The following is a 144,179-nucleotide window of genomic DNA, read 5'->3' on the forward strand; positions in this document are numbered from 1 at the left end:
AATGGAAACCCCCATAAAATGACCCCATTTTGGAAAGCAAACAGCCCAACGTATAATTTTTGAGGCATAATGAGTCTTTTGAATATGTCATTTTTTTCCACAAGTTTTTGGAAAATGTGGAAAGAAAATGAAAACACATTTTTTTTACACAAAGCTGTCCATTTATGCAATATTTCTAACACATAGCATGTACATAGCAAAAATTGAACCCCAAAATACATTCTGCTATTCCTCCTGAGTATGGCGATACCACATGTGTAACACTTTTTCACAGCCTAGCCACATACATAGGCCTAACATCCAAGTAGCGCTTTACACAAAGTTGTCCATTTATCCACTTTAAGACTGGGCCTATTTTTGACACTTGGTGTTTACAAGCTAAAATCATTTTTTTTTCTAGAAAACTACTTGGAACCCCCACACATTATATATTTTTTTTTAGCAGAGACCCTAGAGAATAAAATGGAGATCGTTGCAATATTTTTTATCACACCATATTTGCGCAGCAGTCTTCCAAATGCGATTTTTTTGAAAAAAATTCACTTTTTTGAACTAAAAAATAAGAAAACAGTAAATTTAGCCCAATTTTTTTCCATAATGTGAAAGATAATGTTACGCCGAGTAATTAGATACCCAACATGTCATGCTTCAAAATTGCGCATGCTCACAGAATGGCGCCAAACATTGGTACTTAAAAATCCCCATAGGCAACATTTTAAAAATTTCTGCAGGTTACTAGCTTAGAGTTACAGAGGAGGTCTAGGGCTCAAATTATTGCTCTAACTCTAACGATCGCGGCGATACCTCACATGTATAGTTTGAACACCGTTTACATATGTGGGCGGGACTTGCGTATGCGTTTGCTTCTGCGCGCGAGCTAACGGGGACAGGGCGCTTTAATTTTTTTTTTTTTTTCCTATTTATTTTATTTATTATTTTTTTATTTTTACACAGTTTAAAAAAAAAAATGTTTTGATCATTTTTATTCCTATTACAAGGAATGTAAACATCCCTTGTAATAGAAATAGGCATGACAGGTCCTCTTTATTGTGAGATCTGGGGTCAAAAAGACCTCACACCTCACAACTACACTAAAAAAGAAAAAAAAAAAAAAATTGTTGAAAAAGGAAAAAAAAAAGCGGCCCTTTAAACCGGTTGCTAGGCAACGTCTTTTGACGTAGCTCCGGTCCTCCAAGACCATAGAGTCGAGTGAGGGCCATCTTGCCCTCACTCGACTTCCTGTCTCTGAGGATCCGGGACCGGATAGTTTTCCCCGCTGCCGGCGGGTCCGGTAAGCTGGGAAAACGTCTGGGACGCGGCAGGAGGGGGGGGGCACCTCTTCCCCTGCACCGTAAGGGTAATTCCGCGGCGAATCCGCCACTGGGACCACCCTTATCTGAAAGCCGACCGCCCGCCGTTTCAAAAAATACTGGGGTCATGGGGGCTATCTGCTGCCATAACCCCAGTATTTAGCTTTTAATGGCCGATGCATATAGTCGTTAGGCGGTCAGTAAGTGATTGCATGTATATGGCAAACAGGTGACGATGACTGATGGGGTGACAGGTGATGATGACTGATGGGGTGACAGGTGACGATGACTGATGGGGTGACAGGTGACGATGATTGATGAGGTGGCAGGTGATGATGGTTGATGAGGTGACAGGTGACGATGATTGATGAGGTGACAAGTGACGATGATTGATGGGGTGACAGATGACAATCACTGACGGGGTGACATGTGACGATGATTGATGGGGTGACAAGTGACGATCACTGATGGGGTGTCAAGTGACGATGATTGATAGGGTGAAAGATGACGATGACTGATGTGGTGACGATGACTGATGGGGTGACAGGTGACGGTGATTGATGGGGTGACAGATGACGGGCGATGGTCACTGATGGGTGACGGGCGATGGTGCACGGCGGTACTGATGGCAGTCTCTGGTGACCGGTGAACTTTAGGCTATGTTCACATGTGAGCGTAGCAATCACGGGCAGAATCACTGCGATTCTGCCCGCGAACCAGAAATCATTGCAAATCGCGGGACGCCTGTGCATTACCCGTGATTTGCAATAGCACCCCAAACGCTGTGCAATGTTGCAGCGATTTCCGCCTGCCGAATCGCGGTAACATCACGCAAACAACGCATGACGCCCCAAAGAAACTCTTGTACCTTTTTTGGGCGTCATGCGTTGTTTGCGCGATGTTACCGCGATTCGGCAGGCGGAAATGGCGGCAACATCGCACAGCGTTTGGGGTGCTATTGCAAATCACGGGCAACGCACAGGCGCCCCGCGATTTGCAATGATTTCCGGATCGCGGGCAGAATCGCTGTGATTCTGCCCGCGATCGCTGCGCTCACATGTGAACGTTATGGGTGTCAATTTCTGGGCACTGATGAGGTGACTGTTGGGTGACAGGTGACATGGGGGGGGGGGCTGAGGACTGTGTGGGGACATTTATTTCTGTGTTTTTACTTTGTGACATGTGTACAGAGCAGTAACTCACTATTTCTAGCTCTTCTCCCCTCATACTGGAAACTGTATGAGGGGAGAAGAGCTAGTAACAGTGAGTTACTGCTCTTTGTTTACATTTTGTGATCGGCTGTGAATGGATTCACAGCCGATCACATAGTAAACAGTCACTGTCAGTGACTGTTTACTACCGCCGGTGACAGCTGTGTTCCTACGGAACACAGTGCCACCGACATGACCGCGCTGCGCACTCCCGATCGCGCATGCGCGGTCATCTTGTGGGCGCCTTCATTTTGATCGGCTGTGTCATTGGAACACAGCCGATCACGTGGGAAACAGCCACGCCCATTGGCTGTTTCCCCCCTGCCGGTGACGGGGGATGTCCCGGGGACACCCCGACACCGGCAGTGCAGGGCGGCGCGCACGCGATCGCGCGCCTGCCCTGCTTAAAGTGCCGCCGTCATATGACGGCGGCCCAGGATAATGGTCGGCGGTCGCGGGCGGCAAGCGGTTAATCACTTGGCGACCGCCCACCTGCTTTTTACTGCGGCAGGGCGGCTCGGCTGCGTCCAGTCACTGGAGTCTATGTGGTTTCGACACAGTGTTTAGGCACGGTGGGAGGCGGGCTGCGGGAGGAGCGGTGGTGATTGCCGCTGCTCTCCCGCGATCGTCCGGGAAATCTAGAAAAGACCCGCCTGCTTATGTAAACAAAGCAGGCGGATCTTCTCTCAGACGGCAGAGACAGATCAACAGTTTCAGCTAAGCCCCCCCCCCCCCCACACACAGTGAGCATATTAGGCATACATTAACCCCTTTGATCACCCTCAGTATTAACCTCTTCCCTGTCAATGTAGACAGACTTTAAACAAGGACCTTTGTGGCAAGATTTAAAAATGTTAAAAAATATAATCCATGGTCTGCCCAAGGTACTCACATACAGCAAAACTCATGCCCTGTTTATGCCTATTTAGACAACCATATAATGTATCGATGTTTATGGGAACCTCAGTAGGGAAACCCTCTACAGAGGACAGCAAAGCAGATTTAGTGCAATATGCTTTTTTTAACTGAACTATTTAATTTTATATTCTTTTAATAGTACCTCTCTGTTTCTGGTGGTAAGCCATGTCTTTATGAAATTAGGTAGTCCCTAATGGGTTTAAGTTCCTAGGCCAGTTTATTGAGTTACACATTATCATAAATCTGAACTCAGTCATTCTTTCCTGCTGCTTTCTTTCTATGACCATCATTCCCCTCTTTCATTGGACAGCAAGATTCTCATCATTCTTCATGGTAATAGTATAAAGACCAGCTTACTGTGCTACAGTTATCCTTCCTAGTCAGTAATCCAAACGTTTTGGACCATGACTGCTTTATGAAAAATGTACAACTCTTGGCCACAAAGAACAGTGTTCAGAATGGGAACAACCACGACACAGGACAGCAGGACAGAGCAGGTATTATTTGGATTATTATTTAGAATATAGCACCAAAGCTTTCAATCTAAAATATTTGAAAATATTACTTATGAGGACATTTAATTTTTGAAATGTTTTTGGGCATTGCCTAGGGGGTTCATTTCATAATGATCAATCTTATTAACCGTATTTCTATTTATAAACTGTGATATATATATAGATATATATATATATATATATATATATATATATATCGTGATTATATATGTACATAGGGCATGGTGACAGGCAGTATCACCTGCTGCCCGCGACATGCCTCTATGAGAGAGATTTGGGGGGGAGATAAAGAAATAAACTTTCATATTTACCTCCAGCTGCTGCATCAGGGCAGCACAGTGGCTAAGTAGTTAGCACTTCTGACTAGCAGCACTAGAGTCATCAGTTCAAATCCCAACCATGGTACTACCCGCAAACAGAGTTTACATGTTGTGCCTGTGTTGATTTCCTCCAACACTCCAAAGATATTCTGGTAGGTTTATTGGCTCCTGTCAAGCCAAGTTAGCAAAATATTAGCATGCAAAAAAAAAAAAAAAAGGAAATTTGCTCCAGAGATAAAATAATAATCCTGCTACTTTATAAAACTCTGCTTTGGACACATCTGGAGTATGCAATCCAGTTCTGCCCTCCAATCTTCAGGAGGGAGGTGCTGGAACTCAAGAAGGCTCAAAGAAGGGCAACAAAGTTAATAAGGGAACTGATGAACCTCAATTAGAAGGAATGACTACAATCATTAAATGTATTCTCCCTGGAGAGGATATGCTTGGGAGGTGAAATTATATTGTAGCACTACTCCCTTGGGAGCTGCTATGTGCAGACTTGTATAAAGTACTCTAAATTTCTACTTGAGTAAAAGTACAAGTGCTCGATCAAAAAATTACTTGAGTAGAAGTGGAAGTGCTCGCAGAAAAAGTTACTTAAGTAGAAGTACTAAAGTATTCAACATTTTTTTTACTTAAGTATTGCAAGTAGTTTTTTCAAAAAAATTGCTACTTAAGTACTAAAAGTAAAAAGTACCAGTAGTTTTGAAAAAAAATTTCTACTCAAGTACTGAAAGTAGAAGTACAAGTACTGTGTTATGTAGTTATTAAAGAAATAAGTCAAAAGTTTGAACATCATATTGTTTTTATTATTTCAAATGATTTATTCAAATGATTAACCTGTGTTTGTTAGTAGTTTCTTGATGCACTTTAAGCGCTGTAGCACCATTTATTTGTTTGTTTCATATTTTCTTTTTATTGGAAAGATTTGGTATAGCAGCTTTTATTAAACACAGCCTTTATTTTCGTATGCGCTGATTTACAAATGACATTATACACGTTTTTTTGAGCTTTATGCAACCTGCCATCTACTGTTCTGGCAGTGGTATTTTTTTTAAAAGTAACGAGTAACTATGCAGCACAAAAAAAAAATACTTGAGTAGAAGTATCGAAATCATCGAAAAAATGTAGTGAAGTAAAAGTAGAAGTAGGAGAAAAAAATTCTACTCTAGGAAAGTACAGATACCGCATTTCGGTACTTAAGTACAGTACTTAAGTAGTTCTACTTCGTTACTATACATCTCTGGCTATGTGTTATGGGTTCCCCTGGGTTACCATTAGCAACAACATGACAGTTTGACATTTTTCCCAAGTGTTTTAGCTCAGTCAGGAAACAGTCCAGTAGCTTTGGTTTTTGTGTTTTTATTTGGAACTTGGATAGGAGAAGAGAATGAGTGGGATACTCCAACTTTATACACTATGCACAATAGGCTGGGACGACTTGAAAATGCTGAGTAACGCTAGTCACGGCTAGGTCGCTGCTTCACTTGGCCCTTAGCTGTGAAGTATATTTGAATGAGCTGACATAAACTTTATCCTGAAGTAAACTGGACTGTACTGCAGAACAACTTCAGGGCCCTTCCTGGCACCCCCTTTGTTCCTAATCTTCAGGGTCAACTACATGGCACCCCCTTTACTGATACACTTCTTGTATGAGCTGGCTCCTTGATCCCCTGACCTCTCTGGAGTGGTCCCCTCTCCTGGGCAGACCCTTATGCAGATCTTCTGGTACTCACAATACTATTTTTTCCAAGATGATTCTGCCAGTAGCTCCACTTGTCAGCACTCTGGATCCTCTGCAGCTCAGCTCCACACCTGGTTCACTAGGCCGACCACCTGAACCACCTTCCTCACACCTGCAGGAGGAGAGACAGCCGTCTACCTCCTCCTGGGACTTTGCTCCCACCAAAAGACACCCTGTCACATGCTCCCTCCGGATTTATAGCCAATCCCAGGATGCATTGCAGCAATGCCCACCAACTGAGACAGCCATAAACCCTGGTGTGCTACTGGTTAGGTTTCCTCCACTGTCCAACAAGCTTCCTTATTGGACACAGTGGGAAGACTCCCTTAGACCCAATAAATCACACCTGGAAACATGTGACAGGCTAATCTAACAGATCAGCCTCTCCTGATAAGCAGAAAAGAGCCAGCAAATGCGCTTTCCTAGCATCTACCAAGGAGATTGCTACAATAGCGATATACAAATACCTGAATGGCAATTCTGGCAAAGAGAATAAACTTTTCAGTCTCAGGGAGTGTAAGAAGACATGGGGCCACTCAATTAAATTAGAAGAGAAGCAGTTTAACCAGATGCAGCTGGTGCTCAAAATTCTTTGGGGGGATGCAAACAAATACCATCAAAAGAAAGCTCTATCTGTGGGAAAAATAAAGGACATCAATTTTATATGGGTACAGCATCCCACGACTGCACAATTGTCAGTTAAAGCAATGCAGTGCTGAATAGCAAAAAATGGATTCCTATCTGTGGCTGATCACTAACACCTGGCCATACCCACTGCAGACATTCACTGATCTGGGTGGTATACGGCTCTAATTGCCCATGTGCATGAGATATAGGACAACTATCATCTTATTTTACCTGCCTCTATACCTAACACACTTAGGGTAGATATTAACTACTATAACAATGACATTTTGCTTTCTAAATCAGAATTTATCATAACAAATTACTTTTTATTTTTATTTCTTTGGAAAACGTCTTTTTTCATGTAGTTGTGCATCTTAGCACTTCTAATCTCCCAAAGCCTCTTAGCAGCCACTTCCAGTTTATATGTGTAGCACTGCCCCCTAGGGAGCTGCTGAGAATTGCACTTTCTGGATTCCCCTGGGTTACCCGTAGAAACAGTCTATGGAACTTATCACTTTAAATCTTTGGCTCAGACAATGAACAGTCCAGGGGATTTGGTTTTTGTGTTTTATTTTAGAACTGGGATGGGAGAAGGGATGAGTGGGATACTCCAATTATGAACTATGCACAACTTGAGGACAACTATCTGTAGTGTGTGCGGCAAGGCCGCTGCTTCACCTTGCCACTGAAGTGAAGATAAGAATATGATCCTGTGATAATTTCTCTTCAGGGCCCTAGCTTGGCACCCCCTTTCTTACTTGCTGTGTGTGCTAGCTCCTGTCCACTGACCCTCACCGAAGCAGTCCCCTTCCTGGGCAGACCCCTGGCAAGCTTCTCGGTACTCACGCACACTGTTTTTCCCAAGGTTGCTCTGCCTTCAGCTCTGATTGTCAGCATCCACTTGGCCTCCTGGCTCAGCACCACACTTCTGGTCCACTAGGCTGACCGCCTGTGACCACCTTCCATACAAACAGGAGGAGAGAAAGCCGTCACCCTCCTCCTGGGACCTGGCTTCCCGCCCAAAGACACCCTGTCACATGTGCCCATAGCTTTTAGAACATATCCCAGGATGCACCACTGTTGTGCCAACCCACTGGGATATTCATAAAAGCCTGTGTGTTATTGGCTGGGTTTCCTCCACTGGCCAGCATGCTCCCCTATTGGATACAGTGGGGACACTCCCTCAGATAAATCACACATGGACACATGCAACAGGCAAAACTAACAATCAGGCTCCCCTGATAAGCAGATGGAGCTGCTAAGCTTTTATCCACCTAGCACCTACCTAAGAGGGTGCTACATGCACCCCCCCACCAAAAATGAGCCATGTCCCTATTGGCTCTGGGGCAGCCGCCCCCTACAAAAATTCTACAAAATTTTAAAGGAGTATCCCACAAACCTGAAGAAGGGGGAAAAGGGAAAAAACAAATGCACAAGAATAATTTACATATAAAAAATATAGACACTCTGTTTATACTTATATGATACAATTTTGGGGTGCATTTGGAACAATGCACCCCCCACCAAGCAAACTTCGCCCTGGAGGTTAACCACAGCATCCTAACTAACTATCTACAGTACTTTAGACATCCTGAAAAGGGAAAATAAGAAAAGGTTAGGCACTTTTGCATATACAGTACACATTCAAGCAATATAAGTCTAGCTCATTTGTCTGGTAAGAAGACCCTCACCGCAACGGCAGCCTTCTCATCCAGAATCCCTCACTGAACAGCCTATAAGGCATTAAATCATAAGTCTTGACACGTCGCTCAGTACCGCTCCTCAAAGGCGATCCTAAACCCTGTCACTGACTATCTACAGTAGTTATCAGTCCAGAAAAGGGTGTCTGTAATGTCCTCTCCATCACAGCATTTGGCACCCAATTTTCTCTCCTACAAAGACTTGGTTGCGGGAGCCTGGACAACCACCAGTCCTGTAAGGGCTTGCAGTAACTTCTTCAGGGGCCCCGGTCACCAAGTCCCCCCCCCCCACCAAAAAAACTCTTGGAGTGCCACCCACTTCTTTCAAGCGTTCACTCTCGAAGTTCCACTTTTGGCCCATTGGCCCAAAGATAGTTCCCTTGAAACTCTGAACAAATTGTAATCCGCAATCCCAGTCCGATGACCCAAAGGATCTCTAGAGTAGCAGATAACAGTCCTTTATTTCTCCTGAGAGGGTTGGCCCTCTGGTATAAGTCCACTAGTCAGTGGCATCTGGTGATTTTCTCAACCCCTTCTGCAAGGATAGAAGGGGAGAGGGTAATGGAAAGAGGGCATAAGCCCCAACAACACTGGACTTGAATTTTTTCATCCACTGTGTCTCTGTTTTTCTTTTTTAGTCAGGAGACATAAGCTAGCCAGCCTCAATTGAACTCTGCATGTTCTCCTTAACAACAGAAATTGGGATGGGGGATCCACACAATCTTCCCCTCCTTTTTCCTGAATTCGGATCGGCCAGGCCTGTCCAGATCCATCTGGGCAGCGGACCTCTACCCGGTCCAAGTAGATAGCCCACCCATGGTTCCACTGTGCTTTTACTGATAGAAACGTTCCTACACAAGTCCATCCTGGACTTGTTGGGATATGACTTGGGGACAAAGAGGAAGTCCCATATAGCTTCATCAAACCAGGACTCTCTGTTGGCCTCTATCTCCAGCATGACCTCCTGTGGAGCATAGGGATAGTCATACCCATACTCTAAAGCCACCTTCCTCTGTATCCACCTCTGAATCCTGGAAAATCTGGTGAGGGTCTTCCGATTACGTCTCCCAGCTCGGGAGTATGGGGTCACTTCTCTTTTGATGAGGGAGACGTAGGCCTCATTTTGATCCCGAGCCCAGGCATAGTTTTTAGGCAGGGATAGGTCTGGGACCAAATTAGCTTAGGCCTCGTAGAACCCCAGATTCCTGGCGCACTGTCCTCGCACCACGGAATCCCTTACATTCACTTAGGGGATGTACTCACTTTTGTTACCAGTGGTTTAGACATTAATAGCTGTGTGTGGCATTATTTTGAGAGGACACCAAATGTACACTGTTATACAAGCTGTACACTCACTACTTTACATTGTAGCAAAGTGTCATTTCTTCAGTTGTCACATGAAAAGATATAATTAAATATTTACAAAAATGTGAGGGCTGTACTCACTTTTGTGAGAAAATGTATATGGAAAAAACAAAAAAAACAAAGCCATACTTCTCTTTTAAAAAGCATTTTTGGTTGGTGGTGCTTAGATGCAGTGCAGTTCCACTTTAACCACTTGCCGACTGCGCACAGTATATTTACTGCGGCAGTCGGCCCCGGCCAGGCAGAGTGACGTAGGTCTACGTCGCTCACCTGTCACTCCTTCTAGAGCCAATAGCGGGCGAGCCTCGGCTCGTTCACGGAGGAGTGCGGGAGTGTGACTGGCGGACACTACGATCGCCGGTACAGCGGGAGAAAGACAGAGCGGCTTATGTAAACAAGCCGCCTGTCAGTTCTCCCTGTGTAAAAATGAAGATCAGACGGTTCTACTATGTAGAACCGTTGATCTTCGTTTTTACACCAATAGCCATGTCCCACTACAGTTAGAAGCACGCCCCTAGGACACACTTAACCCCTCCCTGTCCAATACAGTTAACCCCTTCCCTGCCAGTGTCATTTTTGCAGTAACAGTGCATATATATAGCACTGATTACTGCAGTAATGTCACTGGTACCCCCAAAAGTGTCAAAAATGTCAGTCAAGGGTCCGATCTGTCCGCCGCAATGTCGCAGTACCGCAAAAAAATCGCAGATCGCCGCCATTACTCGTTAAAAAAAAAAAACACCAAAAATGACAAAAATCTTTCCCTTTGTTAGTAAACGCGATAACTTTTGCGCAAACCAATCAAAATACGCTTTTTGCGATTTTTTTTTACCAAACATAGGTAGCGTAAAACAAATTGGCCGAAAATGTTAAAAAATTTAGATTTTTACATTTTTTTGGGGGGAATTTCATATAAAAAAAGTGAAAAATATTGTTATTTTTGCAAAAATTACGCTCTTTTTTTGTTTATAGCGCGTGATCAAAAAATCGCACAGGTGATCAAATACCACCAAAAGAAAGCTCTGTTTGTGGGAAAAAAAAGAACGTGAAATTCGTTTAGGTACAGCGTCGCACGACCGCGCAATTGTCCGTTAAAATCACGCAGTAAAAAATCGCAAAAAACCCCCTGGTCTTTTAGCAGGAAAATCCTCCGGTGGTAAAGTGGTTAAGAACAACTCCATGTCTGCTTGGGCACCTTTATCTTTGTATTTGTAGTTCACTTTAGATGTGTGAAATAATATAAAACATTAATTGTCTTTAATCACTAGTCTGAAGAAACATGCCCTAGTTAAATATTCAAGCAATAAAAAAATGGCAACCTGTTAAATAACTATTAAAAATACATATAATTTGGGGATTTCCTTGCTACCAACCTTTGCCCTCTTAAAAACTACATCTGCGATCTTCTGCATCCCACACTTACGGGAGTGTCAGCAGTCTGCGAGGATGTCGATCCTCCCCATCCTGGCTGCTATGTCACTTGGGTTTCCCTCCAGGGATGCAGGGACTACAGTGTCACAGTGTCGCTTTAAAGGAAACCTGTGCTGAGAAAAACATAGAGGTTATCATTGATGATGCTGAACTCCTTCTTGCTAGTGGCTTGGCTGACTCTGCGAATCTCTGACCTGGAACAAGCATGTAGAAATACAGCTATGCTGAGACAGAAACATCTAGAGCCTGTTCACACCATGTTTTTGCAGTAAAATGCATATGACCGCAAAGCATACTAAGTGTGCTGGTGCAATGCACTTCAATGCACCTTCCAACAGACCTGAAATGCAGCACAGCAAGCGGCAATGCAATGACAAATTGCCAAAATATAGAATGAATGAATGGCACCGGATTGCACCAACGTGCTTAACATGGATTTGCATGCATTGAAGTAAAGTATGCATTACCACCTGACACAAACAGCCCATTAAACAGCCCAATAATTATGTGCCTCTTTCTTATAAATTGAAATAAACTAAGCAAAACAAAAATATATAACTCAGTAGTTCCATGACTATATACACAACATTAATATGGACCTTTAACCCCGACTGTATTATATGTATACTAATATGCCTCCTACTGTATATAGATTATTATCATTTTTATTACCTTTGCTTTTTTGCAGATAGATATAAATGATACAGAATTACTTGTTGAAGAGGATAAAGAGGACAATAAACTTACTAGCAATGTGTTTTGGGCAGGATTTAACTTGATCAATGCCATCCTCGGCACTGGAATGATAGGTAAGGCTATACACCTGGCTCTTCTCATTGGTAAGTCGCAGCCATAGATACTGCCCTTTGGCAAATAACAGTTATCTGCAATAATATATAACACTCTCTAAATGCTTTATAATGGCTCAGTTGTCACCAAGGTACCAATTAAGACGCACTTCCCCTGTCTTTGGCCTTATATGTATGTTTGGCTTCCTCAGATAAGAGCTCCTTTTCAATAAGTTTACAATACATTTGTGAAAGCAGTTTATATATGAGGTTTATATTTCACTTGGCCATTAAAAAAAAAAAAAATGTAATCTTACCAACTGTCACACTTAAAGCTACATTAAGACCCTGTAAAGTAAGGGCCAATTAACAATATACCGCAGTGCATTGGAACACAGGCTACTCAGAATAAATGGGCTTCAATGCCTCAACATACAAGAAATGAGTGTTGTCTGCATTCTTTGAATAGCTGGAAAGAATAGAATAAAGTACCCTCGCTATGAACTATTTTAGAGATCAGATATTATATGAAGCTGCTGCCTCCACTAAACAGCTACCTGGGTAGATGTTAATATGTGTATTAGAGAAGATTGGTGGATGTGGCGCTGCTTGTGCTGGATCTATTACAATACTTAGTGTATATATGCACCCAAACCTATTCTCCATAAGTGCTGTAAATAAATTAATAGTTTGAGACAGATCACAAATCCCAATATATCAATGTGAGTGATTCAGTGATAAAGTGACGTGTACAATAGAATATTTCTAATACAACGTTAATAGTGACTCAGTGCTCTGTGCCCCTGACGAAGTCACATCTGACGAAACCGGTCGGGCGGTTCCGGACACCACGCTTGTCACGCCCCTCCTGATGCCGGCTCACTTCACTACTGCGGGACGCCACGATTTACGATGTCTGCTTGTTTTTGTTCTATGTTATGTGAGTATAACTTTTAATAAACTTTTAGTGATCAGTTTTGCTGGATTACGCTATGGTTTCCTCCCTCCTTCCTTTCCATTTGGGTTGCCACTAATATCGGAGCTATTATAAGCTAAACCATGGCTGCTTGTTACTCCCTGGAGAGCTAAGAAGTCGCTGGAGATGACCCATGTCCATTTCCTGTGGAGGAAAGAGTCCATCCTGAGTGGTTTTGTCTCAAGTTTGATTGACCTGTCCATTAAGTTGGGGGTCCATTCATTTTGGTAAGCAGCCACCTTTATCCATTCATGTTTTCTTTCTGCTCACCATATCTTGGGACCTCACCTTCTTTTTTGGACTTTCTGCTCTCCACTCCAGATCCATGTTTTTGGGATTCATGATTCTCATGGACGTTTACTTTGACCTTATGTGACTTCACTGCACTAATGTTTTTTGGAATATAGTCATTATTGTTACTATCTAGCGCTGCACTATTTGATACATATTACTGTTTGGATTTCTATAGGTCCAGTGTTCTAGCTGCTAAACATTACTTTGATCCTTCATATATATTCTCATTTAGCGCAGGATTCCCCCCCTGATTATATCAGTGCAAGAAAGTGACAAGTGCTTGCACCCTGTATAATGACAGTCCTCAAATATGATATGCACAAAAATCAAGAAATCAAAAAACTAAAAATCAAAAACTGTGCTTTCATAAAATATTTGTGCCAGTGTCTTCATTCGTGCTCCCCCATATGTGCCGCACTCACCCGAAGACTCTCCCCACCAAGGGGGTATTCAGCATTCACAGCTCCATAAGCTCTATGTAATTTAATTTGGCAATGGATAGCTGACACGCTGTGTTCTTATACTCCAGTTACCCTCGCAGTCTCAGGCATATATGGGAAATAAAACATCCATAGCGTAATTCCATGCTGTAGATTTTATTAAAAGACTAGTAGTACACTTACATTTAATCTGTATAAGCCAAGCCGTAAAAACAAAGTCAGGAAAACCAGGACGCCGATGCCCTCAATGGACCCGAAAACCAGAAGTGATGCAATGAATGACGAAACGCGTAGGGCGAGGCCACAGCGTCATTGCATCACTTCCAGTTTTGGATCTGTGTAGCGCATCAGCGACCTGGACTTCCTGACTATTTATTTTTACTGCTTGGCTTATACGTATTAAATGTAAGTGTACAACTAGTCTTTTATTAAAATCTACACCACGGAATTATGCTATGGATGTTTTATTTCCCATATATCCCTGAGACTGCGAGGTTAACTGGAGTATAAGAACACAGCGTGTCAGCTATCCATTGCCAAAGCAGATTACATCCAGTTTATGGTGCTGTGAATGCTGCTGAATACCCCCTTGGTGGGGAGAGTCTTCCAGTGAGCGCGGCACATATGGGGGAGCACGAGTATAGACACTGGCATTAGTATTTTCTTAAAAGCGCATTTTTTGTTTTTTGATTTTTGCGCATATCATATTTGAGGAATAGAAAAAATGCAAAAACGTTGGACCCGGCGCTACCACTTTAAATCGTGCATGTGCAAATTAGAAAAGTGCATATAGTGCTAAAGTGCACCCAATAAGATATCAAATATAAAATATATGTATAGTATATAAAGTGCTACGTGCTATTTATGGGCTGTGCTTAGTGTGCCACATTGTAAACATCATATGTTGTACATATAAAGTGCCGAGTGCTGATAATGCCAAGAACCACGTGTAGTGATTAAGGAGACAAATAAACAAGCAAAGTTATGGCGTTGGTGGATGCCCCACCAGAAACACCGCTGCTTACCACACTCCCTCGGCCAATGCCTCGACACTTCCTGGTCACTAGAATAAAGGATAAGCCTCCATTGCGTAGCATATGTTATGTCAACCAAAATAACGTAGCATCCACTCACAGTCAGGGAGTTCACTTTCAGCTTGAGAGGTGTTCGCCGGACCGCTTCCGCGTTCCACCGGCTCAAACCACCGTTCCCGGAAGTGACGTATTGACGTACACAAACCACGCCCTACGCGTTTCGTCATACGACGTCATCTGGAGCGTGCCATCCATCACTACTCCCGGTCTTTTTATAGGCTGGGATGCCGCCATCTTGGTGTACCAAGTTTGAGGCCGAACACGGCGGCCATCTTGGTGCACCTATCCCGTAGCCTAATGATCTTTATTCATCATGTGAACTCCCTTCATGCTGTGTTTGCCGTACATATAAAACCATAAACTTTATTAAAACAACAAGTACGACTAAACTTAAATGCCTATTGGTAATTAAAATGGAATGAAAAAAATATAAAAAAGAGATGTGCTAAAGGTGATGTGTCTGGCTTAATCGGTAGTGAGCCGATGTCCAGTAGTGCCGTGATATGAATAAATAAAAGAATACTCATTAGATATTTTTATTGAGTGACAATGTGATCTAGTGATGTGTGTGGGTTACACTTAGTAAGTACGTGGGCCGATGTGTCTGCGCAGATGGTGCTAGACTATAAAGAAGAAAGTGCCCATACATGTACCAATCTAATCGGTGAGGTAGAAAACGTGCTGAAAAGGAATTTTCGTGCTGAAAAAATTTATTTTTCTGTTGTTTTAAAACCAACACAAAAACAAGAACAAAAACAGGTTCTTCCATGAGTCCATCCGCTGAAATGTAGGTCCATGTTTTTGTGGACTTCCATAAAAATAGTAATAAAAATAAAATTAAAATAGGTGAATATACCAATCTATTATACATCCAGGCTTTTCCAGAGGACCCAAATAATGTTATGCGGGAAAAAACATATAGATTATAAATGCTCCAAGGTAGGTAAAAAATATATATATTACCTAAAGATATGTGGAAAAATATATATAAAAAATATATATATATAAAAATATATATATAAAAATGTAAAAATTGTATCTCTAAAAAACAAGTTTCTTTAAAACCAAGGAGCTGTGATACAAGTAAGAGAGGACTGAATTCCTTAAAAATCCTTATAAACCTAAAAAACCTAAAAAACCCAAAAAACCCTCACAATGAGGGCCTATAGGGAGGTTAAAAGGATTAAAGGAGAATCAAAAGGAGAATCAAACCAGGGGGGCACAAGCCTTAAAAGATTAAAAATCAGTAATAAAACAGTTCAGATCTATGTCAATGTTCAAGCCTTTTGGTTGAAGGGTCTGCATCTGATATATCCACTTCGTTTCGTTCCTTGATACATCTATTTTCTTGTTACTTCCTCTCCAGTTGTTTTTTATTTTATCAATAGCGTAAAATACCATTACGGTGGGGTCTTGGGAATGGTGAAGCTTGAAGTGTCGTGACAGACTATGCTTGTCAAACCCTTTTCTGATATTCTTTACGTGCTCCCTGATGCGGACAAATAGGGGTCTGGTGGTGCGGCCTACATACTGTAATTTACAGGGACATTCCACCACATAGGTGACATGAGTGCTTGTACATGTGATGGTTTCCTTTATTTCATATGTTTTTCCTGTACTATGTGCCATAAAGGAAGTTGTTTTTCTTCTCTTTTCCTTAGATGTTCTACATGGGAGACATTTTCCGCACCTAAAGAAGCCCTTTAGGCTGGTTGGAAGGTTTATTTGCTTAGGAGGATCAACAACATTGTGCACCAGCCGGTTCCTAAGGTTTGGTGCTTTTCTATATATGAAAGTTGGTTTTGCAGGGAGGATGTCTCTAAGTGTTGCATCTGCCTGTAGAATAGGCCAATGTTTTCTCACAATTTTCTCTAAGGCCTTATGTTGGGTATTGTATCCCGTTAGAAATGCAAACTCGGTGTTTTTGTTATTCCCGTTACCTTTATTTGGCGCATCCTTTATCAGATCTTCTCTGTTCATTTTCTCTACTATTTTCTTGATGTTAGTTAACTCATTCCTTTTATACCCTTTCTCCACAAACCTGTCAATTAATAATTCTGCTTGTGTTTCGAAGTCTCTAATATCGCTGCAATTCCTTCTGATTCTCATCAGTTGCCCTTTGGGGATGTTTCCCAGCCACTTAGGATGATGGCAGCTGCTTTTAGGAATGTATCCGTTTCGATCGGTTTTTTTAAAAAACGTTTTACTGCTTAGTCTTCCATCCTTTTTTGTTAATTCCAGATCCAGAAATGCAATATGTTCATGGTGAAAGGTTCCTGAAAAAGTGATGCCATATATATTCATATTGATTTCGTCAAAGAATTCCCGCAGGGATTGCTCACTCCCCTTCCACACAATGATAATATCATCGATATATCGACGGTAATACTTCAGATTATTCCTTGGTATACTGAAAACTTGTTCCTCCTCCCATTTTTGCATAAACACATTTGCTACGCTGGGGGCATACTTAGCCCCCATAGCTACTCCTTTTTTCTGGACAAAGTAATTACCCTTATACCAGAAATAGTTTGATTCCATCGCTGTTTTTAATCCTTCCAGTATATATCCAATCTGCGTCTCCTTCATGTCTGTGTGGGCATGCAGGGCCCAATCTACCGCTTGTAAACCATCTTTTTGTTTGATATTAGTATAGAGGGAGTTTACATCTATTGTGACCAAGATGTCACTTTCCTCTATTTCTAGATCTTTTATTTCTGCTAGCAATTGTTTGCTGTCCCTCAGATAGGACTTTCCTACTGGGACCAAAGGCTGTAGGAACTGGTCCAAATATTCCCCTAGCCTTGAATGCACTGAATTAATTCCGCTTACGATGGGGCGGCCTGGTGGCTTCTTGTCATCTTTATGTATCTTCGGAATGTAGTAAATAACTGGGGTTTTTGGTTTTTCCAGGCAAATATACCTAGCTTCTTTCTTATTTAAGATTCCCAAGTCTTTTCCTTTTTCCACGTATTTATGTAAAGTTTTTTCAAATCCTTGTTTTGGGTTTCCTTTAAGCTTGATGTAGGTGTCTTTTATATTGAGGAGATTCTCCATCTCCTCTTCATAATCTTTTTTGTTTAGGATTACGAGTCCTCCTCCCTTGTCTGCTGGCCTTATTATTACTCCTTTTCTTTTTTCCAATTTCTTGATAGTATCCCATATATTTTTCTCTTTTCTGTTTTGAATCCTTAATGCTCTTATGTCTGCTTCCACCATTCGTTTAAATACCTCCAAATTCTCATTCTGAGGGTTTTTGGGGTTAAACTTGGAGCGATTCTTTAATAACGTTTGCTTGTATTCTTTATGTATGGGTCTTTGTATCTGCTTTTGTTTCAGAGTGAAATGTTTCTTTATATTTAGCTTTCTGACGTATTTGTTTAGGTCTATGTAGGCCTCGAATTTATCTAAATTTTTTCCTGGCGCATATTTTAAACCTAAATCCAAGACTTTTAACTCCTCCTCTTCAAATTGTGTATCGCTCAGATTGTAGATGCCTTTCCCTATTGTTTTCTTCTCCTTTTTCTGTCGTTTCTTTCCTCCTCGTGTTCCTCGTGGTTTTCGTTTCTGTCTCTTTCTTGATGTCGATTTGTGTCCTCCCTGCTTCCACGGTGTTCTCCTTGTTGTCGCTGTTCCATCCACTGCTCTTCTCGAGGTGGTGCTCGGTGCCAGTTCTGTTGCCAGTGGCCCCATGGTCTCCGTGGGCCTCCTCTCCCTCGTGGGGGTCTCCCCCTGTTGCCTTGTTGAAAAAAACCCCTTCTGGGGGGAGGTGGTGGTCCTCGGTTGTTATAAGTGGGTTCTGTATAATGTTCCAATGGAGCATATCTGTTATAGGACTCGTACCCATGGTAGTTAACGGGTGTCCTATTTCCATATCCATTGTGATTGTTGATTGGAGTCCTATTATGTGAATTCCAATATCCATTATCATTTCTAGGAGTTCTAAACCCCTGATGCTGTGTATTGGGCCTGGATGTGCCTCTTTGTGGTCTGGCCTCTATATATCCTCGCGTATTTCCCCTTGGAGTGTCCTCTTGAGCCCCGACTTCCATCCAGGTGTCATCCTCGTCTCGATCTTCACTGGTTTCTCTTGAGGGGGTGCTCACTGGATCTACTTGTGTTGATTGTACACCATATACTTCATCTGATTGCCATCTATAAACTTCATTATTTTTGTAATCCAAAACATCTCTTTTGTACTTCTTTTGTTTTTTTCCTTGTATTAATTTGTCATATTTTTCTATTCCTTCCTGCAAAGCTTTTTCCTTATCCTTATATTCCCTTGTGTCTGCGAATGGTGCTAGTTGCTCTTTCAGAGTAATAATAACCCCTTCCACTTTTTTAAGCTTTAGCTGTCTCCTTTTTATAATCATCAGGAGTAAATCCTTTTCACATTTATTAAAAAATGTGAACCAGTCATCCATATAAAGTGGATCATTAATGTGATCATTGGGTGCAAGGTCCCATCTTAGTCTCCTTGGGGTTATTTTTTCTTTTGTATATTTTTCTAAGGTGGCTATATCCCACCAAACCCTCAGCTGTTTCTCCATATTGTGTCTCAGCTGTTTGAACGAGCTATCCATATCTTGTCTGCTAATGACCACCTCCTGGTCAAAGATAGCCTCCAAATTTACAGTCCTTGAATTCATGTACTTAAAAATCTCCATTGCTGCCGGGGTATGTGATGGGGTTACCATGACAAGTAAATAAAAGGGATTGTATACCAGCGCTATGGAGTTGTACTGAATCAGGCTCAAATGGTGGTGTAAGCTGCCTCCAACCTACCTCTGAGGCAGTAAAATAGAAAAAATGCAAAAACGTTGGACCCGGCGCTACCACTTTAAATCGTGCATGTGCAAATTAGAAAAGTGCATATAGTGCTAAAGTGCACCCAATAAGATATCAAATATAAAATATATGTATAGTATATAAAGTGCTACGTGCTATTTATGGGCTGTGCTTAGTGTGCCACATTGTAAACATCATATGTTGTACATATAAAGTGCCGAGTGCTGATAATGCCAAGAACCACGTGTAGTGATTAAGGAGACAAATAAACAAGCAAAGTTATGGCGTTGGTGGATGCCCCACCAGAAACACCGCTGCTTACCACACTCCCTCGGCCAATGCCTCGACACTTCCTGGTCACTAGAATAAAGGATAAGCCTCCATTGCGTAGCATATGTTATGTCAACCAAAATAACGTAGCATCCACTCACAGTTAGGGAGTTCACTTTCAGCTTGAGAGGTGTTCGCCGGACCGCTTCCGCGTTCCACCGGCTCAAACCACCGTTCCCGGAAGTGACGTATTGACGTACACAAACCACGCCCTACGCGTTTCATCATACGACGTCATCTGGAGCGTGCCATCCATCACTACTCCCGGTCTTTTTATAGGCTGGGATGCCGCCATCTTGGTGTACCAAGTTTGAGGCCGAACACGGCGGCCATCTTGGTGCACCTATCCCGTAGCCTAATGATCTTTATTCATCATGTGAACTCCCTTCATGCTGTGTTTGCCGTACATATAAAACCATAAACTTTATTAAAACAACAAGTACGACTAAACTTAAATGCCTATTGGTAATTAAAATGGAATGAAAAAAATATAAAAAAGAGATGTGCTAAAGGTGATGTGTCTGGCTTAATCGGTAGTGAGCCGATGTCCAGTAGTGCCGTGATATGAATAAATAAAAGAATACTCATTAGATATTTTTATTGAGTGACAATGTGATCTAGTGATGTGTGTGGGTTACACTTAGTAAGTACGTGGGCCGATGTGTCTGCGCAGATGGTGCTAGACTATAAAGAAGAAAGTGCCCATACATGTACCAATCTAATCGGTGAGGTAGAAAACGTGCTGAAAAGGAATTTTCGTGCTGAAAAAATTTCTTTTTCTGTTGTTTTAAAACCAACACAAAAACAAGAACAAAAACAGGTTCTTCCATGGGGAAATACGCGAGGATATATAGAGTCCAGACCACAAAGAGGCACATCCAGGCCCAATACACAGCATCAGGGGTTTAGAACTCCTAGAAATGATAATGGATATTGGAATTCACATAATAGGACTCCAATCAACAATCACAATGGATATGGAAATAGGACACCCGTTAACTACCATGGGTACGAGTCCTATAACAGATATGCTCCATTGGAACATTATACAGAACCCACTTATAACAACCGAGGACCACCACCTCCCCCGAGAAGGGGTTTTTTTCAACAAGGCAACAGGGGGAGACCCCCACGAGGGAGAGGAGGCCCACGGAGACCATGGGGCCACTGGCAACAGAACTGGCACCGAGCACCACCTCGAGAAGAGCAGTGGATGGAACAGCGACAACAAGGAGAACACCGTGGAAGCAGGGAGGACACAAATCGACATCAAGAAAGGGACAGAAACGAAAACCACGAGGAACACGAGGAGGAAAGAAACGACAGAAAAAGGAGAAGAAAACAATAGGGAAAGGCATCTACAATCTGAGCGATACACAATTTGAAGAGGAGGAGTTAAAAGTCTTGGATTTAGGTTTAAAATATGCGCCAGGAAAAAATTTAGATAAATTCGAGGCCTACATAGACCTAAACAAATACGTCAGAAAGCTAAATATAAAGAAACATTTCACTCTGAAACAAAAGCAGATACAAAGACCCATACATAAAGAATACAAGCAAACGTTATTAAAGAATCGCTCCAAGTTTAACCCCAAAAACCCTCAGAATGAGAATTTGGAGGTATTTAAACGAATGGTGGAAGCAGACATAAGAGCATTAAGGATTCAAAACAGAAAAGAGAAAAATACATGGGATACTATCAAGAAATTGGAAAAAAGAAAAGGAGTAATAATAAGGCCAGCAGACAAGGGAGGAGGACTCGTAATCCTAAACAAAAAAGATTATGAAGAGGAGATGGAGAATCTCCTCAATATAAAAGACACCTACATCAAGCTTAAAGGAAACCCAAAACAAGGATTTGAAAAAACTTTACATAAATACGTGGAAAAAGGAAAAGACTTGGGAATCTTAAATAAGAAAGAAGCTAGGTATATTTGCCTGGAAAAACCAAAAACCCCAGTTATTTACTACATTCCGAAGATACATAAAGATGACAAGAAGCCACCAGGCCGCCCCATCGTAAGCGGAATTAATTCAGTGCATTCAAGGCTAGGGGAATATTTGGACCAGTTCCTACAGCCTTTGGTCCCAGTAGGAAAGTCCTATCTGAGGGACAGCAAACAATTGCTAGCAGAAATAAAAGATCTAGAAATAGAGGAAAGTGACATCTTGGTCACAATAGATGTAAACTCCCTCTATACTAATATCAAACAAAAAGATGGTTTACAAGCGGTAGATTGGGCCCTGCATGCCCACACAGACATGAAGGAGACGCAGATTGGATATATACTGGAAGGATTAAAAACAGCGATGGAATCAAACTATTTCTGGTATAAGGGTAATTACTTTGTCCAGAAAAAAGGAGTAGCTATGGGGGCTAAGTATGCCCCCAGCGTAGCAAATGTGTTTATGCAAAAATGGGAGGAGGAACAAGTTTTCAGTATACCAAGGAATAATCTGAAGTATTACCGTCGATATATCGATGATATTATCATTGTGTGGAAGGGGAGTGAGCAATCCCTGTGGGAATTCTTTGACGAAATCAATATGAATATATATGGCATCACTTTTTCAGGAACCTTTCACCATGAACATATTGCATTTCTGGATCTGGAATTAACAAAAAAGGATGGAAGACTAAGCAGTAAAACGTTTTTTAAAAAAACCGATCGAAACGGATACATTCCTAAAAGCAGCTGCCATCATCCTAAGTGGCTGGGAAACATCCCCAAAGGGCAACTGATGAGAATCAGAAGGAATTGCAGCGATATTAGAGACTTCGAAACACAAGCAGAATTATTAATTGACAGGTTTGTGGAGAAAGGGTATAAAAGGAATGAGTTAACTAACATCAAGAAAATAGTAGAGAAAATGAACAGAGAAGATCTGATAAAGGATGCGCCAAATAAAGGTAACGGGAATAACAAAAACACCGAGTTTGCATTTCTAACGGGATACAATACCCAACATAAGGCCTTAGAGAAAATTGTGAGAAAACATTGGCCTATCCTACAGGCAGATGCAACACTTAGAGACATCCTCCCTGCAAAACCAACTTTCATATATAGAAAAGCACCAAACCTTAGGAACCGGCTGGTGCACAATGTTGTTGATCCTCCTAAGCAAATAAACCTTCCAACCAGCCTAAAGGGCTTCTTTAGGTGCGGAAAATGTCTCCCATGTAGAACATCTAAGGAAAAGAGAAGAAAAACAACTTCCTTTATGGCACATAGTACAGGAAAAACATATGAAATAAAGGAAACCATCACATGTACAAGCACTCATGTCACCTATGTGGTGGAATGTCCCTGTAAATTACAGTATGTAGGCCGCACCACCAGACCCCTATTTGTCCGCATCAGGGAGCACGTAAAGAATATCAGAAAAGGGTTTGACAAGCATAGTCTGTCACGACACTTCAAGCTTCACCATTCCCAAGACCCCACCGTAATGGTATTTTACGCTATTGATAAAATAAAAAACAACTGGAGAGGAAGTAACAAGAAAATAGATGTATCAAGGAACTAAACGAAGTGGATATATCAGATGCAGACCCTTCAACCAAAAGGCTTGAACATTGACATAGATCTGAACTGTTTTATTACTGATTTTTAATCTTTTAAGGCTTGTGCCCCCCTGGTTTGATTCTCCTTTTGATTCTCCTTTAATCCTTTTAACCTCCCTATAGGCCCTCATTGTGAGGGTTTTTTGGGTTTTTTAGGTTTTTTAGGTTTATAAGGATTTTTAAGGAATTCAGTCCTCTCTTACTTGTATCACAGCTCCTTGGTTTTAAAGAAACTTGTTTTTTAGAGATACAATTTTTACATTTTTATATATATATTTTTATATATATATATATTTTTTATATATATTTTTCCACATATCTTTAGGTAATATATATATTTTTTACCTACCTTGGAGCATTTATAATCTATATGTTTTTTCCCGCATAACATTATTTGGGTCCTCTGGAAAAGCCTGGATGTATAATAGATTGGTATATTCACCTATTTTAATTTTATTTTTATTACTATTTTTATGGAAGTCCACAAAAACATGGACCTACATTTCAGCGGATGGACTCATGGAAGAACCTGTTTTTGTTCTTGTTTTTGTGTTGGTTTTAAAACAACAGAAAAAGAAATTTTTTCAGCACGAAAATTCCTTTTCAGCACGTTTTCTACCTCACCGATTAGATTGGTACATGTATGGGCACTTTCTTCTTTATAGTCTAGCACCATCTGCGCAGACACATCGGCCCACGTACTTACTAAGTGTAACCCACACACATCACTAGATCACATTGTCACTCAATAAAAATATCTAATGAGTATTCTTTTATTTATTCATATCACAGCACTACTGGACATCGGCTCACTACCGATTAAGCCAGACACATCACCTTTAGCACATCTCTTTTTTATATTTTTTTCATTCCATTTTAATTACCAATAGGCATTTAAGTTTAGTCGTACTTGTTGTTTTAATAAAGTTTATGGTTTTATATGTACGGCAAACACAGCATGAAGGGAGTTCACATGATGAATAAAGATCATTAGGCTACGGGATAGGTGCACCAAGATGGCCGCCGTGTTCGGCCTCAAACTTGGTACACCAAGATGGCGGCATCCCAGCCTATAAAAAGACCGGGAGTAGTGATGGATGGCACGCTCCAGATGACGTCGTATGACGAAACGCGTAGGGCGTGGTTTGTGTACGTCAATACGTCACTTCCGGGAACGGTGGTTTGAGCCGGTGGAACGCGGAAGCGGTCCGGCGAACACCTCTCAAGCTGAAAGTGAACTCCCTAACTGTGAGTGGATGCTACGTTATTTTGGTTGACATAACATATGCTACGCAATGGAGGCTTATCCTTTATTCTAGTGACCAGGAAGTGTCGAGGCATTGGCCGAGGGAGTGTGGTAAGCAGCGGTGTTTCTGGTGGGGCATCCACCAACGCCATAACTTTGCTTGTTTATTTGTCTCCTTAATCACTACACGTGGTTCTTGGCATTATCAGCACTCGGCACTTTATATGTACAACATATGATGTTTACAATGTGGCACACTAAGCACAGCCCATAAATAGCACGTAGCACTTTATATACTATACATATATTTTATATTTGATATCTTATTGGGTGCACTTTAGCACTATATGCACTTTTCTAATTTGCACATGCACGATTTAAAGTGGTAGCGCCGGGTCCAACGTTTTTGCATTTTTTCTATTTTACTGCCTCAGAGGTAGGTTGGAGGCAGCTTACACCACCATTTGAGCCTGATTCAGTACAACTCCATAGCGCTGGTATACAATCCCTTTTATATTTGAGGAATGTCGTTATACGGGGTGCAAGAACTTGTCACTTTCTTGCACTATTAACGTTGTATTAGAAATATTCTATTGTACACGTCACTTTATCACTGAATCACTCACATTGATTGATTGGGTTTTGTGATCTGTCTCAAACTATTAATAATACACATTCTTTGAATAGCAACACAGCATAGTGCTACGCTGCATTGGAGCACATGTGTTTGGAGTGCATTTAGTAAGCAACCCACTGCAACCCAAGTGGTGTGAATGGGCCCTAAAGTCTAAAAATGCAGAAGACACTTTAGGGACCATATACAAATACTGTATATGGTCTGTTGTGATGTTAACACATATTGCAACATTTTTTGCATTGAAGTAGTCCATTTATTATGAATGGGGCTGCCAATGCACTGCAACTTACCAACTAACAGACATGCACCAATTTTGTTGCCATGGTGTCGGTGTACTATTACAGTGATGGCAAACCTTAGCACCCCAGATGTTTTGGAACTACATTTCCCATGATGCTCAACTACACTGCAGAGTGCATGAGCATCATGGGAAATGTAGTACCAAAACATCTGGGTTGCCAAGGTTTGCCATCACTGCACTATTATGTGTTGGCAACTAATGTACAGTGCTCAGAGATGCCTTTGACAAAGAACAGCACCCTTCCCACCCAAGTCTTATACTCCCCTGTCCTCGCTACTGCAGGAACTTTTGCGGTGGTGGCTGTGTGGCTTTCAGTGGGCCGCACAGTGAAGATATGGCAGGAGTAGTGATCAGGGCTGCTGTTGGAAATCACAGGGGGCCCCATACAGCCTTATTGACAGGGCCCCCTTACCCCAACCGAGAATGACTGAGGACATCGATTTATCAGTCCCTTTATGTGTAGCCTCAGCTGCACAGATGAATGAATAGGATGCGCTCCAAGGCTTCCTGCGCATTCACAAACTGAAGCATAGTAAACACAGTTTACCTTGCTTCAGTGAAGAATGGACACAGGAGTGATTGGTACCAATCATTCACTTTGTTCATTAGAGAATGGAAGGGGCCAGTAAATTAGATATTTACTACCCCTTTCCCTGCTTTCCATCCTGAAACATCCCCCTGTGTGCCTGCAGCAGCTGTTGTCAGAAGGAGAGGAGGGAGGCCAGAAGCACTGCGGGGGAAAGGGGCACATAAGGGGGGCCCGGACAGCAGATGGAAGGGGAGCATATGCTAGAACCAATCCCCCTGCAGTGAAAGAAGAGGAGAATATGGCAGCGCTGCAAGGGGAGGCAGAAGAGGATCGATGTCTGCAATAAGACAGTACAGCCAGAACTCCTGCTCAGCAGGTGCCCGGGCCCCCCCTTTTGAACTGATGGGGTCTGGGCCCAGTACAGGAGGGCTGGCCGTACTGCCTTATCAGCAGCCCTGGACTGGTAGTGATAGATGAATTTAACACTTAAAAGTGCAGTTATCATTTAATTCTAATTGGGTTGCTGTACCAAAAAAATGCTTTTATGGGCTGTGTTATAAATTCTCATCAATGATTTCTGTAGACAAGATGGACTCACTACTTTCTCTACCATTGTGCTGTTAGGTCTGCCGTATTCTATGAAGCTTGCTGGTTTACCCTTGGGTCTTCTGCTTTTATTTGGAGTTGCCTATATCACAGGTATGCTGTAATTATTATTATTTATTTTTATTGCAAGTCAGTCATAAGCTTGAGCAAATCATAGTGCACATAGGATGAAAAGATACATACGTAAAGAATATCTTCACTGAAAATTCCATGTCTGATCCAGAAATATATAAAAAAGCAGATAAACGTGAAAATTTTGACTTATACTGTCAAGAGTCAACCTTACATGGCCTAAAACATTTTGTAAAGTAGCATCAGCACTGGGGTGCAGCACCTTGTGGTCATGTGTCAAGGTCTTACCTTGCCCTCCTGTTGGCAGCTCTCTTGGACATGTGCAGACTGCTGCCTCTTAAAAAATTTGATTGCATCATCACTTGCCTGCTGCCTTGGGGTTTCCCAGTGATGATGCTGCACACCTGATTATATCTATCACCTGATTAGTAGCAATTCTTGCCCTTGTGTTTGTGCTCTAAGGTACAAGACTGCTCTGCTAGCAGTCTTCTGTTCTCCATGTTCCTCCGTGTATGACCAGGCTTGGCTGACGACTCTCCTGGCTCTCGACCCTGCATCGGCAGACGACCCGATTCTGGACTCGACCCCGGCTTGGATGACTACACGCTTCTGCACTAGACCCCAGCTTGTTCCTGATCTCACTTCCTCACTCTTGCTTTGCGTTTATTGTTGTTTGCTTCAATAAACAATTAAATTATTTTATCTGCATTCCCATGTGGTCTGGTTTCTTGGCACCCTGACAGTACGCAAGAGCCATGAATCCTGACAATTCACGTACTCCTACGCTCCCCATGCTGGTTACCAGGTTCGATCAACAAGATCACCTTTTGGATCAGTTCGCTCAGGCATTGCAGATGTTGCTTGCAGGCACAGCGCACCTTGCTCCTGTTGCTGCTAGGCCAGTGGTTCCTCTTATTGTTGCTCCTACTGCTGCTCCTGTTACCACTCCTGCTCCTGCAGTTGCAGCTGGAGTGATAGGGGGGTGACCCGAGTCAGTGTCGTGGCTTCCTAAACCAAGTGTTCATTTATTATGAGATGGTTCCTCAGGCGTTTACTTCTGATTGGTCCAAGGAGGGCTTCCTAATCTCGTTGCTCTTGGTCAAGGCCTTGGCCTGGGCAAATCCCTTATGGGAGAAAGATAATTCTGTGATACTCGATTACCCAAGTTTTGTTGCCTCCTTTCGTAGTGTTTTCGATGTGTCTGCTCACTCTGCCTCTGCTGCAAAGTAGCTCCTGTCCATTCAACAGGGTATACGAACCGTTGCTGAGTATGCCATTGAATTTCGTACCCTGGCAGCAGCAGTTGGCTGGAATAATGAGGCTCTGGTGGCTGTCTTCTCTCATGCTCTCCGAGGCATTGAAGGATGAGATTGCGGCCAAGGATCTCCCTGACGAGCTCGAGGCTCTCATTTCCTTCCTGATTTTGATCGATACCAGACTGAGGGAGAGACCATTGTTTAAGGAGCAACTGCGGAAGCCTCTTACCAGATTGTCTCCTACGTTTTCCCAACCATTTCTCCCTCACCTCCCACGCCTCCTGGGGATGGCGCCTCTGGCTGCGAACCCATGCAGCTGGGGGTCACTCGCCTTTCCAAGGCTGAGCGGGCCTTTAGGAGGAGGGAGGGCCGGTGCCTGTATTGCGGTCTTGGTGGGCATTTCCTGAAATCTTGTCCAACCCATCCGGGAGACGCTCGCATCTGAGGTCCTGTCGGGGGCTGATCTTAGGTGGAATTTCCTCGTCCCCAGTGTCCCGTAAAGATAAACCGCTAATCACATACCCTTGCAGCCTTGTGTTTCTTCAAAAGTTATCGAGGCGACTGATGGCAGACCCCTGCTACCGACACAGGTTACCCACGAGACTGTTCCGGTTGATATAGCGATAGGGGCTGTTAACAGGGAGTCGACCTGTTCCCAGGTTATTTCGTCCCCGCACTACTCCATTGTTTTGGGGTACCTTTGGCTTCAGAAACACAATCCAACCTTTGATTGGCAGTAGGTCGAGATCCTCTCTTGGTCTCCCCAGTGTGGCACTGTTTGTATCCATGGACCTGTTAAGAAACTTTGTACCTCCTCAGATTCAGTATTGCCTACTGAATATCGTGAGTATCAAGATGTATTTGACAAGGTGCGCACTGGTGTTGTTCCTCCTCATCGTCCGTGCGATTGTGCTATAGACTTGCAACCTGGTGCCATTCCCCCTCATGCCAGGGTTTAGCCTCTTTTGGTTGCGGAGAATAAGGCTATGGAGGAGTACGCTGCGGATATGCTTGCCCGATGGCACATTCACAAGTCCACTTCTCCAGCGGGTGCCGGTTTTTTCTTCGTAAAGAAAAAGGGGGGTGAGTTGAGACCTTGCATTGATTATAGGGGCCTCAATCACATCAACAGTCTTTACCAAGCTTGACCTAAGGGCCACATATAACCTTGTAAGGATCAAGAAGGGTGACGAGTGGAAGACCGCGTTTAATACCAGAACCGGTCATTACGAATCTCTGGTTATGCCTTTTGGCTTGTGCAATGTGCCCACTGTCTTCCAGGAGTTCGTCATTAATGTCTTTCCTGATATGTTGCAGCAATGCATGGTAGTCTTTTTGGACGACATCTTGATTTAATCGACACCATTGAAACACACTACCTGGATGTCAGATGGGTGCTGCAACGGTTACGTGAGAATGGGCTTTTCTGTAAGCTTAAGAAATGTGAATTCCATCTGTCTCAGGTTGCCTTCTTGGACTACATCATTTCAGCTGAACCCTCAGAAGGTTTCGGCTGTTCTACAATGGGCTCACCCCAGTGGTCTCTGTTCCATTCAGCTTACCTGGATTTGCCAACTACTATCACAAATTTATCAGGAACTTTTCTTCTTTGGCCAATTATGGGTTCCCCGAGTCGTTCTCTCCACAGGACATCCTGGAGGATCATCTTCGTGCCCTCTGTTCCTCTTGGGTTCAGATTCAAGAGTCTTTGCGGGTCTCTGCACAGCGTCAGAAGCTCCAGGCCGACCAGAGAGGTTTATCTGCTCCTTCATACAAGGTCAGGGAGAGGGTGTGGTTGTCGACCCATAATCTAAACCTCAGGGTGCCCACTGCAAAACTGTAACCCTGTTTTGTTGGTCCTTTTTGCATCCTCCATAAGGTGAACCCAGTGGCTTATGCCCTTGGTCTTCGCCCTGGCATGCATGTTTCCAAAGTCTTTCATGTGTCACTTTTGAAGCCGCTGGTTTTCAAAGGCTATACTTCTTCACTTCCTCGCCCTCGTTCCATTCCTGTGGGCAACCATGAGGAGAATGAGGTTAGCAGCATCTTGGATTCTCATCTGTTCCGAGGTCAGGTTCAATACCTGGTACACTGAAGGGTTATGGTCCTGAGGAGTGCTCCTGGGTTCTTCGCTAATGTTCATGCTCCTGCCCTTCTCTGTGCTTTCTATGCTCGCTTTCCTCAGAAACCGTTTTTGCTCCATGGAGGAGGGGCCTTTGAGGGGAAGGTGCTGTCAAGGTCTTGCCTTGCCCTCTTATTGGCAGCCATCTTGGACATGAGCAGACTGCTGCCTCTTATAAACTGATTGCATCATCACTTGCCTGCTGCCTGGGTGTCGAACAGTGATAATGCTGCACACTTGTCTATGTCTATCACCTGATGAGTTGCAGTCATTGCCCTTGCATTTTTGCTCCAAGGTACTTCTCTGCTAGCAGTCTTCTGTTCTCTGTGTTCTACCATGTATGACCTGGCTTGGCTGACTACCCTCCTGGCTCTTGACCCCACATTAGCAGACGACCCCGCATTGGCAGACGACGCAGCATCGGCAGACTACCCACTTCTGGACTTGACCCTGGCTTGTTCCTGATCTCGCTTCCTCACCCTCGCTGTGCATTTATTGTTGTTTGCTTCAATAAACTCCTTTATTTTACCTGCATTTACATGTGGTCTGGTTTCCTGGCGCCCTGACATCATGACACATACTGTATGTATGAGAAGTACACTTGCAGCAATGTGTTTGTTGAGATCGTGATGTTGTACACATATATATTATACTTGTAGCACCCTCTAGTGTGCTACTAGTGTGAGAGTGTGAGACTTCTTAACTCCTTTAAGCCCAGTACACACAGGCAACTTTTTTTTCGTTTGTGAACTGAGTGAAAAAAATTGAGGAGCTCGCTGTACTAACTATTCGATGCTAGTACAGTGATCTCCCGGCTGAGCTTTTGTGTTCTGCTGGGGGCACCACCCCCCACCAGAACACACTAATCAGCCATCGGCTTCCAGCACTGATCGGATGCCGATCGGCTGTTTGTGCAGCACGCCTGTTGGACAGAAGTTGGATGTTTAGGCAGCTTCTGTTGGACAGGCTGCTGTACACACGGGCCGAATGTCGGATGGTTTTTATTGAACTGGCCAATATTCTGCCCATGTGTACCATGCTTTAGAGAGGAAGACTGACATAAGCATAATTACATTGCTGAAGTTTACTGCCCTTTAGGGAGAGAAGAGAATATATGAGAGATAAGATAAGACACTATCCTTGTAAGTTTACCTCTTTTGTGTCTCCCTGGCAGCAGAGATTGTTCTGCCACATCTCCTGCTTTTATGTTCTCCCTCCTTAATCTGTGTTGCTTCAGCACAGTCTCTGTCATTCCTGTTGATTTCTTCCCCCTTCAGCAACAGTAAATCTTAAAGCTGTAAGCTGATTTGCCTCTAGTGGCTCTGATTTTATGCACAGAGCTGAGAACAGAGAACAAGTGTGCATGTAAAGAGCAAAAAGAGGCAATGCCTTACTAGACTTTAAACAGTATAGCCACTTATTTGTAATGTTTTACATAGCTATACCTATAAAAGCGGCCAGCCTGAAGTGATCTATCCCAGAATTGTCTGAATAAAGCTTCACTTTAATTGAAGACAATAACAATTATGTGATTCCAGCACAGTTTATTCAAATATGGGCTTATTTAGGAAACACATGGTGCAACTTCAAACAATCAGATTGCAGGTTGCAGGTTGTTAGAGTCAGATATGTAATAGAGAAATTCTCATTGGTTGCTATGAATTCCTGCACATCTTAGCAAACAGGCTGGAAGAGTCCACACGTAACAAATCATTAAAAATATGAACTCTAGAAGGTGTGTCCAAAAAAAAAAAAAGTAGAGGGTGTAGAAATAGTTACCAGTATTGCCTGTGGTACCAGTATTGCCTGCTGCAGATCTTCTCCCTATTACTATATTGTTCTGAACTGCAACTCTGTGTGGCCATCTCAAGAGAGGCAGCTTTGCTTCCTCATGACAGATCACCCCCCTAATGACTGACGCTCTGAGGAATGGAGGAAAAATCCTAGAAGCAGCAGGAAGAATGCAGGGAGTACAGATTCTCAGAATTGATGAAGCAGAAGCAGAGACTCTTGCATTACAGGTCCTTAGGTATAGCTTCCTCTCCAGCAGGGAAAATAACAAGCAGCACAATAGTAACAACGCTATGGGATTGGTTTACTTAAACTGGGGAGTGCAAAAGGTGATGCAATTGTGCATGGTAGTCAATCAACTTCTAATCAAGCTTGTTCAATTATGCTTTGACAAAAATCTGGAAGCTGGTTGATTTCTGTGCAGAGCTGCACCAGGTTTTGCACTCTCCAGATATAGTAAATCAACCCCTATATTTCCAATATAATATTTCAAGTCTCCCGTGACTAGCATTCACAGGCACCGTGCATTACATGATCTCAAAATGCAAACATGCAGCTATGACGCTTGAGGGACAGGTTGCCATTGCTATTTTTTAGGGGGAATTAAAGACAGAGAAAATCTTTCAGGGTACTGCTGTTGCACAGTTAACATTTCTAGATGTTCCCGGTTACATAGCAGATCTTCACTCAGTCTTTGAGTTCTGGTCCACTTTAATTCTCAGCATGTCCTGATAATTGCATTCTAGATTACCATGCTGTTCTCCACTGTCATCTGTACACTAAAATGGACACATGGCTGTCTCCAGTTTATCTCTGGTCCTATTTTGCTCTGGGGTAAATGAGCTCTATGTCATAGCACGGAAATGTTGCAGAGAAATGATCCTACTGTAAATGAGTTAGCGAAACATATCTACACTTTTCCCATTCATAAATCCCCCTGGGGGGAAGTGCAGATGCAAGGGCCCAGAAAACAAGAATTGTTACATTGTTGAAAGGGTTTAAATAATGTCTGTTCAATCTCAAGCCAAACGTACATAAAATAAAATGTTTTACAGGTTTTGTGTTTGTACACTAATCTCAATTTTCCTTAAAGAGAGCTTTCGCTACTTTACTAAATAAGAGGCATCCTAGAAAAGAATATGTTTCATAAATATTATGCACAGTGGGCAGTAAGTGACATTTTCAAGGATGCTATGTGACACTTAATTATGTGTCAGATAGCCGGTCCTCTTCTAGATGCCTTGGTTTTTAAAGCTGGCAAGTGATATAGGGGCTCGCAAAAAGGAACCACAGCACCAAGTAAGGGAGCCGGCAAACTGACACAGCCTGCATGCTTGTTTCTAGATTCACTAGGGATTGGATTTGCAGCCTTGAAGCCCACAAAATGAGAACATTGAGGTTTGAAGCTGTTAATCGAGGTCTACCTGCAATCCTTCAATCTCTCCACCAGAGGTCACATCTGAGCTCTCTTTCTTCTTACAGCTAAACTTAATGGCTATTTGTAATGGAGCATATAGTAGAGAAATTCAAGTTAACTTGTTTTTGAAGGTGCAAACTTGAAGACTATTATTTTGTCAATATTATTTAATGAGTCACTGACCAGAAAACTTTTGAGACAGCAAATAGGAGCTCAAAGTAATTACATAAGTAGCTGATTACCACTGCACAAGGTAACATTTAAGTAAAACCTTTTGTTTTTGTTTTGTATATAGTGAGGAAAGGTTAGAAATATTGTACGTTTCCTATTGATAACATTGTTCCCATGGGGTAGATTTCCTTTAATTTCCTGTCCTGGTAATAGGTGATCAGTTTGTAGGCAGGTGCACTCTATTTCCTCCACTGCAGGTGGCGCTCAACCATAGTGGGGAGAGGAAGTCAAGAGGAAAATGGTTCCTTTATGGTTTCCTGGGTCCCTTGGTAAGCTATCTGATTGGATGCTGCCGCCCAATGTGACTCTAGCAGCCATCTTGGGTCAGGCAGAGTCAAGGCCCTCAGTCCCAGTCTTGGCACGCATTGTTGTGAATGGATAAGTTAAGGTTAGGTCTTCTATCTATAAGGGAAAATGTCTAGCGGTAGGGAGAGGTTCCTGACCAATAGGGACTGGCTAGGGATATACCTTCCTTCTTGGAATCCTCCCACTTGGGTGCAGGCTGGCCAGACCACATTCCGCCCTCTGAGACAGACACTTGTTGGCATCCATAAGAACCGCTCAATTCTGTTTTAGCCAGACATACTGTGAGTGTTCCCTGTTGGGTGCCTTCCCACTCGGCTGTTTGTATCCTTGATTGTATCCTAGAACTTTCTGATCAATACAAGTTCTGTTTATTGCATCTGGACTCAGTGTCTTCACTGCCACCTCACCACACTGCACCCACCCACCCACCCACAAAGATGGAAGGTTAATGAGGGGTATTCTCTCCAATATAAACAAGGAATAAGGACAGCTATAAAACTTTTCTTTTAATTGGAAAAGTGCTAAAACCTTGGAGGGGTTTTACCAAAACCCTGGCGTCCCACTGATCCGGGCTGTGTCCCGCTGCCGGCCAAGTGCTGGAAAACTCAGCTTTGGTTCCTTTGCCACTCTTTCGGGTAGACTCATCTCCTCCCCAACATGAGCACTAAAGTCCTAAAATACGGAGACAGCAGTATGGGCTACAAGCATTGACAGCTAAAGTAAATAATCCATTTAACACCCTTTCCTACTATATTTGCAACTAAAGCAAAGGCTGCCATTTAGCTTTAATATCAAGGTGGGGATTCTAGTAATGTGATAAGACTAAATATGCAGTATAAAATGTATTTTTCTCTATAAGTGTTTTTTATTTGCTTATTTAAACTGTGTCGTTGCTGTACGTGTTGCAGTTCTCATTAGGTAACACACTGTGGACAAGGGGGCAATCTTTACGTCTAGAGCAAAACAGATTTCGTCTCCAAATATGGAAAGGTTTCTTCACCGTAAGAGCTGTGAAAATGTGGAATAGACTCCCTCCAGAGGTGGTTCTGGCTAGCTCACTAGATTGCTTTAAAAAAGGCCTGGATTCTTTCCTGGGTGTACATAATATAAATGAGAACTAACATTTATAGGTAAAGTTGATCCAGGGAATATCCGATTTCCTATCGGGGATAAGGAATTTTTTCCCCCTGCTGTAGCAAATTGGATCATGCTTTGCTGGAGTTTTTCGCCTTCCTCTGGAGCAACTGCGGGTATAGTATTGTGTATAATGGGATTGTATGGTTGGGGTTTTTTTTACTGTTTTTTGTTTTTTTATTGGTTGAGCCAGATGGACTTGTGTCTTTTTTCAACCTGACTAACAATGTAACTATGTGTTCTGTGATGTCTTTCTATAGATTATTCTATGATACTGCTGATTAAATGCGGAGAAATATCCGGCACTAGCACATATCAGTCTCTTGTCAGTAGGACTTTCGGTTTTCCTGGATACATGGCTGTATCAGCATTGCAGTTTTTTTATCCCTTTGCAGGTACTATGCTTTTATATCCCTGTAGATCTCCTTGCTAGAGCCCATGGCTCTGCTCTCTACTCCACAGCCATAATTTTTAGTCTAAAGCTCAACATGCACATGCCAATCTAATTGTGGAATATCCTGTAGATTGTAGAAACATTTACACTATATGGCCTAAAGTTTGCAGACTTCTTATAATCACTCCTTTTATAAACTTGTTGGACATTCCATTCCATAACCAAGTTACTGGGATCTGAATATTCCAGTGAAAGGCACTGTTAAATCTATAGTATAAAAATAAATTGTAGATGGTTTTGCACTTTAAACCACGTGGCAACAGCTTGGGAGAGGCCTTTTTGTTCTTGGATTACTGAGTATGGTTTGAAAAATTTGATGTGTAGGAACTCCAGTGGCCTACACAGAACCCTGACCTTAAAGCGGAACTAAACCCCAAAACCAAAATGGGATATATAGCAGCTCACAAATCATTAGAAGTGGTGTCTGCATTCGTTTTAATTTTTTTAGGCTTTTTTCAATTTGATTTCACCTGGTGATCTGGCCAGTAACACATCTCCTGTATTAGAGATCCCCAACTCTGGATTTAAATACACTAAAAAATTTAAGCCAAACTCCTGCTCACACTTTAGAGGAAGTTACAGTAAAAGTATTTTTTTTTCCTTTTACCATAAATGTTTTACATGAATAAATTAAAGCTTTTCATTGTAAGCACCACTGTCAGTGGTAAATGGTTTGTCTCATCTCTGTAAACGAATACATCTGCAGGACAGCTTGGCCAGACTTATTGGGCAGATCACCAGAGGAAGATAGAAGAAAGAAAGCCCATAAAAGAAATGCAGCCATCACATCTAGGAATTAGCAAGCTGCAATATACAAAATGTTTGTCTTTGGGTTTATTACCACTTTAACCACTTCCCGTCACTGCACTGCACTGCCTTTTTACGTCGGCAGAGTGGCTCTCCCAAAATCACGTTATTAGGCGTCATCTGCCTGGAAGGCCACTAGGGGGCGCGCTCAAACCCCCGATTGTTGCGGGGAAGCCAGTGCGGGTGCCAGGCGTCTCCGATGGCTGCTTGACACCGGCGATCCCCCTCCCCCCCCCCCCCGACAGAGAAGGACGGACGGCTGATGTAAACACAGCCATCTGTCATTCTCCCTGACATGATCACAGAGACCATGCGATCCTGCTATATAGGATTGCATGTCTCTATGATCATTTCTAAAGCCCAACCCCCCCACAGTTAGAATCACTCTCCCAGGCTTACATTTAACCCCTTGATCACCCACAGGGTTAAACCCCTTCTCTGCCAATTACTGGCATTATTACTCTGCCAAATACTGGCATTATTACAGTAACAGTGCATATTTTTAGCACTGATTACTGTAGTAATGTCACTGGTACCCCCAAAAGTGTTAAAAATGTCAGTTAGGGGTCCGATCTGTCCACCGCAATGTCTCAGTCCCGCAAAAAATCGCAGATCGCCGCCATTACTAGTAAAAAAAAAAAAAAAACAATAAAAATGACATAAATCTTTCCCGTAGTTAGTAGACACAATAACCAACAAACCAATCAAAATATGCTTATTGCGATTTTTTTTTTAACCAAAAATATGTAGCAGAAAACAAATTGGCCTAAAATGTTAAAAAATGTTGATTTTTTTTATTTTTTTTTTTGGGAATGTTATATAGCAGAATGTGAAAAATATTGGGTTTTTTTTTTTCAAAATTGTCTCTCTTTTTGTTTATAGCGCAAAAAATAAAAATTGCACAGGTGATCAAATACCAACAAAAGAAAGCTCTATTTGTGGGAAAAAAATGACATCAATTTTTGTTTGGGTACAGCGTCACATGACCACGCAATTGTCCGTTAAAATAACGCAGTGCCGAATCGCAAAATAGGGCCCGGTCATTAAGCCGTGAAATCTTCCAGTCTTAAAGTGGTTAAAGTATAACTAAAGGCAAAATGTTTTTTTTTTTTTTTTCAGTTTTGGACAGAGTGCCGAGGGATTGGAATTTTGATTGCTGTCTGTGTCCCAATTATGGAGATGCACCCTCTCTATTTGTCCTGTTTACCATTAACATTGAAAGTGAAACTAAAAGAGAATCCCAAATTTTGGGTTGTCCCCAAAAAAGTAATAGAGGGGAAATCTTCCGATGGGGAAGTTCTGGTGATCTGGTGGTCCCCAAGAAATTCCTTCAATTTGCAGGGATTTCCTCTCACTTCCTGTTTGGCTATGAGAAGTGAAAGAAAATTTCTGCAATGGGCCAAAGATGGCGGGGAAAAAAAAAACAACAGGGGTTATAACCTTCCCTTACTCTATCCAAAATTATATAGTTTGTCTTTAATTGTTTGAATAACAAATACATCTTCTCTCCTACTTAACCTGACACCTGATGATATCTTTCAGCAATGATCAGCTACAACATCATAACTGGAGACATTTTGCCAAAAATATTTCAGAGAATCCCTGGAGGTGAGTCCCTTCACAGGCAGTATACTTTCTGTATTATACAGTAAGACCTTGGATAGAGAGTAACTTGGTTTGAGAGTGTTTTGCAAGTCAAGCAACATTTTTAAAAAAGTCTTGACTTGATAAACAACAGTCCTCAGCACCACCATCAATGTCATCCTTTCCACGCTGCGCTCCACGAGTGCTTCAAGCCTCGCTTTCAGATCGCTCTACTGCAGGATAGTCTTCCCAGTCAGGATTGCAGACTGACAGCAGTGAGAGCCGGTGGTGTGGAGGGCGGTCTATGTGGACAGCTTTACCCGGATGCCTGCATACTTAGATGTGCCTCTCTTAATCATCATGTGAGTTGCTAAATGTTGTACCTACATTAAATGTAATCATATTGCTACACTTTGAGGCGCCTCTCTTCTCTTTTATACTCTGTAGCTCCTGCTGGATTTGGTTTCAATCCCCTTGTGGAGGCGCCATTTGTGGATGGACATTTTATGGATACACAACCTATCACATTGCTATAATCTTTTTATATGGACTATAAACTGAAGGACTTTTGAATAAATAGTTGTGGAACGAATCATCTGAGTTTCCATTATTTCTCATGGGAAAATTTGCTTTGATATATGAGATACGCTTTGGATTACAAGTAACGAATTATGCTCGCAATCCAAGGTTTTACTGTACTTTTAAATAATGTCTGCATTCTGTAGGTTTATTCCAGAATTGGATTCATGAAAAGGCCACGCAAGGCATAGATTAATCCCTTAATAACTAAAGCATGCATCATACTAGCGACTCCTTAACACACACTTCGCTGCCTTAATTAGTGAGACACTTCTGAGGTCCAGCTAAATTTCTTCCATAAAGTTGAAGATTAGCTAAAAAACTATTTACTTACTTGTAATGAAGTATGTCCCATGATGGGCAGGCAGCTAAATTGTGTAAAAATCTTCACTGCAGTACTGCTCTGTCCTCTTCCCGCTGCTGAACTTCTGGCACTGTGGGGGTTAACCGCGCTGAATCTCTGGATTCATTTGCGCTAAAGATGATCCAATGGGGGCATGCCCCCTCCTGCCCTCTCCTCCATTGAGACAAGTTCTTTCAAGTTCTGGTACTGCTGGTAATGCTGGCATTTCTGGTACTGCTGGCACTGCTGGCATTTCTGGTACTGCTGGCATTTCTGGTACTGCTGGCATTTCTGGTACTGCTGGCACTGCTGGCATTTGTGGTACTGCTGGCATTTGTGGTACTGCTGGCATTTCTGGTAGTGCTGGCATTTCTGGTAGTGCTGCCACTGCTGGCATTTGTGGCACTGCTGGCATTTGTGGCACTGCTGGCACTGTTGGGACAGGAGCGGCGCTCGAAGCAGGTGGCTAGAGGAGATAGCAGAGCCGCCGCTTCCTTCCTGTACAGCTCCTGTCACAGGCGGAGTGCACTGTGTATCACTCCGCCTGTGACAGGAGCCGGAACTATAGAGGAAGTAGCGGCTTCTTCTACAGTGCGGTGGTTCCTCCTCACAGACCACAGCGCTCGGGGATGGCGGGTCGGGATCCCGCAATCTGGGCTTACCTACCCGTCATCCCAGAGCATAGTGATGCTGGCTCGGGGGGGGGGGGGGGCAATTGACCCGTTGCCCCCCCCCCCCCCCTGGATCTGCCACTGATGGCAGGAAGGGCCTTGTCCCAGTTGGATCACTTGTAGTGCAGCTGAGCCTGAGCCTACAGAACCCATCCTTGTGGGCCATTCTTCACTGCAGGTAAGCAATATAACTAAAGCTTACATTTTTACAGTAATATTTTTTTTAAACTAAGCTTCATCTTTAATAACCACTTGGTAAATGGAGCACTGTTTGCTTTGCTGTATTGTTCCATGCGGACCCTAGAAAAAGAAGAGAAAAAATTGCACATGCCTCTGATACTGTGCTGGGGAGTGGGAGATGCAGCTGGGACTGGAGCTTCTCATCACCAGGGCCTTCCTCTTCCACTATGCAAAACCAAGTCAAACTGACAGCTCAGGTCTGCAGATTATACTTAAGCCTCATACACACAATCAGATTATCGAACGATCTTTCGTCCGTTTTTTGTTGCATGCTAGTCTCATATGGAAAGTGAAGAGGTTACTTTCATACAAAAATTCTCGTACGACAGAATTCAACTTCAGAAGTGATGTCATGTGTTAAATTGTTTTGTATGTGTTCTTTCGTTTCTGAGCATGCATAGTCTTGCTCTTATGATCTTTTTCAGACGAAAACTGTACTAATTAAACGAAAATCGGACGTTGTGTTGACGTAAGATAAACATTTTATAGCCTGCACATCCAGTTTTTGTTGTCCGAAAATTCGTTCGTCGGACGAAATTTTACTTTCGATTTTCGTATCGTGTGTACGGCCCTTTAGAGATAAACAAAGCACAGCAACTGGCGATCAGAGTGGTGGTGGAACTCTATAGATTATACTTAGAGTACTGCTGTCCTGGAAGAATCTGCAGTACTGAACTATCAGTGTGACAGCTAATCCTGCTCTCCATTGATTTATGAATGGAAGGTGTTGCTGTAGCCTTTTTTAATAAATTACTGTTATGAGTAAAATAAAAATAAAAATCTAAAAACAATTTCACCTCCTTATTTTAGCCTCTTTTACCCTTGGGTAATTATTATTAATTTCTGTTAACTCCTTCGCCCCTTTTTTCCTTTAGCTTTTGTTTGTAATTCCAGGAATTAGACCAAATCTACCCTTGCAGTGGATCTGTACTCCAATCTGTAATGCAAGGGTTATATGTTAATTTTGTCTTGAAATACAGGGATAAGGTGTAATATTTATCCTATCCCTCATTATGGCAGGAACCAGCACTGTTCTCTGTTAACTAAGCTTTCTCCATCCATTTTGAATGTGTGGATGGGGAAAGCGGTTCCATTTTTTCCCATTTTTTTCTTCGGTCAGCCTGCTGGCTAAAACGGAAAAAAACAAAATGAACAGTGTATGTCCATCTTTAGATGTTTAGAGCACAACTCACATAATCTAACCAGATACATATAAAAATACTATGCAGAACCATCCTCTACGCTCACTATACAGTATAAGGCTGAGAAGCAGGATAAATTGCAATGTTCCATTATAGGGTATCATAGTCTGCTCATAAGCAATCCAAATCTGCACCTAGGTAATGATTTAAGTTTTCTGTTTGTACAAAATTAAATCGGATTAAAAAAAATAAATGGATATAAATAAATAATACAAGTGAATCTAATCTGTTTTGTGTTTTTTTGAATGACAGTCTTTTATCTGTCTTTTGGCAGTATCTTCAGAGAGCATTCTTGCTGATCGTCGTTTGGCTATCCTGGGGACAACAGCAGTGGTTACTCTTCCCATTGCTCTGTACCGCAACATGCAAAGACTAGGAAAGGTATTAGATATCACTAAGAATAATTAAAGGTATTTTCCTGATGATCACTGCACTTGCAGCAACCAAAAACTTTAGAAACAGGCAGGCCAAGGGCAAAGCTGGCCATTTTGGATGGATCTGACATGTAGGCATTATTTGATCTTCCTCAGTCCAAAGCAGTGGTGAGCAACCCTTTTAAGATGAAGATCCCAAAATCCGCTGAAACAATATATAGAAGTTTGTCAAATTATCACAGAAATTAAATATGCTCCTCAAACTTGACTATATTTTACAATGCTCTTGAGAACTCCAAACTTTTTCCTCTATGAGCTTCCCACTTCTTAAACTCCCCATTTTTTCTTTATTTCATACTTGTATTCCTCAGATATGTGTTTTTACTTTTGGTTTACAATTTAGTCCAACAATTGTGCTGTATCCCAAGCAGAACAGTAACATACACTGTACTGCAAATCTCCACACGTTAATGTCATGGAAGTCTGTAGCATTTATAGGAGTTATACCAGCCCCAAGAGCCCCTCATCCAGTGTCCTTCATTCAGTCATGACAAATGCACTTTAAAAGTGCTGTGTGGGCTGTAGGGGTACAGACATTCAAGTACCCTCTCATTATTATTGAACTAATAACTAGACATAGCAGTGGGAAAACCCCACCCAGCCGTGTGTCATTGCTAAGTAACAGGTATACAAGCTCTGCATGGTCTCCCATGCTTGCCCGTGATATAATAATAAAGCAACAAGCAAACACAGGGGCGCACCGGCCTAGCGCATTATCCTTTCAAAGGTTTATTAAAAAGAAAATTAAAAAATACTCACAAACGAGTTCTTGATAAAAGCATATCACACAAGGAACGCAGTCCTCAGCATAGAGATCCAAGGGTGAGCCGCTTAGCCTCTTCCTCATAAAAAGCTGCAAGACCCCAGCAGAGGAGGTCAAGAGATTACCCAACTCTGAGCTCAGGGAACTGGTGCTTTGCACCAAACATTTATGTGCTGATAATAATAAAGCACAATGGGCACGCCTGTTACTGTGTAATGACATGGTGGGAGATTGTTAGGTACTTGTTAGGTAAAGTCCGAAGTGGAGTTTGAGTGCTGAGGATTCAGGTGAAAACGTAGTCAGGGATCAGGCCGGCAACAGATCGGGCAAAGCGGTATCCAAACGTAATCCAAAGAATAGTCAGGCAGGCAGAAGTCATACACAAGCTGGTGGTGAAGTACAGATTCGGCAAGCTGAAGAGGGATCAAGAATACAGGCAAAAGTTCATACACAAAAGTCTATCAAAGAGCAAGCAGTACATCCAGGAACAGGAAGATATTCCAAACAAACGGGCATTGAGGAACAGGAAGTGCTGCTTTTTGAAAGCTGAGTAAATTGTACATTGATCACAGCTGGTTAAATTGTACATTGTTTGCAGCTGGCAGCAGGTGGAGCTAGTGAGTCCAAAAGTAAAGCATCAGGCTGGAAAATCACTGCACAAACTCCAGAGCTTCTTTGTGGCACAACGAATAAGGCTGCAAGCTATGGAACAGGGAAGCTCCTGGTTCAAGGACACCCAGGTACATTACAGAGAAAGACTTTCCCCTGGCATCCTGGTTGCGCACCCTGAGTCCCATAGTATCTTCAGGGAGCTGCAGAATGCTTCATTTTTCAGCCAGTTTAACAGTGGGTAATAATAGAAATTGGGACATCATGTGTTACCTTTTCTATCACTTTTTACTCCCATGATGGCTGGATGGAAGGCATGACCTAAGATCACCCCCCAGATCTCTCTGATAATAGCCCAATCTGGTGTTATTTCATATAAGCATCTTGGGGGCTCACTTATACAAAATGGCATTCCATGCAATCTTCTGCATTTTTCAATTTAAAGAGGCCATTCACCCATTAAATTATAGTTATTTGCACCTGGCTTCCCCCCTTCCACAATAAGTTTTCTGACCTTTTTTGTGCATCAAACTTCCTCCTTTCTCACTGAAGCCCGAATTACATCTGTTCCGGAGCTCTGGCAGCACATTCTCACTGCTGGATTCAAAGTAGAGATCAACCGATTATTGTTAAAGCCGATGTATATCGGGGGCCGATATGCACTTTCCCCGATATATCGGAATCAAGGAACCAAGGTGACCGATATTGCCGATATTTTGGGAAAGTGCTTGTACCGGAGTGATGCCAGCAGCTAGAGGCATCACCCCGGTACCGGCGTCCATAGCCGACGGTCGGCTGTCTTGTAATGACAACCGATGCGGCTGAGAAGCCGCTCGGCTGTTATTACAAGGAGTGGGAGGGGACGCCGCCGCCTTCCGCGGCTTTCCCGGGTCTCCCGTCCCACCGGACGACCCGGGCAACCAGCCTGCATGGCCGCTGAAGACCTGATCAAAGCCACATTCGGCCCTGTTCGGGTCTCCATGTAAAAACCCGGAAGTGATGTCATGAGAAACATCACTTCCGGGTACTGTCTGGCGCCAGATTTAAAAAAAAATGACAGCACACAAAACAGCCAAACTTGGCGTTTTGAATGCTTTTAAGTGCAGAGGAGGGGTTTGGGGTCTTTTAGACCCCCAGATCCCTCCACAAGAGTACCTGTCAAATAAAAAAAATAAAACAAAAATTTTTTTTGTACGAATATATCTGCAAACATCGGCCGATACCGATATGCATTGGCCAAAACATCGGTATCGGCAACAAAAAAAACGATATCAGTCGATCACTAATTCAAAGCATGTGTAGATGCGCTGCAGGGCTTCAGGACCTGGCAGAGCCACAGGAATGGAGGTCCTGGAGCTCAGGTTGTTTACGCTTGTGCGGGAAAATCTCAAACTGGCGCTAATGTGCTGTAGGTCTCTGCCAGGTCTAGAAGGCCAGGGGAGAGCTCCTCAGCACATCTGTGCAAGTGCTGGATTTTCAATGATGGTGGCACTGGAGGTGGGGGGGGGGGCAGCATTATAGGATTATTCCAGAATGTCCTGCATACTTTAGCTTTGGTTGCAAGGGCTTCCAATTCCTCCTTCAATTAAATGAAGACCTTCAGAATAATGTCTCTAAAAACATTTCATTCTACATTTGTTGTCATTTGTATCGGACCTGAATGCTTTCTAAAGATCCCTGTGGTGGGCCCTTGCTGCTTCGGTATAGCATGGGAATTTGGGGGATTTATTTGTGAAAATAAGCAAGATAAAGGAATTTTGCTTTGCTGAATTCTATCACCATTTATATTTTGATAGAGTTTAAAAGAAGTTTAAAGTGTAACTAAAGTCAAAACTTTTTTCTATTATTGCATAGAGTGGAAAGGGATTTAAACACCTGTAAATTTTTATTACTGTCTGTGTCCCCACTGGGGGAGATTCACCGTCTCCAACTTTCCTGTTTACTGTTATCATTGAAAGTGAAAGTAAAAGAAAATCCCACATTTTGGGTTGACATCGTAACAGTAATGAACTCTTTCAGTGGTGACACTATTCCAGTGATCCTGGTGACACCCCCCTGAATTCCCTGACTTTTAAGGAATTTTCTTTGACTTCCTGTTTTGGCAATGAAACAGGAAGTGAAGGGAAAACTCCCCTACGGGACAAAGATGGCAAAAAACTGAGGTTATATCCGAAATGAAAAATAATACAAAAACGGAAAATTGTTTCATACTTACCGTAATTTTCCTTTCCTGGTGCCTATCCATGGCAGCATACTAGTGATAGAGCCCCGCCTCTACTCCTCCCTCAGGACTAGTGAGTAGCATAAAAGAAAGGCCCAGCCCCCTGTCCCATCATTCTCTGTCATATAGAATACCAGGGGTGGGAGCATATGCTGCCATGGATAGGCACCAGGAAAGGAAAATTACGGTAAGTATGAAACAATTTTCCGTTTTCCTGGTGCCTTCATGGCAGCATACTAGTGATAAATAACTAGCAAGACAAATGGGTGGGTAATGCTAAATATGCAAATCTTTAATTGGGCAAAGACATGGCTGACTGAATAGTCCTTCTGCCGAACTCTGCAGTTGTAAGCGACCCTGGGTCGATACGATAATGTTTGAAGAATGTATGACGTGATGACCATGAGGCGGCCCTGCAAACCGTCTCTAAGGAAACGTTGGCCCTTGCCGCCCAGGAAGCCGAGACTGCCCTAGTAGAATGAGCTCTTACTTGTGAAGGTGGAGATAGCCCCTTGACTTTATAGGTTTTCTGGATGAGTTTGATGATCCATGATGATAGAGTCCTCTTGGTGGACTCTTTGCCCCTGTTTTTCCCAAAGGGGATGACAAACAAACTGTCAGATTGTCTGAATGAGCTTGTGATTTCCAGATAGGCTCGAAGAACTCTAGAGATGTCTAGGTCGTGCTGAGTTGCATCCGCGTTTTGGAAAACCGGAAGGGCCCAAGGTTCTAGAAGATGGGAAGAGGAGGAGACCTTGGGGATAAACCCCTGTCTAGGGCGAAGTTCAACCCTGTCCGGAAAAAAGGTGATGTGATCCTCACTTATTCCCAGGGCATGTAGCTCGGAGACTCGTCTGCCAGAGGTGATGGCCAAGAGGAAGGCAGTTTGTAATGACAAGTTCCAAAGAGAAGCCTGTTCCACTGGAGAAAAATGGGGGGTTACAAAGAACTTCCAGGACCAGGGAGAGATCCCACTGTGGAAAAGAGCGTCTAACGGGAGGGCGAATTTTCAACACTCCTCTTAAAAAGGTAACCACTAGAGGATCTTCGGCCCATCTCTTGTTGGTCGCAGCCGAGATTGCCGCTACCTGTACTTTGAGGGAGCTTAGTCCCAATCCTAAATCCAGTCCTGTCTGTAAGAAGGCTAAGACTTGAGAGGTAGAGGGGAGGACGGGGTTGAAGTCCTGCCCCGCGGCAAACGCTAGGAATTTGTTCCACACTTTGAAATAGACCGCGTTGGTAGAGGGCTTCCTGGCTTTCAAAAGTGTCGTGATGACTTCAGGAGTACACCCTAAGGCCTGAAACCTTTGCCTTTCAGTTTCCAAACCCGCAGATCTAATCTCTGCGGGTTCGGATGATATAGTCCCTGCTGGGACAGTAGGTTGGGAAAAAGTGGAATCCTGATGGGGGGTTCCACACTGAGATGGATGGCTAGAGGGAACCATGGTCTCTTCGGCCAAAAAGGGAGTATCGCCAGGACTTGTACTGATTCTGTGAGAAGTCTCCGGAGAAACTTCAGAATCAGTGGGCGGGGAGGAAAGGCATAGGCTGTCGAGAAATTCCACGGGCATGTCAGGGCATCGACTGCTTCCGACTGAGAGCAGGGGAGACGAGAGTAGAATCTGGGCAGTTTCGAGTTGTCCGGAGTGGCAAACATGTCCACTTGAGGAGGGTACCAGAGGTTGGTGATTTGGAGAAAAACTTGTCGATGTAGGGACCACTCGTTGTTGTCTGCGAACCTCCTGGATAAAGCGTCTGCCACTGTGTTCAGCCGGCCCGGAATGTAAACGGCCCTGAGATCTCGTAGGTTCCTCTCTGCCCACAGCATGATGGGTTCGACCTCTCGGAGGAGGGTCCTGCTGCGAGTACCTCCTTGTCTCAGCAGGTATGCCACTGCTGTCTTGTTGTCTAATCTCAGGAGGACTCTGTGGCCTTGGAGGAGGGGTGCCAAGGAAATCAGAGTTAGAAATGCCGCTCTTAGTTCCAGTACATTGGATACCACCCCTTTGGTTGAGTGGTACCATCTTCCCTGAAGCTTGACCTCCCCGCAATGGGCGCCCCATCCGTGCCCACTCGCATCGGACGTAAGGATGGTCCAGTTGAATGAGCCTAGGTGACGGGGGTTGGCAAGATTTTCCTTCTTCGTCCACCAAAACAAGCTTCTGCGCATTAAGGCGGTCACTTGGATTTTCTGGGAGAGGTGTTGTTTCCTCCATTGTGACAGAAAACCTGTTTGGAAAAACCTCAGGTGCCAGTGGGACCATGGCACCATGGGAATACAAGAGGACATTGTGCCGACTAGACTCAGACACTGAGAGGCCGTCAGATGAGTACTCTGAATTACAGTGAACATCCTCCGTATGATAATATCCATCTTCTGGCTGGGTAAGGACACTGTCCCCGCTTGGGTATTGAACATGGCTCCCAGGTAAACCATCTGTTGTGTCGGAGACAAGTTGCTTTTTTGAAAATTTATGAGCCAGCCGAACTCCTGTAAAGTCTGAAGGAGAATTTCCCTGTGGGATCTGAGTTGATCTGGATTGCTTGCCAACAGGAGAATGTCGTCTAGATAGTGGTACACTCTCAACCCCCTCTCCCTGAGGGGGGCTAGGACAGTTATCAAGGTCTTGGTGAACACTCGCGGAGACGTGCAGAGCCCGAATGGCAGGGCCTTGAACTGAAGGTGTATCTCGCCTACAGCGAACCTCAGAAATCTCTGATAAGTTGGGAAGATTGGGATGTGCAGGTAAGCATCTTGTAGATCGAGAGATATCAACCAATCTCCTGGCTGAATGACCTGAATGATAGTTTGCAGGGATTCCATTTTGAAGCTCTCGAGTTCTATATATCGGTTGAGCCTCTTGAGGTCTATCACCGGCCTCCAACCTCCCGTCCTTTTTGGCACTAAGAAGAGTGGAGAATAGAAACCGGTGTAACGCTCCGCCAATGGAACCGGTATGGCTGCACCTTGAAGCTGAAGATCTGTCAGGAATTGGGATAATGCCAATGCTTTTGATGGCGAGGCTGGTATTCTTGACTCCTGAAACGATGCATGAGGAGGAGGATGAGCAAACACCCACCGGTGACCCTGATGGATTGTTGACAGAACCCAGGGGTCCTGACAACGCGAAGCCCAAATTTGGAGAAAAGCCTGTAGCCTGGCTCCGACTGGGAGGGGTTGCGATCTTCTGGCGTCAAAAAGGCTTCGTTGCCTCCTGGGGAGCGGTGAAAGCCTTGGTTTTGCGTGTGTTCAAAAAAGAGGCCTGGGTGCCTCTCCAGGGTCTTCTGTTATCCCTGTTCTGTCTGGTTTGCCTAAAATCTCTGGAATTTGAGGGCCGGAATCTAGACGAATAGACTCTTGTTCTCTTGACTTTCCTGTCTTGTGGCAGGAGACCAGACTTGCCTCCAGTTACCCTGGAAATAGCCTTGTCCATTTTTTCTCCGAAGAGGGTTTTGCCGTCGAACGGAATCTTACACCAACTCTGTTTGGACGCAAGGTCAGCTGTCCATGGTTTTAGCCAGAGGGCCCTTTTGGCCATTACTGTGTGGAGCATTGATTGTGCGGAACAACGTATGGTATCGATGGCGGCCTCTCCGATGAAATCAGCCGAAATTTTCAGTTCCTCCAGTGCCTTGACAATGTCTTCTCTAGGGACATTTTGGCGTAGCGCTGTCTCAACATTTTCCGTCCAAGCCCTGATGGCATTGGAGACAGATGTAAGGGCAATAGCCGGTTTACAGGCTGCGCCCGAGGCCAGGTAGCTCCTTTTTAGGTCCAGATCTATTTTCCGATCTAGCGGATCTTTGAATGAAGCTGCATCTTCCATAGGTAGTGTCACGTTTTTGGCGAGCTGAATGACTGCAGCATCCACCACCGGCATGGAATTTAATGATTGCGCTTCAGCCTCGGCTAGAGGGTAGAGTTTATTAAGACGGCCCAATGAAAACTTTTTATCCGTCTTCTTCCATTCCTCTTCGATAATTTCTCTTATCTCGCCCATAAGAGGAAAGAATACTTGTTTCCTCTTAAGGAAGGGGAAATACGTTTTTGACTTAGGAGTGGGTTCTTCAGGATCCTCCCAGGCAATTGCTGTTTTAACTGCCTGAATAAAAGGTGGGATTAAGGCATAGTTAAAGCCTGACGGGTCCGACTCCTCTATGGATTCTTCTGAAAGGTGACCTGAAGATGCCTCTCCAAGTAATGGAGCCGCAGCGCGTGAAGGGTTTAGCCCAGAGGGGCCTGGAGCGCTATCATCCCTGTCTGGAACTTGAGCTGCAGAGGGAGCCGCCTGTGCGGGTACTAGAGTTGTCAACTCCGAAAGGGAATCTTTCATTGTCTGCTTTAGCAGATCCACCACTTGTTGGTTTTCCAACTCCCGGTTGGCTGCGTAGTCCCGAAAACAGTCCTGGCAGACTAGTTTTCTAGGTAAGGGTACTGCGCCACAAGCCCAGCACTTCTTCCTTGATGAATGTGATGGCGGAGAAGGAGAGCGACGGTATCTTGACCTAGATCTTTCTGAGGATCTATAGTGGGAAGATCTTGATCTGCGATCTGGACTGTCATGGTCGCGGTGCCTCGAAGACTTCCCGGATCTTTTGGAGTGTGTTGGGCTGGAACAAAGGACACTTGTTAGTCCATACAAGCACTCTTTTCCTTCTTACTTCAATACTTACAGAAAGGTGGTCCCATACCTATTGTGAGGATCTTGGTTACGTGATGAGTGGCTCATCGTAGGGCGTTGCAGAAGGACCGGCTGTGAGAAAAAAACGCAAGAAGGAAAACAGAAAAAGGGAGAAGAAAAGAAGGGCAAAAAAAAAAAAAAGAATGGGAGGAAAAAAAAAAAAAAAGTTTTATTGAAGACAAATAACAACTGAATAAATGGGAATGATGACGGAGGAAAAAAAAAAAAAAGTATTACAAAATGCTACCTACCAAGGGCTTTAACAAGTCGGTAGGAGCAGGGAAAGATGCTGTCTTTCGGGTGGACAGCAGGTGGAATGGCCCTTTAATAGGCAGAGCAGCCTAAGCGAGCACAAAACCCCTCCCCTTAGCTTCTGTGGGAACTCAGGGCAAAATTACACCTGGTTCCCACATCCAAGATGGCCGCCCGAGCCTCAACCGCACTGCGCATGCGCCCGCGCATGCGCAGAGCGTTCCTCGTGCACGGCCCTACTCCCCGCCCTACGAGGCGGTCCACAGAGACGCCGAGACTCTGTGGAGCAAGGGGCGGCCTCGATTTGCATGGCGCTGCAGGGGGAATCCCAGGACTGGGAGCCATGTACACAGGATCGGATGTTTTCATAGAAAACTTAAAGGAACAGGCTGAAAAGGTAAGACAAAAGGCAAGAAGGGAAAGAAAAAGAGGGAAAGAGAAGGGGAAGATGACAATGAAAACGAACACAAACAAACACACGAATAAGTACTGGGAAACCTAAAGGGGAATCCAAGCTGAAAAGAGGGGGGGAAAAAAAAAAAAAAAAAAGAAGACGGTCCTTGTGCAAAACCCTGCAAAGCCAAACATTTAAAGATTTTTAAAGAGACAGTAGTAGTATGCATTCCTATGAAGAAACACTGCAATTTGTACCCCCAAAGATCCACAGAAGGGGGTTCCCGGCCTTATTAGTGCTTTGAGCGACCCAAGAACCGGGACTGCGCACAGGAGAGGCTGAACCCGGCGGAAAGCTGCCTGGAGGCAGAGGTATGGACATACTGCTTATTCTTCACCAGTCAGGAAGGTATGAGGAAAAAAAGGAGAATGATGGGACAGGGGGCTGGGCCTTTCTTTTATGCTACTCACTAGTCCTGAGGGAGGAGTAGAGGCGGGGCTCTATCACTAGTATGCTGCCATGGAGGCACCAGGAAAAACAATTGCCTTTATTTACACTTTAAACTGGAAAAACAAATGAATAATACAGGACAGAAAATGGCTAAATAGGAAAAAAAAATAATAACACTACCAATTAAGCAAACTCTTTCTTTACCATTGCTGGACAAATCAAAAGATTCCTTTTTTTACAGGGGAATCCCTTTCTCCAGCTCTATTGTAAACTTTGCAGTTTTAGGTCATGTTCTTCTTTAATAACTAAATCCGAATTTTACTTTGCTGCAGGTGTCATTGTTGTCTTTTCTTTTAACGGTTGTGGTCCTTCTGATGGTGATTATCCAGGCATCATCCATGACAGTAGTAATGTAAGTACTGTGTAATAAATCTGTAAACAATGTAAATACATACATTCGTCCTTATTAATAGTTTTAAAGCTTATCGGCACAGTGGGGTAAATATTGTTGGAGATGCAAGAATTAGAGTATAGCCATTGCTTTCCTGTATGTGAGCAAAGCACTGATTTGCTTAGGGCCCATTCACATATATGTGTTACCGCAGCGCACTTGGGTATATTTACGTTGTGCTGCTGTGCCACTTATTCTGAATGGCACTCTAATGCACAGTTACAGAAGTTCTTTATGCATTTCTGTTGTGTTTTGTTTCATTCTCAAATGGTGGGGGGGAATTTTTAGTTGCCTTGCATTGTGATAACAGCCCATTCAAAATGAATATATGTATGGTATACATAATAATAATGATGATAAATTATAATAATTATATAATAGGTTGTAAGTTGTAACTTAAAAGCTTTAATATGGTTACGTATATGTCTGGCCTTGAAGGAACCTGCAAGAAGAAAAATATCTAGGCTGTGACTGCTGCTGAAATTGCTTATGACGTTTCTGATTGCCTGGCTGCCAAACTCAATAAATGGCTACTTTGAATCCCTGTCCTATGCAGAACAAGTATATTTGAACCCGTATCTTGTAAAACACTCCAATCAGTTTAAAATAGAAATACAACGAAAAATTTTTGCTTGCATGTGTGTGTGTGTTTATATATATATATATATATACATATATATATATATATATATATATATATATATATAGATATAGATATATAGAGAGAGAGAGATATATACATATATACACACTGTATAAATGGCTTTTCTTTAGTGGGAATGTGGGGGAATGCAGTTCCAGCACTTGATGTATGTAATGGCAAGGGGTGGGGGGGGGGGGTGTTGAAGGGTCTATTGATGTTGGCTGCTGGGGGATCTATTTTTGCTGGAGGATCTATTGTTGCTGGGGTGACTTGGAAGGGGGGAGTACCTGCACTTACTCTTTGAGAAATATACATTCTATTATATATATTACATTCTACTTTATTCTCGGAGTGTATATATACATTTTTTTTTCTTTTTTTTTTTTTGTAAGTGATGATGTGACCTCTGTTCTCAGCTACATAAGGAGAAGTGGCGGTGGAGACTGCAGGGGAGCATGTCAGCAGGAGGTAGAGAAACAGAAGTACACTGATCTTCCCAGTGAAGAGCTGAGTGGGAGGGGGAGACAGAAGAAATCTGACCAATGGGATACAGACAGGTTGTGCTCCCAAGTAGAATGCAAAGAAGCAAACTGATAGATGTGCTTCTAATAATATCATGGTCAGTTTGAAATAGGAAAGCCAGGGGACTGTCAGGATCCAGATCTGAAGCTGGGACCAGTTCACGGGTGCCATTGTTATTACAGTATTTACATAGCGCCAAGAGTTCACATAGCACATTCGAAAAATAAAGAAAGACAGTACATTCCCAATACAATTTAAGAAGAGAGGGTTTGCAGGGCCCTGCTTGTGAGCGTTTACAATCGAACATGACATGCAGACAGGCATATTATAAACAAAGTGGCAGTTTCCTATGTAGAAGGTGGTTTGCCAGTTTACGTTTATACCGTACGTTAGAGACTAATTGAAAAAAAAAAGAGCTGTTACGAGTGTTCCTGTTGCCATGACAACACATCTTCCTAAGAGTTATAACTTCACATATAAAAATAACACTTTTGGAACAAAAAACATTTTTTTTATCTCAAGGACATTTCTGAAATACATAATGAATGTGGGGAAAAACAATGAAAATGATCCTAGTAATATTTTATTCAAAATGCAAGTGAGGGCCAATGGCCTACGGCATGTCTGGATGCATTTCTGTTTTCCTATTGATGGGTTGTACCAAGGGAAAACAACAGCTAACAATGCGTTCAGTCCTAGCAGCTTGCAGGTTATTTTATGAGCTATAATTGCCAACATGATCAGGCCACATCTCTGGACAAAATAGCCTGCTTCTGTGAATGAAACAGGAGCTATGAATGGAGGACGAGTGAATAATTGAAAGGTCTGCCCTCTCCATTCATAGATCATGTTTCATTTATAAAAGCTGTAGTTTGTTTTCAATGGATGGAGGAGGCGGGTGGAAAAGTGGGGCATAGCCAGGCTCTCCAAGTGCCCGGGACAGCATCTCAGTTCTTTTAATCCCCATCGCACCGGAAGATTCGGGGTGTGTCTTCAGCGGAGAAAGAATATTACTGAACTAGAAGAAGTCAGAAGCACAAGGGACACATCACGCTGAAGGTAAGTAATGTCTCTTGTGTTTTTTGTGTATTTTGTAGGTACATTTAGGTTTTAAATTTGCATTGGGTTACAGTGAAAGATGATAGTTGATACAATAGTTCATGGCAAATGTCAACCATGGAGTTTAGGACATGTTGTATTTGTGCTGTTTATGGGGGGCTGTTTTTTACTTTATTTTTGGTTTAGAAAATTAGCACCAAAGTTTTTCTCATTGACTAGGTTCACTAGGTAAAAATGGAGGATTGCAAACTCTTTATTGTAGTGATCAACAAATAAAAACTTTTACAGCACAGCGAGCCCCAGGAGATGTAAATGTTAACCTGTTTCACGCGGATAACAGCGCTTAATCATAACCTCATCATGGTGTTAGGATTAAGTGAAACGCGTTAACATTTTTATCTCCTGGTGCTCTCTGTGCTGTATATGCTTTTATTTTTTGATCACTGCAATAAAGATTTTGCCATCCTTCCAGAGTGTGCAGCCATTCATCCATTTTTCTCTGTTGACCTTGGAGGCGAGCCAGGCAGCACTTCTAATTTGGAAGCCACACTAAACTTGCAGCACTGACACCATTTTTCTCATCATTGAACTAGGTTCACTAGGTAGCAGTCACTGAAAAGCTTAAAGCATAAAACGAATGCGCTGCCAACACGAGCCAAGCTGTCGACTTGGTTGCAGTTCAGTCCCATTGATTTTATTTGGCGAGGTTAACAGGTGGTGCTGTCACACCCAACAAGCTGAGTATTGCAGCCTAGGCATATTCCCTCAGGCTGCCTTCTTAGGCTTTTTTTTTGGGGGGGGGGGGAAATTACTACCTGTGTGAATGAGGCCAATGATAGGTCTGTCCTGGAGCATGACATAGGTTTGTCCTGGAGCATTACATTTTTTTTGTATCACCTTAAAGTGATACTAAACGACAAAATGTTTTCGGTGAAAATAGAAAAGATGTTATATTTACCTGCTCTGTGCAACAATATTACACAGAGAAGTCCCCTTCCTCCTCTTCTGGAAGTCCCATGCCGAAGCTGTTTACTCCTCCCTGCTCCAGGTGCCCCCCTAGCAAGTAGGGTACTATGGAGACACCACGCACGTTACAAAGTTGAGCTGTATGCGTTCATAGACACATACGGAGCTGGTAAGCCACACCCCTCAAGGGAGTTTGGCTGACAGTCATAGGCTCCTCCTGCCCTCAGTGTGTCCTTGAAACAGGAAGTGAGGGGGATGGTGGTGCAGCCATGACAGCGTTGGAGCGGTGATGGGAGTCAGGTAAGTGATTATAGACATGGGTAGGTAGAAAAGGAAATGGAGAATTTTTGGCTGTTGTAAGGTTATGTTCAGGAATCAAGAATACGGATGGGGGATTTGGTTGAGAGCTAGGCTGATTGCTAAGATGTACTGTATCTAAATCCGAAAGCAAAAATGTAATATTGGAGTTAAATGAGTTTTTTGTAAGTTTTGTTTTCACCTCTTAAACCTGCCAGTAACATTTTTACTATCTTAGTGGGGATAACACTCACTAACTGTTCTACATACATATCACCCTAGAACAGGAAGCTTTTTGAGGTTTGTAGAACACTTTTCTCATCTCCATAACATAAGGGTAGTGTGGTGCAAAAGGGTGCACACAAAGTGAATTGGGAAGAGCTAATAGCATTAGCTGTTGAGATGAGATTGAGATTTCATTGCAACACAAGCAATGAGTGTACAAGATGTCACAAGCTCACTGGATTGCTGACAGAATCAACAGGTTTTATTTTTTTGCAATTATACAACCTGTATAACAAAATACATTCAATAGTATATACTGTATAACAGGGAGAAAATTAGAGACATTCTTTATTAAGGTTTAGATACACTGTAAAGATTGGGGTAGGTTTTATAGGAAGAGGGGTTTACATACCATTTAGTTACACTTCAAGGTTGGTTAAGGGTTTGAACCGAGGGTTAACGAATAAACTGAAGTTTAAGGTTAGCATTACATGTTGGATGTGGAGTGAATGAATTGAGTGTAAAGCTGGATACACACTATACAACGTTTGTTGTCAGATTTCCTTTAGATTTACCTTTTCTATGTAGTGCAAGGGCCTGCCTGATTGCATACAAATTGAAAGTGTTTAGGTTTGACCTCATATTATATGGTTTTGGTAAATCTGAAGGAAAAAATCTAAAGATAATTGTATAGTGTGTATGGCCCTTTAGGGTTAGGGATTGTTCTGAGGGTTAGAGGTTAAACCAAGGATTAAGATTAGAGGCAGGGGTGAGACATACAGTATATCATTTAGGTTTTGGAGTATAATTATTGCAGGGCTCAATAAAAAAATCTTCACTATAAATTTTTTTTCTCAAATTAAAAATAAAAATCCTGTCATAAAGAAAATCTAACTATTATATATCCCCAGATATTAGAAACTGATTTTTAAGATGAACATGATTTACTAGTCTACAATCATAATTTGTACAAATCAGGCGTGTGAAAGAATGGAGGCACCCTTGGGCACCCGGTGAAGTAAGATGATTCAGCACAAATGGTGGGCATGGGGTGGGCTTAAAGGGACAAATTGAACCCAAGTAAATATATAACTAAAGTGTAATTACCCCTGTTCAACCAATGTGAGTTGTGTAAAAACCTCAGTTTGTCAAAGATAAAAATTTATCAAAATTAGGTTGCTGCTGCACAACCAATGTGAATTGTTAAGAAAATCCTCCAATTTATCAAAAATAAAAATACATCAAAGATAGGTTGGTGCTAGCATTGACACCCCACACCTAATAAAATGCAATTTTTATTGCCTTGCTACTTTTCTCTCTTATTACTACCGTCTCCAAAAAATACTCCATTGCACTATAGAAGTGATGGGGAGGACCTCCCACTGCCCCCCCCCCCCCCCATGTGCTTATGTGTGCTGTAACCAAATGTGTAATGTAATATCTTTCACATAGAAAACTAACTAAAAAAATATATATTATAGCAATATATTTATGGTGTTCCCTCCCTCCCCCCTTAATCCAATATATAAGCTGACAGCTTAAAAAAAGTACCAACCAATATCTTTATAAACATGAAGTTCCCACCATTTTTCATGTTTATTTAGATATTGGGTGACAACCTGGGCTCTGAGGAATCGTGTGAATAATACTAGCCATCAGACTGAAGTTATCTAGTGGAAATCTCTTTATTAAAGAAAAGCAAAATCTGGTTGTGTTATGTTCATTTTATAATGGTTATTCATTTTTATCTGGTTATTCTTGGTTTGAATTTTGCTTTAAAAGAGTAATAAAAATATTTCCTTCATAATCCATCTTGGGGTACCAGCACAGTAGCCCCAAGTATATTAGAAATGTTTTATCCAATTCAATGTTTTTCGGAGTGGACAGCCATGGAGCACTTTTGGTCAACCATCTAGTTTCCCTATGCAGAACTAGGGTATGAGGGTCCCAGGTTTCTTACTTTCACTTTGCACCAAAATATGTAAGCTTGACATCGTAGCGCTTCCAGAGAAACCAAACAGACTGCCATTATCAATTACTGACTATGCACAATCAAAACTGGATGTTGTAGAGTAGACGGTGCAGGCCTCTTCAGACCGGGGAATCTTGTAACTACGCAAACAAAATAAAACAAAGGTCACAAACACATAGTGCAATACCCATAGCACTTAATAAAGGGTATAAAGAGTACATATTCACAAAAGCCAAATAAACAACAGTGTTGTACATGAGTCAAGGAACCATAGGGTCTGTCATGTATGGAACTCCTCTGGTTAAAATGTATAGCGTAAAGCCAGCTAATGCGTTCTGAGGGACAGTCCCCCTTCATCACAGCAAAACGAGCCTGAACCCCTCATCCTCTCCCTAATATAGAGGGAACTTATATCTAATCCCTCCCACCATTTTTAGTGGGGTTTTTTTAACGAGTAATGGCGGTGATCTGCGATTTTCTTTGAGGGACTGTGACATTGCGGCGGACAGATCGGACCCTTGACTGACATTTTTGACACTTTTGGGGGTACCAGTGACATTACTACAGTAATCAGTGCTATACATTTGCACTGTTACTGTAAAAATGACACTGGCAGGGGTTAACTTTATTGGTGATGCAGGGGTTAAGTGTGTCCCTAGGGGCGTGCTTCTAACTGTAAAGGGGTGTGGCTATTGATGTAACCACAGAGACATACGACCCTACATAGCAGGATCGTATGATCTTTGCAGTTAGATCAGGGAGAATGACAGGCGGCTTTGTTTACATTAGCCGCCTGCCTTTCTCCCTCTCCATGGGGAGATCGCGAGTGACCGGCGGACATCGGGTCCGCCGGTCACACGCGCTGACTTCTTAGGGAGCGAGTGGGGGCGGGAGCGCACCTCCGGCGGCGCGTGCTCGCCCCCTACAGGCTCCCAGGCTAGCAACGTAGTCCTACTGTACGGGGCTGACCGCCGCCTTAAATAGTCGTGTCCCGGTCGGCAAGCGGTTAAAAACAATACAGAACAAAAAAAAAAAATAGTAACATTGTAATGATATTTCTCAACTAATATCTCATATGCACAGATCATTACAAAATCATACTGTTGTTCACATTTAGAATACTAATGCTTGCTCTTTAACACATTAGATGTATATTACCACTTCCAGCCCAAGCCAATTCTGGCACTCCTCTCCTACATGTAAAAACCATCATTTTTTTGCTAGAAAATTACTCAGAAACCCCAAACATTATAAATGTTTTTTTTTTTACAGAGACCCGAGCGAATAAAATGGCGGTCGTTGCTACTTTTTATTTCACACAGTATTTGCACAGCAATTTTTGAAACACGTTTTATTTTGGGAAAAAAACTGTTTCATTATATAAAAAAACCCATTAAAGTTAGCCCATTTTTTTTTGTATAATGTGAAAGATGATGTTACACTGAGTATATAGATACCTAATATGTCACACTTTAAAATTGAACACATTTGTGGAATGGCGCCTAAACTTTGGTACGGTTTACAAATTTTTACAGGTTACCTGTTTAGAGTTACAGAGGAGGTCTTCTGCTAGAATTATTGCTCTCACTCTAACATTCACGCCGATACTTTACATGTGTGGTTTGAACATTGTTTACATATGCGGGCGTGAGGTACTTATATGTGTTCGCTTCTGCGTGCGTGCACGCAGGGATGGTTGTGATTTAAAAAAATGTTTTATTATTGTTTATTTTGTTTTTTTATTTTTACACTTTCCCTTAAAAAAAATTTTTCATCACTTTTATTCCTAATACAAAAATGTAAACATCCCTTGTAATAGGAATAGAGCATGACAGGTCCTCTTTACAGAGAGATCTGGGGTCTATTAAGGCCCCAGATCTCTCCTCTAGGCTGGAAAGCCTCAGATAAAACACATACATCTGCCGGAAGTGATGTCATAACGTCATGCCCGGCCCCCGAGAATCATAGAGATGGCCAGCCTCCGAGAGTCATAGAGATGGCCAGGGACCATCTGGTCCCCGGTCAGCTCTATGGTAAACTTCCGCTGCAGGCAGATTAATTCTCCGGCTCACCAGTTGCATGGATGAGCCAGTAGAAGCACTGGGTTGTGGCAGAAGGGAGGCTGGAGGGCAGCGGGAGGGAGGGGGGGGGGGTGGCAGTCGCTATGATTGTTTTTACTGTGTAGGGAATAGCTGGCCAAAAATAATGATATCTGAATGATGCCTGCAGCATATGACTTCCTACAAGCTGAAAGTGGTTAAGAAGGCTCCTATATATTATTCCCCTTTCCTAGGGGTTGATTTACTAAAACTGGAGAATGCAAAATCTGGTGCAGCTGTGCATGGTAGCCAATCAGCTTCTAAATTCAGCTTTTTCAATTAAGCTTTGACAAAAGAAAAACTGGAAGCTGATTGGTTTCTATGCAAAGTTGCATCACTCTCTGGTTTTAGTAAATCAACCACTTAAAGTAAAGGTGCAATTGCATTACAAACTTCTATGGAAGCTTCTCTCCACACTCCAAGGAGTGATGGAGCACATGCCACCACTTTCTGGAATGCAAGCCCCAAACCCCAGTACCAGAAATGGGAATCAGAAGTGCGTCATCGCTACTTGGCTCCGAACTCCAGGACAAAGAAAAATAAATATTATAAAATGACAAACAAGAAACAATAAAAATAAAATTTTATAAACAGAAAACAGGAGTTTGGGATTGAAAGAAAACAATGCCCACTTCATCTTAAATAGAGGCACAGCTTATTGGTGAGGGCACCCTGCACTAGAGATACAATTCAGCAGCCTTGTCCTACTTTGGCAGTCCTAGGGACACCTGTTGGTACAATATAAGAAGATATAGTAAGCAGCAATATCCAAAAGCTAAATGATAAACATTTCCCTCTTCTTTAAAAGCTTTAACATTTTTTAATGACTGGCTTACGACTGTCCAGGGGTATTCCTTGTATTGGAGGGACAGGGAAGGTAGAAGAGGGGAAAGAGTGTGCCTGTATGTCAAAAATGATTTATTAGTGAATACAAGGGGTGACATTGCTAAATGGGCAAGGGAAGAAGTGGAATCCCTGTGGCTGGAGCTTCAAAGGGAGGAAACTAATGGGAAATTATTAGTGGGGTGTATGCTACAGGTCCCCTAACCTGAAGGATTAGGAGGAGACTGATCTCGTCTCACAGTTAGGAATGGCATCAAGGCAAGGCAATGTTAGAAACAATGCTCTGTTAGATCTACTAACAACAGAGATCTGATTGCAGATGTGGAAATAAGGGATAACATAGAAAACAGCAATCACAGAATAATTACATTCAATGTAACTTATTGGAAAAGAAGGCATGATGGTAGTGCAAGAACAGTAAATTAAAAAAAGAACCAACTTTTCAAACTGCACTCCATGCTACAAGATATTGAATGGGATCAAATTCTAGAAGCAACGAACAATGAGGAAAATATTAAACATCTTAAATAATTGGCGTTAGCCAGTGCACTTCAATAGGCAGCAAAAATAAAAGAGCTAAGGGTAAACTTGGGTGGGTAAACTTTAGCGTAAAAAAGCATATGAATACAAAAAAAATTTCAGGCCGAGGGGGTCATCGTCGTCATTCCAACAAAGAATGCAATAAGAAATGTAAGAGCCCAATCAGGGCATCTAAAATAGACTACAAGAATAAAGGAGGAGAATAAAAAAATCCCCCCAAAACATTTTTTTAAAACTATAGTAAAAGTAAGAAAAAGGTCAGAGCATGGAATGTTCCCTTGTGATTAACGTTCATAAATCACCAGGACCAGATGGCTTACACCAGGGCCTCTTTAAAAAAAAAACAATTTAGCCATGTTATAGCCAAACAGACAGCTTAGTGACTGGAATGGTACCAGATGATTGGCAAAAAGCCAACATAGTGAGAATATTTAAAAAAGGTCAGAGATACCCATATATAACTGGGAACTACAAACCAGTCAGCCTAACATTACATAGCATGTAAACTATTGGAGGGGATAGTAGGGGATTACATCCAAGAATTTGCTTATGAAAACAGTATCATTAGTAGTAACCAGCATGAATTTATGAAAGATTGTTCTTATCAGATGAATCTGTTAACTTTCTGTGAGGAAGTGAGCTGTCATCTAGATAGAGGAAGGCCTGTGGTCACGGTACATCTGGATTCCACCAAAGCATTTGATACACTTCCCTATAAATGCTTAATTTTCAAAATGAGGTCTGTTTGCATGGATAATAGTGTAGATATGTACCTGGATTGAAAACTGGTTACAGGAGCGTGTCCAAAGAGGGGTGATAAAAAATATATATTCTGAAGGGTCTGGAGTTGTAAGTGGGGTACCCCAAAGCTCTCTTCTGGGATCAAATCTATTTAATTTATTCATAAATGATATAGAGGTTGGTATAAATAGTTCAATATCAGTGTTTGCTGATGATACAAAGCTACGCAAAGCAATAATTTCACAGCAAGATATAGAAACTTTACAAGAAGACCTCAAAATAAAAAAGGGGTGGGCAACTACATGGCAAATTAGGTTTAATGTTGAAAAAATGCAAAGTAATGCACTCGGGAGCTAAAAATATGAATACAAGTCACTTGCTAAGGGGAGAACCTCTGGGGGAATCTAGGATGGAAAAAGTTCTGATTTGTCCTAATAAATCACAGGCTAAGCAATAGCATGAAATGTCAAGCTGCAGCAAGCAAAGCTAGCAGACTATTAGCATACATTAAAAATAGCATTTACTCAAGAGATAAGAATTTTATTCTACCGTTTTACAAAACTCTGGTCCAGCCACATCTTGAGTATGCTTTCCAGTTCTGGTCACCAGTCCTCAGGAAGAATGTGATGGAACTGGCCAGAGTCCAGAGAAGGGCAACAAAGCTAATAAGGGGCCTGGAGGACCTCTGTTAGGAGGAAGAACTATATGCATCAAACGTATTCTCCCTGCAGAAGAGACGCTTACGAGAACATATGATAACGATGTACAAATATCTCAATTGTGATTTTAGGAGAGGGAAAAACTATTCAGCTTCAGGTCACTTAAGACACATGGCCACTAAATGAAGTTGAATGGGAAGCGGTTTAACCTTAAACTGAGTAAAATATTTTTTACTGTCAGAACAGGAAGGGTGTGAAACTCCCTTTTTACAGTTGGTGGTGTCAGTGCGGAATGTCGATAATTTCAGAAGACTTTTAGATGGGCATCTTATTGAATGTAATATACAGGGATAAGGGAAATTGTAGTGACATAAACACACACACATCCACACAGGTTGAACTGGATGGACTGGTGTCTTCAACCCTACCAAGGATGTAACTAGGGACGTGGCCATACGACGTGCCTGGTGATTGATCGGGTGAGCGGCGGTGTCTCACCGGAGAGTCCTGGACCCGAACGCTGGTACATCACGCGTCCGGAGCAAGTGAGCACCCTGATCCCCACTCTTGATTATGATGTGCTTTGCATATTTATATCCCATGTACGTGCATATTAGTGGATTTTAAATGGAATAAACTAGTTCATACGTTATTGCACTAGTTGGCTCTCCTCTTTCTTTTATGGTATATGTGGAGCGGCATCTTGAGAATCACCAAGGATCCATTATTCCCTCTATCCTGTGCAGTGGTGCATATTCCAAAGCCTGATCAGCCCTATTGTTGGTGTGTTTCTGTTCAGCCTACACTGGAATCTCACTGGATAATCACATATCACTGTTCTCCTACTATTGGTCTTTTAGTTTTCCTACTATTGGACTTTTAGTTATGCATTGAATTATCCATGTGTGTTTCACTGGAATTTTTTCACTGATTTTTTTCACTTGATTTATTGTCCACTAACTAATTTTGGGATTGGATTTTCAGTGATTATTTGAACACATGTATATATATATATATATATATATATATATATATATATATATATATTGATTTAATTGTTTGTCTATTTTGTTCACATATATTGTGGGATTATTTTTATTTTTCACTTTTTTGGTATATTGTTTGTTTTTAAGCAGCAGCACAAATATTTAAATATTTTTTCTGATGCAGGATCAGCTCATTAGCGCAGGAGCCTGCTAAATATAGAAATAGCTCAATTGTGATTTTAGGAGAGGGAAAAACTATTCAGCTTCAGGTCACTTAAGACACATGGCTACTAATTGAAGTTGAATGGGAAGTGGTTTAACCTTAACCCGAGTAAAATATTTTTTACTGTCAGAACGGGAAGGGTGTGAAACTCCCTTTTTACAGTTGGTGGTGTCAGTGCAGAATGTCGATAATTTCAGAAGATTTTCAGATGGACATCTTAGTGAATGTAATATACAGGGATAAGGGAAATGGTAGTGACATAAACACACACACATCCACACAGGTTGAACTGGATGGACTGGTGTCTTCAACCCTACCAAGGATGTAACTAGGGACGTGGCCATACGACGTGCCTGGTGATTGATCGGGTGAGCGGCGGTGTCTCACCGGAGAGTCCTGGACCCGAACGCTGGTACATCACGCGTCCGGAGCAAGTGAGCACCCTGATCCCCACTCTTGATTATGATGTGCTTTGCATATTTATATCCCATGTACGTGCATATTAGTGGATTTTAAATGGAATAAACTAGTTCATACGTTATTGCACTAGTTGGCTCTCCTCTTTCTTTTATGGTATATGTGGAGCGGCATCTTGAGAATCACCAAGGATCCATTATTCCCTATATCCTGTGCAGTGGTGCATATTCCAAAGCCTGATCAGCCCTATTGTTGGTGTGTTTCTGTTCAGCCTACACTGGAATCTCACTGGATCATCACATATCACTGTTCTCCTACTATTGGTCTTTTAGTTTTCCTACTATTGGACTTTTAGTTATGCATTGAATTATCCATGTGTGTTTCACTGGAATTTTTTCACTGATTTTTTTCACTTGATTTATTGTCCACTAACTAATTTTGGGATTGGATTTTCAGTGATTATTTGAACACATGTATATATATAATATATATATATATATATATATATATATATATATATATATATATATATATATATATATATATATATATATATATATATATATATATATTATTGATTTAATTGTTTGTCTATTTTGTTCACATATATTGTGGGATTATTTTTATTTTTCACTTTTTTGGTATATTGTTTGTTTTTAAGCAGCAGCACAAATATTTAAATATTTTTTCTGATGCAGGATCAGCTCATTAGCGCAGGAGCCTGCTAAATATAGAAATAGCTCAATTGTGATTTTAGGAGAGGGAAAAACTATTCAGCTTCAGGTCACTTAAGACACATGGCTACTAATTGAAGTTGAATGGGAAGTGGTTTAACCTTAACCTGAGTAAAATATTTTTTACTGTCAGAACGGGAAGGGTGTGAAACTCCCTTTTTACAGTTGGTGGTGTCAGTGCAGAATGTCGATAATTTCAGAAGATTTTCAGATGGACATCTTAGTGAATGTAATATACAGGGATAAGGGAAATGGTAGTGACATAAACACACACACATCCACACAGGTTGAACTGGATGGACTGGTGTCTTCAACCCTACCAAGGATGTAACTAAGTATTATGCATTTGAGGTAGCAGAATGAAGAAATGGCCTTGAAACTTGTGGTTTCTCTATGCTAGAAGAATAGATTCCCTTTTATTATTGGAATTACATTATCCAAAGTCTTTTACAACTAAACAAAGGATTTGCCTCATTCTTTATGGCAGCTATTTTGAAGCTTGTTAAAAATAGTAAAAACAAAATTAAATATAACACCAGCATTCCTAAAAGCATTATTCTATAAACAGCCCTCCCATGTAATTATATCCTAAACAATGGGCCATTAACGTTTTTGGCAAACCTTCATTACAGGCAGCCAGAAGTCAGAGCAGTATAAGATGAATTCAGATTGGTTTGTCTGAGTTATTGTTCTAAAGAGTTAGCACATCAAAATAAAACTTCTACCAAATAGAGCTGGTGATATTGGTGTGTATATAGCTTATAATAGGCTTATATCTTATTATGTTTATTTGAAATAGATATTCTGTCAGTTTGTTATTTTGCCAGCAGAGGGCAACATCTGCCAGTTTTTATGTCTATATAACATCCCAGCACAATAATGGATGTGTGTGCAGCTTTGTATTTCGAAATTCATGAATACCACAAAAATGTTAAAACTAACACAAACAGAAAACATACTTGCAAACGATGAATGTCATACTATGACAGATTATACAACTAACTGTAATTGATAGAGAATGATTTTATACATTACATTATATAACTTAGTATCTTGATCCCTTTTAAATTTTGGACAGAAAATGTCACAATGCTGAGCGGAGGATATTCACTTAAATAAAGCTCAAAGGCAGATAGAAAATACCAAATGAATGCAGCTCTGAAGTCATCAAATATACCATCAAGTCCTCATTCACAGTGCATGCAGCTTTGAAATCATGCAACTTCATCTGAAATGAAATGATTTCAAAGCCGCATGTCGGTGCAACTTCAAGTGCGACTTGGAAGACATCTGTGCGGCTTCATGCACAGATGTCTATGCAAGTCGCACCCGAAATCACCAAAAGTAGTGCAGGAACTACTTTTTCAAATCAATGCGGCACCGCAAAGTCGCTGTCACACAGATTTGAACAGTGCCATTGCCGGCAATAAGATGCAATTTAACCTCTCAAATTGCATGAAAAGTCGCCCAAATGTAAACGAGGGCTAAATTACATTTTTACAAGCAGACAAAGTGCTTGCTGGAATTTATTGGGTGCAGTGGAAATGTTTTTTTTATGAGATTAAGTTAATTTTCATGGCAAAGAGCGACTTTGCAATTAACTGCAATTCGTTTGATCACTCTTCATAACATTCTGGAGTATATGCAAATTGCCTTCATGAAAACTAAGGCAGCAGACTTTGTGAAAATTAGTATCATTCTCAAAACTTCAGATACTTCAGTGGTCTCAGGGAGAGGTCAGTGCATGGCCCATAGAACACACCAGCCTGTATTTGTAAAGGTTTAGGTGGGTCATAGTCACTGAACAATATTTAATGCAAAAGCTGTTCTATTCAGTTTTTCAATGATTTATATACAGGGTTTTTTTTCTCCGGGAATAGGTGCAGGTACTCCCCTCTTCTGAGTCACCCCTTGTCTCCACCCCCTACCCACTTCCGAGCGCTGTCCTTTGGTTCCACCCTCTACCCACCTCCCAGTACCCCCCCTTTTAGAGAATACAGAACCAAGTATCATGTTGTGGTTCTAGGTAATTTGTACAGAATTTGTTAATGATAACTAAAAAAGCAGTAAAATAGATTCCCTGGAATCAGCAATAATAGACCCCCCTAACAATAGATCCCCCCAGCAATGATAAATCCTCCCCTGCAACAATAGACCCCCCAACAATAGCCCCCCAGCAACAATAGTTCCCCCAAGCAACAATAAATCCTCCACTGCAACAGTAGCCCCCCCCCCCCACACACACACAACAAAATGCCCTCCAGCAACAATAGAACAATAGATTCACCCCAGCAACAATAGATCCCCAGCAGCCAGCATCAATAGACTATTCAGCTCACCCCACTGACCCCAGCACCCCTTTGCCATTGCATATATTCAGACCGGAGGTGCCAGAACTGCGTCCCCCCGCGTTCCCGCTGAAAAAAAGCCCTGTTTATATATAACTTTTAACCTTCATTCTTTGTCAGGTAAATAGAACATGTTGCAAGTTATGATTTCATATTCACTCTTTCCGGCCAGCAGATGGAGCTCTAGTCTTTTTTTTTTTTTTTTCATGATTAACTAACTAATCTTTCCAGAAAAAAGGCCTGTTTCCAGAGATGAAATGGTGAAGCTCAAATTATGCACACAGCTCACCATCACCCCTCTTTTGTTGGCAGCAGCACTCACCAGGACATGGAAATGTAGACTGCACAAATTACTCATAAATCTATAAAATAATTACACAAAACGCATTTTTTTGGTAGTTAAATGGCAGCGGCACCCTTATTGGCATATAAATTAATAAATCATCAAAAATTATTTTTTTAAACTTCATAAATGAACAAATATCAAAACTTTAAATTTCAAATAAATATGTAAATATTCTCGCTTATTAGTCATAAAAAACTCAAGCGAATAAATAAACAAACTCATCAGAAGTCCCCCCTTGAATCAAGGGTGACAAAAACAACATACAGGTGCTGCGACAGGGTGGGAGGGAGGGGGAGCTTGCTCAGCCGTACTCAATCAACTGCGTCCCGGAGCCCTCACGCACCGCTTTATATAGCCCCTAAGCCCATGTGACTAGAAGCTTCTAGAAGGACACGTGTTTCCCGCCTAAAGACATGTGCCTACCACAGAGCGGCTTAACCACTTAAGCCCCGGAAGATTTTACCCCCATTCCGACCAGGGGGTATTTTGCGATTCGGCACTGCGTGAATTTAACGGACAATTGCGCGGTCGTGCGACACTGTACCTAAACGAATTTGGCGTCCTTTTTTTCCCACAAACAGAGCTTTCTTTTGGTGGTATTTGATCACCTGTGCGATTTTTTGATCATGCGCTATAAACAAAAAAAGAGCGTCAATTTTGCAAAAATAGCAATATTTTTCACATTTTTTTATATGAAATTCCCCCCAAAAAAAATGTAAAAATCAAAATTTTTTAACATTTTCGGCCAATTTGTTTTATGCTACATATGTTTGGTAAAAAAATCGCAAAAAGCGTATTTTAATTGGTTTGCGCAAAAGTTATCGCGTTTACTAACAAAGGGAAAGATTTTTGTCATTTTTGTTGTTTTTTTTTTAAACGCGTAATGGCGGCGATCTGCGATTTTTTTGCGGTACTGCGACATTGCGGCGGACAGATCGGACCCTTGACTGATATTTTTGACACTTTTGGGGTTACCAGTGACATTTCTACAGTAATCAGTGCTATATATATGCACTGTTACTGTAAAAATACACTGGTAGTGAAGGGGTTAACTTTATTTGGGAGGGAGGGGCTGTGTGTGTCCCTAGGGGCGTGCTTTCTACTGTGATTGGCTGTGGCTTGAGCTGTAAGGACACTGATCAACGGATCTACATAGTAGATCCGAGTGATCAGTGTCTTTACAGCGAGGAGAATGACAGGTGGCTTGTTTACACAAGCTGCCTGACATTCTCCCTCTCCCCCACCTATCGCCGAGTGGCCGGCGGACATCGGGTCTGCTGGTCACACGCGCGGGGGGGTCCGTGACCACGCGGGAGCGCGCCTCCGGTGGCGCGCGCTCGCTCCCTAGACCCTCACAAGCAAGCAACGTAGCCCTACGTTAGTTTGCCTGTGAGGGGCTGACCGCCGACGTAGATAGTCGTGCGGCGGTTGGCAAGTGGTTAAAGGCACAGATACCAAAAAATGTTTTTTACATATATATATATATATATGTGGCAGCCACAATCCCATGAAGTGGACCCTTTACTATGTCCCACTTGACAGGAAGTGTTATACCAATGGGGCCACCAACACCAGGTTTTTAAACCTCTGCTCTATCCAGAACTTTATTCGAATAAAAAAAAAGTTTTGGGTTGAATTTCATTCTAAATTTAAAGCCTAAGGGTGACTTCACACCTCCCAGCTAAGCTTTTGGTAAAGCGCAGCTAACCCACTATTTCATGTGCTTTAGCTGCGCTTTCCCATAGACTTCTATAAATTCCTGCTTTGGGTGGTTTCAGAAATGCCTCTATGCTCCATCTTTGGTGCGCTTTCTGAAACCACACCAAAACCGCAGGACATCGTAGACATCTGAGAAAGTGCAGCTAACCCACACGAAACCCACTGGTTAGCTGTGCTTTGCTTATGGTGCAGAGCGACCACTCCGGGGCAGTGTGAAACCACCCTAACTCCATGTCCATGTCGTCTATAGGTCCCCCCTTCCCTCCCCTGAAGGTCCCCCAGTGTGTTTTTCTGTTTTTTTTTTTTTTATTATTGTTAATGCCCACCATTTCCTAAGTCTTCAGGCCAGTCAAATGAAGCCACAGGGTCCTCCTCTGAGCTGGGCAGTCCTTTTTAGTGCAAAGTACAATGTGAATGAAGGGTGCCATTGTGATGCCCTTTCAGGAGGTGGGGCCATGACACCCAGCATTCATGGTAGAGTCCTTAGTTTTCCAGATTGAATGGTGCTGGGTATCATTTAACCTGGAAGGACATCCAGTGGCCACAAAAAGGCACTGTAGAAACAGCCCTGAATTGAAGGTTGGTATTGCAGCTTCAGCTTCTTTATCTTTTTCCAACTGGGGGACATTTAACCACTTAAGCCCCGGAAGATTTTACCTCCTTCCTGACCAGGGCCTATTTTGCGATTCGGCACTGCGTGACTTTAACGGACAATTGCGCGGTTGTGCGACGCTGTACCTAAACAAATTTGATGTCCTTTTTTTCCCACAAACAGAGCTTTCTTTTGGTGGTATTTGATCACCTGTGCGATTTTTTGATCATGCGCTATAAACAAAAAAAGAGCGTCAATTTTGCAAAAATAACAATATTTTTCACATTTTTTTTATATGAAATTCCCCAAAAAATGTATAAATCAACATTTTTTAACGTTTTCAGCCAATTTGTTTTATGCTACATATGTTTGGTAAAAAAAAATCGCAAAAAGCGTATTTTGATTGGTTTGCGCAAAAGTTATCGCGTTTACTAAGCGAAAGATTTTTGGCATTTTTGTTGGTTTTTTTTTTAACGAGTAATGGCGGCGATCTGCAATTTTTTTTGCGGGACTGCGACATTGCGGCGGACAGATCGAACCCTTAACTGACATTTTTGACACTTTTGGGGTTACCAGTGACATTACTTCAGTAATCAGTGCTATACATATGCACTGTTACTGTAAAAATGACACTGGCAGTGAAGGAGTTAACTGTATTGGAGAGGGAGGGGTTAAGTGTGTCCTAGGGGCGTGCTTCTAACTGTGATTGGATGTGGCTACTGGTGTAAGAACAGAGATCAACGGTCCTACATAGTAGAACCCTCTGATCTCCATTCTTACACAGGGAAGAATGACAGGCAGCTTTGTTTACATCAGCCGCCTGCCTTTCTTCTGGTGTAACGGACGATCGCGAGTGCCCGGCGGACATCGGGTCCACCGGACACGCACGCGGGGGGGTCCGTGCCTCCGGCGGCGCGCGCTCGCTCCCTAGAAGCCTCACAGGCTAGCGACGTAGTACTACGTCTCTTTGCCTGTGAGGGGCTGACCGCCGCAGTAAATAGTCGTGCGGCGGTCGGCAAGTGGTTAAAAGAAAATGAGTTTGGAATTGGATTTTACAACTCAAACTGTTTCACATGAGAAAAAATAAAAGCTAGTTGGGTGTTTTTTTCCCTCTATTTGTTGCCATAAACACACACAGGCACACATATGCCTGTGCATCTATGCATACACATCTCAGTTCTGATGGATGATAAAACATAGCGAATTTCTACGGTATCATTGTTATGTAAGTTACTGCTGAAGGCCTGCTCTGTCTCTCCATATCTGACATTTTCCTCTAAATTGCAGTCACAGCAGTCAGCTGACATAATAGCTGTGTAAACAAATGCAGCAAAAGCAAATAATTCACTAACTGTGGGAAAAACTGTCCCTGCAAATGGGGGCTTGGGAATCAAAGAGCAGAATGTTTGGTTTGTGTGGGCTGACAGAGGGAAATTTAAGGACGAGAGCGATAGGAAATGATTGTCTTGCGGGCTGTTTTTCTTTATAATTCCCATAAAAATCCTCTCTAATGAAACCATTCGAAAGAAGGAAGGCCAGAGATGACGATTAGAGGCCTAAATACATTATTACTTCACTTCTAATTTTTTTCTTATGAGAACAGATCATGCAATATTCAAACACCCCCCAGGCAGCCCATTGGGTGTAAAATAAGTGCAGTGCTTAGGTACGCTTGCCAGTGATGAATTTTGGTTTACGGAAATTTTACTATCCATAGGTGATGCTTTACAGGTTAACACTTTAGATTTACACAGCAGATCTGATGCTAGAATTACTGCCCATGATCTGACGTCCGCAGTGACACCTCACGTGTGGGGCGATCGCTGTTTGTGTGCGTGCAGGACCGACACACGTGCACGCCACTGCGTACGTGCATGGGAGGAGGGAAGCACTTTGTTTTTTTGTTTGTTTTTTTTCAATTATTTATTTATCTTTACATTGTTGCTTTAATATTTTTTCTTTATCACATTTATTGCTGTCACAAGGAATGTAAACATCCTTGTGTCAGCAATAGGCATGTGACATGTACACTTTATGGAGAGATCTGGGGTCCCTCCTCTGCCCTTAAAAGCATTCAAAACCCCAAGATCAGTGTTTTTGAATGCTTTTGATTTTTAAAAATGGCGCAGATGGTTTCCGAGTAAACTAGAAGTGATGTCATGTCATTGCTTCCGGTGTACTGTTACGAACAGCCAATCCCCTGGCTGTTTAGGCAACTGGCAGATACACCTGCTGGTCGCTCGGGTCTCCCGCTGGGACAGGAAAGCCTGAGAGAGCCGCAAAAGGTAAGAGTGGGGGGACACCACCTGCTGCATGTAATAGCAATCAGGTGCCATTGTCAAGCCTGCCATTGTCTAGCCTGTAGCCAGTGTCGGATCTACCAATTCTAGTGTTCAATGGCAAATGCCAATCAAGCTCCACAGTGCCAGGCACATCAGGCCCTCAGGCCACCATCATGAAGTCTGTTTCTGATTGTTTTGTAAGAGACATTCACACCAGTGGCCTGCTGGAGGTCATTTTGTAGGGCTCTGGCAGTGCTCATCCTGTTCCATCTTGCACAAAGGAGAGGATACCAGTCCTGCTGATGGGTTAAGGACCTTCTACGGCCCTGTTCAGCTATCCTAGAGTAACTCCCTGTCTCCTGGAATCTCCTCCATGCTCTTGAGACTGTGCCGGGAGTCACAGCAAACCTTCTGGCAATGGCACGTATTGATGCGCCATCCTGGAGGAGTTGGACTGCCTGTGCAACCTCTACAGGGTCCAGGTATAGCCTTATGCTACCAGTAGTGACACTGACCCTAGCCAAATGCAAAACTAGTAAAAATTGTCAGTGGAGGCCCACCTGTAAAACTATTCCGGTTTTGGAGGTCATCTCATTTTTGCCCATCTAGTGCACCTGTTGTTAATTTCATTAAAATTTATTCATTTCAAAATAAAATTAAAAAGCTAATAAACAACAAATGTCAGCTCAGAGTCAGTGGTATATGCTGATGACATAACATTTTAGAAACTTAGTGAACGTACTTCATGCCAGTAAATAGGCTGCTCTAAGGCCCCTTTTACACTTGTATGACTCCAAAGTTGCGTCTACTTTGAAGTGCAACTTTGATGTTACTTGGGATGGGTGCAACTGGGATACGACTTTGGCTTTGACTAGTTTAATGGACAGCTGTTGCACACAAGTTACATTGTATAACATTCAGGAATGACTTTAATGCAACTTCTGAGGGTTAACATTGAAGTCTGTGGCCCTCAAGTTGCATGAAAGTTGGACCAAAGTAGTGCATGAATTACTCTGAAGTTGCTGCAACTTTAAAGTTGCGCATATATGAATGGGTATCATTGGAAAACATGGGGAACGACTTGTCGTGCAACTCTGATGTCCAAAGTTGCATGACAAGTTGCACAAGATTGAAAGGGGCCTAAATCTAATGGATGTTCTTTACTATTTGGATCTGCCTCAGTGAGGACAGCTTTATGCTGAAATGTCAGAAAGTGAACGTAGAGGTTATGTACCAGTAAAACAAAAACATAATCAGTACACTGCACGTTTAGTCACGTGTCCTATCCAGGCATAGGTTCCAGTGCTACTGTATAAAAGAGAAGTATGGATAAAGCTTTTTTGGTCATACTTCTCTTCTGTGTCACAGGAGTGCACTCATTTTTGCACTCCTGTGACCCAGATTCAGCCAGCCACGGGCTAAAGCCAGCTGTCAGCTGACATAATAGAGCTGCTCAATCCTCTGAAAGGATCCACCAAGATGCCTGCCTGGCAGCTGGCTGGTTTAGTGGCACAGCTCCCCTCCTGAAAGCCTGAGCCAATCGGTCCCACCCCCTCTCCTAACGGGCGCTCCAATGAGCCCTGGAGGGGCAGAGCACAGAGCAGGCCGAGAACTGAGTGATCAGCAACCGTGTGATCACTCAGTTCTTGGGCTTGATGCTGGTAGGGAACAGCTGCAGCATGGAGGTGATTATGTATGTTTGTTTTTTGTTTTAACCCTAAACTTCTCCCTTAACAGTTTTGTTCATTACATTCTAGACCACACACTGACGATGCATGGGTTTTTGCAAACTGGAATGCGGTGCAAGCAGTTGGCGTGATGTCTTTTGGTAAGAATCTCTCTTTATAAGTTAACTCACCCAAAACTTGTGTTTCAATTTGGCATAGTAGCAAATTAATTAACAAGCTAATTTTTATCTCCAGTGGCAATATCCCACACAATAATTCTCAGATCTTTTCGAATGCCATGACCATTACCAAGCCAAATAATGGTGTACAGACCTCAAAAATGATTTATACTGTAGAAGAGTTTGTATGTACTTGTAAGTCTATGTCCTTCATAAAAATCGCCAGTTATGATATGCTCCTGGTGTGGGTCACCTACTGTCTTGTGAATACACTGCAGTAAGCAGAAGTTTATCCCAGACCCAAAAGAAGTTACCTTTGTATTGTAGAACCGTTAGTTTGCCCTAATCAGTTCTAATTAACTCCTTCTTCCCTTTCTCTTAACCATTATTTTTCTGCTGTTTTTTTTTTTTATTGTGTTGCATTTAAAAACAAAAAAAACATACACAATTGCAAAAAAAAAAAAAAACCTCTTTTAACACTAATTAAAGCAGAAAAAAAACTTTATTTTTTGTCTATGAATTAACTGTATAAAAATAAAATATTTTTTAAGACAATGAGCTCCATTCACAGAACCAGATTGCATGTAGTATTTAGGTGTTTTACAAAATACCACATGCGATCCTGAAAATGTCAAATAGCTATTGCTTTATGCAGTATTTACCGCATACAGCAAAAACACTCTGTAAATACCGCATTAAACAGATATAAAAGTAAATTTACAAAAAGGAAAATAAAAATGCATGCGGTAAACAAGTACTGGTCCGGGCATGTGATATTTAATGAATTGGCAGCCACCGGCATCCTTAACAACCAGTGAACAACATGGTTGCAGATGGCCACTATGCCCTTAACAACCGATTAATCATCAGCTGTCAGCAAGGTTCACCACTGACAGCTGAATATAAAAAAGAAAATGCTGGCAATGAAAAAAAAAAAAAGAACAGCACGAGCCCCCCCCCCCCCCTACAATCCATACCAGGACCTTTAAGTCTGGTCTTGGATTTTAAGGGGAACCCCCCACCAAAATGTAAAAAAAATTGCTTGCCCCCTCTTCTCCCAAAATCTTTACCAGACCGTAATCCAAGCATGCAGCCTGGCAGGTCAGTAAAGGAAGGGAAAAGAGCAGAGGTCCCCCTCCCTCTTGAACCATACCAGGCCACATGCCCTTGACATAGGGGGTGCTTTGGGGCAGTGGGAACCCTGCTGACAGCTGATGACTCATCGGTTGTTAAGGATGCCGCCCGCTCCTTAACAACCATGACAGTTACTGGTTGTTAGGGATGCCGGCGACCGCCCGCTCCTTAACAACCAGCTATTTACAGCCTGTGGTAAGAATGCTGGCTACCGTCAGTGGTAAATTACCCCAGCACTACTATAATACTGCATGACTTCATAATATCACTTATGCGGTATTTTAGCAGCATCTTTTAGTGAATGTCAAGAAAACATTTTTAAAAACGTTGTGCGGTATCTTACCGCATATTCGAATGCGGTAAGATATCGCTTTGTTAATGGAGCCTAATATCACAATAGAAAATCACTGTTTATGCTATAAATCAATGTCAATGTTATCAATGTCCCTGCTGGAAAAGAAAAAAACCTATCTTCACTTTCTGTCTCAAAGACAACAGGAAGTAGGAAAAAACCCTCTAAAGTGAAAGAAACCTCTGTGTCTATTGGACAATTTACATACTATTCCTGTTCTATTTTGACCTATAGAATTCTAGATTTTCTGCCCCAGTGACATTTTTTTGCAAGCACAGTTTCTCCAAAGTATACGTGTACCGCAGTAAAACCTGACAGAGGTTCTATCCCTTCCCTAACCAAAACTAGAAAAGAAAACGTTTTGCATAAAGGAATGCTCATCACATAAATAAAAATAATTTAACTAATTCCTTTAGTTTTCAATCAATTTTTTAATACATTTTTTCAAGTCGGCAAATTTAACAATGTAAAGATATTAAAAGTCTCTCAAAATAATGAGGTACATTAGTCACCCACAACCAGTTTAGTGGCGATAGAGCATGAGATAAAATAAGTAGAGAATGTGTATACCAGCAGATTTGACAAATAAAACAGTTTGAGCAATCATCGTGAAACAGCGGTATTTGTCATAGTAGTGACAAGACGACCAAGACAACCAATTCCTTGCCAAAGAAGCCAAGGTAAAGGTGATGGACTGGCCAAGCATGTTTCCAGACCTAAACCCTATTGAGCATCTGTGGGGCATCCTCAAACAGAACAAGAGGACTCCAGTGGCAACCTGTGAAGCTCTGCTAAACCCCAAGAGGGTTAAGGCAGTGCTGGAAAATAATGGTGGCCACACAAAATATTGACACTTTGGGCCCAATTTTTTAAATTTTTACTTAGAGGTGTACTCACTTTTGTTGCCAGCGGTTTAGATATTAATGGCTGTGTGTTGAGTAATTTTGAGGGGACAGCAAATTTACACTGTTAGGCTCCATGTGCACGGGACGTTGTAAATGGCCGTTTAGGAGCAGTTGGGCGTTTTTTTCAGAAGCCCCTGAACCCATCTACATGTTATCTTATCTGTCTATGTACACAGGGTCGTTTACAATCATTTACAGGCAGTTGAGTTCAGGGACATTTTTTGGAAAGCAATTATTTGTGTTCAAACGTGTGTTTCCCGGCGTTTCAAGCGCAAAAACGTTTAGCGCTCGCGTTTTTCCATTTTAAAGGGGAATGATTTTTTGGACCTCTAGGAACGGTTTTAGATGCAAACGCCCGCTAAACGCGGGTGCAAACACGACAAAACGGAAGTTTTAAACGTCCTAAAAAAAAAATCCAGCATTCAAGGGACTTTTAACAACGTCCCGTGTACATGGAGCCTTATACAAACTGTGCACTCACTACTTTACATTGTAGCAAACTGTCTTTTCTTTTAGTGTTGTCACATGAAAAGATATAATAAAATATTTGCAAAAATGGGAGGGGTGTTCTCACTTTTGTGAGATACTGTATGTAGATAGATAGATAGATAGATAGATAGATAGATAGATAGATAGATAGATAGATAGATAGATAGATAGATAGATAGATAGATAGATAGATAGATAGATAGATAGATAGATAGATAGATAGATAGATAGATAGATAGATAGATAGATAGATAGATAGATAGATAGATAGATAGATAGATAGATAGATTTTTTTTTCTCCAGCAATTAAAGTTTGTTTGTATCATGGAATAAATTAAAGTGGGAAATAGAGTAAAAGCTGGTCACCGACTTCTGGAGGGATCATTTAGATAGGCACTGCTTTCTGCAGGAATATCTCCACCGACTTCTGGAGGGATCATTTATAAAGTTTACATTTATATTTTTTGTATGTTTATAGGCTGATTAACAGCATAAAAGGTGCACCCGAACATGCGCATGTTCACCATGCCATTCATTTCAATAGGCTGCTAAATGCGTGGGAATATGCCAAAAGTACAACAGGTGGGACTTACAAAATCACGCTACACTAAAATGCACAGAACGGCAGTGCCATTACCATGAGTTTTGGTGGCCATGAATGCATCCACTTTTGCAAGATGTTTGGGGGTGCCATTAGGAATAAATGGCATCTGTGGATGTCTGCAGGAGGCAGTGTGTTCCTGTATGGTGGGGGAGATGCATGTTAAAATTTGTATTTCACGCACTGCCAGTGGTGTGAACCAGCCCTAACCGTTGAATGCTTTCATATTCACCATATGCACTGTATAATCATTCGTTTCTCTTTATTTCAGTGTTTATGTGCCACCATGCCTGTTTTCTTATTTATGGATCTTTAGAAAAAGCAACAGTGAGCAGCTGGTCCCGTATTACACATGTATCAATGATAATGTCACTGATTATCAGCGTTCAGTACTCAGTCTTTGGATATATATCTTTCACAGGATTCACACAAGGTAATGTACAAATTTTATTACTTTACTAGAAGATATTTCTAATAAAATATACAGTATATTTTTTCCATTTGAATAGTTTGTTTTTTAGTTCCAGCTGCATAATGATATTGTACAGGATCTTAAAGTGGTTCTAAAGCCTTAAGATTTTTCCCCCCAATGCATCCTATGCATTAACGTGAAAAAGTGGAGTGGAGTCCAATCCAATCCAACCATGTGCATGACAGCAGCAGCTCCCACCACTGTCTTTCTCCTCATTGGGCAGCTTGATAGCATCGGAGCCATCAAAAGCTGTAACATAGAGGCAGGGGGCACTCACTGAAGAGGAGGGGCCTGGAGCGCCAGCATGGGACCCCAAAAGAAGAGGATTGAGGCTGCTCTGTAAAAAAAGCATTGCACAAAGCAGGTAAATAAAGGCATGTTTGTTATTTTAATAAAAAAAAACAAAACAAAGGTTTAGAAATACTTTAGGGGGTATATATACCTGTATATATCAGTGAATGTGACTTTAACAAAACTTTCACTGGTAGTGAATCAATCACTGTAATATATATATATTTTTACACACACACACTATAACAAAACTTTCACTGGTAGTGAATCAATCACCACTATAATATATATATATATATATATATACAGTATATATATATATATATATATATATATATTTACACACGCACACACACACTATAACAAAACTTTCACTGGTAGTGAATCAATCACTTTAATATATATACACATACACACACACTATAGCCCCCATTAATAGCTTCTTCTTTTTCAGTTCTCTATTCACAAATCAGGGATATACTGTATAACAGGTGCATTTTCCGGGAGCTAAAGCTTAAAAAGGCCCATTTTTTACCTAAAGGGAAAATTTCTCTATACAACAGGGGAAGTTTGATTAGTTACTATAGCTAAGATATGAATAACAACAAGCATTGTGTGAATATGCCATAGCTATGGTAACATTGAGAATAAACACTGTTCAGTATTTACATAGACAAGGTCATACTGTGTGTTTGCTGACTGTCTTTGTGTTCCATGCAAATATCCCAGGACACACTTAACTATTTTAAATACACTAGTACAATTCCTGCCTTTACACGCACATGAATTTTAATGGCATCCCAGTCTTAGTACATAGGGTTCAATATTGAGTTGGCCCACCCTTTGCAGCTATAACAGCTTCAACTCTTCTGGGAAGGCTGTCCATGAGGATTATGAGTGTGTCTATGGGAATGTTTGACCATTCTTCCAGAAGCACATTTGTGAAGTCAGGCATCTGTCTCGGGGAGGGATTTGTGGTTGCAGGAAAAACATTTCCCCTGTCTATGGCAAGCTTAAGAACATAGTTCTTAGGTCGGCCATACACGGAGCAAATTTCTTTACTACAACCACGGGGTGCAGGAAAGAACTTTGCTTGATTCCCCCATCGACACGGTCAGTGTTGATGCATGAATCCCTCCTGCCATTGTCTTCTCCCAGTGGAGGTGGGGGGGAGAAGACAGCGATTATCTCTAGTGGTTATAGCAGCTGCTAGCGATAATCGCAAGGGAATCCAACACATTGGTTGTACCCAAATTGATCGATCAATTTGCTGCATTTAGCCTGTCCATTAACGGTTTGAATCTCGGTTGGGTCCTGCTGAACCGGTCGAGATTCGAACTGTGTATGGTCGGCCTTAGGATGAGATTAAACAAGGGACATGATTCAACAGGATCAAAAGGAGGAGATAGCAAGACTAAAGAGAAATCCTATCCCAGAAAAAAAAAAAAGATCTCAATGGAGAACAAATCTTTATCTTAACCCTCAAAAAACAAACAACCAGGGGATTAAAATATACTTTTTTCCTCATCAGGGTAAATAAAGCCAAAATCTGCACTCTAGAGAGAGCTCAGAACAATGTACCTGATAACAGTCGGCACAGGCTGCCAAGGAAATTTTAAGCCCACAAGCTTTCTGACAAGATCAACAGATATTTTTTACTTGCACTTATCAGCTATAACAAAACGCTTTCAATGATGTATTTACCAGACCAAAAGAGAGCAAATAAGGAGTTATTTGTTATGGTATACATACAGCACATTCTACACAAGGCTTCCTCTAATTGGTTGAGGTGGCGAGATGGTGGATGACATCACAATCTCCACCTCAGCCAATCAGGAGGAAGCCTTGTGTATGTTTTTTATTTTGTTCCAGCAGCGGGACAGGGAGTCCCTGTCCAGCTACTAGAGCACAGCGCCGTATACTATATGTACCACATTTCCCCGAAAATAGGCCCGGGTCTTATATTAATTTTGGCATCAAAAGACAGAGTAGGGCTTATTTTCGGGGTAGGTCTTATCTCCCTCCCCGCCTGTCAGGATACCCCTGTGTGAACCTAGTTTAGTGTTTGTAAAATCCTAGAATCCACTTTATGACTGTTTTAAATAATGTTCTGTGTGTTTCTGTAATCAAATATTGTGAAATACCTTCGGTACAGCGGCGCTCAGCTAATCTCCCGCTCTGCTCTTTTCTCCTTCTCTTCTCATATGGTAGCTGTCAATAGGGGATCTCAGCCCCTCCCCTCAGAGAGGGTCACAGAAACGCAGAGTATTTGATTGTAATAGTGTGAAATACCTTCGGTACAGCTGATTTCCCGCTGCTCTTCCTTCTCTTCTTCTTCTACAGCTGGGGGTCACGGAAGTGCAGAGTGGCACTGTAACAAAGGTATTTCACACAATTATAATATAATGCTCTGCGCTTCTGTGACCCGCTCTGAACACTAAAGAGGGGAGGGGCTGAGACCCCCTCTGACAGCTATGAGTGGAGAAGAGCAGAGCGGGAGATCAGCTTAGCGCCGAACGGCCCTGTACCGAAGGTATTTCACACTATTATAATATAATGCTTGGTGCTTCTGTGACCCGCTCTGAACACTGCAGAGGGGAGGGGCTGAGATCCCCCGCTGACAGCTATGAGAGGAGAAGGAAGAGTAGAGCAGGAGATCAGCTGAGTGCTGAGCAGCGCTGTACCAAAGGTATTTCACACTATTATAATATAATGCTTGGTGCTTCTGTGACCCACTCTGAACACTGCAGAGGAGAGGGGCTAAGATCCACTCTGACAGCTATGAGAGGAGAAGAGCAGAGCGGGAGATTAGCTGAGCGTAGAGGGGCGCTGTACCGAAGGTATTTCACCCTATTATAAAATAATGCTTGGTGCTTCTGTGCCTTGCTCTGAACACTGCAGAGGGGAGGGGCTGAGATCCCCCACTGATAGCTATGAGAGGAGAAGGAAGAGTAGAGTGGGAGATTAGCTGAGCGCAGAGCGGTGCTGTACTGAAGGTATTTCACTTTATTCGATTACAGAAACACACATTGGACAGTATAAAAGTGGATTCTAGGATTATACAAACACTAAACTAGGGCTTATTTTCGGGGTAGGGCTTATATTGCAGTGCTCCCAGAAAATAACAGTAGGTCTTATTTTTAGGGTAGGTCTTATTTTTGGGGAAACACGGTAGCTGAGGCTACATACAGTTCCTACAGCACTGCCAGTGGGTGCATTTGTTAAAGACAGTTGTAGTTCATTTTGATCTACACAAAAGTGACAGAAAGCTGGAGTTCAACTTTAAGCATAGCAAATGTCATTCAGTCCGGGTTTACATCTACTATAATTGTTTGTTACACAAAGATTCCCAGTTACAGTCATTTCATTTAAATACTTTACTTTACTTTACCAGTTTGCTTTTTTCTCTAAAAATCATACAAATTATTTCTCACTTTTCCACAAAACTTTGGATTTAAAATCTTGCTGATCTCACATTTCCATAGCAATCGCTACATACGCTCGTACATAAATTTTTTTTTTTTGTGGTTCATATTTTTATGTTCAACACTTGAGTGATGAAGACTTGCACTAAAAATTGTTTAAAAGTGTTTTTCTTAAGATGCAGTTAAGAGATGAATATCATTTGAAACTGAATGTATTGACCAATTAAAAAAATAAAATAAAAACATTCACATTCTTGCTTGATCTAAATTAATATTTATCTAAAAGCAAAATAAGAGAACTATCTGATTTGCTACTGCAGCAAACAGAAAGGGTCTAGTTAAGCTTGTCACTAAAGCAAAAGGCTTTAAGGATCCATTCACACCTGGGCATTTTTGTTTCAGGCGTTTTTTCAGGCGTTTTTTTCAGGCGTTTTTATGGGCGTTTTTGCAGGCGTTTTACAGGCGTTTTTAGATTGACTAGAGACCAATAGAAAACGCCTGTAATCTGCCCAAAAAGAAGCTCATGTACTTTTTTGAGCGTTGGGCGTTTTGCTTCAGGCGTTAAAACGCTCAGATGTGAACAGGGGCCATTTAAATGAATGGGGTTTTACTTGTTGGGCGTTTTGGAAACGTTTCTTTTGAGCGTTTTTGGAGCTGAAAACGCCCAGGTGTGAATGGAGCCTAAGTATTTTCATTAAAGTCGTTGAAAACCCTGACTGAATGACATGTTGTTTGCTATTGCACTGTGTATAATAAACAGTTGTAATTTTTTTTTTAAATTAAATATTTATTTTTATCTTTCCCTTTTTTGATGCATTGAAGTGCTACTGCTCTCCTGCAGCCTATTTGTATCCACCTTTTTTTGGCTGCTTGGCATTTCTAAGGCTTCTTTCACACAGTCCGCCTCCGCAGGCGGATCCGTGTTGCTCAGCGGGGATCGATCCGCGATCCCCGCTGAGCCGGGCGGATGACAGCTCCGTCTCCGCTTGCAGATCGGAGAGGGAGGTGTCTCAGCACCCGCTGCCCTCTATGGGGGATCGGAGGAGAGCGGACCGCTTGTCCGCTCTCATCAGATCCGATCCGCTCCGATTACTGAACGGATGGAAAAATAGGGTTTCCATCCGTCCAGATTTCAGCACAGGATCGGATGCGGATGGCAGCGGGTGTCAGCGGAGGTGACCTCCGCTGACACCCGCTGCCCCATAGAGCTGCATAGAGGATCGGATCAGATCCGCCTAAAAAACTGACAGGCAGATCTGATCGGACCGCCCGTGTGAAAGAGCCCTAAGTGTGGTTTTCTTGATGGTGGGGCCATTCCTCTGTAATGTGTGTGAAAAAAAAACACTTATAATCACCATTGGAAGCCAATGTGGCCTTTAACAGCAAGTACCTGATAATGGCGAGATCCCCAGATATTATTTCAATTAATGATTTCTGATTTAAAATATTAAAAGTGACTTTTAAAATTAAATGAAAATGGTAAAGTGTATACCAGATTTTACGTTTAATAGCATGGTATTTGTTGACTTTTACAACAGAAACAAAAATACGAAACAGAAACAAAATATGTTTTCAACTCACTACAGGTTTGGATCAATTAAATTTGCCAAAAGCATGCAGCATTATGGGGTTTTGCTGTATTTTGTATATAAAATTGATCCACAAAAACTATCTTAGAAGTTTTACTGCGTTAACACTGGCCCAAATTATTTATTTTTCATTTATTTTCATTTTTTTTTTTTTTTGGATAGAGTAAAGAAGAGTTAAGATTATGTCAGTGACCCCACCGAGGAATTTTTCCTTATTTCTTGTCCCTGTGAACACTCACTGTGGGGCATTTATATTCTGTAGATAAGTAGGAAGCTTCATTTGTAAATTCTGCCCTCTGCTGCTCTAAAGTAGCACTGCAACTTTCTGTTTTGATTACAAATCTGTCTCATCAGTAGTAAATCTGTCGCAGACCCGTGCAAATCTATTTCAGTTGGTTGTCCAGTGTTACAAATAAAGGGGTCACAAATACACATAAAAACTGTCACAGGCAGCTTTATTTGCATCTAAATGTGTCATTGGTTTGCTTGATAAGTTTTCCTCATATTTAGAACATGGATAAAGTTAACATCGCTGCCAATGATTTATCCTCACTGCATTTGAAAGATGTCATCAGTCATTATGTGGTGCATTGCAAAGAAAAGTTTTTATCTGAAATAATAAAATGTTTGTATGGTTTTTTTTTTTTTTTTTTTTTGACTTGGAAGACTTGAAACTACTGCCAGTTTTTTTTTCCTGCTGTGTAACATTGGGGAAATTTCCCTTCACTTCCTGCCCTAGAGAAGAGATGCAATGGGAAGTTAGAGGAAAGTTAGAGGAAATCTCCCCATATTTCCATTCAGACAATTGTCCTTGGGATAGGTATCCCCATTAGAAGATTTTACATCATCTCTTGTTCTGGGAACAGCTCTAGCATTTGGGATTTCCCCTGATTTTCTTTCTGGGTGGTAATGGTCACCAGTATAAATAGAATGAGTAAATCTCCCCAGCAAGAAACGCAGAGCTATAAAAACATGACAGAGAGTCTTACCCTTCCTCACTTTATCCGAAACAAAAGAAAAAAAGCTTTGACACTTAATTTTCACCCCCCCCCCCCCCCCCCCCACGTTCACAAATATTGTGTAAGATGAGGGCAAACACGGCCAAGTATTTAGCAAATGTGCCTGTAAACTGGCCCTGACAAAATGTACACTATATTGTCAAAAGTATTGGGAGGCCTGCCTTTACACACACACATGAACATTTAATGGCATTTAGTCCGTAGGGTTAAATATTGAGTTGGCCCACCCTTTGAAGCTATAACCACTTCAACTCTTCTGGGAAGGCTGTCCACAAGGTTTAGGAGTGTGTCTATGGGAATGTTTGACCATTCTTCCAGAAGCACATTTGTGAGGTCAGGCACTGGCTCGCAGTCTCTGCTCGAATTCATCGCATAGGTCATAGGTGTCGAAATGGCGGCCCTCCAGCTGTTGCGGAACTACAAGTCCAGTGAGGCATTGCAAGACTGACGGTTACAAGCAAGACTCCCACAGGCAGAGGCATGATGGCACTTGTAGTTCCGCAACAGCTGGAGGGCCACCAGTTTGACACCCCTGCCCTAGGTGTTTTATCGGGTTGAGGTCAGGACCCTGTGCAGGCCTATCAAGTTCCTCCACCCAAAATTCGCTCATCCATCATTTGGTGGAGGGGGGTTTATGGGGGTTTATAGTGTGGGGTTGATCTTTCAGGGGTTGGGCTTGGCCCCTTTGTTCCAGTGAAGGGAACTCTTAAGGCGTCAGCATACCAAGACATTTTGGACAATTTCATGCTCACAACTTTGTGGGAACTGTTTGAGGATGGCCCCTTCCTGTCCCAACATGACTGCACACCAGTGCACAAAGCAAGGTCCATAAAGACATGGATGGATGAGAGAGTTTGGGGTGAAGGAACTTGACTGGCCTGCACAGAGTCCTGATCTCAACCCCATAGAACACCTTTGGGATGAATTAGAATGGAGACTGCGAGCCAGGCCTGCTCGTCCAACAACAGTGCCTGACCTCACAAATGAGCTTCTGGAAGAATGGTCAAACATTCCCATAGACACACTCCTAAACATTGTGGGCAGTCTTCCCAGAAGAATCAAAGCTGTTATATCTGCAAAGGGCGGACCAACTCAATATTGAACCCTACGGACTAAGACCAGGATGCTATTAAAGTTCATGTGCGTGTAAAGCATGGGTGTCCAACCTTTTTGGCTTCTCTGGGCCACATTGAGTGTAGAGAAATTTTCTCGGGCCGCATATAAAATATATACTATAGTTAAGGTATATAAGTAATAAAACGCTGCCGCGCCCTTCCCGTGCTGCCACCCCCCCCCCCCCCCCCCCAGCACTAATTTAACACAACTAGTGGATGATACCCTCAGAGGCTGCCTCTGTGGCCGTGCCCCCGACTCGACTTCCTTCCTCCCCAGCAAAAAAAAAAAATTGTCAGGGGGCAGTGGGCCGCATTGCCTAAGGTTCTGGGCCGCATGCGGCCCCCGGGCCGCAGGTTGGACATGCCTGGTGTAAAGGCAGGCGTCCCAATGCTTTTCACAATATAGTGTATCAATGTAACTTTATTAGATTTAAAGGTATGATCAACGAGAGCAAACTTTTTTGTTTTGATATTTTATAGGTGACCTGTTTGAGAATTACTGCAAGGATGACAACCTGGCCACCGTGGGAAGATTTTGCTATGCAATAACTATAATACTGACATACCCTATGGAGTGTTTTGTGGCCAGAGAGGTGAGTTTACAGAACTATGACACAAATATGTGCATTGCCAAACATACAAACATATAAAACACATATACACAACATGATATTAATACAGCAACTGGCTCTGATCATTAAAGGGTCTCTCCACTTTTGTGGGAAAAAAATAGCAAATAAAAAAATACATAAATAAAATATAGCATTTACTGTACTTTGAATTGTCATACACCCAATCCGGAGCAAAAACCCACAACCTTGAGATTAAAAGTCTCATGCTCAACCAACTGAGCTAGCTAGGTTGTGGGTTTGTGCCCCATTTTGGGCATATGACTTTGCAACTTATAGTATATACACTTGCTACACAAGTAATATTGTAACTGAATGTTATTAAAAATTACCTTTCATTTTCAATCTGTAGTGCTGTAATTTTCTGTAAAAGGCAATGCTATATGGTAATGGCAATATGGAGGTACATATGTACAACGATGTGTGATTGGCTTACTGATTTTCCCAGAACTCTGCATTAAGATACAAGTCAGATTTTGGGTATCCCCTGCAACAAAATTGTCATATTTGGTGAGATACTTCCAAAGGGAAAACGCATCTAATGCGATGCAGACCCTACCACTTTCCTCATTAGAACCCTGCAAGTGCAGCAGCTGATTGATAAATATAAAGTCACTCCCATTTACATGCATTTTGTACATGGACACAAACAAACATCTATTTCTTCAGAATAACAAAAGGTACGAATTGGCAACAAAGTTTGTTTTTGTTTTGTTTGACTCTTTAGGCTCGGTTCACACTTGTGCGATGCGGGAACGCTGTGAATATGCAGCGTGTTCCCGCATCGCATCCACACATCTGCCATATGCGATACGCAGGGGGTGTCAATTAAAAGTTAACGACACCCCCAGTTTGATTACATATCGCAGTGCGATCTGCAAGTACGCACAGAATCGGATCGCACAAGTGTGAACCACTGTGTGATCCGATTTCGATGCGGTTTAAAAAATGCCTCCTGTGCGTCTTTGGTGCGGATGCAGTGCGAATTCAGCCATACAAAGTGTATGGCTGAAATTCGCACCGCACATGAGATTGCATGTAATGAAGGAGCAGTGCGCTCCGAATTACATGCGATCTCCGCAGCTGCACAAGTGTGAACCGGCACTTAAAGTCAATCTTCAGGTTTCAGTTCACTTTCAGTAGTTTGTTTGGGCCAAGCTGGCTGAAAACACACTGTCCACTGCTAATCCATGCACCCATTGTCAGCATAGTTTCAGCTACATAACGTATACAGCAGTTCTGGCAGCAGTACAAGACTTTCTGTCCGCTTTCCAGAACAGAACTGAGTCAGGGTGAACACTACTCAGCCAATGAGGGGAAGCCTTGTTTTAATTCATAAAAATACAAAGGTTCTTGTGAATGGCTGAGCAGCACTCAGCCCAACTCTGCTTAGTCCCCATCTTACTGCCAGAACACAGCTATGTATACTCTATGTAGTTGATGCTACATACAGTTTATACAGCGATGACATCCGGCGCATGTAATAGTAATATGAAAAGTTTATTTGGGCCAGTTTGGCCAAAACAAATTATTTAAAGTAATATGAATCTTTGAGTTAGGCTTTATATTCATACCTGTCTGTTGATGTGTTACCTGTAAACACTACTTCACTTATAACACAGTAGATGGCGCTGCTGTTCCAATTCTTGGTAGTGCTACAGTGGAATGAAATATAAAAAGGGATCATTCCTACATTAGGTATTTGTGTTCTCTGCAGGTGATTTCAAATGTCTTCTTTGGGGGAAATCTGTCAACTGCCCTTCATTTCACAGTGACCCTTTTAGTTGTGTCTCTAACCACTGTTATATCTCTACTCTCTGACTGCCTCGGAATGGTATTGGAGCTTAATGTAAGTAACTTTTTATCTTGCATTTATAAATATAATGCTTCCTATTAGCATAGCTATTATTGTATTTAAGTTTAAATGCTGGAAGTGTGGTCATATGTATTTCAAATCTTAGTGATTTTTAAAGCGGAGTTCCACCCAAAAGTGGAACTTCTGCTCATTTGCTTCCTCCCCTCCCCCGGTGCCACATTTGGCACCTTTCAGTTCCCTCCAGTTTCTTCTTCCCTTGCCGCAGAGCCAATCAGAATGCACAGCATGCTTCGCACATGCGCAGTAGGGAGCCGGCTGTGAAGCCGAAAGACTTCATTGCCGGTTTCCCTTACAGTGAATGGTGGCGGCAACAACCGGCAGCTGATCTGAAATTGGCCGGGGTGCTGACATCGCGGGCTCCCTGGACAGGTAAGTGTCTATATATTAAAAGTCAGCAGCTACAGTATTTGTTTTTCCACAGCTGGAACTCCTCTTTAAAGTGTAAGTATAGCCAAAACATTTTTATATTATGTTTTATACCGCTGTCATGTTTTTAGTTATGCTTTAAAGAGGAAGTAAAGACTGTCGTTTTTTTTTTTCTTACATGGAAAGTAAAGGCATAATGTGCTAGTGTGCATCGCATACTAGCACATTATGTGACACTTACCTCCAAATGGAGCCCTCGTTGTCCTCGCTGGAGGCCGCATCCATCTTCGCACGGGAGCCGCCGGTCACGGACAGGGCTCTGAAGAAACGGAACAGACGGCCGTTCTTTCAGAGAGCATGCACAGATTACGTCATCAGCGCAAATACAGTAAATATCTCCTAAATGGTGCAAGTTTAGGAGATATTTACTTATTAGTGTCCATTCACTTGGTCAGCCTGACAAGTCGTGCGCCGTCGCTCCCACTGTGTAGTACAGGAGCCATTCTAATAGGAGCGACACAAGTCGCTCCGACTTAGAAAAAGGGTCCTGTACTACTTGGGGGCGACCTGGAGGCGACTTGCATTGACTTCCATTATGTGAAGTCCGTGCAAGTCGCGCTGCATGCGACTTCACAGGTCGCCCCCTAAGCCGGAGTGACCTAATGTGAACGGGGACTTATAGGCTTACCTATAGGTACAAACATTACAGGGGGAGTTTACAACCTCTTTAACTTTCTGTAACTTTCTATGCCGGACACAAAAAAGGAAGTAGGATGAATTTTCTTCAAAAGCAGAGATGCCCTCCAATAGTGGGCATACATGCTGCTATAAAAACCATCAATTTAAACTTATCAACTATATAAATTGAGATAAAAATTGATTGTGTGGCAAAAATAATTTAATCGATATTTCATACACATGTGCTCAAGTTTTGATTGATAACGTACATAAATCAATCACATCGAGTCAATTAGATTGAAGCACAGGTCTTGGCCATGCCATTTTTATCTTGCTCAGTTGATGTCCAATTTGATCGTCAGACATTGATTGTTCCGTTTTTTTACATAGGCTTTAGCAAGGCTAATATCAGCATGCAAAGCAAAGCTATTCAAAGCATTTGCAAAGCTTTTGGCAAGCTTAGATAAGCATTGTTGAAAGCTTTAAGAAACTGTTAGTTTCAGTTTGGGAATGTCATACATCTTGAAGATGATTTTAACATTGTACCATTTTTTATAGCCAGCGGCGGAGCTAGACTTTTAAAACAGGGGTGGCAAAGGGGTGGCAAGGTATTATTTTGGGGGGGTCAATATACAAAGTGTTCAATTACACCGCAATGTCGCAGTCCCTCTAATAATCGCTGATCGCTGCCATTACTAGTAAAAACAATTAAAAAAAATAAAAAGTTCCATAGTTTGTAGATGTAATAACTTTTTTTGCAAGCCAATCAAAATACACTTAGGATTTTTTACAAAAAATATGTGGCAGAATACATATTAGCCTAAATTTATGAAAAATTTAGATTTTTTTTCATTGGGAATGTTTTTTAGCAGAAAGTAAAAAGGATTTGTCGCAAATTTTATGTTTATAGCGCAAAATATAAAAACTGCAGAGGGGATCAAATACCACCAAAAGAAATCTGGGAAAAAAAATACATCAGTTGTATTTGGGTACAGTGTCACACAACCTCGCAATTGTCAGTTAAAGCAATGCAGTGCCGTATCACAGAAAATGGTCTGGTCATTAAGGGGGAGCTGAAGTAGTTAAAGGGTCAGTTTTTTCAGATAATTTTGCCCATTTAAGACTTTTTTCTGAGCGGTCAGGGGATGGTAAAAACAGACAACTCAAAGTCTAGATCACAACTGGAACCCCTCTACATGTGCCACAGCTTTGATTATTTATGGTTTATGTTAAGCCTATGTGAAATTTGGCTATCCAGGTCAATGGGGCCATGCCACAACCATAAGCCAAACACTTGGTTTGCTGTTGTGGCTTATTAGCCCCATAAGAAATCTGCCACTCTGCTAAAAATAAAAAAAGCAGGATTTAGGAGAATTATTATAAATAATTTTGCCCCCTTTACTAAATCATTGTAATGCCACCCATATTCCTGTCCTTTTAAACAGGGTGACTGACAGTAAGCTGACACTAATGCTGCACAGGTGTTAGGGTACTTTCACCCTGGTAAAAGGGCAAGAATATGGGTGGCATTACAATGACTTATTAAAGGGGGAAACATTTTTGGTAAGGAGCATAGACTGTACAGGAACAGGCACTTCTGCTACTTGGGCAAAACTGTCCCTCACCTCAGTCACTGCAGGCTGCCCAGGAACTCCTTTCAGAGCGGATCCATCCCACAAGACCCACACCAAGACAGGAAGACCGCGGGAATCGGGATGAAGATTTAAGGCATGTGATTGACAGATAGCGCTTCCGATGCACCCATTGGCTGTGTAAGTAGCAGGAGACGGTGCAGCCTGCAAGATTTAGGCTGCACCGACTCCTGCTGCCTCCCCAGCCAATGGGTATTTGAGGTTCTCCTTAGTCCCTCCATCATAACATCACCCAGAATTGGGAGGACACAAAGTAAGATACAGGACGATTTTCCGATCTTCCTGTCTTGGTGTGGGATGGATCGGCGCTCCCCTGTGATTACACCGCTCCTCAGGGGCGTTGCTAGGTGGGAAAAAGACCAGGGGCTTCAGCCCGAAGGTAAATTTGATGACCCCCTCTCCCACATTTTAAAGTACCACCCAAGCCCCTCCCACATTTAACAGTACCGCCCAAGCTCCTCCCAATGCCCTCCTCAGTCAAGGGTCAGACATGGGGTGCTATGGAGAGGAAAGGAGAAGAGAAAACGGAGATGAGGAGAGGACAAAGGAGAGGAGAGAATAGAGGAGATGAGAACAGGAGAAAACGGAGGAGAGGAGAACAGGGGGTCTGGAGGAGAGGAGAAAACAGAGGAGAGGAGAACAGGGGGATCAGGAGGAGAGGAGAACAGGGGGATCAGGAGGAGAGGAGAACAGGGGGATCAGGAGGAGAGGAGAACAGGAGGAGAGGAGAACAGGAGGTCAGGAGGAGAGGAGAACAGGGGGTCAGGAGGTCAAGAGGAGAGAACAGAACAGATAAGAGAACAGTGGGTCAGGAGGAGAGGAGAACAATGGGTCAGGAGGAGAGGAGAACAGGGGGTCAGGAGGAGAGGAGAACAGGGGATCAGGAGGAGAGGAGAACAGGGGGTCAGGAGGAGAGGAGAACGGAGAGGAGAGGAGAGGAGAACAGGGGGTCAGGAGGAGAACGGAGAGGAGACGACAGAGGAGAGGAGAACAGGGGGTCAGGAGGAGAGGAGAACGGAGAGGAGAACAGGGGGTCAGGAGGAGAGGAGAACGGAGAGGAGAGGACAAAGGAGAGGAGAACAGGGGATCCAGAGGAGAGAAGAACGGAGAGGAGACAACAGAGGAGAGGAGAACAGGGGGTCAGGAGGAGAGAGAACAGAGGAGAGGCGAGGTCAGATATGGGGTGCTACACCAATGAAGCACAGACCCTCCCAGTTTGACCCATAAAAGCAAAAAGGGGCTTGATAAAAAAAAGGTAGTAAAATAAATAAGTGTAAAAAAGTATAACCGCGCTATGTGAAAGAAAAGGAAGCAGCAGCTTCAAGTGTGACAACACCAAACAATAAATTAAATAAACCAAGCTGAGCTAAACGATATAAAGTGCTATGACCACACGTGTGTATGTGATGAAAAAACATTTTTTTCATCACAAACACACGTGTGGTCATAGCACTGTTATATCGTTTAGCGCAGCTTGGTTTATTTAAAGTAAAAGAAATAAGTAGAAGGGTGGGACCTGTCCAGGGGGGATCTGATTGGTCAGTAGAGAAGGAGGCTTCGTTCCTGAACTCCGTTATGTAAGCGCCTGACAGGAGAAGGGAGAGAGTGTGGTGAGGTCACAAGATGCAGGACGAAGAACCACCTCACAGTCTGAGGATGTGAGATTGGTCCCGCCCCCTGCCAGCTTCCTTCCTGACCAGCGGCTGTGACCCCCCATATATACAGCTAGAGACCCCCACCCCTCCATATACAGCCAGAGACACCCACCCCATATACAGACAGAGCCCCCCCATATATAGACATATCCCCCCATATACAGAGCCACCCCCCCATATACAGAGCCACCCCCCCATGTACAGACATATCCCCCCATATACAGACAGAGCCACCCCCCTCCCATCTACAGACATATCCCCCAATATACAGACAGAACCCCCCCCCCCCATATACAGACAGAGCCACCCTCCCCCCCCATATACAGACAGAGACACCCCCCCATATACAGACAGAGACATCCCCCCCATATACAGACAGAGCCCCCCCCCCATATACAGACAGAGCCCCCCCCCCATATACAGACAGAGACACCCCCCCTCCCATTTACAGACATATCCCCCCATATACAGACAGAGCCACCCCCCCATATACAGACATATCCCCCCATATACAGACAGAGCCACTCCCCCATATAAAGACATCCCCCCCCATATACAGACATATCCCCTGATATACAGACAGAGCCCCCCCATATACAGACAGAGCCACCCTCCCCCCCCATATACAGACAGAGACACCCCCCCATATACAGACAGAGACATCTTCCCCAATATACAGACAGCCCCCCCCCATATACAGACAGAGCCACCCCCCCATATACAGACAGCCCCCCCCCCCATATACAGACAGAGCCACCCCCCCATATACAAACATATCCCCCCATATACAGACAGAGCCACCCCCCCCATATAAAGATATCCCCCTCCATATACAGACAGAGCCACCCACCCCCCCATATAAAGACATACCCCCCCATATACAGACAGAGCCACCCCCCCCGCCCACATACAGACAGAGCCACCCCCCCATATACAGACAGAGCCACCCCCCATATACAGACATCCCCCCCATATACAGACAGAGCCACCCACCCCCCCCCCCATATAAAGACATATCCCCACCCATATACAGACAGAGCCACCCCCCCCCCACCCATATACAGACAGAGCCACCCCTTGAAAAGCCCAAGAACACACCTGTCTTGCAGAGCAGCTACATGGGATGTGACCACTTCCTGTCTACTTCATGTACTTCTCTGTAGGATGTGCCCAAAGAGTCACATGGTCTTCTGACATCACCAGGGTCCTTCTACTGGGCAGTAACTAGCTGCTACCTTGGTCTATAAGGTAATTGGAAAAGGGGGCGGAGCTCCATATATCGGCCCCGCCCACCCCGACATCAGTTCTCCATTTTGACAGCTCCACTCTCTTACTTTGCAGCTGCCCCATCTAATCACTGTCTGGATGCCTACCAGCTCTCCACCCGCAGCTCTCGTACAGTGATCCCCTGTGATTCCTCCGCTGCCATGCACCTGCCCAGGATCGGGGTGGCAACAGGGGTGGCAAGGACTTTGTCTGGGGTGGCAATTGCCAGCTAACCCTCTGGCTCCGCCACTGTTTATAGCACTTGGTCCCTTTCAAATCCTTCCTTTTGTTTCTGAGCAGCGTGGTTGGACAGGTTCCCCCCACCTCTGTCCGACAATGCTGCTAAGACAGCTCTGCTTTCCTGCAGAAGAGGCCTCTCCAGAGCTCAGCGCTACCATTCACAGAAAAAGATCATAGCCTGCAGCACTGTGGAGTTGATTTACTAAAACTGGACACAAAAAAATCCTGGCGCTATGAGCTGAATGGTCAGAAAACCCAAACACCTGTGATGTCAAGCTGAATGGGATGGACGTCCATGTGTAGGACAAAATGCCAACTAGTCCATGTCAGGGGTGCAGCTGTCCCATGCTCAGACCCAGCTGAGAAAAGCACAAAAACAACAAGTGGATGGGAATATAAGTGCTCCCCACAACAAATACACGTTGGCACAGGAGTCACAGATAAAATATCTCAATAATAAAAAATCTCAATTTATCGTAATAAAAAAAACTGGGCATGAACACTTGTCAACTAGATATGTCCAAATGGTTGGCGGTACCTGTGGTGGGGGTCAGGAAGACAAGGTGGAAATATCTCAATGATCTCACATTAGCCAGCTAATTCAACAGGGTGGCTGCCTTCCTCACCACTCCCAGGCCACGGATCCTCTCTCCCCTTCTCTCTTTGTGTGAGGTCGCTCCCTGGGCTGTTCCCACACATCTATGTGAGATCATTGAGATGTTTCCACCTTGTCTTCCTGACCCCCACCACAGGTACCGCCAACCATTTGGACATATCTTGTTGACAAGTGTTCATGCCCAGTTTTTTTGGAGGACGGTAATACTGAGTTCCCAGCATAGCTAGAGAACTTACCATGGTGTGCCCTCCTGCTTAGTGAGGTTAGTTTTTAATAGGAAAGCACAGGGACTGGCAGGAACACCAGGGATTTCACATAAAGGAAGCAATACAAAGAGAACAGGATGCATTCTCATACAAGTAAGTGACACCTCAGGCACATATCAGGAATATGAAGAGTTTGGGTAACAAATGCATTCATTCTCAGCTACCTGAAAAAGGAGATCTTAGCTATGGTTGCTCTGACCTTTACTTATTTTTTCCAGGGAGTTCTCAGTGCGACACCTCTTGTCTTCATCATCCCAACGGCCTGCTATTTAAAGTTGTCTGCGGATCACTGGTATCATCCTAGTAACTTTGTGCCTTGTCTAATCTTCCTACTCGGGATAATAATAATGCCTGTAGGCTTTATTATGGCCATCTTTTATCCTCAAGAATGCAGTCATGGTAATGAGATGTTTTACTGTCTCACAAATTCTACATCTGTCAGTATCTTATCATTCACCCCATACCCAACCAATGCATCTGAAATAAAGTTATGATCATCTGGTAATTAAGTGGTTATTTTATCACCATATAACACAGAATGGAATCCAATCCTCAATTACCGCCACATACTGTACGTCCACAAATGGGGATGGATTTCTATCATGGGAGCATGTGAGCACACCCATGGTGTCCAGATTAGCACCTCTGTGCTAGGATCACCTTGTTTTCTTGTATTGCTGGTCCTGGACCTGGCTTAGATTATTGTGAATGTTTAGATAGCCTTACATGATATAGTTGCATTTATACTAGTAAGGAAAAAAATTATATATATATACTGTATATACAGTACATATATATATATATATATATATATATATATATATATATATATATATATATATAATGGCCAATAGCTGTGCAAGGCAAAGCTTACTGGGCCTAACCGGAAATACAGCCCAGCATGGAATGAACATAACTTCAGACTAAACTCAACAGCCAGCATTACTGAAAATTAAAAAGCAGCTGATGCTGCAAACTCACTGTCTTGTTAACTTGCTGCACATTTTCACTGGCAAGTTGCACACTTGCAGAGCAGTTGAAGCACAAGTTCTAGTTGACATTTTTCCTATTCGTAGCACATTTTTGTGGCAAGTCTCTAGCAAGAGCAAAATTGCAGTGGTGAGCCTACTGCAAGAGCTCTGCAAGTCACATTGACCCCTTTGGTGGGATAACTATTGCACACATAAGATGCAAAAAATAAATTTTATGGCACTATGTAGTGGACCGTAAAATAAATTGATTAAATATTCACCTACAGCTGTGAGGAACATATGAGTACCAATTAGGTCCCAATACCCAGAACAAAAACAACAAAAGAACCACTATATAGAGCGCTGGGGGATTTGAGTCTATAGAACCCAATAGTAATCCATATGCTTGCACTTGCGGGTTGTTACTTGTAGTTCCACAGAATGGATGCAATGACAATGGATGGTAATAGTGAAAAAATGTATTAATAGGTAGGGTTGAGCGAACACCTAGATGTCCGTGTTCGACGGGTTCGGCCGAACTTTAAAAAAAAGTCCGGGTCCGTGTCCCGGACTTTTACCGAACTTTTCCCGGACACCGAACCCCATTGAAGTCAATGGGGACCCGAACTTTAAGGCACTAAAATGGCTCTAAAACACCAAAGGAAAGGGCTAGAGTGCTGCAAATGGCAGCAAAACGTAATTAAGAGCATGGCAAGTGCTCTGCAAACAAATGTGGATAGGGAAATAACTTAAAACAACAAAAAAAAAACAGAAAAATAAAACAATGTTCTTCTTCATCTCTGAAGGACGAGGCCCATATGGAGTAGGAGGGAGGTTGAGGTGGTGGTGGATGTGGCGGTGACATAGGCGTGCGCACAGGGTGTGCTGGGTGTGCCTGGGCACACCCTAATCACCTAGGGCACATAGCATTGCCAGTGAGGAGATGGGAAAGATCTCCCTGGGACCTGCTCTGCTCTATTTCTCCTTGCCTACAGGTACATGGCCCCGATACATTACTCTCCCTGCTGGCAAACACATGCATGTGTATTTCAACTTTGGGGTGCACACCTTAATGCAATAGGCTGCGCACACCTATGGGCGGTGTAGGTGGAAGCGGCGGTGGAGGAGGACCAGGGCCGGATTAACAGCATCATGGGCTTGGTGCTGAGGATTTTGAAGGGCCTTAAGGGCCGTGCCTTGCCATGCACCCAGAGGAGGAAGGGTGCAGCCATGCATGCCTAATTCAACATGGGATGCTGTCTCTGAAGCCCATAAACACATCCATGCATCGCCAACTGTCCCTCCTTGTCCGGCCTTCACGCTGTGTGGGGAGGTTCTGAGGGTGCTGCCTGGGGAAGCGAGCATAGAAGCCAGACTTCTGTGTTTACAAGTGACAGAAGAGCGGTAACAGTGAATATGGCCAACCCGGGGCCTATATAAAAGGTAGGGGCCTGGAGCTGCAGCTCCAATAGCCCCTACATTAATCTGGCCCTGAGGAGGAGGACGAGGTAGCCAACACTGCTTCTTTTCAAAAATTTTAAATGAGGGTACACCCCAAAAGAGTGAGAAAGAGCAAAAATGGAACAATGGGTGGGTAAGGTCGGTATCCATTGCTATTCTGCATAAGGTACGGAAAAGTCCCGTGGGATCCATGCCTGGTTCATTTTAATGAACGTGAGCTTGTCCACATTGTCTCTGGACAGGCGGCTGCGCTTGTCTGTTATAACGCCCCCAGCCGTGCTAAATACCCGTTCAGATAATACACTGGCTGCAGGGCACGCCAGCACCTCCAAGGCGTAAAGGGCAAGCTCAAGCCATGTGCCCAATTTGGAGACCCAGAAGTTGAAGGGGGCAGACCCGTCATTCACTACATGTAGGCGTGTGCACACATACTGCTCCACCATGTTGGTAAAATGCTGCCTCCTGCTAAGACGTTCCATCTGAGCTGCTGGTGCTGCTGTTTGTTGTGGCGTGCTGACAAAGCTTTTCCACATTTCGGCCATGCTAACCCTGCCTTCTGAGGTGCTGGCGGTGCCCTGGTTGCGTTGGCGACCTCCTCCTCCTCCTCCTCTGCCTTGTGCTTCCACTGTGGCCCCGCTGTCAGATGGGAATGCCAGCAGCATGGCGTCTACCAGCGTGCGCTTGTACTCGCGCATCTTGCGATCGCGCTCCAGTGAGTGAATTAAGGACGGTACGTTGTCCTTGTAACGGGGATCCAGCAGCGTGGCCACCCAGTAATCAGCACAAGTTAGAATGTGGGCAACTCGGCGGTCGTTGTGGAGACACTGCAGCATGTAATCGCTCATGTGTGCCAGGCTGCCCAGAGGCAACGAAAGGCTGTCCTCTGTGGGAGGTGTATCGTCCGTGTCCTCTGTATCCCCCCAGCCACGCACCAGTGATGGCCATGAGCTGGCCTGGGTGCCACCCTGCTGTGAACATGGTTCCATCTCCTCCTCCAGCTCCTCCTCCTCCTCATCCTCCTCATCCTCCAGAACTGTGCCCCTGCTGGACAGTTGCGTCCCTGGCGTTTGCGTGTGCAGGAACCCACCCTCGGAGCCCCTTGCGAATGACTGCCCTGAAAGCCTTGGAAATGTTACCTCTTCATCCTCCTCCTCCTCCTCATCCTGTGCCACATCCTCTTCCATCATCGCCCGAATTGTTTTTTCAAGGAGGCATAGAAGTGGGATAGTTAAGCTGAGAACGGCGTCATTGCCACTGGCCATGTTGGTGGAGTACTCAAAACAGCGCAACAAGGCACACAGGTCTCGCATGGAGGCCCAGTTAAATTAAATAGCGGAATAGAAAATATGATCCAAAAAAAGTGTATGTATATCACACGTACACAACCACACTGGGCCCCAATTACTATTGTTTGTACCCCTAAAAGGCTAGATGAGGAGTAGGGGGAGTATGGAACAGGCAGCACCCTCAAACCTTCAGAAGTATGAGATGAACCCCAACAACTTGGAAAGGTGGATCTCTCTCACACGTACCGACACAGACTATCCCGCAATTCAATTGATCCTCAAAGGTTTTTATTGAATAGCGGAATAGGAAATATGATCAAAAAAAGTGTATGTATCTCGCACGTACACAACCACACTAGGCCCCAATTACTATTGTTTGTACCCCTAAAAGGCTAGATGAGGAGTAGGGGGGGTATGGAACAGGCAGCACCCTCAAACCTTCAGAAGTATGAGATGAACCCCAACAACTTGGAAAGGTGGATCTCTCTCACACGTACCGACACAGACTATCCCCCAATTTAACTGATCCCCAAAGGTTTTTGATTAAATAGCGGAATAGAAAATATGATCCAAAAAAAGTGTATGTATATCACACGTACACAACCACACTAGGCCCCAATTACTATTGTTTGTACCCCTAAAAGGCTAGATGAGGAGTAGGGGGGGTATGGAACAGGCAGCACCCTCAAACCTTCAGAAGTATGAGATGAACCCCAACAACTTGGAAAGGTGGATCTCTCTCACACGTACCGACACAGACTATCCCCCAATTTAACTGATCCCCAAAGGTTTTTGATTAAATAGCGGAATAGAAAATATGATCCAAAAAAAGTGTATGTATATCACACGTACACAACCACACTAGGCCCCAATTACTATTGTTTGTACCCCTAAAAGGCTAGATGAGGAGTAGGGGGGGTATGGAACAGGCAGCACCCTCAAACCTTCAGAAGTATGAGATGAACCCCAACAACTTGGAAAGGTGGATCTCTCTCACACGTACCGACACAGACTATCCCCCAATTTAACTGATCCCCAAAGGTTTTTGATTAAATAGCGGAATAGAAAATATGATCCCAAAAAAGTGTATGTATATCACACGTACACAACCACACTGGGCCCCAATTACTATTGTTTGTACCCCTAAAAGGCTAGATGAGGAGTAGGGGGAGTATGGAACAGGCAGCACCCTCAAACCTTCAGAAGTATGAGATGAACCCCAACAACTTGGAAAGGTGGATCTCTCTCACACGTACCAACACAGACTATCCCCCAATTTAACTGATCCCCAAAGGTTTTTGATTAAATAGCGGAATAGAAAATATGATCCAAAAAAAGTGTATGTATATCACACGTACACAACCACACTAGGCCCCAATTACTATTGTTTGTACCCCTAAAAGGCTAGATGAGGAGTAGGGGGAGTATGGAACAGGCAGCACCCTCAAACCTTCAGAAGTATGAGATGAACCCCAACAACTTGGAAAGGTGGATCTCTCTCACACGTACCGACACAGACTATCCCCCAATTTAACTGATCCCCAAAGGTTTTTGATTAAATAGCGGAATAGAAAATATGATCCCAAAAAAGTGTATGTATATCACACGTACACAACCACACTGGGCCCCAATTACTATTGTTTGTACCCCTAAAAGGCTAGATGAGGAGTAGGGGGAGTATGGAACAGGCAGCACCCTCAAACCTTCAGAAGTATGAGATGAACCCCAACAACTTGGAAAGGTGGATCTCTCTCACACGTACCAACACAGACTATCCCCCAATTTAACTGATCCCCAAAGGTTTTTGATTAAATAGCGGAATAGAAAATATGATCCAAAAAAAGTGTATGTATATCACACGTACACAACCACACTAGGCCCCAATTACTATTGTTTGTACCCCTAAAAGGCTAGATGAGGAGTAGGGGGAGTATGGAACAGGCAGCACCCTCAAACCTTCAGAAGTATGAGATGAACCCCAACAACTTGGAAAGGTGGATCTCTCTCACACGTACCGACACAGACTATCCCGCAATTCAATTGATCCTCAAAGGTTTTTATTGAATAGCGGAATAGGAAATATGATCAAAAAAAGTGTATGTATCTCGCACGTACACAACCACACTAGGCCCCAATTACTATTGTTTGTACCCCTAAAAGGCTAGATGAGGAGTAGGGGGGGTATGGAACAGGCAGCACCCTCAAACCTTCAGAAGTATGAGATGAACCCCAACAACTTGGAAAGGTGGATCTCTCTCACACGTACCGACACAGACTATCCCCCAATTTAACTGATCCCCAAAGGTTTTTGATTAAATAGCGGAATAGAAAATATGATCCAAAAAAAGTGTATGTATATCACACGTACACAACCACACTAGGCCCCAATTACTATTGTTTGTACCCCTAAAAGGCTAGATGAGGAGTAGGGGGGGTATGGAACAGGCAGCACCCTCAAACCTTCAGAAGTATGAGATGAACCCCAACAACTTGGAAAGGTGGATCTCTCTCACACGTACCGACACAGACTATCCCCCAATTTAACTGATCCCCAAAGGTTTTTGATTAAATAGCGGAATAGAAAATATGATCCAAAAAAAGTGTATGTATATCACACGTACACAACCACACTAGGCCCCAATTACTATTGTTTGTACCCCTAAAAGGCTAGGAGTAGGGGGAGTATGGAACAGGCAGCACCCTCAAACCTTCAGAAGTATGAGATGAACCCCAACAACTTGGAAAGGTGGATCTCTCTCACACGTACCAACACAGACTATCCCCCAATTTAACTGATCCCCAAAGGTTTTTGATTAAATAGCGGAATAGAAAATATGATCCCAAAAAAGTGTATGTATATCACACGTACACAACCACACTAGGCCCCAATTACTATTGTTTGTACCCCTAAAAGGCTAGGAGTAGGGGGAGTATGGAACAGGCAGCACCCTCAAACCTTCAGAAGTATGAGATGAACCCCAACAACTTGGAAAGGTGGATCTCTCTCACACGTACCAACACAGACTATCCCCCAATTTAACTGATCCCCAAAGGTTTTTGATTAAATAGCGGAATAGAAAATATGATCCCAAAAAAGTGTATGTATATCACACGTACACAACCACACTAGGCCCCAATTACTATTGTTTGTACCCCTAAAAGGCTAGATGAGGAGTAGGGGGAGTATGGAACAGGCAGCACCCTCAAACCTTCAGAAGTATGAGATTGTGTTCACTGTACCCCACAAAGATTGAGTTCACTGCACCCCACAATGATTGTGTTCACTGCACCCCACAAAGATTGTGTTCACTGCACCTCACAAAGATTGTGTTCACTGTACCCCCCAAAGATTGTGTTCACTGCACCCCACAAAGATTCTGTTCACTGTACCCCACAAAGATTGTGTTCACTGCACCCCAAAAAGGATGTTGTTCACTGCACCCCAAAAAGGATGTTGTTCACTGCACCCCAAAAAGGATGTTGTTCACTCCACCCCAAAAAGATTGTGTTCACTGCACCCCACAAAGATTGTGTTCACTGCACCCCAAAAAGATTGTGTTCACTGCACCCCAAAAATGATTTTGTTCACTGCACCCCAAAAAGGATTTTGTTCACTGCACCCCAAAAAGGATGTTGTTCACTCCACCCCAAAAAGATTGTGTTCACTGCACCCCAAAAAGATTGTGTTCACTGCACCCCACAAAGGATTTTGTTCACTGCACCCCAAAAAGATTGTGTTCACTGCACCCCAAAAAGGATGTTGTTCACTGCACCCCAAAAAGGATTTTGTTCACTGCACCCCAAAAAGATTGTGTTCACTGCACCCCACAAAGGATTTTGTTCACTGCACCCCACAAAGATTGTGTTCACTGCACACCAAAAAGGATTGTGTTCACTGCACCCCAAAAAGATTTTGTTCACTGCACCCCAAAAAGATTGTGTTCACTGCAGCCCAAAAAGATTGTGTTCACTGCAGCCCAAAAAGATTGTGTTCACTGCAGCCCAAAAAGATTGTGTTCACTGCAGCCCAAAAAGATTGTGTTCACTGCAGCTCACACACAGAAAAATGGATGTGGATCACTGACACCTGCCTATCTCCAATCCCACACCACACAGCAATATCGATTGTAGTTTGTAGAACACAGTTTCCCTAAAATTCAGCAGACTCTGTCCCTAACAGGATTGAGAAGAGATCGTAGATCAGGATTGAGTGCAGACCCCACCCCCCACACAGCAATATCGATTGTAGTTTGTAGAAGACACTGACCCTATAATTCAGCAGACTCTATCCCTAAAATGCCTACAACTCGCCCTGCCTAAACACTCCGACCTGTCCCTCAATTCTATCCGGACACAAATGGTTTTTTCCTGCCTATCTTTCCCTAATCAGCAGCCAGCACGTTGATGTGTGCTCTGTCCCTGAATCTAAGCAGCATAATGACGCCGCTGCGGCTGCCTCGAACTTATAAAGACTTGGTCACATGCTTCAGACGGCCAATCACAGCTACTGAGACATTTGCAGGCATGGCTGGGATGGCTTAAGGCACACCAGTTAAACGATTGTTGATTGGCTGTTGAAAGCCCGCCATGAAAAGAGCGCCAAAGCATGCAAAACCCGGAAATAAAACGACCGAACACGGATTTTTACCCGAACATACAGTAAAGTGTCCGTGTCCGTGTTCGGGTATAAAAAATCCAATTATTCGGTACGAACACGAATAATACAGTCCGTGTTCGCTCAACACTATTAATAGGTTAAATAAAAACGTCAATGACTGTAGGCAATGTGTTGCAAAGAAACAAATGTTTATGATCCAACGTATTACCAATAATCACTGTAGGACTACACATACCAGAAATTCAAACACTGAATGGAAGACAGGAAGTGATCTGCCCGGGAAGAAACCGACCTGTCTCCTCAGTGTGGTCAGCTGTGTCTCCATGATGTACCGCAGTGTGAAAACCCTCTGTGATGTCTTGTAAGATGATGGTAGATACAGGGAGGGGGAGAGCGGCTTTACTCCACTGGCTGTGTGACCCACTGGACGATGCAGACCCACAATACACCCCGGAGCCTAATAGCAAGTAGGTAAGCCGGAAGTGGGCGGTCCCGCTGTCAGTAGAATCCCAGAAAGGGAATAAGTCTGACCGGACAGCTGAAGCCGTGCTCGCCAGTGTAGGATAAAATATAAATATCAGGGGTTGTGACAGTACTCACCGTCACTGGGAGTGAAACACAGATACCTAATGGTTTGGATTGCTTCAAATGGGGTCTGTATTTACACTTATGCTAATGTGTATTGTACTTTAATGTCAGACAGGCTCTCCCTATTGTTTGTGTAATGAGGTGGGATGTGTATTTTGTCCAGACAGCTAGATAATTAGTTCAGGTTAATTCTATTTCTGTATACATCTGCATATGATAATGTAATCAGGCAGAGGGGAGGGATTGTGTACACTGTATAGGAGTGACTGAGTGTAAAACTCTTTTTTTATTGGATTGTGAATTTCATGTCCTGTTCCCCACAAGTTCCACCTGGGCAGTTATATATAATATGGAAAATAGATATAATAATATGTATAAAAGAGCAGCTGTACCATTAAATCTCGAGTTCTACATCACCCTCAATCTAGAGTCCTGTCTCTCATTGGGGGAATCTGCTACAAGGGATTGCTATGCTCTTCATATTCCCTTGAATAATCACTAAGCTCTTAAAAGAGCTTGTTCCTGTTCCTGCTTCACTCTCTGGGGAAAGAGAGGTTCACCTACTGGAACCTGGAGCCTTGTCGTAGGTCCATGGTGGGTAGGAGATGGTGAGACCCCAACCAAGCTGCGGCAGTTCATGGGGTCTGCAGTGGTTATGGTGTCTGGTGGAGAGCTTGGAGCCCCCGGGAAGCACTAGGAGCATCCGTCAACGTAGGTACCCGGTCGGGGTGCCAGTTGATCCGTTACATTGGTGGCAAGCGATGGGATGGCATCCTAGTGCGAGGAGAAGCAGCTCTCAGTGACGCCGTTAACGTTATGGAGCGATCTAACACCCGTGCAGCATCCCCATATGAGGAGGAGTTTCTCTGGAGTTGCAGCAACACTTGGCCCAACAGGATGGGCCTGTATCAGAGGAAAGCATACTGAACGGGAGAGATGCCACTCCAAAAGGAACTGTGGTATGAGGCCTCAGAGGATGTGCAGTGGAGGCGGAGAGAGAGCCTTCCCAGTGAAGAACAGCGGTTCCAGGTTGTAGTTGCCCTGCGGTTACCTTTCCTAGGAGAGCAACCCCTGGATGAGTGGGTGACGGAGCTGTGGAACCTGACTGGGAAGAAGTTATGGCTGGGCAAAGCTTACCGGGCATCCATCAACGGAGGTACCCAGTGCCAGTTGATCTGTTACAGGGGTGATGAATCCAATGACTAGCCGTCCATTTCAAAGCTGTCACCGTGATGATGCGTTTGGGGTGTGGCCCTTCATCTGGTCATGTGTTTTTTTCCATGGCAATTAAACCAGGACTTGCACCAGACTTGCAGAATGTTCGGGTATCGGGGTGTTTTGAGTTTTTGATCGACCCCCATCCAGTGTCAAGGGAAAAGATGCCAAATTGCACCCACCTTCATGAGCTTATGAGAAGAAGGGGGAAAGAGCACAGCCTGCACCTCCTCCCAGCTCTCCCTGCCTCTCCCTGCCACTTCTAGCGCTGAACTGACAGAAGTAATTATACCGCTGTCACTACTCCTGTCAGCCTTAAAGTAGAAGAAACTTGCTGCACCCCGATCCCTATAATACACACTGTGCCCAGGGCAGCTGTCTCTTCTGCCCCCCCTTGTCCCGGCCATGTTGACCCCTCATCTTCACTGAAAGATCTTCTTTACTGGAAGTGGAAACCTTTTCAATAGAATATTCTTCAATAGTCAGTTACAGGAACGTGATGGATATTTATTATGGCACACATACTGGTATCACCTGACACTGAGCTACTGAAGGGAAGACATTAGTTCACAACAATAGAGGCAGTTTAGATGTTTGATGCGAGGAAATTCCAGGCAGCAATGACCAAAATATAGAGGAAGTGCAACAGGAAGAGGAAAGGAGCCCCACTCTCTGAATAGATCTGTAATAATAAGCAAGGGCTGGCTAGGCATCGTATTTATCCATTCTTTAGTTGTAAAAACACCATTTAATACCTGCCACAATTAATTTTATTTCCATGAATTAATATCCTTTGTTGTAAATTGTGTGAGTCATCGGACAAAGCTTTGTGTTTATTTCTTTTTTTCTAATTGTGTTAGAAAAATATTTTTTAACAAAATTAGGTAGCTGACCTAGAAATTGTTTTTGCTTTCCTGTCAGAACCTCCTCTGTTATCGGGGTCCTTACCAAGTAGCATACTTCCGCGTATGGAAACTCTAACAATTAACTTTTCTCTTTTGTTCTCTTTTGGTTTGTTAATCTAAAATTGAATGCGTTCGGTTATACTGTATCTGCTCGATAAGTGCAAAAAAACCTGTTAACATTGACAGCAATCTGTTGCTGTTCTGCACTCTGTTATCTTGATCAACATTACCAGAAAGTGTATTAGGCCTACATAACCCCTACCCCTGTGTTTGGGAGAAGAGGTGAGTGGGAGGTTTTTTGTAGTCCAAATACACTTCCTGCCTACAGCTGGCCATGGATGGATCAAAATTTGATCAGTTCAGCAGGGACTGGCTGCTTCTCCATATATCTGTGGCCATTCCCTTTCATGAGAAGTCGATGATGATGATCAACTTCCCACAGATGGGCTTCTTGGAAAATGTTTGTTTGATTAACACTGCTGCCGAACAGCTGAAGCACTGATCAGTGTATTCTGACAGCGAAGGATTCCCCCATCCACCTTGATTGTGTGCATTGGGGACTATGTTCATTTTTGTTTTTCTATCAGCCTGCTGATCAATGCCATGCCCAGCTTTAACCACTTGCCGACCGCCGCACGACTATCTACGTCGGCGGTCAGCCCCTCACAGGCAAAGTGACGTAGGGCTACATCGCTTGCTTGTGAGGGTCTAGGGAGCGAGCGCGCGCCCCCGGAGGCGCGCTCCCGCGTGGTCACGGACCCCCCCGCGCGTGTGACCGGCGGACCCGATGTCCGCCGGCCACTCTGCGATCGGTGGGGGAGAGGGAGAAAGTCAGGCAGCTTGTGTAAACAAGCTGCCTGTCATTCTCCTCGGTGTAAAAACACTGATCAGACAGATCTAGTATGTAGATCCGTTGATCAGTGTCCTTACAGCTCAAGCCACAGCCAATCACAGTAGAAAGCACGCCCCTAGGGACACACACAGCCCCTCCCTCTCAAATAAAGTTAACCCCTTCAATACCAGTGTATTTTTACAGTAACAGTGCATATGTATAGCACTGATTACTGCAGTAATGTCACTGGTAACCCCAAAAGTGTCAAAAATGTCAGTCAAGGGTCCGATCTGTCCGCCGCAATGTCGCAGTACCGCAAAAAAAATCGCAGATCGCCGCCATTACGCGTTAAAAAAAAAAACAACAAAAATGACAAAAATCTTTCCCTTTGTTAGTAAACGCGATAACTTTTACGCAAACCAATCAAAATACGCTTTTTGCAATTTTTTTTACCAAATATAGGTAGCATAAAACAAATTGGCTGGAAATGTTAAAAAATTGTGATTTTTACATTTTTTTGGGGGGAATTTCATATAAAAAAAAGTGAAAAATATTGCTATTTTTGCAAAATGTACGCTCTTTTTTTGTTTATAGCGCATGATCAAAAAATCGCACAGGTGATCAAATACCACCAAAAGAAAGCTCTGTTTGTGGGGAAAAAGGGACGCCAAATTTGTTTAGGTACAGCGTCGCACGACCGCGCAATTGTCCGTTAAAGTCACGCAGTGCCGAATCGCAAAATACCCCCTGGTCAGGAAGGGGGTAAAATCTTCGGGGGCTTAAGTGGTTAAGGTGACAACGTTGCTCCTCTATTGTGCAATGAATGAGCATTGTCACTCAAGAATGAGAAGTGTGTTCTGGCAGGATCACCAGGCGAATATAAAGTTAAAAAAAAAAGAAAAATAATGCCGTTTTAACATTTAAACATTAACATTTGTTTTTTGTTTTTTTTTTAAGATTCATACTTAAATAGGTGGATGCAGCTTTGGTCCGATGCTACATCTGTCCCCCAGCACCTCAAACACTGAGAACCGAGAGACCGAACATCGCCAATCGCTCGCTTCTCACAGATCCACGAGCAGAGAGCTGCTGACTATTAGTCAGCAGCTCTCTGCTGTGCCCAGCCCCCCCCGCGCGCGCTTCGGCCGTGGAGGGGGCGGAAGCAGCCGGCTCAGGCTTGCTGAGAGGCTGAACCCCTTTGCTGGTCCAGGCATGTGGACGGATTCTGACTCCATTGTCGTGATCTTGGACCGGCTCTATGACAGCCGACAACGGGCTTCAGAACAAACTGCACTCCTGTGATCCACTGGAGACATACAGTCAAATGAGCTTTGGCTGTACTTCTCCTTTGAGGACTGTAAGCTGCAATATATTACATATTTGTTCTTGGGTCCTGATACACTTGAATCTCTGTCTCAATTGCAATTCCCCCAATGATACAGACTACTAATTCTTCACAACTATATACACATTCATGTTATCCTATTTTTTAGCCAGATATTATTATTGCTTGTGAAAAGCATTATATAGTCAGACAGTGCTGGTCTGGTGTGGTTTCAGTTATAAACTTGTGATGGCAATTTTTCAAAAATGTTTGTTTATATTATCTTGATGCCAAGATAACTTTTGTTGCTCAGTGAATCAGGTGCTAATAAAAACTCTGGGCTGGGTGAAATAAAATGACCCTTGCAGCTAGGCCCTCCTTTCCTGCAAGGTAGAAGCTAAGTTCACCTTTAGCAACATGTTGCATGTTATGCTTGTATTTCGGGCGAAAATCTGTAACATGTTGCTACAAACCGGTGTCATCCATTCACACTGATCTGTAAATGAATAAACTACGAGCCTCATCTTCCACCATGGCAGACAGACTTTTCGGTCGCAATGGACTACAAAAGCACTGTTCAGCGCCCTCGCTGTCCACTGATGCTTCCTGCAGTTCTAAAACTGACAGCCCATACAGGGGTACAGGCAGAAAGCTGTAGGAAGTATCTGCAGGAGCCTGACATTGCACCTGCCATACACTGAACACAGTGCTTGTTTTGCTTGCAAAACAGTTGCATTTATTATTATTTATTTATTTTTTTTCCACAAAGGTGACCCTAAGCCTCTGTTTACATTAGGTCGCTCCGACTTAGGGGGCGACCTGTGAAGTTACAAACTTCACATAATGGAAGTCAATGCCAATCGCCTCCAGGTCACCCCGAAGTAGTACAGGACCCTTTTCTAAGTCGGAGCGACTTGTGTCGCTCCTATTAGAATGGCTCCTGTACTACACAATGGGAGCGTGAGGACCGCGACTTGTCAGGCTGACAAGTCGTGGTCCAAGTCGTACCAGTGTGAATGCGGTCTTAGCCTTTAAATGCTTATTTGTCAAGGGGCAAATAAATAAGCAGCTATTTATGTTGCATTCCAGCTCTTCTCCTCACTCTGATGCTCCAGGATGTGGGCCAACCCTCACCTTCCTAATGGTAAAATGCAGGATTAGTGCAGGACTGCTGGTCCTGCATTGTACATACCGATAGAATGCCTTCAACCGAGAGAATGGCAAAGGGAAGCAGCTTCAGGGGACTGGTCGTAAATCGACTCTTAAGGAGACTATCAGGAAAAAAAATACTTTAACCTATTGACACCTTGAGGTGCAAGCACATACCTACAGCCAGGGGAGGACTGGGCCAAAAGGCAGGGGGGCAATTGCCCCCTGGGCCACTCTGATGCTCCATAAAAAGGCTGCACTGCTTCTGCCAAAGACATGCCTAAAGGATTCCTGGTGAAGAGAAGTAAAAAGTCCCTGTCGCCAACCTAATGAGTGTGGGTTGAAGACAGGGATAGATCGCAGGCCTCTCCCCCCAGAATGTGTGCTGTAAACTTTGTCTTAGCAGAGGCCAGTTCCATGCCCTACTGGAGACTCTCCTCCCCTGGCCAGCTCCAACTGAGCTGCCCACAGCTCCCCCCAACCGCCCTCTGCTGGTTAGGTCAGGAGCTTGAGCCTAGAATGGGGGTCAGGAGGAGGCCGGGTAGAGAGAGTGTGGGAGGGTACTTGCCCCCTGGGCTGAAAGTTGCCAGTCAGCGGCTACAGCAGCCTCCAAAAGCCTGTTGTAAACCCATCCATATACCCAGTGAAGTGACTGGCCCCAAGTGATACACACAGACAAAACAAATCCTCTTACATAATGCTTACCTGTTTATTTGCAGTCTTTTTGCAGTTAGACTCAGTTACAGAGCTCAGTGAGGAGAGCTCTAAGAGAGACAATTGGAGGGAAGGGACACACCCATCCACACAGCACAGAGCTGAGGCTGTCAATCAGTTGGAGATCCCTCCTCTGTCACCATTTTTCTCTTGGTGTCAGGAAAACTTGGCAGAAGTGATTTATTCTGATAGCAGAGGAATGAAGCAGCAGGCAGAAATGACACGTAGTGCTCTGGATTGAGACAAGTACACACTATAGAGGGATATTCTTTGTTTATATTTCATGTCAGAGGTTTACAATCACTTTAGGGTCAAATCCCAGGTCATTATGAGGAACAAAGCTCTGACAATTCATGATGATTCAGAAGCTTGTTTGGATCACCTTTTGTGTACTCCTATTGGGCAGTAAAGCAGCCCATCATGGTAACAGGCTCATTGGATTGTGTAGGGAGTGTGAGGTAGCAGCAAGCTTCAACATTACCCAAAATGTCTGAGTCTTGCTATTCAAAGCAGCCCAGTGTTTGGCCATAACTGCAATATGCAGGATTCTTTCAGGTACATTCTGACACCTCTAGCTCTCCGCACTCTGTATATGCTGCAGTTTTTTCTAGCCAGTTGTTCAGTACAAAAAAAAGTTTAGGTTTTCTGGAAATCTTTGGTTTTGGAATGCCGTGGAATGGAATGTGTCCTTATGCAGGTCAGGTACCTGTGGCAGCTGGAATGTAATAACCAGCCGGGAAATGATTATCTCTTAAGAGATGGATTAACCACTTGGCAGTGGTACAGAACAGAAGAAACTACAGTGAAATCAATGAGCCTGGTCATTATTATTTGTCCTGTAGTAGAATTATTATTATTTGTCCTGTGTCAGCCTACTTCACAATAAAAAGTAGAAATGTGGGCAGATTTGCAGTTGCAATTGACTTGTTAAAGTGGTTCTAAAGCCTAAACATTTTTCCCCTAATGCATTTCCTGCATTGAGGTAATAAATGTTTCGATAGTAGCATCACCTCCTCACTCCCTTTATACTTACCTGAGTCCTCACTTGATCCAGCAATGTGCTCGGCTGCAGTCTTCTCTTCTCTCTCCCTCTTCACACATGGGCTCACAGGCAGCAGAGGGAGCCATTGGCTCCCGCTGCTGTCAGTCCAATTCTGTGAGGAGGGAGTGGGGGGCAGGCCAAGTCACGCTTTCTGTGTCTATGGATGCAGGCAGCACAGCTCAGCATCAAGCCCACAGGTGTGCCATCCTTGACTAAATGTCATCAGTCTGCTGCAGGCTGAAGAAAGCAATGCCTTAGTCACCTCTCCCCCAGTGATCTGTCTACAGCATTGTAATTCCTGGTACACACAATGAGATTATCGGACAACTGATGGTTCGGGTTTTTTTTGCATGCTAATATCAAAAATGAAGAGGTTATGAAAATTCTCATATGACAGAATAAAAATTCGGAAGTGATGTATTGGATTGTATTTGTATTCCATTTTCGGATGAAAACTGTACTAATTAAACAAAAATCGTGCAAACTGGTGTTTGTATAATATCAGATGAACTGGGGTGATCAGCTCACAAAAGCTGTGTTCTAATGATCAGATTATCATACGATCGACTTGAAAACTGTGTTTTTCATACGGATTTCTGATCTTGTGTATGGGCCTTAAAGAGGTTGTAAACCTGAAAAAAAAATGTCTTCTTTTTGCAACCTGTAAGAGAAACACATAATGAGCTAGTATGCACCGCATACTAGATCATTATGAAATACTTACCTTAGAACGAGCCCCCGCCGTGCCATCCGCTTACCTGTATGATGGGCGATATGTCCAGTCACCCGTCTTCCGGGATCGCGGCATTCGGCCATCTGATTGGCCAGAGCCGCGGTGACGTCACTCCCACGCACACGCGCGGGAGCCGACAGTCACGGCACGGGTCTCTGAAGGAACAGCACCAGCGGCCGTTCCTTCAGAGCGCATGCGCCAGTGATGTCACTGGCTGCATGTAAGGTAAATATCTCCTATTACGGTACATGTTTAGGAGATATTTACAGTACCTATAGGTAAGCCTTATCATAGGCTTACCTATAGGTAAAAGTGTCAGAGGAGGGTTTACTTCCTCTTTAACAAGCCACATGGTGAGAGACTACAGCAGAGACTGATCTGTGAAGGACATTTGTGAACACAAAACACGAGAACTGCACAGGCATTAGGATTTCCAAGACCAGTGCCAGGACAGGGTCACTCAGAGCCCAGGGAGAACACATGCCAAATTGTGCCCCCCCCCCCCCCAAGATGTATGAGCATTACTTATCCGCAAAAAATCACCACTCCTAGCACACCTCCCCAAATGTCCCCTCCTAGAATAATTCTTATCCCCTGCCGCCCCCCAAACTCCCCCTCCCCACACAAATCCCTTTCCCCCAACCTCCTTGTGGTGCTCCACCTCACATGATACCCCTCCTGCCCAGGGCAGCTGCCCCTCCTGCCCACCCCTTGTCCTGGCCATGTCCAAGACTGTGCCATTTGCAAGCCAGAATCCCAGTCCAGGAAGTAGATGCTGACTCTGGATGATGGCCAAATAAAGCTGTCTTCTGAAAACACATATAGATGATGGTATTGTCTGGTGGAGTACTGTGATCTCTGAGAGAGGTAATAAATGCCTGGAAGTGGTACACTTACACATTACCTAGCATACAGTAACATGTTACTATATATATATATATATATATATATACACATATACACAGTACATGATGCTAGATCCACTGTACCCCAGCAATATATAGAAGGCATTGGATCAGAATGACAGGCAGGAAAACAGCATTTTCAGCAGAAGAGGTCAGATGACACCCTATGTACTCAGTAAAGGTTTTCTTTAGGTTTAGCACAAAACCTAAAGCCCAACTCTGGGGAACCTAAAAACTCCCCTTTCAGTGGAGATCAGTGTTTCCAATATCAGTATTTTTACTGGTATCCAGTAAAAAATGGGCGCTTTTCTCCTGCCAGTAAATGCCAGTGACAGGAAAAGGTTGCCGGGTAAAAATATGGCTGTGGCACTTGGCTTGGCACTGTGCCTGCAGATTTCCGGTCCAGAGCGGGAAGAGAACATAGGAATGCCTGCTACAGTGGGTTCAGGTGGGTCTGATGGAGGCGGTGCCTGATCATGTCGTGTGATGTCATGGTGCAAGGGAGCCAAGCTAAGCGACCGGAGCCTCGTGTGTCGGTCTGCGGGGTGGGAGAAATGCAAGCCAGGAGCTGGACTGTCAGTGCTGTATGGACTGGAGTGGACTGAAGGGACCACCTGGCATGGAAAGAGTCACTGTGACTCAGGAGGGGACGTGTTGTGTCAGTGAGGTGTCATCATCATTTGTGCTGCTGCACACTGCTGTCAGAGTCACTGTGAGAGTCATTTCATGTGTGTGCCCGTCCATTCTAATTTCTAACTTCCCTGAGTCCTGTCTCTCAACTACTTATTAACTATATCGAAAATAAAATAAGAAATATGTTTTTTGCCTTAATATGTACCTTAAATCACATTGATAATTGCATATTGTACTGATTTGTAGCCTAAATACTGAAATTTGCAATTGAAACTGTAATTTTGTAACTTTTGGAAATTGCAGTAAAAACTTGGCTGTGCCAGTAAATATTAATCTGGTAGGTTGGCAACACTGGTGAAGCTGGGCCTGCACTGCTTGTTAAACCACTTAAAGACCAACCACCGCAGATCTACTGCTGCAGGCTGGCTCTCCTGCGCAAACCGCTGTACCTGTACGGCGGCTCATGGAAGCGGGTCTCATGCGCGTGCATGCGCCGCCGGCGGCACAATCGCATGCCCTTTCTCTAGCCCTGCAGCTAAGCAATGGGTCCGGCAGCTGCGATGGCCACCGGGAACCTGGCGATCGCTGCAGGGAATGACAGAAAGCGTTGTGCCGTTGTAAACACGTCACACTGCTCATCTGTCACTGATTGAAACAGGGCTCCTGTGTTCTTGTTATTTCGGAATACAGGAGCCCTGTTTCCATCCATCCATCTGGCCCCCACACAGTTAGAATCACCCACTAGGTACACATTTAACCCTTTAACAGATTCCTGGCTCATCTCTACTGATCCCTGTTGGGGTTTTGCTTACTTGCTGGTTTATAATTTTACCAGCAGAATTTCTGGTGAGTTTGATCTTGGCAAACCAATAAAGCACTGGGGGTGGAAGGATCCTCACGTATGAACACCGTGAACACTTCAGTTTTGAAAACCAGCACTCTGCACTTTGTCACTAGATATTTGCATATGGACTTTATTTGATGGAATTTTTTCACACTTTTAATTTTAAATTATTTTCTTTGTTCATATTTATATTCTTTATTTATTGTGGTGATTGATTTATTTATTTGGCAAAGGTTGTGCACATAATATTTTTGCACCAGCACTTTTGTTATTACAGAACAATACATTGTATTAATACTTTCCCATTAGGGGAATATAGTTGATTACCATTCACATTTTAAAAAAAATAATCGATTTAAAAAAATAATGGATTTGAATTAATTTCCAAGAACACACCTGATAGTAATTACCAGTCATCAGCTGTTATCAACAGGAGAGACACACCACTGCACTTTAATAATATTTATTACAATTTTTGCACAATTATTTTTTGAAGCACCTTTCTTAACATTAGCACTTTTGGATCAATATTGATCTATTTATTTAGCATATTTATTTATTTTATATTAAGTCAGGAGTTCAATACTCACACTGCAACATTAAGATTGAATATAGACAAACTCAAGGGATCTGCGCCAATTTTTTCTTGATTACATTGTTTATATAGGTGATTGTCTGCATTTCTTAAAGGTTAATAATATCACAAAGAAGCCTTCTTTTTCCAAAGATATTCCTAGGCGCCTGATCCTTTTATCATTGGCACATTTAACTCTTTGATCGCCCCTGGTGTTAACCCCTTTCCTGCCAGTATCATTATTACAGTAACAGTTCATATTTTTAGCACTGATTACTGTAGTAATGTCACTGATCCCCCCAAAAGTGTCAAAAATGTCAGTTAGGGGTCTGATCTGTCTGCCGCAATGACGCAGTTCCGCTAAAAATCGCTAGTAAAAAAAAATAAATAAAAATGACATAAATCTTTCCCCTAGCTTGTAGACGCAATAATTTGTGCGCAAACCAATTAAAATACACTTATTGGGATTTTTTTACCAAAAATATGTGACAACATACAAATTGGCCAAAAATGATGAAAAAATTAGATTTTTTACTTTTTTTTATTGCGAATGTTATATAGCAGAATGTGAAAGATACTGCTTTTTATTTTTCAAAATTGTCACTCTTATTGTTTATAGCGCATAATCAAAAAACACACAGGTGTTTAAATACCACCAAAAGAAAGCCCTGTTGGTGGGAAAAATAAGGACGTTGATTTTATTTGGGTACAGCATTGCACGAACGAGCAGTTGTCAGTTAAAATAACACAGTGCCGAATCGCAAAAAATGGCCTGGTCATTAGGGGGCAAATCCTTCCGGTCCAGAAGTGGTTAAGTTCTAGGGGAAAGTAAAGCGCTGTCACTTACCTGATCCTCCACTCCCCCACGAGTCGAGTTAATCCTCTTGAGTCAAACAAAAGATATGATATAGTATAGTTAATATAGTGATTGATCATTTGTTATCAGGCGTTTTGTTACCCTGAGTTGGATTAAATACAGTGCACACACTGAAATCTGAACACACTTTTCCAGCCAGTTGGGTATTAGAACTTTTATTGTAAATCTTAACACCTTGACTTTACCCAGCATGGCACTGCCCTATGCTACAACTACCAATGTAATAGAAAAACATGTCCTAGGAGGTCTCATGGGAATAAATATCTTACTTCATGCAGTATATTTTTATTTGTCTAATTAACACCTTTATATATTAAGGGATATTCTGCACCGACTTACCTTGGAAACTCTGTCTAAAGAGTTTGTTGTTAGCTATGCTGCTTTAGGGAATATGTTTTTCTCTTTAATTAATAGCTGGGGAAATCAGCAAAATTATTTCCACTTTGTAGTTACTGCATTCAATAATAATACTACTAATAATTAAACTAGACCTATTTAACAACAGTCTGAAGCACATGCTATAGATTATATCTGATTCTCAGAACAGCTATAATGCAGGTGGTTGTATGCTTGGATCTTCACTTAGACCTGAGATTCCTAAAACCCTGGGTGGCTTTCTTAAAGTCACCAAATACCACAGCCTTAGTAGCCGATAGAAAGGCACGGCCAGACCAGGAAGCCGTGGTTAATATTAGCTCCCTGGGTTATAACAACCCTAGAATATACAGTAAAGATGGTCTAAGGCCTGTGTTAGTGGGATTTGAGGTGCAGTCATCTTGCGTTCAACATCAGTTTAAAGCCTCATGCACACCGATGTATAGCAGCACCTGTGTACAGAAATGTAAAATTCCTGGTGCTTTTCTGTGCCCGGAAGGTAACACATGCCACATAGAGCTGCCAGTGCAAGTGAATGCTGGTACGTGGCCATGATGGTATAAATGCCAATAGCTTCTTCCAGAATGTGAAATTATGCCAATGCTCGAGTAATGATACACAAGCATTTAGCATTTACCTAAGCATGATCACATACAGCCATTCATTTTACTGGTGGCTGTACACATGTAGGTGGAGTACAGCATGGTGCAGCGGCAATAATTCACACAGTCAGGTGCAATAGAAAACTTGTATAGAAATAGCACAGCAACCGCTCACAACAAACCCAGTGGGACGACTGCCCAACCAGGTGCACTCACGGTTTCCAGTAATGTAAAGAGAATGGGAACCTGCCAAATTGATAGCATCTGTAAAGGGATCAGAGTCCTAGATGTCTCGTGCCTAAGCGGGATGAAGTCCAAGGAGTTTCAAACCTATGTTTTCCCTCCTCGTCAGGAACCTTTCCCTTGCCACTAGTACTGTCCCTAACAGACGGGGTACCTGTCCTTACTCAACCAACTCACAAAATGCATGCCAAACCCGAGAGCTAAGGCCAAAAATAGGCCCTGCCTGACCCAATATGGCTGCTAGAATCACATGGGGTGGCAGCATCCAATAGGATAGCTTCCCCATTGACCCAGGAAACCATTGACTTCCTCTCCAACAACAGTGCTGCTGCGGTTGTCCGGCACAGGAACGTTTTGGAGGATTCTAAGCTTTAGAACACGGGCACTGTTATATGTCCATATGCATGAGTCCTAGAAAGATTCAGAGACTGGAATACATCGTCAACCCACTAAGAGCAAAGCAACAGGTTTACTTTAATGATGGGTCCCTTAGTAGCACCCGCTTAACATTCCTTTGGTTTCCAGCCATTGGGAGAGAAGAAAATCCCCAGTATTTCAGGATATTGGGTAAAATGGGGGAAATGTGACTCCACTGCATTATAGGTGACAGATCTGGTGTTTGAAGGTTGGCCATTTAGGCTCCAGTAAGATATACATCAGCCCTGCGTAGGTTCCATGTCGTGCCTTGGAGCTTATAGAGGACTTTCCCCCTCTGAACCTGGCAGCCAAACAACACAGCTGGGGAGAAAAGGGATAGTAAACACATGCTGCCCTTGTCAGATGGCATTAGAGTTGTTGCTTTGCCCTATATGTTAAAGCTCATATGAGATTGTATTGACTAGGTTTATATATACTTAAAGATTTGCCTAAGGCACTAGTACCTAACCTTTCTCTAGTCATTTGGCACCACAATGAAATTTGATAAATTTTGTAGACATGTGCAATTAGTTTAGTTACAAATTCGTTTTTGGACGAAATTCAACATATTTGTTCATTCTGGAGCATCCGAATGAACGAAAGACTCTTTTGACGAATGCGTACGAACATTAATTGTCAGAAATAATAAAAATTCTAAAGAATGAAAAACAATTCAACCTACAAGTTTGATCAATTCAACCTACAAGTTTGATTAATCAATTACATTTGGAAAATGTAGTTTTTCTTATTTCCATTCTGACTATTCGTTATTGCTGACTATAAAGAAACAATTGATGAATGCATTCGTATATATCTTTTTGTCTTTTTGGTTTAATCAGATTCATTCAATTTTCGGATGGGCAGTGTTAGTGTTTTATCTCTGCCCATTATAACAATACAAGCTGCGCTAAAATAATAAAGTGCAGAGTGATTGACCAATAAATAAAGTATGGAATTACCACTAAAGTGACCAATTATATCTGAAAATAAAATATTAAAACAATCACATAAATAGTGGCTGAAAAAAAGTCCAAGTGATCAATGATAGCAGATAATAAATTATTGAAACAATCACATAAATAGTGACTGAGAAAAGTCCCAAATTGTGAATGATGAATAAAAAAGTGAAGTATTAATATTAGTTCTTAGGCACATAACAGATGCATGATGTGTTGTCCTTCACCGTCTATGCACCAATCCACCACCGCATGCAAGTCTGCTTACCAGATAACACAGGTAATGGAGCCAAACAACCAATAGGGGAGGACCAAGGTACATCGATGATCATACGACCCTACAGGACATCCAACCAGATGGGAAAACAGGAGGACTCCTGGGATGAGCCCACTTACAAGGGGGAAGGTTGTGCGATCCGCCTGTATATCACCGTCCCAGTGCCACACACAAAGGGCCAAAGTTCACCAAACGGCCATCATATAAAAGAATAATAGGGGCTTCATAGTTTTAAGCTTTTTTACACTATGAAGCCCCTATTATTCTTTTATATGGTGGCCGTTTGGTGATCTTTGGCCCTTTGTGTGTGGGACGAGCGGTGATATACAGGCGGATCGCACTACCTTCCCCCTTGCAAGTGGGCTCATCCCAGGAGTCCACGAGTTTAATTGACTTGATGCTATACTCTGATTAAAAAGTTAATAAAATTAAAAAGTGTTCCTTTCATTTGTTTGAGCAATCTATATGTAAAACCACTGCAAAAGTTACAGTGGAACGCATTGAACTTGCAATGCAGTGTATTTATTTTAACTACAAATTAAAGAAAAAGATTTTAAAAAAATCTTGTTCGGATTAGACTGTGGAAACTGTAATTTTTTTTTTTTTTTGCTATTTGTTTCCCAGCTGGGAAAATTCACTTTAACTTTGTGTGCAGCGACCACCACAAAAAGTGATTGGAAACCTCTTTGTGGTCACCAGCACAGGAGATGGGATTTCCTCCTATTTTGGGGATATTTATAGCTGAATTCCAGAAAAACTTAAAAATGTAGTGAGGCTTTCCTGCACTGCAAGGGTTAAATGCTTGTATTGTCCAGGGAGAACACAATAAACATGTAGGTAGGTGCAGTCTGTATCCTCCACTGCAGGTGGCAGAAATGAGAGAACCTGGGTTTCTCTATGATTTCTTCAATCATTTGGGGCAGTGATCTGGTTGGATGCACATGCCCTGTGTAATCCTAGCAGCAATCTTGGGGTAAGCAAAGTCTAATTAAGACTCTGACCACTGGGTTTGGCGCTCTTTATGGGAGTGGACAAGTTAGGGACGGATTACCCTTCTGCCAGGGACAGTGCCAAGCATAGGGAGCAGTTTCGGTGGAGTAAGGAGAGAGCAGGGACTTCTCAGGAAGCTTCCCTTTTGGGTTGGACCAGCCAGGTCACACTTCAGTCCTTGTGGCCGATGCTGTCGGCATCCCTGAGTCTTCTGACTGCTGTTTCTCCACTGCGCAGTTGTAGGTGGCATCATTCTTTGCAAATAGGGACTCTTTGTTTTTACTGCCTACCACGCCATGCTGCACTTACCCAACAAGCATCAATACTTACTGTATTCCTTGTTACCCCAGCACCTGGCTCTTTTCTCCTCTCTCTGGTGCACCTGGGATGTGGGCAGGACCGCCCACACTGTCCTCATGTATTATGCAGGACTGCTAGTCCAGTATGTATTATGCAGGACTGCTAGTCCAGTATTGTATGTGAAGATGTGAAAGTGGGTGCAATCGGTGGAATAGCAAAGAGAAATGGTTTACATGGACCAGTTATGCAGCCCAGTGGATCAAGGAAAAAGGGTCCTTTTTCAGCTGCCTGGGTTGGAATTTTTTCTAATTTCTTTTCACCAGGCCAAGAAGCAAGAGGGACTCTACCTAGTAGGTACACAGCAAAAAAGAAAAAAAAAGATTTTCCACCTGAGGATTTCCATGTTAAAAATGCCTATGTACAGCCAGATACAATGCCAGATGACACGTGTGATATTGTATTGTTGAGTTCAAAGCAAAAACACAAAAATGGGTATTGTGTTCTGAATAGAATGTGGTATATGGATTGTGAATGTTGTTCTTTGCTGTGTTGTGAACATGGAAAAACAGAGTCACTGGATACAAACCTTTTGAAGTATTTTTTCAACATTTTCCTATGCTTTTTGCCAAGTTCATTATAAAGAGTGGACATCCATGTGTCAAATATAAAAATTACTTCCAAGAAAAAACAAGCTTAAAATTGAACAGACGACAGATGTAAAAGACCTTAGTTTAAACTGAATATACTGTAAATTCACTATAAATCTTTGCATGTATTTTTAAATTTAGCTGGCAAGGACATCTATCTGTCTTTATATCAGCCTTTTGCAGTGGCAAGTGTGGAAGAATTCCAAATGGAAGAGGGTTGGAATACGTTGCAAGTAAGTCGTGTTCTTCTCCAATGCCAAAGAGAGCCCATTTACAGGGAGATAGGGAGTATAGGGATGATCTTGTGTGGAATTTTAAACAGGAAATAGGTTTGGAGCTGCTCTGTGCGTGTCTCTGTAGTGTTAGAACCAAACAATCGTGATAGAACCAAAATAAAAAAAATATATATAAAAAAAATATTTATGCAGGTAAATAAACACAGTGTTTCAAAATTCGTATACTGTGTCTTATAATGGAAAATAGTGCGAAAAATAAAAATGAGCAATATTAAAATATTGAAAGTGCTAGTGCCAAATGCAAGTGCCAAGTGGGAAATATCAAACCTATTAAACGTGAAACATCAATAAATCAATATAGCAAAAAATGATATGAAAGTGACCAAAGCTAATATAAAGTGATCAGTGCTCTAAATGGAAAGTCTTTAAATAGTAAGCAATAGTCCTTCCATTAATCCAGCATTCCAACTGTCATGTGCAGCACTGCAAGTCCTTTTAGTAGTGCTGCTAGAAAAACTAAACTTTGGTGGTGTTGCAGCAAAAGGGAGTTCCACAGTATCATTTAATGTGCCCAGTGTCTCCACATGTGCCCCGCTCTTGTTGGATGTCCTCATACATTCAGGTGAAGTTGTGAATTCTGGTTACCCCTTTGAGGGAGAGATTTCTGGTGAGTGAAGCAAAAAGAAGGGGGCACGTGTGGAGACACTGGGCACATTGCATGATACTGTGGAACTCCCTTTTGCTGCAACACTTTTGGAACTACTGTGGAACTCCCTTTTGCTGGCCCAAATCATTAAAAATAAAAAGCTAGCATTTTGTAATTATAAAAAAACCCAGAGCAATGAAGATAAGGAAATCTACAAGATTAGGCAGAAAGAGGCCAAGCAAGTTATAAGAACTTCTAAAGCGCAGGCAGAAGAAAAACTAGCTCAGTCTATGAAAAAGGGGGATAAGACATTCTTCAGATATATAAATGAAAAAAGGAAATTAAAACAAGGAATAACTAAATTAAAAACAAAGGACGGAAGGTATGTAGAAGAGAATAAAGGGCTAGCCGACTGCCTTAATGAATACTTCTGTTCAGTTTTTACAGAAGAAAAAGAAGGAGAAGGACCTCCACTTGAAAGGATGACTAATGAATCGTTTGATGCTTGTGTCTTTATAGAGGAAGACGTTCTAAGATTGCTGTCTAAAGTGAAGACAAATAAGTCACAGGGTCCTGATGAGATACACCCAAAATTATTAAAAGAGCTTAGTGGTGAGCTGGCAAAACCATTAACAGATTTATTTAACCAATCATTAGTAACAGGAGTCGTCCCAGAAGATTGGAAATTGGCAAATGTCGTGCCCATTCACAAGAAAGGTAGTAGGGAGGAATCGAGCAACTATAGACCAGTGAGTCTGACATCAATAGTAGGCAAATTAATGGAAACCCTATTAAAGGATAGGATTGTGGAACATCTTAAATCCCATGGATTGCAAGATGAAAAACAACATGGGTTTACTTCAGGGAGATCATGTCAAACAAATCTTATAGATTTTTTTGACTAGGTGACTAAAATAATAGACGGTGGAGGTGCAGTAAACATTGCATATCTAGATTTTAGTAAGGCTTTTGACACTGTCCCACATAGAAGACTTATCAATAAACTGCAGTCATTGAGCATGGACTCCCATATTGTTGAGTGGATTAGGCAGTGGCTGAGTGACAGACAACAGAGGGTTGTAGTCAATGGAGAACATTCAGAACAAGGTCATGTTACCAGTGGGGTACCTCAGGGATCTGTACTGGGACCAATTTTGTTTAATATCTTCATAAGTGATATTGCAAAAGGCCTCGATGGTAAGGTTTGTCTTTTTGCTGATGACACAAAGATATGTAACAGGGTTGATGTTCCTGGAGGGAAACGCCAAATGGAAAAGGATTTAGGAAAACTAGAAGAATGGTCAGAACTCTGGCAACTGAAATTTAATGTGGATAAGTGCAAGATAATGCACCTGGGGCGTAAAACCCCAAGGGCAGAATATAGAATATTTGACACAGTCCTGACCTCAGTATCTGATGAAAGGGATTTAGGAGTAATTATTTCAGAAGACTTAAAGGTGGGAAGACAATGTAATAGAGCAGCACGAAATGCCAGCAGAATGCTTGGATGTATAGGGAGAGGTATAAACAGTAGAAAGAGAGAAGTGCTTATGCCGCTGTACAGAACACTGGTGAGACCTCACTTGGAGTATTGTGCGCAGTACTGGAGGCCATATCTCCAGAAGGATATAGATACTCTAGAGCAGTGGTTCTTAACCTTGTTGGAGGTACTGAACCCCACCAGCTTCATATGCGCATTCACCGAACCCTTCTTAATTGGAAAAATAAAATATGATTTTATGAGTCTAGTCCCGGGAGGGGCACTGCCAGAAAATAAGGTGTTGTTTACAGAACTGAATTAAACGTATCATACAAAGTAAAATGTACAGCGGTCAGTAGTAAGTATGTAGGGCAGCGTACAGAGGTCAGTAGGCTGTAGGGCAGTGTACAGAGGTCAGTAGGGGGGTTGGGAAGGCATACCATGGGGTATCAGGAGGGCACACACTGTGGGGGGGTGGGAGGCCATACCATGGGGTGTCAGGAGGGCACACTGGGGTGGGGTTGGGAGGGCATATCATGGGGTGTCAGGGGGGCACACACTTGGAGGGGTTGGGAGAGCATACCATGGGGTGTCAGGAGGGCACACACTGGGGTGGGGGGTTGGGAGGGCATACCATGGGGTGTCAGGAGGGAACACACTGGGGGGAGGTGTTGGGAGGGCATACCATGGGGTGTCAGGAGGGCACACACTGGGGGGGTTGGGAGGACATACCATGGGGTGTCAAGAGGGAACACACTGGGGGGAGATGTTGGGAGGGCATACCATGGGGTGTCAGGGGGGCACACACTGGGGGGGGGGGTTGGGAGGGCATACCATGGGGTGTCAGGAGGACACACACTGGGGGGGGGTAGGTGTTGGGAGGGCATACCATGGGGTATCAGGAGGGCACACACCAGGGGGCATTCACAATGCTTATTGAGCTAAATGAAAAAGGACATGCATTTCCATTTGTCAGCTAACAGCACCTCTATGCTAAGCTGCAGTAACTCAGCAGACTTAGCATAGAGGTGCTTGCAAACTAACCCACCATGTACAGCTAGCTGAGCCTACCTCCAGGAACATTCACTTGGCTCCCTCTGCTCAGCTGCTCACACTTCCCTCTTCCAGGCGGGCGCGATCTCCGTGGTCAGGTACATCCCCATTCAGCCCACTCAAGCAGCCTGCAGGAGTTAGGCTGGAAACCTGTTGGGGGAGGTACAGGGGGCAGAGCGTCAAGTGTCTATGTGTAATGGCTGTGAGTCGTCCCGACCGCAGCTCCGATTTCCCGGGGGGGGGGGGTTGGCCTCACAATCAGTAATATTTTTTCGGGGGGAGCAATTGCCCTGTTTCCCCCCCCGCCGAACCCCTGAGACTGACTCACCGAACCCCTGGGGTTCGATCGAACCCAGGTTAAGAACCACTGCTCTAGAGAGAGTTCAGAGAAGAGCTACTAAACTAGTACATGGATTGCAGGAAAAAACTTACCAGGAAAGGTTAAAGGACCTTAACATGTATAGCTTGGAAGAAAGAAGAGACAGAGGGGATATGATAGAAACTTTTAAATACATAAAGGGAATCAACTCGGTAAAGGAGGAGAGCATATTTAAAAGAAGAAAAACTACCACAGTTTTAAATTAGAGGGGCAAAGGTTTAAAAGTAATATGAGGAAGTATTACTTTACTGAGAGAGTAGTGGATGCATGGAATAACCTTCCCGCAGAAGTGGTAGCTGCAAATACAGTGAAGGAGTTTAAGCATGCATGGGATAGGCATAAGGCTATCCTTCATATAAGATAGGGCCAGGGACTATTCATAGGATTCAGATATATTGGGCAGACTAGATGGGCCAAATGGTTCTTATCTGCCGACACATTCTATGTTTCTATGTTTCTAACACCACCAAACATAATTTTTCTAGCAGGACTACTAAAAGGACTTGCAGTGCTGACACATGACAGTTGGAATGCTGGATTAATGGAAGGACTATTGCTTATAATTTAAAGATTTTCCATTTAGAGCACTGATCACTTTATATCAGTTTTGGTCACTTTCATATACATTTTTGCGATATTGACTCATTGATGTTTCAAGTGTAATAGGTTTGATATTTCACACTGGGCACTAGCACTTTCAATATTTTAATATTGCTCATTTTTATTTTTCGCAATATTTTCCATTATGAGACATGGTATATGAATTTTGATATACTGTGATTATTTACCTGCACTTTTTTATATATATATATATTTTTTTTATTTTGGTTCTATCACGATTTGCTGGTTCTAACACTATAGACACATACAGAGCAGCGCCAAACTCATTTCCTGTTTAAAATTCCACACCAGACACTACCTCGGTAGTTAGGTATAGTGGGGGGCAGCAGCCATATTTATTATTTTATTATATTATTTAATCATCCATAACGTGGAATCACACACATAAATTCTCACTAATAGGGATGATCTTATCAAAGAGCTGCTACTCCTTTATTGTCTAATCAGCAGACTTAGAGTGAATCCTTGACTCCCTTAGGGACTACAGAACCCATGGTTCAGTGCACTCACAGAGTACATTCCTTGACAAAAGTGAAAGAGGAGGATCAGCATACACTACCATATATGACAAACCTCACTCTAAAAGGGAGGCCATATGGTGATCAAAGAGTGGCCGGTCTGTGGGGGGGGGGGGGAGTGAGAGAAGAAACCAGCAGAGCATCAATGGTAATTTTCCTTTCTGTAGTTTTGCTTAGGAGAGAGAGAGCATTTTGGATTTTGGTGGCTACACTAGAATGGAAGCACAGAGAGAATATTTTTTTTTTTTATCTGAATGTTTAAATACACTTTAATTGCAGCTGAGAAATGTGAGGTCAAAGACCTGACTATTTTGCCCAGAAGGGGTGTCTGGTTTGCAAGAGCTGAAAACCCTTTGGTATGTAAGACAGCTTACACATATGAATTTATATTGTGAATTTAGCTGTTTGCCTACAGACAGTTATGTCCAACAATATAATGCATTAAATACTTTTTTTGTTACTAAAGAGATCAACACACTTTTTTGTCTGGTATAACACCTTGGTTAGAGACTGCTTGTTTTTAGACAAAACATATGGAGCAAGAGTTCTAGAATATTATTTTTCTAATGCATACCCAAATCTGATGAGAAAAGATTTCTCTCCATGTTTCTTTTGAGGTCTTTGGCTATCCAAAGTTGCAACACTTTTCCACAGAAAATAATTTTAGAATAGAATACCCTGAAATACGGCTTTGTTTGGAGTTCTTTTTGTTCCTGTTGATGAACGTGATGAAAGATGGTAATTGTGAGAGAGAGGAGCATGACATCAGTGGATGGAAGGAAGCAAAAGCCGCCCTGATCTTTTCCTTGTTGATATGAGGGGACGCTGATAGAGACACGTGGTGTCACATCTCATCCACAATTTTAATTGCTCAATGTAGGCTTCCATGAGTAACTCATTTCAAATCAGCCCACATGACCATGTGTCTACTCGCTTAAACTAAACTCCAGAAAGAAAAAAAACTTAATTTAGTTATGTATTTAGAAACAGTGTTATGTTTTTTAAATGTGTTCTTGCAATGAAACCAATGTAACTATGTAACATAAGGGTAATTGTATGCTTTACTGCAAATCCTCCATGTGTACAGCTAACCATGTGGAGCACATGCACTCTTTAGCCTATTCTTGCCCAGATATAGGATGGTTCACTAGAGCTACCAGGTTATTATGGACACCGCTCACTATCCAGGGTATCCACTGAAACCTGGCCTAGCCTGTACCCTCTAGGCAGTCCACCCCATACCTTCTTCAGACCTTAAGGCAATGGACCTCAATAGCAACCTCATCCAGTTTCCAGAGGACATTCCCATCTTGAGGATAAGAAAGAGTTCAGACAACAAAAGCCTCTTAGCTAGTTACTGAATGTAGTTAGTTATATACAGTTAGGTCCATATATATTTGGACACAGGCACAATTTTAGATTTTTTAGGTATTTACCAAAACATATTCAACCTATAGTTATATAAAGGAAATGGGCTGAAAGTGCACACTCAGGTTTAATTTGAGGGCAAGTACATCCAAATCAGAGGAAGGGTTTAAGAATTACAGCTCTTAAGAATAGCCATACCCCCTTTTTTCAAGGGACCAAAAGTAATGGGACAATTGAATCAAAAGCTGTTTCATGGCCAGGTGTAGGTTATTCCTTCGTTATTTCTTCATCAATTAAGCAGGTAAAAGGTCTGGAACCATCATAAGGCTTCAAAAATGAATCAAATCCATCAGAGAGATATCAGCATTATTAGGAGTGGTCAATTCAACAGTTTGGTACATTCTGAGGAAAGAGGAATGCACTGTTGAGCTCAGCAACATAAAAAGGCCTGGACGTCCACGGAAGACTACAGTGGTAGATGATCACAGGATCCTCTATATGGTAAAGAACAACCCATTCACTACATCCAGACAAGTGAAGGACACTCTCCAGGAGGTGGGCGTATCATTGTCAAAGTCTACAATCAAGAGAAGGCTTCAAGACAGCAAATACAGAGAATTCACTACAAGGTGCAAACCATTCATAAGCATGAATAATTGAAGAGCCAGATTAAACTTTGCCAAAAAACATAAAAAAAAGTCAGACCAGTTCAGGAAAAGCATTCTTTGGATGGATGAAACTAAAATAAATTTTTACCAGAATGACAGAAGAAAAGTGTGGAGAAGGCTTGGAACAGCTCATGATTCAAAGCACACAACATCATCTATAAAACATGGTGGAGGCAGTGTGATGGCATGGGCATGCATGGCTTCTAGTGGCACTGTGTCATTGATGTTTATTGATGAAGTGACAGAAGCAGCAGGATGAATTCTGTAGTGTTTAGAGATTTACTGTCAGCCCAGATTCAGCCAAATGCAGCAAAGTTGATTGGATGGCCCTTCTCAGTACAGGTGGACAATGACTCAAAACACTGCAAAAGCAACCCATGAGCTTTTGAAGGAAAAGAAATGGAATATTCTGCAATGACCGAGTTAATCACCTAATCTCAACCCAATTGAGCATGCATTTCACTTGCTTAAGGCAAAACTAAAGGCAGAAAGATCCACAAACAAAGAACTGAGCACAGCTGCAGTTAGAGCCTGGCAAAGCATCAGAAAGGAGGACACCCAGTCATGGGTTCCAGACTTCAGGCACTCATTGCCAGTATAGGATTGTCAACAAAATATTAAACATTAACATTTTATTTATGATTATAATACTTGGTCCAATTTCATTTGAGACCCTAAAAATGGAAGAAAAGTGTATAAAAATGGTTTCAGTTCCTAAAATTTGTACTTGATATTTATGTTCAACCTCTTGAATTAAAGCTGAAAGTCTGTACTTCAAATTAATTTGGATTGTTTCATTTTAATATTACTATTGGGTCATACAGAGCCAAAAGAATGAAAATTGTGTCTGTGTCCCAATATTTATCGACCTAACTGTATATATATTTGCCAGAGTTCAGTATCCTATGTAAAGAAGTTCAAATAGTCATGCATCTTTCTCCCTTGCGCCAGGACTATTTATATCTCGACCCTACTTCCTAATATGTCCCACACTGGCATAGGCAGGGCTAGCGCTACCTAGGGTCACACCCCACTACTACTTTGGCGGCTTCTAGCCGCTATCTAGGTGACTACACAGCCTAGTTACAACAATGGGTCCAGAACCTACTAATATGATGACACCTCCTGGCCAAACCAGAAATCGAAACACTCCTGTGCCCCTACCTTACAAGTAAATAAATGTGTCTTGATATCAGCATGTTGTAACCTCTTTTACAGCAGCATCATACTTTGAAATGGAGGGGTAGCACTAAGAACCAGTGAGGTATGCTTTATGAATATATACTTATATGGTAAAGGCAGTCACAGATAAACACTGAATATTACATTGCTTGTGAAAAAAGCAAAATATTGCTTTAATTTCCCAAATTTATCAGAAGCCTATTACTAACCAGATCAGTTTATTCTAAAGGATATGATAAAAATTTCAGAAGCAGAGATCACCTTAATAATAAAATCCACTGTCAAAATCATCAGTAAAATTAATACGATTAAAGACTAGAGTTTCCAACACTCCTAGAAGTGCTAGATGCAGAAGATCCTTCAGACAGCGCAAGCTCTGAAACCGATTGACGCTTGGCATTGCAGGCAACTGGATAGGTGAGTATTAACAGTGTTATTTCAGAAGCACTGCTTCAATTTGTTTATGGAATCAACTTTTGTGGAGTAATTTTAGACTCCGTTCACACTATGTCAGATCCGACTTCGGGACGACCTGTGAAGTCACGTGCAGCGCGACTTCGGCTTGACTTTCATGGACTTCATAAAATTAATGTCTGTGCAAGTCACTCCAGGTCACCCCGAAGTAGTACAGGACCCTTTTTCTAAGTCGGAGCGACTTGTGTCGCTCCTATTAGAACCGGTCCTGTACTACACTATGGGACGCGACGGTGCGTGACTTGTCAGGCTGACCAATTTGCCTGACAAGTCGTACCAGTGTGAATGGAGACTAAAGGGTCACTTAGGCACTAAACATAACATTTCAGGGTAATGGGCCTATTCTGTACTGTGCGGAAGTACATTTTAGTAAGGTTCCAACTTCCAGGTGGTGCTAAATGGGCAGGCATTGTAACAAAACAATTTATAGCCTGATAACTAAAGCTAATAATTTGATTAGACTACATTAGGATTTTGATTCAGGCCTCTCCATGCCCTCCATTATTTCATACTGACTATGTATAGTAGGGTAATAGAGAGGCACATTTTATTTCCTTGAATAACAGAACCAATATTAACAAATATTTTACCGTTTTATGTTAATACTACTTCTTTCAACAAAATGTACTTATGTGGAGCCTAATGTACACTAGAGACTTAGCAAATTAAGTTGTAGAGCTTTTGACGTAATGTCTTCCACAGAACACAGTAAGGTGGTTGCTTTAGTGGATTACTTTAGAAAAACGACACTAATAGCATTTGCTACAAACAGAGCAGGACAAAAGTCACTATAAGCCTGCAGCAAGAAATTACAGAGCTTTGAAATTACATTTTCAGGGATGCTGGAAAGATGAAATAACACCTTGGGATGAATGCATTGGGATCCATTGATCTCTTTCATGGTTCTGAATGATTCTATAATCATGATTTTTGTTGTTTTGAGTACCGTATACCTCCCTCTACTACAGTATTTATCCCAGGTTACACAATAATGTAGATGGCTGCATAAAAAGCATACTCTTAAACATATAGTCAGGTCATGTTCACCTACCGTACTATTTCTTGTTTGATTTCAAGCTGTAGCAATACCTGCAATGATCGATAAGACGCTTTAAGTGGACACAGATCGGCGTTTCTAGACCTAGCTGCATTAAGTAATGTCTTGCACTCAGACCCCCTTTGTTTAACCCTATCCCTAATGACCCTTGAACTACCCTATTATGTAACCCTAAACCTAACAATGACCCTCACACAAACCTTACCTGTGACTCTTACACACTGACCCTTCCAATAATCCACCCTGTAATCCTATCAAACCTTTCCAAAAGTAGAACTAGACCAAATCACTAAACCTTTCCAGGAGTAGATCTAGACCAGGCATGTCCAACCTGTGGCCCGAGGGCCGCATGCGGCCCAGAACCGCAGGCAATGCGGCCCACTGCCCCCTGACAATTTTTTTTTTGCTGGGGAGGAAGGAAGTCGGGTCAGGGGCACGGACACAGCAGCTTCCAACTAACGGTAGGCAGAGGTTGCCTCAGAGGGGAGGGGAGCATGTGCAGTGTTTCTGACACCTACCACCATGACCACTTCAAATCACTGAAGTGGCCATAGTAGTTAGAGTGATCCTTTATTATCTCTCAGAAGAAGTAAACCTCTGTATACTGATTCCATTTCATTTGATCATCCTCTAGTTGTGTTAAATTAGTGCGGGGGGCATGGCGGCGCCGGGAAGGGCGCGGCGGCATTTTATTACTTATATACATTAACTATAGTATATATTTTATATGCGGCCCGAGAAAATTTCTCTACACTCAATGTGGCCCAGAGAAGCCAAAAGGTTGGACACCCATGATCTAAACCCAATCACTAAACCTTTCTAAGAGTAGGATTAGACCCAATCACTAAACCTTTTCCTAAAGGAGAACTAGAATCACTAAACCTTTCTTAGAGTAGAACTAGACCCAATCACTAAAGCTTCTAAGAGTAGGCTTAGAACCAATCACTAAACCTTTCCTAAAGTAGCAGTAGACCCAATCACTAAACCTTTCCAGGAGTAGAGCTAGACCTAATCACTTAACCTTTCTTACAGTAGAACTAGACCTAATCACTAAACCTTTCTAAGAGTAGAACTAGATCCAATCACTAACCCTTTCTAAGAGTAGAACTAAACGCAACCTTTAACCACTTTACCCCCAGCCCTATTTCGGACACTTTTTGTTCACAAGTTAAAATCAGTATTTTTTCCTAGAAAACTACTTAGAACCCCCAAACATTATATATATTTTTTTAGCAAAGACTCTGGAGAATAAAATGTCGGTCATTGCAAAAATTTTTGTCACGCGGTATTTGCGCAGCGGTCTTTAAAACGCCATTTTTTTGGAAAAAATTTGAAAAATCACATTTCACTGCATTTAAAAAATACTAAACAGTAAAGTTAGCCCATTTTTTTTGTATATTGTAAAAGATGATGTCACGCCGAGTAAATAGATACCAAACATGTTACGGTTTAAAATTGCGCCCCCCCGTGGGATGGCGACAAACTACGGTCAATAGAGATCTCAATCTGCGCTTTAAATTTATTTAACGGTTACCAGTTTAGAGTTAGAGTGTAGCTCTTTTTTTTAAATTATTGCCCACGCTCTGGCGATCGCGGCGATACCTCACATGTGTGGTTTTAACAGCGATTTCATTTGCGGCTCGACTTGCGTATACGTTTTTTTTTGTGCTAACGGTGACGGGGGCGGCTAAATTTTTTTTTTTTTTTTCCTATTTATTTTTTCTTTTTTTTTAACTTTATTACAGGTTTTTTTAAAAAAAAAAAAATCTGATCACTTTTATTGCTGTCACAAGCAATGTAAACATCCCTTGTGACAGCAATATGTCGTGATAGGTAGACTTTATGGAGGGATCGAGGGTCTAAAAGACCCTAGACCCCTCCACTACACTTCCCTGTATGCAAAACGCCGAAAACTGCATTTTTGCATACAGCCGTTTTTCAAATCTGCCGCCTTTTGCAGCACAGTAACCCGGAAGTGACGTCATGGACGCCGCCTCCGTGTTACGTCATCGGAGACCCGATCGATGCCGTTTCCGCCATTCATCGGGACTCCATCCAGCCGGCGGACGCGGAGCCCCGAGCAAAGCCGCGGAAGGCGGCGGGAGGGGGGGGGACGTCCCCTCCCGCCCCCCCGGGTAACGATCGAGCGGCTCCCGAGCCGCATCGATCATTACCGACGGAAAGCCGACCGTCGGCTTCAAACAACGGTACCGGGATGATGCCTCTAGCTAGAGGCATTATCCCGGTATAACCACTCAAAGTCAGCCGACGTAGATCTACGTGGCTGGTCGTTAAGTGGTTAAACCTTTCAAAAGCTGCATTCTCATCTTTTCACTTTACCTGCATAGGGCAAGCCCCTTCATTTGAATAGGCTGCTCTATGTGCGACAACCACACCCAAAAAACTATTGCACCTTTTTGGGCATTGAGCTTCATGTGTTTACACTAAATGGCATCACAAGCACATTTCAGATGTGAATGGAGCCTTAAAGTAGAACTAGGCCTAATCACTAAAATCTCATATAAGCTTTAACATGCTAAAGTGTAATTATAGGAAAAATGTAAAATGACATACAGTATCTGATGCAGTCTGTCAGTGGCACGGTTTTTGTTTTTCTAAATCCCCACTGTAATATAGTTTTAGTACCTGTTGATCCTGCCATTAGATCCATTTCTTTTTTCATTCTTATAATAGGGTGGCAATGCTGTTTGTGCAGCAGCATTGTCACCCTTTGTACAGAGTAGTCATTAGCTGGTCATACACTGAGTGGATTTTGGCCAGTGACTGATTAAACCAAAATTTTCTCCTTAGTTGGTCCTTTTGGACCCTGCTGCGCTGCCCAACATCATTTGTTTGCAAAGGCCAGGCGGAACATTGTCAGAAAAACATCACCTGCATCTAATCAAATGAATGCAGCCAGGGATTTGTCCATCTGCTCTGTGAAGGAATTTGTTGGATGTTATTTTTCAGGCTGAATAAAAAAAAAAAAGTGTGTATGGGCAGAAGTAAACTTAGAAGTGGTCTTTTTTTAAAGGTCTGACACAAGCCCTGATTTAGTCAGATATATAGACCCGCAATCAGCTCATGCTCTCTGCTGAGTGGAGAGCTCTAGCTCTGACTCAGGAAGGGGGTGTGTCAGACCTTTGCAGAGAGTCCACTGCTTCCATGGAGTGAACAATGGTTCTTCTATACATCATGCTATTAGGAAATAGGGTTTTTTTTTTTTTTACTCACACTGTACTTTCTAATAAAAACAAACATTGTACTCCTTTTTATTTATATAGTTGAAATATATTCAGCTCGTTTAAACTTTTCAAAAGTTCAGTTGGGAGTTAAATAGAGCTGTTTGTGATGTACTGCTTTAACTGATAACTGCTGTTGTGAACAGTAAATAAAAAAGCAAAAAAATAATTCTATGAGACAGTATTTGGAATAGTGCATGGTTTACTAAATGCATATAAGGGTATACCTATGCAATGTGAAAGGAGGGAAAGAGGTTATTGCCGGGCCAAGGAGGGACACCCTCTTACTGCCTGTTTGTCTGTCTGTCTATCAAGAAATCTGTCTTTTTTTTTTTTGTAGCACAGGTTTAAGTAAGGCTTTTGATCACAGGGCCAGGCAGGCTTTTCTCTGTGATCCATGGAGTTCAAGATCTGTAATGGTGAAATGATCGCAGTCAACATCCAGCTGCTTGGATAGCTCAGCAAGCATCTGCTTGTTACCTGTAGCCCTACCCATGGGCTGGAATGCTGCGAGATCCTCTGCAGCCGGGCGATGTATAAGATTAGTGAGATAATTGAACAGCCATAAACCCTGCAAGGTTTAGCGTCCTGTACTGTGCTCTAGGACGATTACACGTGTCACAATCTGCTGATTTACTTTATATGCTAATAACCTGAAGCTCAGCTTAAATGCATTTAAAAAAAAAAAAAAAAACATTTTCTGACTTGAGGGTAGTGGGAGAAATATCTCCCGATCAGCAACATTATCAGATGTAATTAACTATTTCAGAATCTGCTTCTTTTTTTAGATAAAAAATATGTTGAGTAGTTTAGTAGTATGTGTTGAGTAGTTATAACATTCTGTTTGATTTATATCAACCATAAGAAGCTGCACTGTCTGCTATTCATAGGATTGTTACAAGTTAGTGCAGGTGATATTGCAGTACTATAAGATCTGTGAAATAATTACAAACACTAATGAATGTTTTACATATTTTGTTTTATTAATTTACTGCTACCATATACTAAAAAGAACAGTAAACCATACGGGAACCTTAGCCTGTAGGTTTACAATCCAGTGATCCTGCAACAGTCATACAGACACACATGCTCTAAGGCCATGATTGGTGTAGGCTGTAATGCACAGTGGAAGGTGATCTCAGCAAACGTGGTGACAATTGAATGTGAATGAAGGTACTTAACCACTTAAGCCCCGGAGGATTTTCCTGCTAAAAGACCAGGGGGTATTTTGCGATTCGGCACTGCGTAACGGACAATTGCGCGGTCGTGCGACGCTGTACCTAAACGAATTTGGCATCCTTTTTTTCCCACAAACAGAGCTTTCTTTTGGTGGTATTTGATCACCTGTGCGATTTTTTGATCACGCGCTATAAACAAAAAAAGAGCGACAATTTTGCAAAAATAGCAATATTTTTCACATTTTTTTATATGAAATTCCCCAAAAAAAAATGTAAAAATCAAAATTTTTTAACATTTTCGGCCAATTTGTTTTATCCTACCTATGTTTGGTAAAAAAATCGCAAAAAGCGTATTTTTATTGGTTTGCGCAAAAGTTATCGCGTTTACTAACAAAGGGAAAGATTTTTGTCATTTTTGTTGTTGTTTTTTTTAACGCGTAATGGTGGCGATCTGCGATTTTTTTTGCGGTACTGCGACATTGTGGCGGACAGATCGGACCCTTGACTGACATTTTTGACACTTTTGGGGTTACCAGTGACATTTCTACAGTAATCAGTGCTATACATATGCACTGTTACTGTAAAAATACACTGGTAGTGAAGGGGTTAACTTTATTTGGGAGGGAGGGGCTGTGTGTGTCCCTAGGGGCGTGCTTTCTACTGTGATTGGCTGTGGCTTGAGCTGTAAGGACACTGATCAACGGATCTACATAGTAGATCCGTGTGATCAGTGTCTTTACAGCGAGGAAAATGACAGGTGGCTTGTTTACACAAGCTGCCTGACATTCTCCCTCTTCCCCGACGATCGCCGAGTGACCGGCGGACATCGGGTCCACTGGTCACACGCGCGGGGGGGTCCGTGACCGCGCGGGAGCAGGAGCGCGCCTCCGCGGGCGCGCGCTCGCTCCCCAGACCCTCCCAGGCTAGTGACGTTAATTAACGTCACTCTGCCTGGCAGGGGCTGACCGCCGCAGTAAATCTACTTGCGGCGGTCGGCAAGCGGTTAAAGCAGTTTTAAAGTTTTTTTACTAAAATAAAAACATGTTATACCTGCTCTATGCAATGGTATTTTTGCTTGATCAGCAGGCAGGAGCGTAGCCGGGACACAAGCCAAAAAGTCATGAATATCCGGGCAGCGAAGGTACAGGAACATAGGGCAGACGCAGAGTCAGGATACAGGCTGGAGTCGGTACATAGTCAGGCAGTAGGGCACAGAAGCACAAGACAAGAGTAGAGTCAGAGTAAAAGCCGAGGTCACAATAGGCAGGCAGGAATCCAGAGATTGGCAAGGGCAAGCCGGGTTAAGCACGGGTAGGCAGGTATAGCAGGTCAAGACACAGGTAAACAGGAACTATCTGAAGACCACTCAGTAATCTGCTCATGCCATAGTTCAGCTTCAATAGGCTATTTGACACCAGTACATGCACATGCTCACGCGCATATGCCTATTGCTTCTTGTGCACTGGCTAATACGTTTGCGCATGCGCACCAATTCCTGTTCTGTATTAAGCATTTGCTTATAGTTATGAGCTTGAACATGTAATGGCCTTCTGGTTCCAACTGCGCTTCTCTTACCGATAGACTTGCAGAAGAGCACAGTGCTTGGATCCATAAGTATTTGGGGGAGGGGGGGGGGTCAGCTACTGAAATGTTTTTTATCCTAATATATAGAATGCATTAAGAAAGAAAACCTTATGACTTTAGAAACACTTCAAAACAAAAACAAGCATTAAATATTTTGCAGATTACCAATTCTTAAATAAGGTGGCTGCATATTTGTTTTCACTTTTACCTGGCAATCCAGCCAGTAACACACTTCCTGTCTTAAAGGGTCTCCACTTGGAATGGAGGTGCAACTGAAGCCTCGTACACACGCGTTGAAAATCGGCAGGGAATTTTCGTCCGACAACCGATCTGACGATTTTCGGCTTGTTAGTATGATGCTTCCGACAACCGACTCCGACTTTTCGGCCCAAAAAAATATGGTGTGCAGGCTATAAAATTTTTGTCCGCCGTCAAAACACGGCCGATTTTCTTGCAGTTCGTACAGATTTTGACAGGGAAAAATCTAATGAGCAAGACTGGGCATGCTCAGAGAAGAAAGAACACAAAGAAAGCAAACCAACACATGACATCACTTCTGAAGTAGAATTTTGTCGGGCAAGAAAATTTGTGTGCAGTCTAGGCACATTCCAACCAACAAAACACCACTCTGGACAAAAGACTGACGATCGGTCGGCCGATAATCGTTGCGTGTGTACTAGGCTTGAGACACCTTCAGCAGCTTTGTCAATCTGGGGAAGGGCATTGTTTGATGACCTAGCAGATATAGACGGATTCGACCAATAAACTAAAGAATTTTCAACTTTTACAGTTTTTTTTCTTTTGGGATAAAGGTTTTACATAAATAAATACAAGCTGACCATTGTAAGCACCCCTCTCAGTTTTTTTAATGGTTTGTCCCAACCCTCTAAATTCTACTTTTGGTAGACAGCTTGATTTACTAAAGGAAGTTAAAAACTATCAGGCTTACTGTCACAATCAACAAAATGCAGCCACCACACCCAAAGATTATTAAGCTGCAACACATTACGTTATCATTTTTGGATTTTTTTATTATTATTAATATACAAGATTTATATAGTACCAACAGGATTTATTACTTCTTTAAAGTTATATGGAACTGTGAACTGTTCCTGAAACACTCTTCTGTAGAAGAAGACTCCCTAGTCATCAGGATGTAGCATTACCAAGCTAGCCTTAAAATAGAACTATAGGTGTAGCACCCTCCTAGGTAGGTAGGTGCTGGGTAAAAGCATCCTATGCTTCTTCTGCTTATCAGGGGAGCCTGATCTATTAGGTTGCCTGTTGCATGTTTCCAGGTGTGATTCACTGGGTCTGAGGGAGTGTATCCAATATCCAATAAGCTCCCTTATTGTATCCAATGAGGGAGCTTGTTAGACAGTGGAGGAAACCCAGCCAGTGACACATTGGCTTTTGTGGGAGTCTCAGTGGGTGGGCACTCTTGCATTGAATCCTGGGATTGCTCATAAAAGCCAGGGGGACATGTGACAGGGCATCTTTGGTGGGCCAGCAGAGTCCCAGGAGGAGGCTGACGGCTGTCTCTCCTTCTGCCGTATGAGGAAGGTGGTCTTAGGCAGTCGGCCTAGTGAACCAGGTGTGGAGCTGAGCTGCAGAGGATCCACTAGAGCTGACAGTGGAGCTACTGGCAGAGTCTTCCAGGAAAAACAGTGTCCGTGAGTACCAGGGGACTTGCCAAAGGGTCTGCCCAGGAAGGGGGATCACTCCAGTGAAGTCTGTGGATCAAGGCGCCAGCTCACACAAGATGTCAGACTAAAAGGGGGTGCCGTTTATAACCCTGAAGAGTAGGGACAAAGGGGGTACCAAGTAGGACCCTGTAGAGTGATTCACGGTGCAGTACAGTTCAGTTAATCCTTCTTCACTAAAGTGGCAAGGTGAAGCAGCGGCCTTGCCGCACTCAGCGTTACATAGAAGTCCCAGCAATTGTGTATAACTTGTTCAGTTGCAGTATCCCACTCATTCCTTCTCCTATCCCAGTTCTCAAATAAATCAACAAAAACCAAAACCCCTGGACTGTTTTCTGACTGAGCCGAGCACTTAGAATATGCTATTTTGTCAAGTTGTTGCTATGGGTAACCCAGGGGAATCCGTAACAAGCAGCTCCCAAGGGAATAGTGCTACATAGGCAAAACTTTCTTTTTCCATTTTGGGAGTAAGGGAGGGTTATAACTCCTGTCAGACTTTTTTTCGCCATCTGTTTCCTATTGTAGAGATTTCCCTTCACTTCCGGTCTCGTAGCCATACAGGAAGTAAGAGGAAATCCCTGAAAATAAATGGAACTTCTTGGGGCCTCCCAGGTCACCAAAACTAGTGTCCCAATTGGAAGATTTCCCCTCTATTACTTTTCTGAGGACAACCCAACATTTGGGATTTTCTTTTCCTTTTTTACTTTCAATTATAATGGTAAACCGGACAAATAGAGAGGGTGAATTCTCCTAAAGGGGGCACAGACAGCAATAAAAACCCAAAAGGTTCTAATCTCTCTTCACTCTATTCAAGACCAAAAAAAAAAAAAAAGTTTTGCCTTTAGTTATAGTTTAACCACTTTACCACTGGAGGATTTTGCTGTCTTACGTCTGGGCCACTTTTTGCGATTCGGCACTGTGCGAATTTAACTGACAATTGCGCGGTCGTGCGACGCCGTACCCAAACAAAATTTATATCCTTTTTTTCCCACAAACAGAGCTTTTCTTTTGGTGGTATTTGATCACCTGTGCGATTTTTACTTTTTGCGCTATAAACAAAAAAAGAGCGTAAATTTTGAAAAAATAACAATATTTTTCACATTTTTTTATATGAAATTACCCCCCCCCCCCCAAAAAATGTAAAAATCAAATTTTTTTCAAATTTTTGGCCAATTGGTTTTCTGCTACCTATGTTTGGTAAAAAAAAATCACAATAAGCGTATTTTGTAAGTTATTGCGTTTACTAACCAAGGGAAAGATTTCTGTCATTTTTGGTGTTTTTTTTGTTAATGAGTAATGGCGGCAATCTGCGATTTTTTTTTGCGGGACTGCGACATTGCGGTGGACAGATCGGACCCTTGACTGACATTTTTGACACTTTTGGGAGTACCAGTGACATTACTACAGTAATCAGTGCTATAAATATGCACTGTTACTGTAAAAATGACACTGGCAGGGAAGGGGTTAATTTTATCGGAGAGGGAAGGGTTAATGTATGCCTGGTGCTTACTAACATGTGTGGGGGGAGGTGACTGAGTGACACAGGGACAGATCGGATGTTCAGCTATGCTGAACCCTGCAATCTGTCACTGTCTGTCACTTAGGAGATCCGCCCGCTTTGTTTACACAAGGGGGCGGATCTCCAAACTCCATTCCCCCGACGATTTCCCTGGCCCGACTCCCGCTGTGAATGAATACAGCGGGAGCGAGCCTCCGGCGGCGCGCGCCGCCCACAAGGGGAGGAGTCCAGTGACGTATGTCCTCGTCGCTGGACGATAACTAACCACTTTGCCGCAGTAGAGCTCGAGTGAGCGGTCGGCAAGTGGTAAAAGACAAAAGGCAAAATGATAAATTCAGCTGCCTTTATCTATGCATCTACTAAATGTTGTGACCTTTGGTTTTCTTTAAAGGTAACCTCTCTGCTTATGTATTTTATATCTTGATCTAACTATAACAATAGTCAAAAATCAATTCTGATTAAACCACTGGCACTGAAGTGTGCTACCAGCCCATTTAAAATGAATAGACTGTCTTAACACAGCACCCCTCAATGAATGAGAATGTGAGTGTTAATGTACGCAAAAGTGTAAAGGGGCCCCTAAAGTATGATGGTAAAGGTCTTATAGTGAAATACTTTGGGCTATATCTGTATTGATATGCGGTAGTTGCAGCTGTTTACCCTTGAGCAACTTTATGTTCCGACAGATCTGTGATGTCATGAAAGGGGAAAAATAAATAGGATGAAAAATTAATGTCACTGAAACAAGCTTTCAATGTGGTGTGACTATAGTAACGGGTAATTCCATTTTAAGCGCACTGAGACAGATTAGTGTGTAATGTGTGTGCTTTACAAAGCTGGCTTCCTCCTGTCACTGTGTCCAAATATAATAAATTCTGAGTTGGACTTCTTGATGGAGTTTGCTCATTTGCATTGCTATATTCAGCCAGGCAAGGAGCAGCATCTTGGGGTCCATTTTCTAAAGGCTTATAGACTGAATGAGGTAGAGCTCTGCTGACTTCCATCATCCAATCATGCGCATGCAAAATTGCAGTTCATTTTATTTTACTTGCACGTGATTGGGTCCTCTTTGCAAAGTGAAATGTCACCACATTCACTAAGCTCTGAGGAAAGTTCAATTACAAAGTTAAACTTACCTTATCAAGTGAACAGCCAATTTGCTTTTAGTAAATTAACCCCATAATGTGCAGAATGCCCAAACAATTCCACTGGATTATTTACAGTGAATGTAATCTTACTGGTTCCTGTGGGATAGAGTGGCCATAAACCTACCAAGCCAGCCCCTATCTGACAGCCAATATAATGTTTGGACAAGGATCTGCTACTCTATGGCTACCCTTGGACATGATAATAGGATTTCAAAGGATTGGTTTTCATTATTGCTCACATTGATTTTCCAACCTTGCTGGAAAACTTCCATGTGACCTGGCTGATCCTTCCCTCTTCTTGTACTGGGCAGTGGAACAAAAAACACTAGGGTTGATGTACTAAAACTGGAGAGTGCAAAATCTGGTGCAGCTCTGCAAGAAACCTAATAACTTTCAGGTTTTTGTTAAAGCTTAAAGAGGTTGTAAACCCCCCTGTAATGTTTGTACCTATAGGTAAGCCTAAAATAAGGCTTACCTATAGGTACTGTAAATATCTCCAAAACTTGCACCGTTTAGGAGATATTTACTGTATACTGCGCCGAGGACGTCATCGGGACATGCGCTCTGAAGGAATGGCTGCAATGCATACTAGCACATTATGCCTTTACTTTCCAGGTAAGGTTTTCCAGGTTACTTACCTACAGACTTTACCTCCTCTTTAACTGAACAAGCTGAAGTTAGAAACTGATTGGCTACCATGCACAGCTACACCAGATTTTGTTCTCTCTAGTTTTAGTAAATCAACCCCACTGATACTTTAACATGCTGGTTAATGTCTTAGCTTGCATTGGCGTGGCATGTTAAAGGGTCATTCCGCTCAAAACTAATCATTTCAGTTTTAGGTAGATGCTGGAGCATTAAACCAACTGATAATTTTCTAAATCTCTCTGGGACTATAAATGATATCTCTGCTTCCTGGGTTAGCACACTTGTTTTGACCATAATGAGTGGTGTCCACTACCACTGCCAGATTTGTTTTATATTCATGAAGGATTCAACAGGAAGGAATGGAATAAACAGAGGTGGGCAGAATCCCTAGAACTCCAGACTGGAGAGCTGAAGATGTCCACCCTGTGAGATACAGGGGGTACGGATGGTGCCCGATGGAGGACTGGCGTTATGCACCGGAGGAGGCATGGAGCATTTGGGCCTGGTGTGTCCCCAGTGTTTGAGTGTAACCATGCGGATGAAAGCTTGGAGCCAGTGTGGGCATTGCGGCCATTTGCTGCTGCGAGACGAGAGGAGTGAAGGTTGGCCCAAGAAGTTGTGTGTGCTGTGGGAGACTGGAGTCACTCGGGCCATGTTGGCTGCGGAATCGGGGCCTCTCCAGGGTCGTGGGAGAGGAGTGCTGAAAGTAATGGTGCAGCTGGAGGCCATGCAATCTGTCAGTGGTCCAGTTTGCTCATGGAAGGAGACCTGAATGTCTAAGCCAGGATGCATGCAGGTAGTGCGGGCCAAGGAGTGGCCACCTGATGCATTGAAAACTGCAGCAGTAGAAGCCAAGTCTGCTCCCATAAAACTTGAGGAGGAATGATGGCCAGTGGTAACCAGGGCTGTGAGTGTAAGCAGTGAGGGGGAAGTCGGGGTCATCGATGTGGGGTCTCCTAGTTTCCAGAATCGGTTTGGATCCTTAGAAGAAGGAATAGATATCTGGAGATCTGAAGATGAGACTGAGCGGGACTGGGGATCCGAGGAGCGGAGCAGTCCACCCTGTCCTGACCTGCCTGAAATGCTGGATGAAGAGAGGGAGGGAATGGAATAAACAGAGGTGGGCAGAACCCCCAGAACTTCAGGTGAACAGGGACAGAGTCAGGAATTATAGTAGGGATATTTCAATGTTCAAGGATTCAAGATATTTAAGACATTGAAGACATTTAAAGCACATGTCTGACCAAAACTTCTTTGATTGGTATTGGATAGAATTATGAAAAATAAGAACCACTGTGGGATTTTTATATAGTATATATCTATTTTGTATATAGTGTAAAGGAAGACTTTTACTCACTTCCTGTCTGAAACCACTGTCACCAAAATAGTGAGTGAGGGAATATGTTTCCAACGGTGCCCTGGATAGCAGTGAAGATCCCACAGTGGTTCCAGTTCTTCCCCACCATATCTGAAACACACAGGAAAAGCTTTTGAGTGGACATACTGTATACTTTAAAAAACCTGAGACTGACTCAGCCTACTAGGCTCCACCTATAGCTAAAATATATCTTTCTAGTGGACTGACCCTTTAGGCCTCATGCACACTGGACATTTTTCTGCTGCTCCTAGGGGCATTTGGTGTTTTTGTTTCTGCCTCTAAATGCCCCTGCATGTTAACCTCCCTGGCGGTATGATTATGTCATTTTTTTTCATTGAAATTTGGCGTTATGTATTATAGGCCTACAATTCTTAGTAATTACTGACTTAAACCTGACCAAAACAAGACTCTAGTAGACATCCCAGATGTGATAAATTTGAAACACAAACGCATGAATTATAATCTAATCAATAATATAATTTTATTATATAATATATATAATAAAATTATATTATTGATTAGATTATAATTCATGCATTATATATATATATATATGTGTATATAGGTATATATATATATATATATATATATATATATGTGTGTGCACACATATATACATATATATATATATATAATATTAATGTGTTATGTGTTTGCGTTTTGTGCAACGTTTGAATTTCCCTCCCAGTTCCGCTCCCATGCAGCATTGCTGCTGCAGGGAACGGAACTTGGAAGTCATCACACCGACGGACGAGCGGCGGGGATCTCGGCTGGCGGTCACAGCAATGAGAGATCATCGCCAGGATAAGGTAAGAGACAGCGCTGCGCGCTCTGCACATTCAGCGTGACTCGGGGATACCGATCCTAACCTAAAAAATCCACCCCGAGTCACGCTTGGGGATACCGCCAGGGGGGTTAACCTATGTGTTAATGCATAGTGGGTACCTAGAGGAATTTAGAGGAGGGGGCATTCAGAGGCAGAACAAAACCCACAGACAGTGTGTCCAGGAGCAGCAGAGTTTTGGCAGAAAAAACTTTTGACTCGCTCAAATGCACCTGCAGTGCTTGAGCGTTATTTCATTTCAATGGCCAAAAAAAAATGATTATTCTGGTCAATTAAATGAATTAATGCCCAAACGCCTAAACTACAAGCATCAAGCATTTTTTTCTGCCAAAACTGTGCTGCCAGGAGAGTCTAGGAGGGTTAGCAAATCATCCCTTGTATATGATGCCTTAATGCAAAGTGGACTTTTTTTTTTTTTTACATAATTGCTTTTCACATGATTGGATAATTGAAGTGAAAATACACATAACTGATTTAGTGGGGATTCTCAACTGCTGTGGAAAATCAGCCCAATTATGTTCTTAAACTGGAGAGTGCAAAATCTGGTGCAGCTCTACATGGTAGCCAATCAGCTTCTAACTTCATCTTGTTCAGTTAAGCTTTGACAATAAAATCTGGAAGCTGATTGGTTTCTGTGCAGAGCTGCACCAGATTTTTCACTCTCCAGTTTTAGTAAGTACTGTGTAAGATTTCTCTCCTTCAGCCGGTGGATGGACCATTGGAACAACATGAATGGAGAAATCTCTCCTGGTGGTTGTTGTATTTTAACAGCTGGCATCCATGACTGTCTGAATACCTGAACAGTGGTTGCATCTAATTGGGGCGACACAGTGGTGTAGTGGTTAGCACTTTCTCCTAGCAGCAAGAGGGTCAGTGGTTTGAATCCCAACCATGACGCTACCTGCCTGGAGTTTGCATGTTCTCCCTGTGCCTGCGTGGGTTTTCTCTGGGTACTCCGGTTTCCTCCCACACTCCAAAGACATGCTGGTAGGCAGAGATGTATAGTAACTAAGTAGAACTACTTCACTACTGTACTTAAGTACCGAAAGGCGCTATCTGTACTTTCCTAGAGTAGAATTTTTTTCTCCTACTTCCACTTTTACTTCACTACATTTTTTCGATAATTTCAATACTTCTACTCCGATTTTTTTTTTTTTTGTGCTGCATAGTTACTCGTTACTATTATAAAAATTACCACTGCCAGAACAGTAGGTGGCAGGTTTCATGAAGCTCAAAACAATGTGTATTATCAGCGCATACGAAAATAAATGCTACTGTATGTATAAATAAAAGCTGCATTTAAAATAATAAAAAACAATATGATGTTCAAACTTTTGACTTCTTTCTTTAATAACTACATAACACAGTACTTGTGCTTTTGCTTTCAGTACTTGAGTAGCAATTTTCTTTTCAAAACTACTGGTACTTTTACTTTCAGTACTTGAGTAGCAAAATTTTTTAAAAAAACTACTTGCAATACTTAAGTACAAAAAATGTTGAATACTTTAGTACTTCTACTCAAGTCACTTTTTGATCGAGCACTTTCACTTCTACTCAAGTCACTTTTTGATCGAGCACTTTCACTTCTACTCAAGTCACTTTTTGATCGAGCACTTGTACTTTTACTCAAGTATGGGTTTCGAGTACTTTATACAACTCTGCTGGTAGGTTAATTGGATCCTGTATAAAACTGACCCTACTATGAATGTGAGTTAGGGACCTTAGATTGTACACTCCTTGAGGGCAGGGATGGATGTGAATGTGTAATGTATATGTAAAGCGCTGCGTAAATTGACAGCACTATATAAGTACCTTAAATAATAACTAGAAAAAAAAGTTTGAGACAAACTTTAAGTTGGCTTGAAAAAGCCTGACCAGAA

At 42.7% G+C, this 144,179-nt stretch overlaps 1 protein-coding gene across 1 annotated transcript; it reads left to right on the forward strand.

The window, feature by feature from the left end:
* The first annotated feature begins 3,825 nt into the window (after positions 1-3,825).
* On the forward strand, positions 3,826-94,450 carry SLC38A11 (solute carrier family 38 member 11). Its single transcript, XM_082260952.1, has 12 exons — positions 3,826-3,936; positions 11,830-11,950; positions 26,754-26,828; positions 35,325-35,459; positions 37,868-37,933; positions 41,219-41,325; positions 51,082-51,161; positions 73,171-73,241; positions 77,012-77,173; positions 85,132-85,244; positions 86,998-87,129; positions 94,114-94,450. Exons 1-12 carry the CDS (start codon positions 3,862-3,864, stop codon positions 94,387-94,389), a joined length of 1,413 nt encoding a protein of 470 aa, XP_082117078.1. The 5' UTR covers positions 3,826-3,861; the 3' UTR covers positions 94,390-94,450.
* The last annotated feature ends 49,729 nt before the right edge of the window (positions 94,451-144,179 follow it).

This window comes from Pelophylax lessonae (assembly GCF_965119305.1).
Source record: "Pelophylax lessonae genome assembly, chromosome: 6".
Classification (NCBI taxonomy): Eukaryota; Metazoa; Chordata; class Amphibia; order Anura; family Ranidae; genus Pelophylax; species Pelophylax lessonae.

Excerpts from the sequence above, each read along its gene's own strand:
- SLC38A11 (XM_082260952.1), top strand. The coding sequence starts at position 3,862 with ATGTACAACTCTTGGCCACAAAGAACAGTGTTCAGAATGGGAACAACC. Across the intron at positions 51,162-73,170 it reads TCATCCATGACAGTAGTAAT|ACCACACACTGACGATGCAT; the intron begins GTAAGTACTGTG and ends ATTACATTCTAG. Across the intron at positions 77,174-85,131 it reads TTTCACAGGATTCACACAAG|GTGACCTGTTTGAGAATTAC; the intron begins GTAATGTACAAA and ends GATATTTTATAG.